Consider the following 144,179-nt stretch of genomic DNA (forward strand, 5'->3'; position numbering starts at 1 on the left):
TCCTGACCTTGTGATCCACCTGCCTCGGCTTCCCAAAGTGCTGGGATTACAGGCGTGCCCAGCTTACTGCTGGGATTACTGCACCCAGCTAATTTTTGTATTTTTAGTAGAGACGGCGTTTCGCCACGTTGGCCAGGCTGATCTTGAACTCCTGACCTCAGGTGATCCATCTGCCTCAGTCTCCCAAAATGCTGGGATTACAGGCGTTAGCTACCGCGTCCAGCTGATACATTTTTTTAAAAAGATCATGAAACAATCAGAATTTTTCCCAAGCAAAGATTGGTTTGCATGGTTTCAGCTTACATGGTCTTTTTTAGGGTCCTGCACTACTTTGCAAAGCAATGACTGTCTGAAATTTAAAAACTGTATCCTACATTACTTGCCAATTTTCACTCAAGGTAATTTAAGTCTTCTCAAGAGTAAAATTATAATGCAGAACCATTTTATTAAGCTTTTGAAAATCTTAATATGTTTTCAATGACAAAATTTCCTTTGTGTGAGTAGAAAATAAGTTGACTAGAAGTAAACTATCCTAGGATGCAGAATGGAGATCTACAGAATAGTGTTATTTGTTGTGATCTTGAGTTAAGAGAAACAATGTGTACATAATAGAATATAACTATAACTAATAAGCAATGATTGACACAAAGGTAATTTAGGAAATGTAAAGATCTGTTAATTTATACAGCACTTTACAATTAAGGACTCATTGCAGACCTTAACAACTCATAGCATTGTAAAACTGTTTTTGTAAACAATGCTGCCACCTACCTGTACATTGCAAGCACACTTTATTAACTTTTCCATTATGATCTACATAGCATAGATAGCATTTCTATTGGAGGATAATTTTTTATCAGAAAAGGATACTTAAATGAATCTCCTTAACAGAGGGACCAACATTTGGCAGTAAGGAGTAAAAGAAAAAAAATTACATTATAAAAAAAACCAAAATCATAAAAATAAGTCTGTTTTATCTTAGCAAATATTGTTATAATTGCAACTATGCTATACTTTTTAGAAGAAATTCATTTTTCATGTATAATTTTTCTGACAAAATTATATGATAATCATTTGCTAATATTTTCACTTTTAACTTTTACAGAATAAATAATAAATGTTTTTGCAAAAGTTTTTAGAACTTAAGCAATTTTATTAAGGTCAAGTTTCCTCATCATTTTTCTATGAAATATTTCAAACATGCAGAGAAACTGAAAGAGTAATGTTAATAAACATACAATGAACTAGATTCAATAATTGTTAACATTTTGCCATATTTATTTAACTATCTCAGTCTCTTTATGATTAACAATTTCAAAGTACTTACAAATATCACAAGACATTTTACCCCTAAATACTTTGATATGCATATCCTAAGAGTAATGACAAATTACATAAATATAATCACATTATAATACCTAAGAAAACTTTACAATTCTCTAATATCATCTGAAAATTAATTTTTTCATTTTCACTTATTGCTTAATGCTCTTTACAGTTACTTTGTTTTGAACTAGACTCTAATCAAAGTTTACACATTGCATTTGGTTTTCATACAGTGCCTTTGAGTCTCTCTCATTTTCTCTTTCTTTCATTCTCTCTCTCACAGATTTACTGAGGTATAATTTATTGCAAAAGTCACTATTTTGGCCAGGTGTAGTGGCTCATTCCTGTAATCCCAGCAATTGGGAGGCAGAAGCCAGAGGATCATTTGAGCCCAAGAGTTCAAGACCAGCTTGAGCAACATAGGAAGATCCCATCTCTACAAAAAAAAAAAAATTAGCAGGGTGTGGTGGTGCATGCCTGTGGTCCCAGGTATTCAGAAGCCTGAGGCAGGAGAATCATTTTAGCCCAGGAGGTCAAGGCTGCAGTGGGCCTTGATTGTGCCACTGCACTCCAGCCTGGGCGACTGAGCAAGATCTTTCTCGGAAAAAAAAAAAAAAAAAAAAAAAAAAAGTCACCTTTTTTCAGGGGCACAGTTCTAACTAGGAATTTTGACAAATACATATAGCCATGTAACTACCATCATAATCAAGACATAGAATATATTCAGCACTACAAAAAGTTCCCTTATATTCCTTTATAGTCTTTTTCCCCCACCCTCCTCAACCCCTGGTAACCATCGATTTGACTTCTTTTCATACAGTCATTGATGTCCAGCTTCTTTCACTTAGTACAATGCTTTCAAGATTCATCCATATTGTATATCAGTGGTTTGCTTTTATTGCTGAAGAGTATTGCACTGCATTGAGGTACATTTGTACCTCAATGGACAAATGCACATGTTAAGCTGTGGGATGGGAATGAATACAGACTAATTTTTAAGTGGTTAGTTCAGTTGTGAATATTTTTGTGCTAACACTTAATGGAAGACACTTTGATAGTAAATACTCATACCATAATTGTTTGATGGAAATCAAAGATCTAAAACAAAATATTCTTGAAATAATTTTAATATTTACAAATTTTAAATTATCTACCTAAAACCATAAGTAATGAAAAGTTTTTTACTTCTCTTTCAAGACAAATTTCTGGATACTTTATGTTCCCGTATACACATCTAATTATGTATATGTTAATACTTCCGTATACTGATATGTAAGTACACACACACACACACACACACACACACCCCTTAATTAGGTAAGTAGTTGTGAAAGAAAACTTCAAGATTGCATTAGCAGCTCATAAGAAGTAATCTTGATGTATTTTGGGGGGAGATTTATAAAGACAAACCTGGGTTTTTAAATAAATATTACTCCCCCCCATTAATTAGCAATCCTATTTTAGGATGCAAAAACCATGGTGGGGCTACTAAGCACTACAACAATATGGAAGTAAAACGTTTGTCTGGAAACTGTGGAGTCTCCATAACTGTTTTTATAAGAGTGCTGCTCCATTTTCTTTAGAACAGTTCATCCTCAGCACCCTGTGTGGCCTGCATTCTATAGCAGCACAAACCATTGCATTTCAAATTTCTCAAAACCCTCTGTGGGACTTAGTTTCCAGTGGAAGCAGGAGGATATAATTTTACATATGGGACTTTACATCTATAATTGTGCTTGCTAAAATTTCTTACCCAGAGGCAAAGAGTGTAGTGATTAAGAGCTCAGTTGTGGAGTCAGAATTCTTGAGATAATATCCCATCCTACCATTTAGTGGTGATGTGATCTTGGGCAAGACACTTATCTCTCTGTGTTTCAGTGCCTTTGTTTATAAAACAGGAATATTAATTGTTCTCTTCAATGCATGCGAAGCATTTACAGAACTGGGCATAGAGTATGCACTCAATAAATGTTAGTGTTTATTACTATCTCTTACAAATGTGACAGTACCAAATTATATATAATGTGGACTGATTGGCAAAACTGTCAAACATAGTAAAAAAGTCTCCATAATGATTCCAATAGCTTTATTATTGAATTCTTACTCTGTTCCAAACATTGTGCTTAGATCTTAACAGGAATTATTCAATTCCAACATCTCAACCACTTAATATTATTCTAATTTTGCAGACAAGAGAATTAAGGAACAGATAACTTAGTTGCCCATAATGGCAGAATTAATGGAATGGAGTGCAATTCAGGCCTAATTTCTGTCAGAGTTCATAGTTCCTCTTTCTTTCCTATCAAAAAAATAAATAAAATAAAAAATTGGCTTTCATAGGTGGCAGCATTTGTTAAAGCACTACATGTTTTAAAAATCTATTAGCTCAACTCCTGATTAATGTATTTATTCAATGAGTAAACTACTTTCTGATTAGAATTTTATTGTAATTTTAAATTAAATAATAAAATAAGACACAGCTTCATAGAATCATACACTGGTCAGGTGAGAAGTCTTCAGAGCGTCTAATTTAGACTTCCATTCTATCACTATGGAAACACCCAGAATGGTGCCGAAATTTTGCTCTCTATAACACAGCTAGTCATTGGCTGGCAGGTTTCAGGATTCTGTATAGAATTCTTTTCAGTGCATCATACTTAAATGATAGCTATTTACGTGGGTCATTTGTTGGCAATGCATCATAAAAACATCACCCACATACTTGAAAAAGAATACAAGCCATTATCACCATTATTACACATAATTATTCAATTATTTTCAGAGATGATGGTTAGATGGGTTGGGCGTGGCTGACGAATTTGCATTAGAAAAATCTCTTCAAAAAAAAAGATTCTGTTAAAAAAAAAAAAAATTCTTCAATTTCTACCTCTCATCCTTCCAAGTATTACTTATTATTCTTTAACAGAACTGTTGAGAAGTTTTACATTGGGAACAAGGAGCGGTTCCCACGACCGTGCCTTCCAAATAAAAGCCCACTTCCGCGCCTGTCCCCTACGCGGCGCTGTGGATGGGAGGTGGGAAGAGCAGAGCAGCTAGAGATAGGGCGGGCGGAGCTGCGGGCGGGAGGGCCATTGGCCTAGAGCAAGAAGGGGCGAGCTCCCTAACCGCTTGCTTCCTATTGGACGGCGCAGCCCGTTTTGCGCATGTGCGGCCGCGTTCAAACCCATGCAGGCGCTGAGCTTTCTTGTTTGTTGAGGGCGGAGCTAATGGCCGGGAAGTGTTGTTAGCGCGCGCCTTCCGGATCGCGGCGCTCGCGGCCGTCGCCTTCGACTTTGGGGTGTTGCTTGGCCGCCGCCTGGCAGTCTGGCGGTTCATTTCTTGCTCGGTCTCCTGGAGTTGTGGTCCGTGTGGGCTTCCACCTCAGACCCCTGCGCTGGCTCAGCTGGGCCGGAACATGGCTGCGTCGGGTCTGGTAAGTGCGGGCCCTCACGCTCCAGGCAAGCGGTTGAGCGGCTGGCTGGGGACACGGGCGCCCCAGGAGGGGAGAAGGAAATGCTAGGCTGGGGCTGTGGTCCATGAGGGATTTCAGTGGGAAAGCCGCAGGAATTTTTGAAATCAAGTGTGATCGTGTGTCGATAACCGGAGTTAATTTACTGTACTTTTATTATTTCTTAAGTTTTCGTGTATTCATTTCGTCTGTGCCTGCGTCTTACTCTTGAGAGGTGCTCGTGATTTCTGTTGGGGTTTGTTTTCCAGACGGAGTCTCGCTCTATCCCCCAGGCTGGAGTGCAGTGGCGCGATCTTGCTTCTGCTTTTTAGTCTATCTCCAGTTCCTAGGCCTCCAAATACTTTTCTCCCCATGGTAGAAGTATTGAAACGCCTTAAAAATGTGCCTTTGCGTCACACTTGCTAGTTGGGAGAAACAGATTATGTAACAAGTATGTCTCGAAATAGTTTGACGTTTTCAGTTTTTCTGTCAAAATGGTGGCCTTATATGCAGTTCTTGAGGCTGATATATGGAGCATCAGTTATCGACGGTGTTCTGAAAGACAGCTATTAGTTAAAAGGTACAAGCTTTTACCTTTTAAAATGTCATTAGTGAATGACTAATGGGGGCGGCAACTCATATTTTGTTTACATATTTCTGGACTTCTTTGGTGTTCACTATTCTATATTTAATACTTTGGTTATGGTTGCTATATCAAACCCGTATCATTTCTTTTCTAATTTATCTCCTCTTCAAAGAAAATCTTCAGCTTCGATGATCTCCCATTATGTGACGTTATACATATAAACATAAAGAGTTGTACGAAAGAATAATATAATCTGTACTTTTTACTATGAGCACATACATTGTTTACATTATATATGATCAGAAAAAAGCAATAAAGCCATTCTCACTGTGGGGAGAGAAGCGGAATAAAGCTTACTAGATGCCGGCCGTTCAATTTTTAAATGCCTGTCATAACCTTAGAATTGTTTTGAGCCCTTAGAAGATGTTTGGTGTATAGCATGCCCATGCTGGATGAAGTTACTTTGAAAATAAATTTTATTCTGCTATATCTTAAAGAAACCAAATTGATGATTTACTTTTCTTTCAGGATCATCTCAAAAATGGCTACAGAAGAAGATTTTGTCGACCTTCCAGGTGATTTATATACTTAAGCTTTTAAGATTATTTTTATTCTCATCGTTAATAGATTTTTAAATGAAGAAAGGAAAAACTATCACCTCTGACTAAAATAATGATTTCTATGCCCACTGATTAAGAGTAGTCATCTTATACTGATGGAATGTTAATGCAAGCAGTGCAATGACTTTGTGGCAGTGAAAAAAGAAATTCACCTGATAAAATAGTGGAACCAAGAAGAGGGAGTCTCAGTTCTGACTAAGTGACTGCCATGGAAAAAGCATTTTGTAGAATGAATCAAATGGTAAAATTAGAAGGATGTAGCTTATTCAGTGGGGCAAAAAGAAAAATAATACATGCTGTCATGCATTTATTTGTTGGATGCTTATTTGGGTTGTTTTGGTCCTTCTTTTAGTTGTAAAACCTGTAAAAAGTAAATTTTCTAGTTAAAAATTTACTTGTGAATAACATCTTGTTTATTGAGCTGTGATTTTAGTAGCTCCGATGGGGCACAGAAGTATGTTATTTTGCTTCCAAGAAGCTTTCATTTCTGTTGGGAAGATGTATATGTACATTTGTGAAATACTTTAATGGACAAAAATTAGTACTTATAATACTGAGGTAATGACTTGTGTATCATAGAGAGTATGCCTATATTTAATTAGGCATTAACTTGCACTATAGACAGCCATGTGAGAAATTAGGGATTTCTGTGTTGTTGGTATTAAGAAAAGCTTTAAAGTTGTAGTGTAACTTTGGTGGACCTTGAATAGGTTAGGTATTTAAAGACTAAGATAAATTACATTCCAGACATAGAAAGTAACTTAACAAAGGAACCAAAGTAGGAATACATACATTTGTCGGTAGCAGAGACCTGATTTAAGAAGGTTGAATATGTTGGGTAGAAGTGGAAAACAAGACCGTATGAGTTGGATTGAGCCATAAAATGGATATGTTAGGCTTTAGGTATCTATTATAGGTTTGAATAAGCTGTCCTACATCATCTGTGGAATAAGGGCTATCTTATGTAAACACACACACACATTTAAAAAAGCAAAGATGTTTGATGTTTACAGAGTAGCTTAAGGAAGGGGTTGTAGTAATCTAGACATGATGGAGGTGCTTTTATGCTAAGGTAATAATGACAAGGGGGAAGAAAAGATGAATTTGATAAACTTTGAAAAAGCTGTTGCCTAGACTAATGTGACCTGTGTTCTAATAGTGACGATGCATTATCACCTTGGAAAATCTGATCTTTCTGGATCTCCTCCTTGAAATAGGTAATGGTAGTGTATTTATAGCTGTAGGTGGTATTTTGGGGTGGTGTCAAGGCCAGAATTTGTAACAGTCATCTATATATATTCTGGTAGAAAACCGGCCACTAATACTAATTAGGTTTACAAACTGAGGTAGGCCATTTGACCAGTTTGGATTTCACTTAGCCTATCTGCAAAATGAGAGCATAGGATTCAGCTAGTGGTTTTTAACTAGATTTGCACATCAGAATTATCTGCGTCACCCTAGGAAATCTGATTAAATTGGTCTGTGGGAAGTGACCAATTATGTGTATCTCTGCAAAGCTCCAAAAGTAACTTATGCTGCATATATAGTACTTTTTGAGCTCTTAAGAATAATAGGAATGTTGTAGATCAGGGATCAGTAAATTCTGGCTGATAATAGGCCAGCCAAATGTTTTGTCACAGGTTTTGTTTCAATTTTTTTATTGGCACACAGCCATGCCTCTTTGTTTACATACTTTCTGTGGTTGCTTTCCGGCTAGAATGGGAGAGTCGACTGGTTGTGACAGAAACTATGGTTTACAAGCCTAAAATATTTACTATCTGGCCCTTTAAGCAAAAGTTTGTCCACCCTGTTAGAGATGCATGTCAGTTTTTTTACTGATTGAAATCCAGATGTTCTTCAACAGGTAAATGGTTAAACACTGTGGTACACATATAGCATGGAACACTACTTGACTCTAAACAGCAATGAAATATTGATACATTCAACTTGGATTGATTTCCGTAGAATTGTGTTGAGTGAAAAAAGCCAAGGCTAAAGGATACATACTCTATGATTCTAGTTATATATGATTTTTTCCAAATGACAGAATTTTAGAAATGGAGGACAGATTAGTGGTTGCCAGAGGTTAGGAATGAGAGGAGGCAGGAAGGAGATGAGAGAAAGGTGGTTATGATTACAAAAGGACAATAGAGGATCTTTGTGATGATGGAACTATTCAGTATCTTGACTCTGGTTGTTTTATCTGAACTTACAGATGTGATACATTGTGTAGAAATAAATACAAACATGAGTATATTCAGAAATGAGTACATGTAGAACTGGAGAAATCAGAATAGCATTGGTAGATTTTATCAGTATCAGTATCCTGATTGTGATAATATGCTATAGTTTTGCAAAATATTAGCACTGAGGAGAACTAGGTAAAGTGAACAAGGGATCTCTATTATGTTGTATAGCTGTGTGTGAATCTACAAGCTCAATATAATTTTTAATTAAAATTTATACTTATTCATAAACTGTTAAGATTAGTCAGTGATACTGAATCAAAAATGCATTTGAGAATTTATAGGGAGGAATATGTTATTTGGAGATGTGACTGTAAAGTCTGTTAAAGAAGCATTTCAGGACTGATTGGATTCATTCAAAAAATTTGTGTTTTTGAGATACAGCAGTAATCTAAAACAGCTTTAGACATGGCTGTTCAACTAAGAAATATTAATTATTAATGTAGATTATATACTAATTCTTATTAGGAAGGAAAGAGTTCACGTCAGGGAATGTATAGACCCTCAAGTACTTGTTTTGTCTTCAGATAGTGAAGATATTTTACATATTAAGTAAATTAATATTTTATAATGAGATGTGGAATTTTCAACTAGATGGTAATATAAAGAAATATCTTCTGAAAATGATAGGCTGTATTTTTCCTTTCTTTATTAGGGCACGTGACATTAACACACAGCAAGGCCAGAATGTTCTGGAAATCTTACAAGACTGTTTTGAAGAACAAAGTAAGGCTTCATTTCAAGATGGAATTTGAGGGTTAGATGGATGAAAATATGAATTTGTCATGGTAATTAATATCAAATGCAGCAAATATGTTCTAGGGTTTAAATATATGTAAAATATTTTCCCTGGTATTTTGAGTTCATATGCAATCCTTTGTGTACCTTCTGGTATACTTAGGGTAATACTTACAAAAATAATAATTTGGCAATAATTTGTCATCCCCTTTAGTTCACATTAGATTACTGTAATCTAGAAGTCCATACATAATTATACATAAGAAAAAGTATTTTATTATTTATTTATTTATTGAGATATAGTCTTGCTGTGTCACCCAAGCTGTAGTACAGTGGCGCTATCTCAACTTACTGCAACCTTTGTCTCCCAGGTTCAAGTGATTCTTGTTCCTCAGCCTTCCAAGTAGCTGGGATTACAGGTGTGTGCCACAAAGCCTGGCTAATTTTTGTATTTGTTAGCAGAGATCAGGTTTCACCATGTTGGCCAGGCTGGTCTTGAACTCCTGCCCTTCAGTAATCTGCCCTCTTCAGCCTCCCAAAGTGTTGGGATTACAGGCATGATCCACTGCTTCCAGCCAGAAAAAATAGATAGTGAAAACAGATGTGTAGAATTGTTGGGATCGCTGGAGAATTTGAGATAATCTTTGATGATTTACATATCTGTTTAAGGAAGTCATAAATTACTGCAAAAACTTTTCCTGTTGCTGATTAGCATCAGCAGGTATTGGAATAAGAGAATAAGCCACCCAAAGAATAGGGGCAGGTGATAGAAAAGAATGCTTTCTGTACAAGCTCTGAAAGAAGAACTGGCATATATTGATACTTCAGGTGTTTTGTTTGCTTTTCTCATTTCCTGATGCTTCTCAGGAACATTTGAATCTTGAACTGAGGTCTCTACTTGATTGAAGCTAATTGTGGTCAGTGAGTCAACAGATGGTTCTTCACATGTCATATACAGCTACTTTTAATTCTAACTAATAGATATTACACTATATCTTGTTTTTGAAAATTTCATACTTTTGTTTTAGGTCTTGCCAATGATTTTGGTACAAATTCTACAAAATCAGTGCTTTATTCCACACACAAAATAAAAGACACTTGTATTCAGTCACGAAGCAAAGAGGTAAGTGATGAAGAAGAGCTGGTATAGGTTTAATATTTTAATCAATAAAGGTATACACAATATACTTATGTATATTTTAGTTGTTTGTAAGTCTTATTCTTGAAAGGGAATTCTATATTCCCATTGACTTTCTGTAAAATTTGGAGGTATTTTGTGAAAAGTTTTATTTGATATTTTCTGTGTTGGAATTGGGGTTATGGGAATTAGAATTATCAAATTATAACAAACATTTTTCACTTCCCTAAAATAATACTCAAATTAGGTTTTTAGGAAAATGGGCAGCAATCGAAGTTGCTAATCAGGTTGACAGGGTTGGTTATATTCTAATAAATGAAGGTACTTCATTGCTATACGGGGAAATCAATCTTGTATTGATTATATATTTTAATTGCTGTTAGTTTGATCAGAAATAAAGTATTGGTTGACTTAACTATACTAAATAGCAGACTTTCAAATAAAGCATTTGAAGCTAATCTAAGGCAAATTATTCAAAAGCACAGTACTAATTAGAAAAATCATATAGTGCTAGAAATAACATTTACTAGAAAACTGTAAAAGGCAATCAACGTATTAAACATATGTAGCCTTTTGGTTCCAAGGAATGAAGACAAAACCATTTCTTTCAGAATTGAGAGGCCTTCTGAAACATGATAAATTACAGTGGTTTTTGAAAGTTAAAGCAACTTGAGGTTTTCTGGGATAAACTTGACTTGGTCATAAAGTATTAACTTTTTTTGATTAGGTTTGCCTAATAACTGAAGATGTTTGCATCTATGTTTATGAGTAATATTGTCTTTTTTTTTTTTTTTTTAAATGTTCTTACAGGGCTTTGGTATCAAGGTTATGCTAGAGGTTCCTCTTCTAGGTAGAATGCAGTAAGTCACAGAAGGCTAACACTCCTGCTAAGGCAGCTATTTTAAAAAAATGGAAACAAATTTTAGAGATATGAGAAGCCATGGAAACAATAAAGGCTAGCAAAATATAGTCTATAGCTAATTTTCTCTCCTTCTGAGGCAAAATTCTTCTCTACTGTGTCCCGTTACTTATGGAGGTTTTCCACTCTGGCTGGTAGGTACAGGCATTATTCTAGGTCCTTTGTAACTGGGAGGATATTCCCCCTCAAGGCTTCGGGTGGTTCTTTCTCTGGTTTTCCTACAACACTTTATCTGATCAATATTTGATTGAATGCCTGGGAGAGATCTGCACATTCTGCAGTTTTCTCTATGTAACTGTCTCCTGTCCAGTACTTTACCCTGCAAATTCTAACCACTTTCGTCTTCCTGAATCCTCAGCTTTGGCTCCTCAACTGAGGATTTCTCCTGTGTGTCACATCCTGGAAATGAGTGATGAGAGGGTTCACCTCGTTTGTTTACCATCTCAAGAATCATTCTTTTTGGTTTTTCAGTTTCATATTTCTTGAGAATCTTGTGTATTTTTTCTTTTTTTAAAATCGATTCAGGCAGGAGGGTAAATCTGGTCCCTTTTAAGACATTTTGAAAATTTATACATTGAAGTCATGTAAGACAAAGAGAGAGCAAGACTCTGTGCTCTAAAGCCAAGGTCCACTGCAATGACTTCTAAATGACTTAGAATGTGTCTGTATATGTCTTATGTCTCTCTTTGTCTTGTGTTTTTACAGTCTTGTTAATGTCTGTGGGATCTACAGTTATAACCCCTTTTTTATTCCTGACATTGGTTATTTATGCCTTATCCTTTTTTTTTTTTTTAAATTAGATGTAGGGATCTTGGTATGTTGCCCAAGCTGGATTAGAACTCCTGGGCTTAAGTGATCCTCCCTAACCTAAGGAGTAGCTGGGACTACTGCTCATGAGGCACATGCCACTGTGCCTGCTATGCCTTGTCTTTTTCATTGATTAGTTTTGTCAGGGTTTATCAATTTTGGTGTTTCAGAAAACCAAGTTTGGCTTTGTTGGTCCTCTCATTTGATTGTTTTTAGTTTCATTATTTTTTTCTTAATTTTATTTTTCATATATTCTTTATTTTTATTTTTATATTATTAATTTTTTTCTAATCCTTGAGATGGATGCTTCCAAACAACAGAGACTTTGTAGGTGTTCAGGTTTTTTTTCAGGTAGGTCCTTTCCATGCAGCAAGCTTGGCCTAGGCCTTCCACATAAGAAATGGAATTTGTTTACTTGATTTGAAAATAAAATCAGACTTAAGACTTAACTATCTTACAGGCTTTTCTGTTTGAGAACTTGAGATTCCTAGGTCTAGTTATTACTTCATATTTGTTTGTCTTTAAGTAAAATAAGATATGACTCCTTAGGTTTTAACTGAAACACAACCGAGCTTCATAAAAGAAATTAGTTTTTCTCTTCTGTTTTCTGGGATAGCTTGATTAAGCAAAAATGATCTGTTTCTTAAAATTTAGATCGTTTGTAAAACATATGGTTGGGGCTGTTTTGGTGGGGTGTTTGTGATTACCACTTTATTTAATGATCTATTACATTTTTTGTATTTCTTTTGCCAGTTTTGACATTTTATAATTTTCTTGAAACATTTCCTCTGTTCTCAGTTTGTGTATAGTTAACTTTATGATCTTTCTCATAGTTAGTACTCTCTTTTTATTGGTGATTTTCACCTTTTTAAATAATCTGTGTTGTTAGAGGTATTTTTCTGTCATTAGCATTTTCAAAGAATCAGCAGTCTGTTCTGGTTCACTATTTTATTCTGTTCCCTATCTTTCTACATAATTTTCTTCTTAATTTGTTGGAAGAATGATTTTAAAACTCAAAGGCATTATGTACATGGTAGTTAAAATAGTTCCATAAATTCCACAAAAAAAAATAGACCCTACTTTTCCTCCTCCAAGTCCAACTTTTTAGTCTTAGCTATTTCTTCCAGTTATTTTGACTCCATATTTCTAAATAATGTTTATATTGCTGTTTCTGGATTTTTTTTTCAGTCTTTGCTATTATTTATTGGCTTTCTACTATGGAAATTTAGACTATTTGTCATATAGTTTCTACTTCCCACCACAACACATAAACTTCCATCTTTAGTACATCATAATTTTTAGTAGGATTAGTATTTAGTGTTTACGGTATTATTACGACTGTTCCAGTAGTCACAGCTATGTAGAGTACTAATGGTTAAATTTTCTTTATGTACAGCTCTTAGTTTTCTCTTTAATTTTGGTTTTTCCATTTTTGACTTTCTGTGCACCAATGACTGATTCGTCACCAGTTTTCTATGACAAAAGTCTAAGTATAAATGTCTTAGTATATGTAGACACATTAATTTATCATTTTCAACTTTTCTATCTCTGCTCTTTTTTTTTTTCTGCGATCTACCCTTAGATCTGTCACATAGGTTTTCTCATGTACTCTCCCTGTATCACAGGGAGTCACTTTGCTTTTCTCCTGAATTGCAACTCTTATTTCTTGGATCTTAAATCTTCCTTTTTTCTTGGCCTCTCATTTTTTGGTGGGACTTATCCTTTAGTAGCTTTCTGATAATTTAAGACCTTAATTGTTTAAAAATACCATGGTTTTACCTTCATGATGGGTAATTTGGGTGAGTACAGAATTCTAGATTAGAAATTATTTTCTTTAATTAAAAAATAGTATATTTTTTTCATGTCAAGCCTCCCTTTTAGTCAGGTATATTTTCCCTTAGACTTTTAAAAATGTTGCTTTCTTTTATTTTAGCTTCTCTGTTGAGAATACTGTTTTGATTCCATGATCGTTTGTGACTATTTTTTTCCTCTTTGCAGGCTTTTAGGATCATGTCATCTGTCTTTAGTGATCTAAATTTTTATTATATTCTTTGACTTTAGGTTCTTCTAACCATTTTCATACATATTTCTTCAGTTTCTGTTTTCTGCAAGTTTTTTTTTACTGACTTTGCTCTTTACCTGGCCTTTTTTCATATGTCTGGTGATCCTTAGCTGTCTCTTCTTATTTGAAAGTGGGAAACTAAAATGCATTGGAAGCTCTATATGCCTGCTAAAATTTGTAAACTGGTGGATGTCACCGTGGTGTAGTTTGATCCATTTCATTGTTGGTGTCCAGGTGTTAATATCTGTAGTTTTCTTTTCTCTTGGCCTGGTAAGTATTTCTGACAAAGAAATCTCTCCCACTTGGCTGTTGGAGTCTAACTGCGATTGTTTTCAGTTTCAGTCAGATGTGGCAGAGGGGAAAGTGCAGTTTGAATGCTCCTACTTAATATCTCTGGTTTTCATGTATTGCCCTTAACTTCAGCTGTATCTTATGCCACTAATGTCACAGTCTCTCTGATTTAGAAACTTGAGAGTAAATATCTAATCTCCTGATAGATTTGGGAGGGGCTTCTCAGTTTTACTACCTTCTTTTTTTGAGATGGAGTCTCGCTGTGTCTCCTGGACTGGAATGCAGTGGCACGATTTCAGCTTATTGCAACCTCTGCCTCTGGGTTCAAGCAATTCTCCTGTCTCAGCCTCTCGAGTAGCTGGGACTACAGGTGTCTGCCACCATGCCTGGCTAATTTTTGTATTTTTAGTAGAGACAGGGTTTCACTATATTGGTCAGGCTGGTCTTGAACTCCTGACCTCAGGTGATCCACCCACCTCGTTCTCCCAAAGTATGGGGATTACAGGTGTGAGCCACTGCGTCCAGCCAGTTTTACTACTTTCTATACACACTTTTTTTTTTTCTGTGACAAAAGACACATTCAACTATACACACTTTTAACACCCTCTATTTACGTGCCCCTTCTGTTTTTTGAGACAGGGTCTCGCTCTGTTGCTGGAGTGCAGTTGCGTGCACATAGCCCACTGCAACCTCAAACCTCTGGGCTCAAGTGATCCTTTTGCCTCAGCCTCCTGAGTAGGTAGGACCACAAGCATGCACCACCACTCTTGGCTAATTTTTTATTTTTACATAGAGATGTGGTCTTGCTTAGTTTCCCACACTGATCTTGAATTCTTGACCTCAAGTGATCCTCCTGCCTTGGCCTCCCAAAGTGCTGGGATTACAGGTGTGAGCCACTGCATCTGACCTGCCCCCCTTTTTTTTAGCAGTGTCTTTCAGTTTTACTAATCTTTATAGGTTTATCCATAAACAGTAATCTGTCTGCTTCTGGGTTTTCTCCATTGCTAGCATGTTTCCATTCTCTCTGGGTTGCTTAATTACCAGTAATTTGCTTTTCAACCTAAAAATGTTTGCTGACATGTCCCATCTACTCCTTTGTCTTTCTCTTCATCCTTCTGAGTTTGTTTTTAAAAATCTTTAATGAGATATTAAGAGGGAGCAGAGATGAAATGAAAGCCTGCCTCTGTCTTTTTATGGAATTGAATTCCATACTGTGGTCACTCAACAACAGTATAGTGGGTCTGTGTATTAGTCCGTTTTCACACTTCCGATGAAGAGATTACTAAGACTGGGAAGAAAAGGAGATTTAATTTGACTTACAGTTACACATGGCTCGGAGGCCTCACAATCATGGCAGAGGGCTAAAGGTACTTCTTACATGGTGGTGGCAAGAGAAAAATAAGGAAGAAGCAAAAGTGGAAACCCCTGATAAATCCATGAGATCTCGTGAGACTTATTCACTATCATGAGAATAGCATGCGAAAGACTGGCCCTGATGATTCACTTATCTCCCACTGTGCCCCTTCCACAACACAGGGAAATTCTGGGAGATACAATTCAAGTTGAGATTTGGGTGGGGACACAGCCAAACCATATCAACCTGTCTTTTATTCATTTCTGTACTGTGCTGATACTGTGTCCACACTTCTGCTACCACCTGTGACAGAAGTCCCACTACCATCCACATTTGGGTGCTTCACTAAAAGGGCTCGGCAGACTTGACATATAGTTGAACTCATGACTGACACTTCTTATAGTCATTCAGCCAGGATACACAGCTGGGTCAGTAAGGGAAAAATACACATTAGCAGAGTCTGGAGGAATCCATGTATAGGCTTCCTGTGCTCCCCAACGGGCCATATAGAGTGTACTCATTCCTTCCAGCAGTGAAATACAGTAACGTGTATATATTCTTTCTCCTCAGAGAAGCCTTTTGAAACTCAGCCTGTTTTCACTGAGGGTTGGTCCCATAAGCACCCTATGCCTACCAAAAGTTTACACACTCCCAGAAGGAAAGAAAGCAGATGTTCACCACAAATCACAGTGTTTATGCAAACAGTCTAGGCAGGCTAGCATAGCAGGTGCAACCTTGTCTGTTGGTAATGGAGGGAATATTCTAAAAGTCAAGTTTCCAGATGCCAACCAAGGGGTAGCCCTGTAAGCTAGCCCTTTAAATATATCAGGTCTGCTACGTTAACTCTTTCCTGCAGAATGAATCTCTAAATACTGTAGTGTTTTATGTGGCTATTTTGAACTTTACATAGATAGGATTGTTATGTACTTCTGCAGCTTGCTTTTTTTTCTGGTTAAAATAATAATTTATATTATTGTAGTTTATTTGGTCCACTGTTACATATGTAATATGATATATCTATACTATATTTATTCAATAAGCTTATTCAGTCTTCTATCCACGTAGTTGTTTGCTGTTTAGAGCAATATTGTTTCTGTGATAGGTTGTATGAAATTTCATCTTTGCTGAATAATGCCAAATTGTTTTCCAAAGTAGCTATTACTTTAGAAATAAAATAAAAAGTAGTATAAAACTCTTAACAGCTGGTTTGTTGTTTTAGAATACTTGTTTTTCCCCCCATTTAAAAAACAAATATATTTCATCAGAATTGATAAGTTAATAAAATAGTTCTAATGTTGTATTTCTTCTGTGCTCAGTGCCAGAAATCACATCCAAAGTCAGTTCCAGTTTCTTCAAGGAAGAAAGAAGCCTCTCTGCAGTTTGTTGTAGAACCAAGTGAAGCCTCCAACAGATCAGGTTGGTGGCATTGCATGGGCATTATTTGCTTGGATATACTTAAAAAGTGAGAAATGCTAATGGTGCATGTGTTGCTTTGAGTATGAAGGTCAGGGTCAGCCTAGGCAGAATTGTGAATTGTGAAATGGATGAATTCGTTTTTGATTTCCTTACAGCTCCATGGTCAGGGCTCTTTTTCTCTCTTCTCCATTTCCTTTAGTCAGTGATATGTGCTACTACTTTTTAAAGTTTTATTTATTTTCATTTTTCAGATTAAAAGAGTGTTATGTTACTCCATTGAGTTAATAAAGGTTTAAAATAAGAATTTAGTCGTTACTCCTATCATTCTGCTGAGGTAGCCTTTGAATCATTCTATACGTTAATTGGTGCCCATAAAAAAAAAAAAAAAAAAAAAAAACATGTGTTTGTATGTGTCTGTGTGTACCTGCTTTCAGAAAAGGCTATTATAATTTCCTTTTACACTAATAGTGTAAGAGTACCTTTTACCTGATAGTCTATTTACTATTCTACGTTTTTGCCCATTCATTGATATTAAGCAATCTCATTTTGACTTTAGTGTCCGTTTCCATGATTGCCAGAGTTTGAGCACCTTGTGTTTATTGGCTGTTGGATTTTAATTATTAAATGTGTGACTTTTATAGCTTTAAGTTTGTTGTAGTTAAAAGTTCTGTCTTATCCCAACTTAGATTTTTCATCTGAAAACTTTTTTTTTTTTTTTTTTTAAAAAAAGAAAATTAAGTCTTTAACCATCTGGAATGTGTTTCGGTATATAACATGACAATCTTCTAAGCTTTTTTTCTTCTGGGTGGTCAGTTGTGTCAGATCTGTTTATTAAATTAAAAAAAAATCCGTTCTCTTCTAAATGTACTACTTTTATTCTATATTAAATCTCACATAACATTCAACGTACTTTTGAATTTTGATGTATTTGTTTTTTCCTCTGTCAACACAATACTCTTGTTACTAATAGTAGCTTTATAGTATGTCCTGATATAAAGATAAATACCTTCCCTATTCCACTGCCATTCTGCAGCCTTTTTTCTTTCTATGAGCTTTTAGTTTTATCCAATTCCTAATAAACTTTTGGAATTCTAACTAGAATTGCGTTTAATTTATGTAGTAATTTTGTGAGAATTCACATTTTTTATGTTATTTAGGTTTTTTACAAAATAAATTATGTTTCTTTCTTATAAAAATGTTAATTTGGGGCCAGGAGTGGTTGCTTATGCCTGTAATCCCAGCACTTTGGGAGACTGAGGCAGGCGGATCAGTTGAGGGCAAAAGTTTGAGACCAGCGTGGCCAACGTGGTAAAACTCCATCTCTGCTAAAATTACCAAAATTTGCCGGGTGTGGTGGCAAGTGCTTGTTATCCCAGCTACTCAGGAGAGTATTTTGAGGATTTTTGTATTTAAGTAAGGAGAGATTGGTTTATATATTTTTCAATGCTGTGTTTGTATGGTTTTGGTATCAAGGTAATATTTGCCTTATTAAATGAGTTGGAAATTATTCCCTTTTCTAATTTCTGGAAGGGACTGTGTAAAATTGGTGTTAATTCTTTAACTATTTGGTGTAACAGTCTCCGGTGAAGTCCTCTGGTCCAGGAGATTTTTTTTTTCAAGAACTTTAAATAACAAAATTAATTCTTGAGTAGTTATAAGACTATTTAGATTATCATTTTCGTTATGACCAAATTTTAGTAGTTTGTGTTTCTGAGATATCGATCCATTTTTTCTAATCATCTGTCAAGTTTGTAAGCATGAAGTTGTTCATAGCATTACCCTATTTTTTTTTTTTGTGAGTTTTTTTTAATATGTATTTTTTTACTTTAAGTTCTGGGATACATGTGCTAAACATGCAGGTTTTTTACATAGGTATACATGTGCCATGGTGGTTTGCTGTACCTGTCAACCCGTCATCTAGGTTTTAAGCCTAGGTACTTGTCCTAATGCTTTCCCTTTCCTTTTCCCCCTCCCCCGACAGGCCCCGGTGTGTGATGTTCCCCTCCCTGTGTCCGTATGTTCTCATTGTTCTACTCCTGCTTATGAGTGAGAACATGCGGTGTTTGGTTGTCTGTTTCTGTGTTAGTCTGCTGAGGATGATGGTTTCCAGCTTCATCCATATCCTTGCAAAGGACATGAACATTTTTTTTATGGCTGCTTAGTATTCCATGGTGTATATGTGTCACATTTCCTTTATCCAGTCTATCATTGATGGGCATTTGGGTTGGTTCCAAGTCTTTGCTATTGTAAATAGTGCTGCAGTAAACATACATGTGCATGTCTCTTTATAGTAGAATGATTTATAATCCTTTGGGTATATACCCAGTGATGGGATTGCTGGGTCGAATGGTATTTCTGGTTCTAGATCCTTGAGGAATTGCCACACTGTCTTCCACAGTAGTTGAACTAATTTACACTCCCACCAACAGTGTAAAAGTGTTCCTATTTCTCCACATCCTTGCCAGCATCTGTTGTTTCTTGTCTTTTTAATGATCACTATTCTAACTGGTGTGAGATGGTATCACATTGTGGTTTTGATTTGCATTTCTCTAATGACCAGTGATGATGAGCTTTTTTTTATTATGTTTGTTGACCATGTAAACATTTTCTTCTGAGAAGTGTCTGTTCATATCCTTTGCCCACTTTTTGACAGGATTGTTTGTTTTTGTTTTTCTCATAAATTTGTTTAAGTTTATTGTAGAATCTGGATATTAGACCTTTGTCAGATGGAGAGGTTGCAAAAATATTCTTCCATTCTGTAGGATGCCTGTTCACTCTTGCTGAGCAGAAGCTCTTTAGTGTGATTAGATCCCGTTTGTCAATTTTGGCTTTTGTTGCAATTGCTTTTGGTGTTTTAGTAACGAAGTCTTTGCCCCTGCCTATGTCCTGAATGGTATTGCCTACGTTTTCTTCTGGAGTTTTTATGATGTTAGGCCTTACATGCAAGTCTTTAATCCATCTTGAGTTAATTTTTGTATAAGGTGTAAGAAAGGGGTCCAGTTTCAGTTTTCTGCATATGGCTAGCCAGTTTTCCCAGCACCATTTGTTAAACAGGGAATTCTTTCCCCATTGCTTGTTTTTGTCAGATTTGTCAAAGATCAAGTGGTTGTAGATATGTGATGTTGTTGTTGTTGTTGTTGTTGTTGTTATTATTATTATTATTATTATTATTATTTGAGACAGAGTCTCGCTCTGTCGCCTGGGCTGGAGTGCAGTGTCGCGATATCGGCTCACTGCAAGCTCCGCCTCCCGGGTTCACGCCGTTCTCCTGCCTCGGCCTCCCCAGTTGCTGGGACTACAGGCGCCCGCCAACGCGTTCAGCTAATTTTTTGTATTTTTTAGTAGAGACAGGGTTTCACCGTGGTCTGGATCTCCTGACCTCTTGAACTGCCTGTCTTGTCCTCCCAAAGTGCTGGGATTATAGGCGTGAGCCACCGCGTCCGGCCGTGTGGTATTATTTCTGAGGCCTCTCTTCTGTTCCATTGGTCTGTATATCTGTTTTGGTACCAGTACCAAGCTATTTTGGTTACTGTAGCCTTGTAGTATAGTTTGAAGCCAGGTAGCGTGATGCCTTCCACTTTGTTCTTTTTTTTTTTTTTTTTTTGACAGGGAGTCTGGCTCTGTTGCCCGGGCTGGAGTGCAGTGGCTGGATCTCAGCTCACTGCAAGCTCCGCCTCCCGGGTTCCCGCCATTCTCCTGCCTCAGCCTACCGAGTAGCTGGGACTACAGGCGCCCGCCACGTCGCCCGGCTAGCTTTTTGTATTTTTTAGTAGAGACGGGGTTTCACCGTGTTAGCCCGGATGGTCTCCATCTCCTGACCTCGTGATCCGCCCGTCTCGGCCTCCCAAAGTGCTGGGATTACAGGCATGGACCACTGCGCCCAGCCCCTCTTTCTTAGTTTTATGAGTTTTATTTTCAATGATAGTTAAGTGTTCAGAGTAATAGCAGTGGTGTTTTGTTCTATTTCATTTTCTAATGCTGTTAGGATTCTAGCTCAGTTCCTGTTGGTGCTGTCTGGGGTGGGTGGAAGATGCTTTTTGATGTCTTTGTTCACCTGTGTGGGGTTCTGGTTAGAAGCTGCTGGACCTGGTTTTCTTATATCATTGGGTGGAGGACAGGGGATGCTGGCCTCTCTTACCCTGTTCTTGCCTCAGATTAGACTGTCTGCTGGTGCCCTGGCTGTAAAGTAGGGACTAGGATGGCCTGGGTGTCAATTCTATCAGTGGATCAAAATGTTGCCTTGGGCTGTGAAGATCAGGGGTTTCACTACTCTACAGCTTCATGTGGGTCATACCGCCTGCCATCTATGATTGTGGAAGCAGGACTGGCTTGGTATGAGCTCCTTTGCTGCTACAGTCCCATAGCACAGCCCAGGGCTTTGTTGCTCTGCCAATGCAGGTAGTAAGGAGTGCTCCATGGCCCACAATGCTGAATGGGATTTGAGTTTCCTCATTAGGTCTTCGTTGGGTTTACCTTGTTCAGAGAATGCAATTCCACCCAGCCTCCACCCTGTCTTTCACCTATTGGTGGTTCCAGGTTATAGGCTTCTCCAGTAACCAGTCTGGGGGTATATGGGAGATAGACAGAAAACCCAAGGCTTATCTGTTCCTGGTCTTGAGTTTCCTGGCTAGTCTACCTTTTTTTCTTCCAGCTTTCAGAGTCCTGTTGTTGATTGATGGAAAATTTCCAGGGAATTTAGTTGTATTTACAGGGAGAAGCAGGAAAATGCCATCTCATTCTGAAGGGTGAGGGTTAAGAGAGTATGTATATATTCTCTTATATTTTCTCATTATACATAAATGTTCATATACATATATACTGTATGCATATATACACACATGCTTATGTCATGTCTCTATATATCTGTTATATCTATATTCCATGTGTGTATGTGTAAATATGTGATCGTCTAGCTGCGCTAGGTCACCAACTTTTAGCCCAAAGATAGAAGAATCTTAAGTACTTTTTTTTTTTTTTGAGACGGAGTCTCGCTCTGTCGCCTGGGCTGGAGTGCAGTGGCCGAATCTCAGCTTACTGCAAGCTCGGCCTCCCGGGTTTAAGCCATTCTCCTGCCTCAGCCTCCCGAGTAGCTGGGACTACAGACGCCCGCCACCTCGCCCGGCTAGTTTTTCGTATTTTTTAGTAGAGACGGGGTTTCACCGTGTTAGCCAGGATGGTCTTGATCTCCTGACCTCATGATCCACCCATCTCGGCCTCCCAAAGTGCTGGGATTACAGGCTTGAGCCACCGCACCTGGACCTTAAGTACTTTTTAAAATCATAGACCTTTGATTCTAATCTTAATGACTTTGAGTTTTCTGAAACCTATTTCTGATTAAATTATTGCAGGATTTTAAAAAGCCTGCTTGATTCTCTTATTATTCTTTTAATTGACAAGTATCTTTATGTAATTTTCTTCTAGTTCAGGCCCATGAAGTTCGTCAGAAAATTCTGGCAACTGATGTTAGTTCCAGAAATACATCTGACTCGAAAAAAATATCAAGTAGAAACGTAAATGATTATCACAGTGATGCTGATGAAGAATTTTACTTATCTGTTGGCTCACCTTCTGTTCTTTTGGATGCAAAAACATCTGTATCGCAAAATGTTATTCCATCTAGTGCCCAAAAGAGAGAGACTTACACTTTTGAAAATTCAGTAAATATACTGCCTTCAAGTACAGAGGTTTCACTTAAAACCAAAAAAAGGTAACATTTTATTTAAATAATGTTAATTGCACTTTAAAAATTTTACTTTTTGTATTAAAAAATGGTAATTCAATCTTGTTATTTTACAGTAAGGAAGGAGGAATATTAACATGTTATGAGAAAGTATACTTTTAGCATATATTCAGTTGATAATAATTAAGGAAGGCCTTAAAGTGTACTTCAGAGAAGTTTAGAGATTAACTTTTCTATAGTCTGGAAAAATGTGTTTTCTCTCTGATAGTATTTGATAGCTTCCTAAGAGAAACAATTTGTATTTTCTCAATATTTTTTGTAATTGCAAGTGTAAATATGTATCAGGTCACTTCTAGGGTAGCAGTGCATAAGTATTATTGAGGATGCTATGCTTTGTGGACTGCTGGTTTCTCTTCTTGGCCTTACCTTTGGCCTTTAGGAAGCAAAGTAGATTATTCAAGGTCTTTTGCATTTGGAGATCTCTGTAATGAGTGTAATTTCTATGTAGAGTATTGTGTGATTACTGGAGCCAAGGAGTTAAGTATATTCTAAGACTTTGATATTCAAAGTTTGGTCTGTCTCAGTGCTCTAAGATTGCCCTGAGAACCATTGCCTAGCTATACATTTCATTAATGTATACTTTAACCATTATTTTCTCTCTCATGTTTTTCTGTTGGTAAATACAAAAGTTAATCTTCCTGAGCGGTTTATCTTGTGTATTTGGAATGCACAAATCAGCATTTATGTGTTAAATAAATGCCTAGTACAGAATTTTAAATTGGTCTGTATTGTCTCTGTAAAGTAGTTCAGGAAGACTCATAACTCAAGAAACGTTATGGGAGCATTCAACTTACCCTCCTTTTAACCTTTTAGGTTAAACTTTGAAGATAAAGTTATGTTAAAGAAAATAGAAATAGATAATAAAGTATCAGATGAAGAGTGTAAAACATCAGAAGGACAAGAAAGAAAACCATCAGGATCATCTCAGAGTATAACACGAGATTCAGAATATGAAATTCAACGAAAAGCTAAAAAAAGTTTTTCAACATTGTTTTTAGAAACAGTAAAACGAAAAAGTAAATCCAGGTGAGTTATTAGGAAACTTCCCTTTGAGGCATTTTTTTTTTATATTCTATGAACCATATATGAGGATTCCTAATGCTATTTAACTTAGAAATAAGTAATTTAATTAACAAATACTTTAGTTGAAATTTTTGTCTGACTTGTAAGGAGAGGTGGTTTTTTACCAGTCAGTGAGTCACTACCAAAGCCATTTTTTAATAGATACTAAATTAGACTTGAAAGAAAACAGGTTCATTCAGTTTTCATTGCCTTCTAGTTTGTCTGTGTGATATCAAAGAATGAAGTGAATGCAGTATTTATGTATGTATGTATGTATGTATGTATTTGTTTTGAGACAAGGTCTTTCTCTGTCATCCAGGCTGGAGTGCAGTGACACAATCTCGGCTCATTGCAACTTCCGCCTCCTGGATTCAAGTGATTCTCCTGCTCAGCCTCCCGAGTAGCTGGGATCACAGGCACCTGCCACCACACCTGTCTAATTTTTCTATTTTTAGTAGAGATGGAATATCCCCATGTTGATAAGGCTGGTCTCGAACTCCTGACCTCAGGTGATCCACCCGCCTCGGCCTCCCAAAGTGCTGGGATTACAGACGTCAGCCACCACACCTGACCAGCAATGCTATATTTAGACATTGTTAAATTAGGCTGCCCTTATGTCACTATCATAGGTATCAGAGTGCTAGTGAACATACTAGGAAGTTTTTATTGCTGTATGTGGTGGCTCACGCCTGTAATCCTAGCACTTTGATAGACCGAGGCAGGCAGATCACTTGAGATCAGGGGTTCAGGACTAGCCTGACCAACATGGTGAAACCCCATCTCTACTAAAAATAAAAAAATTAGCTGGGCTTGGTTGCACATGCCTGTAATCCCAGCTGTTCGGGAGGCTGAGGTAAGAGAGTCACTTGAACCTGGGAGGTGGAGGTTGCAGTGAGTCGAGACTGCGCCACTGCACTCTAGCCTGGGTGACAGAGTGAGACTCTGTCTCAAAAATAAAAAGGAAGTTTTTATAAAAACATGTTAAATGAATGAATGAAATTCCCCTTTTGTTCAGTCTCTGCTTCCGCTTCCTGTAGTTGATTAATTATTTTTATGTATATATTTTAAACCTCATATGGATATTGTCACCACCATCCAAAACAAATGCGTTATACTTGTGGGCTAATTATAGTATGTCTGAGAAATTATTTTTAATGTTCTTTTTGATGTTCTAGTGAGTAAAGTTAATTTTATGTTTAATTGTTGTAGTCAAATATAACTATTCATTATTCCCAGTGCTTTCTACCCTCATTGCTTCCACTTATGCTCTTCCTTTTGATTGTCTTTCTTGCATTTCCTTGTGACCAAATCTTATAAATCCTTCAACATCCAGCCTAAATGCTACAAAACCTTTCCTGGTTTTTCTAGCTAATTAGAAGCCATTTTTCCCTATTCTAAACTTTCAGAGTGTCAAGGTTGTTTCCTAAGGATATCATCTCTGTTAAACATACATTCATTATAGTATTTGTATTGACTTTGTTCTTTATTAGTTTTTATAGAGTAATTATATAAATTTGTGAAATGCTACCGTTAGAATATTTCTTAGAGTATTTACTATTTTACATTATAAGATTTGTCAGGAGTTTGCGATTAGAGGAATAAAGGCGTTTTCATTTCTGATTCCTTTTGTATGTTCTAATTAAAAGAGAAAAACATAATCTAATTTTTGCATTCTGTCTTTGTTTCTGTTATGGCTAAACACAGCTAACTGAGCCTTATCCAAGTGAAAAAGTGGAAACGAGTGCGTATGCCAGCTTTGGAGTTTGGATGTTTACCTTGTTTTTTATTTTGTGTATCTCACTGCAATATGTGGTGTGCTCAAAGCTATTAAAACAATCAGGGAAATGTAAAATTAGTCTATCAGATTACCATCCTTGGAATAATTCCTTCCTTCTCTGGGAAACTTTTCCGACTAATTGGAGGAGGTACTCTGTCATTTCAATGCACTAGTCTTAATTTATTCAACACGTCATTAAATGCATGAATCTCTTTGTATGTACTTAACATGTACATGCTTTTATGAAAATTTAAGAGTTAATGTTGATGTTCGATTATGAGCCATAAGATAGTAGCTGAAATTGTCTGTCTTACTCTTTATCCTTTTCCAACACTGGGCGTGGGAAACAACAGTAATATTCATCATATAGGCTTTCTGCCTTTTAGTAAAATATGTAGTTTGGGCTAGGACTATGGAGAAAGGTCTAGAGTTGGGAAACATTGACTACATTGTTTATGACATCTATAGCATTGTATGCTTTGTGATAAGACTTGCCTTTTATTTTTTCCTGTTTCTGTGGCACTAGATTTCTTTTGTGCTTATGCTACCTCTCTAGATGTGCTTCATTTATTTCTATACCATGATTATAATATGGAAATATATATGAAATATCCAAACGAAATGCATTTTTACACATATGCTGTCATATAACAAGTTACTACACACTTAGCTGCTTAAAACAACATTTATTATTTTATAGTTCTGTGGGTCTACAATTTATAGTCCTATAGTAATACTAGTAATTTTTACATTCATTCAACCATCTGTGTATTTGGTGTTGCCGTGTATGAAGAACCGTGGAATGTAAAAAAAGATAGGAAGAAATTTTCCCCAATCTCCCTTTTTTTTTTTGTCTGAGATGGAGTTTTGCTCAGTCACCCAGGCTGGAGTGCAGTGGCACTGATCTTGGCTCACTGCAACATCTGCGTCCTGGGTTCAAGCGATTCTTCCACCTCAGCCTCCCAAGTAGCTGGGATTACAGGCACCCGCCATCATGCCTGGCTAATTTTTGTATTTTTAGTAGAGACGGGGTTTCACCATGTTGGCCAGGCTGGTCTTGAACTCCTGACCTCAGGTAATCCACCCGCCTTGGCCTCCCAAAGTGCTGGTATTACAGACGTGAGCCACCATGCCTGGCCTCCCCAATCTCTCATAATTTAGTAGTAGTCCAAGTTAAATATTAGACTTGGAGTGTTGTCAGAAATAATCTTGTTGACTCATTTGAATGTGAAGGAATTCAGACCCCAAAAGGTATATATACAAATATGTAATTTAATATAAGATTATATATAATAGTGGCATTCATTTTGGATTGTGAGTCAATGTATCTGGGTTATAATTATATCTCTTTGGACTTCAGTTTTAGTATATATAATGGGTAGGTGGGTGGGATCAAATTAGTTGATGTCTAGATTTCTAGTTCTAAATTTTTGTGATGTCATTACTATTATAAATGAGGGTGAACAGGCGTAGAAATGTAAAAGGAGGGAAAGATTTGTAAGATTAAGTGTAAATTGAGGAGATGCATAAACTGTTTAAAAGATATTTAGATTTTATTTCCTAGATGATTTTCTTTACTAAACAAATATAAAAGCTTTATTTTTTTGAACTGTTAAAAGTATCACCCTGTTTCAGTCCCGTTGTTAGGCATGCGACAACTGCTCCACTTCATTCGTGTCCTCCCGATGATAAGAAGGTGATAGAGGATGAATTTATAATTGATGAATCAGATCAAAGTTTTGCCAGTAGATCTTGGATTACAATACCAAGAAAGGCAAGGCCTCTGAAACAACGCCCAATATCTCCAGCTGAGAGCACTGCACTGCTTCAAACTAGAAAGTCAAGAGAAAGGCGTCATAATATATTACCTAAGACTTTGGCAAATGGCAAACATTCTCATGAACCTCACCCAGTAGAAACATCTCAGTCCTCTGATAAAACAGTACTGGATACAAGTTACTGCTTTGACAGGTGAAACGGAAAATGATTGTAGATCTACAAAATATGAAATGTGTTCCAAGGATGCAGAAAAATCATCTAGAAGCAAAAGGACTATAAAACAAAAACAGAGAAGAAAATTTAAGGCTAAACCAGCTGAAGAACAGCTTGATGTGGGACAGTCTAAAGATGAAAACATACGTATGTCACATACTACCCAAGACAAATTTCAAAGAAACACAGACAGAAATATGGAAGAGCGTGAAGAGATAGGAAATGATTGTGTTTCCAAAAAACAGATGTCACCTGTGGGTAAGTGTTTATATTAAATATAACTGTGATCATTATTCTAACCATTTTATTGTTGTTGTTTTTTTGAGACAGAGTCTCGCTCTATCGCTCAGGCTGGAGTTTATCTTATGAGATGGCAGTATACATAGAGGGCAAAGTGAAAAGGAAAGGCTAGTAAACAAGTTAGTATCAGAACATGACTAAGACAAATGATAAATTCTTTAGAAAATAAAAATGTTAAAAAAAATCCTAGGGTACCATGGGACTATTTTTTATAGAGATAAAAATCCATTATCTTCCATCATTCACTCATTTATCTAACAGTTATTGAAAGCCATACACTGCATTAGGCACTGTAATCACAAAAATTACTAACCCGTTATTTCTACTGTTAACAAGATCATTCTGGTGGGTTCTGTAGAACAATAGAAAATATACATACATGCATAGGATTAAAAGGGAGGGTACAAAATTTTGATTTATCCATAATTTCTTAGGAAAAGACATATGAAGGAAGTACACTTGAAGGATGCTCTCTATAATTGTCAATATTAAACATTTACTGAGTATCTGCTATGTTCTACACACTAATTTTTACATATATTCTGTATCTAGATTGGTTAGTGAATATAATGTCATTAATTACCATGCCAGTTGTATTAATTTTCTATTGCTGTCATATGACAAGTTACTATACACTTATTGGCTTAAAACAACAAACATTGATTATCTTATAGTTCTGTGGATCAGATGTCCCACTGGGATAAAATCAAGGTATTGGTGGGGTTTTCTTTCTTTCTAATGATTCTGGGAGAAAATCTGTTTCTTTGCCTTTTCTAGCCTCTGGAAACTACCTGTATTCCTTGACTCATGGTCCTCCTCCACCATCTGTAAAACTAGCAATACCAGCCTTCTCATGTTGTGAATTTATCTTGCCTCTTCTTCCATCATTTCATCTCTCTGACCACAGCTTTTAAAGGAAACATAACTAGATTGTGTCAGCCTGGATGATGCAAAATAATGCCTCTATTTCAGAGTTTATAATTTAATCACACTTTAAATCTCCTCTTCTTAGGCTGAAAAAAATCATTTCAAAACAGGAAAGCAGTAATTGCCTACTTTTACTTGGGACGTTGTAGAAAGGAACTGTATTTTTTTTTTTTCAGTTTCAGAAGATACTTATTTTTTGGGGTGACGAGTATATAAGAGTTATCAAGCAGTGCGGAAAATTTGCATTTTAATAGGAAGTACTTACTTCAGCAGCATTTATAATTGGCAGAAAGAGAACATGTGACTTTTAAAAATAGAGATGAAAAGAAGGCCACAGGATAAATTTAAGAAGTTCCTATAATTCAGGGTGTTTTTTTTTTTTATAATCTTGTGGTTTTCTGAAAACTCTTTAGTAGATTGTGAATTGGTTTTATGGTTTTCTTTATTTTAGGAAGCAAGAAAAGTAGCGCTAGAAAAGATAAGGGAGAAGCTAAAAAGAAGCACTTCTCCAGTGAGTCCAAGAACAAACTTGTGCCTGAAGAAGTGATTTCAACTTTCACGAGAAGTCGAAGAATTTCCAGGCGTCCATCTGATTGGTGGGTGGTAAAATCAGAGGAGAGTAAGTATTTTTATTTAAATTATGTTTGTTCATAGATAAAATCATTCTGTAAGGGACATTATGTTTGATTTTATATTTCTATAGAGAGAATATCATGAGGACCAAGTTAAAGTAGGTCATCAAAAGGAGTATTAAGTCAGTTGTAAAGATACTCCTTAAAACTTTAATATATACAGTATTTTAGGTAGAGGGATAATAGCTGTGGGAAAACAAAACCCCAAACCAAAAATCCCTGCTCTCATGGAGCTTATGTTCTAGTTGGGAAAGGCAATATAAATAATCTAGCTATTTTAATGTCTTGGCTGTGAGGGATACAAAGATTGATCATACGAGGTTCTGCCACCAAGGAGTTTATAATCTAAAAGATTATAGTTTATTACACATAAAAAGGTAAATTACTTGTGTTGGTGGTTCCCAAGACTACCCTCAGATTTGGTAATTTGCTAGGATAATTGGGCATATAGTTGTACTCATGGCTGTGATTCATTATAGTGAAAGGATGCCGTGCAAATTCAGTAGAAAAAAAGTGCGTGGGCCAAGTCTGGAGGAAATCAGCAGAAGCTTGAAGAGTCCTTTCCCAGTGGATTCCCACAGGAGTTGTTTAATTCCTCTAGCAATGAGTTGTGACAAATAGGCAAAATGTCTATCAGGGAAGCTCACTAGAGACTTAGTGCCCAAGATCTTTACTGGGGGTGGTCACATAGGTACTCTCTACCTAGCAAGTACTACAATTCCAGACTCCCTGAAGGAAGGCAATATTTGCCTAAACCATATTTTTTGTATAAGGTTTAAGCCCACAACACCACATTTGCCAATTAGGAAATGACAGGAACACTCCTGAAATTTAAGTTTACAGGGCTAACTTTGAAAGCAGGCCCTTTTAAAGGTAGTATACTCAGAGCTACTTTGCTAACTTTTTTCTTTACAATATGAAACATTTATTGTTTTGGAAGAATTGTCACTTTTTTAAAGGAAGTGATCCTGAAAAGATTGGTGGATCATAAGGTGGCATTCTCATACACAAATACTATTGACTGTTGGGCATTTAGATTAATAAGTGAAAGATTAGTACAACTATGGCATTGTATCTGTGAGGCCTTATTGCTATGAATTATTATTTTTTTATTTTTTTTAATTATACTTTAAGTTCTAAGGTACATGTGCACAACGTGCAGGTTTGTTACATATGTATACATGTGCCATGTTGGTGTGCTGCACCCATTAACTCAGTCATTTACATTAGGTATATCTCCTAATGCTATCCCTCCCCACCCCCCGTTATGAATTATTAAATGATTGAGTTTCTTGATTGATAGCAGCAAGTATTTATTTTGTTGCAGCCTTTGGATTTTGGAGTCAGATCTGAGTTCAGAGTATCACTCTTCCACTTTGAGTAGATTACTTTGTTTAGTTTCTCATTCTGTAACATGATTACCTCATTGAGTTTTTATAAGGTTTAAATGCTATTAGCATAGTAGGTTTGGCATATGTTAGTACTGAAGTGTTAAGTAATACTGTTACTGCTTTGAGGAACTCACTTTTCTGCCCCAGGATGCCTGAAATGCTAAAGAAATTACTAGTGCATCACAACTGTGGCAGATGAGCACATAAATAGATGAGTAAATAAGTTCTTACAGAACTTGGATAAATGTGCTAGATCTCTGAAACTCAAAACACACTTATTTAACAGTCGTGAAATAGATGTTGGATTTTTGATCAAGCTGGGAGTTGAAAAAGTGGAGGAATCCTTATATATCATATAGTCTAAACTGTCATCTGATGGGAGAAGAAATTGAAGTCTGAAGTTAAGAAGAACAACTTGACTTGCCCCCAGCCTGCCTGTAGTATATGTGACACTGTTGCCCTTTCATATGTATGAAGAAATGTATGTATATGGAGTACTTGCCATGGGACAGGAATGAGGTAAAGTAGGACCAGGACTAGGGTAAGACAATGAGACACTAGGGTGAAGAATTTAAGGCACTCAGTCACAGGATTGTATTAGTTCGGGCTCTGTACTTGCACAGACCTGAAAATGAGCACCTTCTTGAATTTTACAGCTGAGGCTACTCTTGTTTCACCATAGTCCTGCCCCTGTCATTAGGCATTGGGAATATACATAGATAAAATACCAGTCAATTACTTGGGGTCAAGGAATTGTCAGTCTGCTGGAGGAGCCGGGTAGAGGTAAGTAAACAGTCGTATGTTGATAGCAAGCTACCTCAGACTTGGAAATTAGGGAAAGCTTCCTGAAGGAAGAATTAGGAGTTAGCTAAGTGATTGAGTGGAGTAAGGAGGAAGTTATGGAATGTTTTAAGTAGAAGTAGCTTGTGCAGAGATCTGGAGCAGAGAGCTTGATCTTTTCTTTTTTAAATTTAGTGTGCTTTAGAATTGTCTGGGGGCTTAAGACACAGGTTACTGGACCCTACTCTGAAAAGTCTTTGATTCCCTGGGTCTGAGGTGAGTCATGATAATTTGCATTTCAAATTCCCAGATAATGCTGATCTTGCTGGTCTAGAGACTGCCTTTTGACAACCAGTGCTTTAGAGAAACTATAGATAGTTCAGGACTGATGGCTTTTTTTGGTTTGTTTGTTTGGAGGGGGGTTTTGGGAGTTGCGGTTTATGAAATAAACAAATCTAGATGTAGATATGAATTGATGTTGAAAGTATTTGGACTTTATCCTGAATCTGTACATAATAACTAAAATAATTAAGCAGGGTTGTAATAATCCAGTTTTTGTTTTCCAAAGGTGATTCTTGCAGCAGTGTAAAGAATGGATTGAAAAATAACAAGACTAGAATGGGGGAGATTAGTAAAGAGACTGATATAATCCAGATACGGAATGATGAGGGCTTCTGCTAATGACAGGAGGGAGAGTTTGAAAGATTTGAAAGGCATTAATAAAGTAGAATTGATAGGATTTAGGGCATGATTGTGGAAGGAGTACTAGTCTTGCATGATTCAAATTTCTGATTTAGATATCTGGATAGAATAGGTAGTTGTATTTTTCATTAAGATAGGAAATAAAGCAAGAGAGGCAGTTTTAGAGGAAAGCAGTAGGTGGATATTATAGGTGTCAGCATATAGATAGTAATTAAAGCTCTGGGTAGATAAGTCCTTCAAAGAAGGTATATGGAGTGAAAAGCTGAAGCTGTCACCTTGGGGAATATCCAATATTAAGGATGACCAAAAGGGCGGTGGGCAGAGCCAGAGAGTGTTTCTTGAAGCCTGTGACAGATTTGAAGGACCTGTTTCATGTGTCTATAAACTGAAGAGCTACATTATTTGAAGAATTTAATTTGGAAATTAGCCTATGAGATGTGTGTGTGTGTGTGTGTGTGTATATGTTTATATGCAAATATAAATACTGTTGGTATTTCAGTGAGCCAAATCATCTGGACAAACATACTAACTTTAGGTTATCGTTGAATCCTTCAGGTCCTGTTTATAGCAATTCTTCAATAAGAAATGAATTACCAGTGCATCGCAACAGTAGACAAAAATCTGCTAAGAAAACAAATCAGTCATCTAAGAATATTGGAGAAAAAACTATTCCACTTAAAAGGCAGAAGACAGCAACTAAAGGCAGCCAAAGAGTACAGAAGTTTTTAAATGCTAAAGGTTCTGGAGGTACCGTTGGTCATGATGAAATTTCCAGTTGTTTGCTGAGTGAGCCACTGGAAAGTGATGAGGAAGACTTGGCTAAGAAGAAAAATCTTGATTGTTCTAGGTAATATCTGTTATGTGTACAATATAGTTAGTTTTGTTGTTCAGCATTTAATAATTTGTGCTATTTAATCATTTATAGACAGGCAGTAACTAGCATGAAGAGCTCTGCACTCTGACATACCCGGTATTAAATCCAGTCTCTACCATTAGCTGGGTGACACACAGGCAAAGCAGTACTCTGCACTTGTTTCCTGATATTAAAATAGGGAATAGTACATAGCACCTGAGATTATGACTGTTAAATTTAGTAAGATATTGTCGTCCAAGAGTTAAACTTTTTTTTTTTTTTTTTAAGAGACAGAGTCTTCCTCTGTTGCCCAGGCTGGAGTACAGTGGCATGATTACAGCCCACTGTAACCTCAAACTCCTGGGTCAGGTAATCCTCTAGCCTTAGCTTCCTGAGTAGCTAGGACTACAGGTGTGGACCACCACACCTGGCTAATTTTTTAATTTGTTATAGAAATGAGGTCTTGCTTTGTTGCCTAGGTTTGTCTTGAACTCCTGGTGTGAAGTGATTCTCCTGCCTTGGGCTCCCAAAGTAGAGATTCACAAAACAAACAAACAGAAAACACATAACATAAAATTTACTATCTTTATCTTTTTTAGGTGTGTAGTTGAAATTGTTTCCTTTTAAGTGAGATTAATGTGATTTCAATAGTTAGGAATATAGCTTAATACTTTTCTTCTTAGGATGATAATAGTTAACATTTTTTTGAGTTCATACTATGTGCCAAATATTTGCTAGATGCTTTTAATGAATTCTTATTAGTTCCAAAAACCTACTGAGGTAATACATACTTTGTGTTAGAAGCAGTAAGGTGCTGAGGATGTACTGAAATAAATGGCAGTGGGTCCTAAAATATATTAGTGTATGTCATTATAGTGCATAAAGAAATCCCATACACCTTCTGTTTCACTTTTTCGGGCCATTCTCTGATTTTCTCTCTCTTTTTTTTATTATGTTGCTGGAATTTGCTAGTATTTTGTTGAGGGATTCCAATCTGTAGCTTGCTTTCCTTCTGTTGTCTTTGTTTAGTTTTAGTATCAGGGTAATACTGGCTTTATACAATGAATTGGGAAGTATGATCTCTCTATTTTTTGAAACAGTTCGTAAATAATTTGTCTTAATTCTTTTTTGGATGTTTGGTAAAATTCAGCAGTGAAGCCACCTGTGCCTGAGCTTTTCTATATGGGTAGTTTGTTTTTGATTACTGATTTCATGGTATTTTGAGACTATTTCCTCTTGAATCAATTTTGATAATTTGTGTGTTTCTAGGAGTTTGTCCATTTCATCTAGGTTATCTAATTTGTTGGCACACAGTTGTTCATAGTATTCTCTTGTAATCACTTTTATTTCTTTTGACTCGAATGGTAGGACCCAGGAGGATACTGGAACCTGAGGAAATATACAGTCACTAGGAATAGTGTATCTTGTTTGCATATACAAATAAACTAACTACCAAAGAGATGAGCTGAGTCCCTCTGAGGACTCTATTGCCCCTCAGTAGGCTGACTAGGGATATCAAAGAAGACAGTTTTAGTTGTTTATGGATTCTCCAGTAAAACATCATGGATTAACTGTAATACATATCATAAGCCGCTTATACATAGGATCTCCTCATGTGCCTTTCACCACCTTTCTGGGCAGGTGTCTTCTCCATTCCTCTCATCAGAATTTTTCAAATTAGGACTCTTGGTAGGTCCTAGAAACCAGTTTCCTTCCTTAGCTAGTTGCAAGTGTCAGAACCTGAACAGGGTGATCTGATATTCCTTATAGCCAATATTATATTGTCTTTGTACCCACCCGTATATTGTTTCTGGAAGAAAATTTTATTTTGAAGAAGTATAAACACTCATACATTTATCATTTTTATAGATCTGCAAGAAGCTCAAACAATGAAGATAATGTTATGACTGCACAGCATGTTCCCCTAAAGCCTCAGACGAGTGGATATACATATAACACACCAACAGAATCAAGCTTGGATTCTGGAGAGCGTAAGACTTTAGTTTTAGAGGAAAGGTATGCATGTATTGTAAGGATAATAGTTACATATATTAGTTACCCATTGCTGTATAATAGATTACCCAAAAACTTTATTTTAATTTTGTTAAAGGCTTAAAAACACTTATTGTTTCATAGTTTCTATGGGTCAGCAATCTGGGAGGCTTAGCTAGCTAGTTCTAGCTCGGATATTCTCAGGAGGTAGCAGTCAAGATATCTTTCTGGTTTTAGCGCTTTAAAGTCTTGTCTGGAACTGGAGAATCCACCTATAAAATGTCTCACATCGCTGTTGGCTGGAGGCCCCAGTTCCGTTCTGGCTGTTTCCAGTAGACCTTAGTTTCTTACCTTGTGGCCCTCTCAGCTGCTGAGTATGGCAACTGGCTTCCCACAAAGCACATGCCCCAAGAGAAGATGTGACTATGATGGATATCGCAGTGTCATTTTTTAATGACTTGTACACTGTCACTTCTACTTTATTCTATTCATTAGAAACAACTTATTAAGGCCACACTATTGGCTGGAGGCCCCAGTTCCGTTCTGGCTGTTTCCGGTAGACCTTAGTTTCTTACCGTGTGGCCCTCTCAGCTGCTGAGTATGGCAACTGGCTTCCCACAAAGCACATGCTCCAAGAGAAGATGTGACTATGATGGATATCATAGTGTCTTTTAATGACTTGTACACTGTCACTTCTACTTTATTCTATTCATTAGAAACAACTTATTAAGGCCACACTATATTCAGGGAGAGGTGGAATTAGGCTCCACCTCTTGAAAGGTGGTGTATTAAAGAATTTGGACATATAATGTTAAAATGACCACATTTAGTGATCAAATTGAATTACTCTTAATTATATCTGATGTCATATAACCTTTTAAAAAATTAATAAAAGGTAAATTTTAGCAAATTCTCAGACTTTTAAGGGATGGCTAAGATTTCTTTACTGTTTGTGAGGTTATGACTAGGCTTATCCTGGGTTCATAATAGGTAGAAAGAGATCTAGGACTGGGAGAGGCTGAATCATCTGTGACAATTTCTGGACCATATTTTAAATTCCATTGGTTTTTGGCTGTAGTTATTTTTTGTTTGTTTCTTTTTTTAATTAAGATATGATGATTTCTTTCTTTTTTTTTTTATAATTTGATTTTCACCACAGGATGTTGTCATTTGAATTTACTAAGTCCATAACTCTGATCTATAAGTCATAAATTCAGTACTTATGATGCTCAGCCATCAGTTATGGGATGAAATTGTAGTCTTTGTTTAATGCTGCAAGTACAGTCAGCCTTCCATAACTGTGGGTTCTGCATCCACTGATTCAACCCTCATGGATTGAAAATACTCAGAAAATAAAATATAAAACAATAAAAAGTGACAATATGACATTAAAAATACTGCAAATAAAAATACAGTATAACAACTATTTACATAGCATTTACATTGTATTAGGTATTATAAGTAACCTAGATATGATTTGAAATATACAGTAGGATATGTGACAGTAATATGCAGATACTGCACCATTGTGTATAAGGGACTTGAGCATCCTTAGATTTTGGTTTCCACAGTGGATCCTGGAACCAATCCCCCACAAATACTTAGGGATGACTATATATTCTTGATGACTTATAACATCACTATTGGTTTTATAAGACTTATGGCAGTTTTAGGAGAAAAATGACCATTAAGGCAAATACATTAGATATATGCATTATAAAAGCATTAATTTTATGGTTTACTTTTTTTCTTAAGTGGACCTTCCAGGCTCAATAATAATTATTTGATGTCTGGAAAGAATAATAATGATGTGCATGAGGAGGAAGTTCATGGAAGTTCAGGTAAGCTATTGTTTTTTTTTTTTTTTTTTTTTTTTTTTTTCTGTCTTGATTTTTATGGCATTATGAATATGGAGTAAGGAGTGCTATGTTTTGTTTCCATTGTCACTGATGGCGAATGTATATTGAGTACCTACCTCTTAAGACCCTTAGTTAGAGATTACTAAGACGCTGTACCTAAGTGAGAGAGAAAGAAAATGAGTGACAGTTTTTGAAGTAGAACATAATGAAATATTGGCACTTAAGGTGTCTACTCCAGTATTTAAAATTGTTAAGCTGATAAGCGTATACATGAAGCAGATTAGTCATCTGTTGATGATTACTGTAGCTGGGTGATGGGTATATTGGGTCCATTATACTATTTTCTCTATTTTTAATACTTGAAAGTTTCCTTTTTTTGTTTTTGTTTTTGTTTTGTTTTGTTTGAGAGAGAGTATTGCTGTGTCGCCCAGGCTGGAGTGCAGTGGTGCAATCTCAGCTCACTGCATCCTCTACCTCCTGGGTTCAAGCAATTCTCCTGCCTTAGCCTCCGGAGTAGCTTGGATTACAGGCACGTGCCGCTATGCCTGGCTAATTTTTTTGTATTTTTGGTAGAGATGGGGTTTCACCGTCTTGGCCAGGCTGGTCTTGAACTCCTGACCTTGTGATTTACCTGCCTCAGCCTCCCAAAGTGCTGAGATTACAGGTGTGAACCACCATGCCCAGCCTTCAGTACTTGAAAAATTTCATACTGAAGTTTAAAAATGCCTCTTAATAGAGAATTTTATAATTTTTTTCATGCTCCTAAAAATGCGTGCTTGATTGTAATCTGTTATACTTTTTTTCTAATAATCACTATTCTTTTAACTTTTTAATTTTTCCCCCGTCATTAGATTTATCATATTTTCTCTTTTAACTTGAATGCTGTCTGTGTTTTTCTGCTTTTTCTTTGGTAAAGAAGCAGCATTGAATTTCCCTCAGTATAGTTTTGGCTTAATTTTATAGGTTTTGCTATGTAGTGTTATTGTAGTGTACTCTGAATTGTAGTGATTTTTCTTTGACCCAGGAATTATTTAAGAATATGTTAGTTAAGAGCTTGGTCTCCAGGGTCATGGACCTGGGATTGGTTGTAGCTCTACTACTTACTTGCTACGTTATCTTTTTCTTTTTTTTTCCCCATTCACCACTGATCAGGAAGCATCATTATATTATCTTGAGTAAGAAATTTCAGTGTTCTTAAACTTCAGTTTCCTTATCTGTAAAATGATATCAGCTCCAATCCCATAAGCTGATACAAAGATGAATACGTGTTCTTTGCTTAGTTTAATATCAAGTGTATGTTAAATAGCCAATTTTTGCTGTTATTCTAAGAAGTTGTGTTTTATTTTGTTCTTTTATTATTTTGTAGTTTCATTTTATTGTTCTGGAAAACTTGGCCCATATTATTTATTGTTTGAATTCATTAAGTGTTTTTCTGTGTGTTCTAGTGGATGCTTAGTTTTTATAATTTTTCCATTGGTGCTTGAAAAAAAAGAATAATTTGTATACAGATGTGGATTTAAAGATATATGTCCAGTTATTTCATTGATAGCATAAGTGGATATATTTTTTTGAATATACTTTGAATATTTATGGAATTCTTAAATATGAAAAATTATGGAATATTTACTGTATATTATTTTAAGGGTAGGGATGTGTCAGTGAACAAAACTGACAAAATTTTCTGCCCTCCTGCAGCTTAATTTTTGCAAGAGCAGGGTGGCAGACAATATAAAAAGGTAACAGTTTATGAGTTGTTGGGTGTTGAGAGTAGAGAAATAGAGCAGGGCTTTTAGGGTGGGAAATTAAGTTTACATTTTTAGGTAGGTGGGCAGAAAAGTCCTCACTAAGGAAGTGATCATTTGAGCAAAGATGTAAAGAGATGAGACAGCAAACCATGCGGCTCTCTGGGTAAATAGTGTACCAGGTAGAGGGAAGATGAAGAGCAAAGGTTCCAATGTGGTAAAGAGTCCGTCTTGATTGAGGAACACCAAGAAGGCCAGGGGTTTAGAGCAGAGGAAGAGAGCGAATGGATAGTAGGAAAAATGATGTCACAGAGGCAACAGAGTGAAAGATCACATAGTATGTTAAATGCAAAATTTTACTAAGAGAGATGGGAAGCCATTAGAGGGTTTTGAGCAGAAGAGAGACATGACTTGACTTGTATTAACAGAATCACTGCAGGTACTCTGTTAGGAGTTGACCATTGGGGTTGAAGGGACAGGAAGGTTAGAAGCAAGGAGACTAGCTAGAGAGATGTTGAAATAATCCTAGTGAGAGGTGTTGGCTTAGACCAGTGTGGTAGCAGTAGAAGGTGGAGGAGGATTTTTAGGTGTTTTTGAAGGTAAAGTCAACAGGATTTTCTGATGGACGAGATGTGGTGTATAAGAGAAAGAGAGATGTTAGAGAGAACTTGAAGGTTTTTGGCCTGAGCACCTGGAAGAATGGCAATACTGCTACATGATCTGGGGACTATTGGGGAAGAAGCAGATTTGGGGGAAAAGAACATGTGTTAGATTTGGACATACTAAGCTTGATATTATTCTGAACCTTGGTATTCTTTTGATTTGAGATCTATTAAGGACTGCTAGAATTGAAGTAAAGTGTTCCCACTACAACTGACTTTCTCCTTGTATTTTCTGTAGTCTTTGTTATGTACATTTCAGTGCTGTTACTGATCACATAAGCCTTCATATGGAGTGTACCTGCTTTGGTCAAATTTATCTGCTTCGTTGTGTTAAATGCTTTTTACTTTGTAGTTTGTTTTGTCTAATATTACTATTGTGACTTCCGCTTTCTTTTGGTTGGTTGTTGTTTCTTTGTTTCTTATCTTTTTATTTAACTTATTAGAGAATTTTAAAAGTGGCTAAGAAAGAGCACATGATTGAATTGTTGTTTTTGACTTGCTGTGTCAGTACTTTTTCCTTTAATAAAATGTTTAATATATATATACACTTATTGTCAACAGATATACTTGTTACTTCTTTGTAAAACTTGGTAGACATTCTCACATATTCTAGCAGGGACTCAGGATTTTTTTTCTTTTTAAACATGATGAACCACCAGCTAAATAGAGAACATAATCTTCAGTCATGATCTTTTTTTCTTTAAAGTATCACCCTATTGCTATTTGCTTCATGAGAGTTAATGCTTATGAATAGAAATTCGAAGGCAGCCTTATTTCTTCTTTCCTTTGTAGATAATCTGTTTTCTTCCATCCCATACTTACTAGGATCCTTTAATCTTTGAAATGTAGGAGTTGTCCCTTGCGTTAGTCACTTAAAAAATAATTTATTTGAAAGGATTTCAGTCTTATACAGAGATCCCATATCCCCTTCATCGAGATTTCACAGTTGTCCTCATTTTACAACATTTTTCCATCTCTCTCCCTGCCTCGTCTAATAAATACACGTTTATTATCATTCATCTTTTTTTCTGAACTATTTGAGAGGAAATTGTAGACATGATGTATTATTTCCCTTAAATACCCCATAATGTATTTCAGCAAGACAAGGATATAACTACCCTCGGACCATCCAAATAAGGAAATCAGCGTTAACACAACACAGATTCATTCACAGACTCCATTCAGATTTCACTAGCAGTTCCTTTTCCCTTGCAGCTCTGGATCCAGTCCTGGATCTCAGTGTTTCTTCTTCCTCCTGGTTCAAGATCCAGTCCTGGATCGTCGACTGCATTTAGCTGTCATGTCCCTTAGTTTCCTTCAACATGGAACAGTTTCTTAGTTTTTTTCCTAACTTAACTCATGATCAAATGTGTGCCATTCGTATTGACAGTAATACTATAGAAATTATGCTATAGGGTTAGGAGTCAGGGGTTGTAATTTGTGCATCACACAGGAGGCACACAACGTTCACCCATCTGCATGATGCTTTTGTTTTTTGTTTGTTTGTTTGAGACGGAGTCTTGCTCTGTTACCCAGGCTGGAGTGAAGTTGTGTGATCTCAGTTCACTGGAACCTCCACCTCCCAGGTTCAAGCACTTCTCATGCCTCAGCCTCCTGAGTAGCTGGGATTACAGCCACGTGCCACCATGCCTGGCTAATTTTTGTATTTTTAGTAGAGACAGGCTTTCACCTTGTTGGCCAGGCTGGTCTCGAACTCCAGACCTCAAGTGATCTGCCCAACTCAGTCTCCCAAAGTGCTGGGTTTACAGATGTGAGCCACCATGCCCTGCCGACATGATGTCAATCCTAATCACCTGTTCATGTTATTGTCTTCCAGGTTTCTTTACTGTAAAGACACTGCTTTTCTCTTATAATTGATAAATATTATTGTGGAGTGATATTCCAATACTATTTTAATAGCATGTTTCTTGTCGAACCTCCATTCACCAACCTTAACATACATTCAGGACTCCCACTTGAATTATCAGCCATTAATGATGGTACCACATTATTTTCTATTTTCTGTTTCTTTAATTCCTTTCCCATTAATTAGTTGCCAGTTTTTCTCCCCCATGCCAATTATTTTATTCATGATTCATTTTATTTATATCAGTATGGACTACTGGGTTTATATTTTATCCCATGGGGTTGTAAAATCTTGATCATTTATTATGGTACTCAAATTGTGATAGATTTGGTCATTGGATTTTCTTTCAGCTGGTCTCTGTGTGCTTTTGTCATAATTCTCTGAATACCGTTTTTGTTTTTTGGCATAAGATGTTCCAGTCTTTTTCCTGCCCCAGCTCTGGGATCAGTTACTGCTCCAGGAAACCTAGTTCTTTTTAGTGGAGGATGACATTTAGAAACTAAGATTTGGATACTTGATGTGATCCTTGTTTGGGATACCATTGCTTCTGGTCTTTCTCAGTGTACAGAGATAGGAAATATACATACACACATACACATAGGTATACACCATATATAATACAGGCATCTATATCTATTTCTGTATTTATATTTTTACAGGCATACCTTGTTTTATTGTGCATATCATTGCATTTTGGAGATGCTACATTTTTCACAAATTGAAGGTTATGGCAACCCTTTGTTGAGTAAGCCTTATTGGCACCATTTTTTTTTTTTTTCAATAGCATCTGCTCACCTTGTGTCTCTGTGTCACATTTTGGTAATTTTCACAGTATGTCAGACTTTTTCATTACTCTGTCTTTTATGATGATTTGTGATCAGGTGATCTTTGACATTACTATTGTAATTGTTTTGGGACACCGCAAACCACACCTACATAAGAAAGTGAAAATTCATGTGTTCTTACTGCTCTGCTGACCAGCCAGTTCCCCATCTTTCTCCCTGTCTTCAGGCTTCCCTATTTCCTGAGACACAATATTGAAATTAGGCCAATAATAACCCTACAAAGGCTTCTAAGTAAAAGAAAGAGTCACATGTTTTTCATTTTAAATCAAAAGCTAGAAATGATTAAGCATAGTGAGGAAGGCATGTCAGAAACCGAGCTAGTCCAGAAGCTAGGCCTCTGGCACCAAACAGCCAATTTGTGAATGCAAAGGAAAAGTTCTTGAAGGAAAAGAAAAGTACTACTACAATGAACACATGAATGATAAGAAAGAGAAACTGCCTTACTTGCTGATATAGAGAAAGTTTCAGTGGTCGGGACAGAGGATTAAACAAGCCACAGCATTCCTTTAAGCCAAAGCTTCATTCAGAGCAAGGCCCTAACTCTTTAATTCTGTGGAGGCTGAGAGAGTTAAGGAAGCAGCAGAAGAAAAGTTTGAAGCTAGCAGAGGCTGGTTCATGAGGTTTAAGGAAAGAAGCTGTTTCCATAACATAAAAGAGCAAGGTGAAGCAACAAGGTCTGATGTAGAAGTTGCAGCAAGTTATCGAGAAAATCTAGCTGAGATAATTGAAGGTGTCTTTACTAAACAACAGATTTTCCCTGTAGACAAAACAGCTTTCTGTTGAAAGAAGATGTCATCTAGGACGCTCATAGCTAATGAGAAGTCAATGCGTGACTTCAGATCTTCCAAGGTCAGACTGTGACTCTTGTTTTTTTTTTTTTTTTTTTTTTTGAGACGGAGTCTCGCTCTGTCACCCAAGCTGGAGTGCACTGGCCAGATCTCAGCTCACTGCAAGCTCCGCCTCCTGGGTTCACGCCATTCTCCTGCCTCAGCCTCCCGAGTAGCTGGGACTACAGGCACCCGCCACCTCGCCCGGCTAGTTTTTTTGTATTTTTTAGTAGAGACGGGGTTTCACCATGTTAGCCAGGATGGTCTCGATCTCCTGACCTTGTGATCCGCCCGCCTCGGCCTCCCAAAGTGCTGGGATTACAGGCTTGAGCCACCGCGTCCGGCCGAGACTGTGACTCTTGTTAAGGGCTAATACATCTGGTGACTTTAAGTTGAAACTAGTGCTCATTTACTGTTCCAGAAATCCTAGAATCCTTAGGAATTATGCTAAATCTACTTTGCTCTATTAGTAGAACAAAAAAGCCTGAGTGACAGCATATCCATGGCACTGCACCAGGCCACCCAGCAGCTCTAATGGACAAGGGTGAGGAGATTAATGTTGCTTTCATGCCTGCTAAGAGAGCATTCGTTCTGCAGCCCATGCATGGATCAAGGAATAATTTGAACTTTTAAGTCTTATTTAAGAAATAAATTTTGTAAGGCAGTAGCTGTCATGAGTAGTGATTCCTCTGTTGGGTCTGGACAAAATAAACCTTCTGGTAAGGATTCACCATTCTAGATGCCATTAAAAATATTTATGTTTTGTGGGAGGAGGTCAAAATATCAATATTAACAGGAGCTCGGAAGAAGTTGATTCTAACCCTTATGGGTGAAGTTGAAGGATTCAAGACTTCAGTGGAGGAAGTAACTAGATAAGGTAGAAATAGCAAGGGAACTAGAATTAGAAGTGGAGTCTGGAGATGAAACTGAATTGCTGCAATTTCATGACAAAATTTGAACAGATGAGTTGCTTCTTATGGAAGAACAAAGGAACTGATTTCTTGAGGTGGAATCTACTCCTGGTGAATATGCTGTGAACCCTTGAAATGACAAAAAAGGATTTAGGATATTCCATGAACTTAGTTGATAAAGCAGCAGCAGAGTTTGAGAGGATTGATTGCAGTTTTGAAAGAAGTTCTGCTGTGGGTAAAATGCTATAAAACAGCGTTTTATATTCTCCAGAGAAACTTCATTATTGACTTATTTTAAGAAACTGCCACAAGCACCCCAGCCTGATCAGTCAGCAGTCATCAACAATGAGGCACAATACCCTACCAGCAAAAAGATTAAAACTCACCGAAAGCTCAGATGATAAGCATTTTTATTTTTATTTTTTATTTTTATTTTTTGAGAATGAGGCAGAGTCTTGCTCTAATTCCCAGGCTGGGGTGCAGGGGCACGATCTCAGCTCACTGAAACCTTTTTCCTCCTGGGTTCAAGCGATTCTTGTGCCATAGCCACAAAGAGTAGCTGGGATTACAAGGTGTGCACCACCACACCCAGCTAATTTTTTTATTTTTAGTAGAGACGGGGTTTTGCCATGTTGGCCAGGCTTGTCTCAAACTCCTGGCCTCAAGTGATCCACCCTCCTGGGCCTCCCAGAGTCTTGGGATTATAGGCATGAGCTACTATGCCTGGCTGATCTTTAACATTTTTAGCAATAAAATATTTTTAAATTAAGGTGTGTGTACACTGATTTTTTTGGATATAATGCTCTTACACATTTAATAGACTATAGTATAGTATAGACATAACTTTTGGCTGGGCATGGTGGCTCACACCTGTAATCCCAAGACTTTGGGAGGTGAGGCAGGCAGATCACTTGAGCCCAGGAGTTGGCGACCAGCCTGGCCAACATGCCAAAAACCTGTTTCTACAAAAAATACAAAAATTAGCTGAGCATGGTGGTGTGCATCTGTGGTTCCGGCTACTTGGCGGGCTGAGGTGAGAGAATCATTTGCTCCCAGAAGGTTGAGGCCGCAGTGAGTCTCCATCCCACCACTGCACCGCAGCCTGGGTGACAGAGTGAGACTTTGTCTCAAAAAACCAAAACAAAACAGCAAAAGAAATAACTCTTATATTCACCAGGAAACTAAAAAACTGTTTGACTTGCTTTATTGCAGCATCTGTTTTATTGCAGTAGTCTGGAACTGAACTGGCAATATCTCTGAGGTATGCCTGTATTTGTATTTATTAATTAATTTATTTATTTATTTTAAGATGGAGTCTCCCTCTGTCGCCCAGAGTGGAGTGCAGTGGTGCGATCTCGGCTCACTGCAACCTCCGCCTCCCGGGTTCAAGCTGTTCTGCTGCCTCAGCTTCCTGAGTAGCTGAGGTTACAGGCGTGTGCCACCACGCCCGGCTAATTTTTGTATTTTTAGTAGAGATGGGGTTTCACCATGTTGGTAAGGCTGGTCTTGAACTGACCTTCTGATCCACCCGCCTCGGCCTCTCAAAGTGCTGGGATTACAGGCGTGAGCCACTACGCCCGGCCCCCTGTATTTATTGGAAGTTCACATTTCTACCTGCTCTTCCAGTCCAACATAGACTTCCCCTTTTCCATTTTTATAAACCTCTTCTCAAATAGTGACAAACCTGACTCCCATTATCCTCAGTATATTTACTTGTTTCTTTGGTTCCTTATATGACTCTGACGCTGCCTCCGAGGCCCAGTATCACAGGAGAATTTCCAACAGAGAGGAGACCTCTACTTGTTCTAGTGGAGACTGCATGGGAAATTGGATTTTTGGGGGTGGGGAGTACACAGATTTATTGAGCCAGACTTCACATACCATATAATTAATCCTCTTATAGTATACAAATCAATGATATGTAGTCATTGACACAATCGATGTTAGAACGTTTTCATAACCGCCAAAAAGAAACTCCTTTACCCTTTAGTAGCCGATTTTCATTTCCTTTCCCTGGGCCTACCCAATTACTAATCTACTTTTGATGTCTAGAGATTTGCCTATTTATGACAGGGAAATTAGATGTTATGATCACTGAAGTTTCTTCCAAACCAGCAATTTTATACAATATCTAATTCAATCATTCCTAACAATTTTTTTTTTTTTTTTTTTGCTTTCATGGACTCATTTGAGAATATGATAAAAGCTCAGACCCACTTTTCAGGGAAAAAAGGTATATATTTCATACAAAATTGTGTTTGCAGTTTTAGGTGGTTCATGGACATTGTGTCCCAGTTGTATATTGCTGTACAACTAACCGCCCCAAAACTTAAAGGCTTAATACAATGATTGATTTATCTTTCATGGTTCTGTGAATTGACTTGGCTTAGTTGGGTAATTGTCACTTGAGTACACTCATCAATTTATAGTTAAATGCAAGCTGCTGGGACTGGAGTCATCTGAAAGTTCAACTGGGTTGGACATTCAAGGTAACTTCCTCACTTATGTATTTGAACCCAGCTAGAAGAGCTGGGACATTGAGGTTGGCTAAGCATCTCTTTTCCTCCATGTGGCTTTTCCATGTGGCCACATTGGGTTTCCTTACAGCATGGTAGTCTTGTGTTAATCTTCATATTGTTGCTGTCTTCCCCTAGAGTGAGATCCCAAGACTTCTAGATGGAACCTGTAGATTGTATTAGGACTTAGCCTTTTAAGCCCCAGAACATCATTTCTGTTGCATACTATTAGTTAAGCAAGTCACTAACTCCAGCAGAGATTGAAAGAGAAGGGAACAATATTCTGCTTCTTGATACAGAACATTTGTGCATAGTAAGGGAAAGAAAGGATCACACCATCTTTAGGTGCTAGTTACCAAAGTTGAGAACCCCTAAGGTCATTGGCACACTGCTAAATTCAGTACACTTACACTATTTTAGAACTTTAAGGAGAAAGTTACAGGTAGTTCATAAATAACATATTATCCATTATCAGGCCCTACATTTTATCTACCAGTGGCTTATTTCCATGAGCAGTAGAAAATCTGTGTTTTTTGTTTGTTTGTTTGTTTGTTTTGTTTTGTTTTTTTGAGACGGAGTCTCACTCTGTCTCCCAGGCTGGAGTGCAGTGGCCATGTTTGTTTTTTAAGCTGTTATACTCTTTAGAATAAAAACCAGGACTGTCCTAGGGAGTGAATACAGTCATGAGTTTTTAGTTTCTGTTTCTGGTTGATCCAGTAAAACCCGTTCCTCATCCCTCTTTTCCACTTGTTCCCAGAGACAGAAACTAAAAGGCATGGTTTCAGCTGCTAAAGGCCTAAAACAAAACAAAACAGAACAACAACAGAATAAGGTGAATTGGACAAGCTTGCGATGGTATTCATTCTAGCAAAGTCTAGAGAAATAGTTCTTTTCCTTAGTTTTTATAGTTGAGCAATGAAAAGCAGGAGTAATAAAATATATTATCAAGTCAAACTTTATTTAAAATCCTCATACTGAAATTGACCGGGAAACACATTTTAATTTAACATGGAATTAGCAGTCATTTCTTGTGATACTATCTTTTGCATTTTGTAGATGACTCAAAACGATCTAAAGTGATACCAAAGAACAGAATCCATCATAAACTAGGTAAGAATATTTTTCTTTTTTAATATTTTCATTGAGAAAAATACTTTCATTAAGTTTCTGTTTCTAAATATAACTTATTTTTCTTAAGCAGGAAAAATACGATTACTTGGATTAATTGGCAGATAAATTAAAATTATGCACTTAGTTTTTATGAATTTCGTAGTAAGTCACCACAGCCCCTGAGTTAGTCTATTGTCCATTTATAAATCCTATTGCCCTCTCACTTGTTGCCCCATAGTAGGGGGCATGATCCTCCCTTATCTATGAAGCTAGGGTGGATAATTTTATCAAAGAAACTGTAACTACCAGATAGATGGCTTCCTTGACAGCATCTCCTTCCACTTTAATCCACTTGACTCCCGAACAAAGCAGTAGCTAGGGTAGTAAGTAGACAAAGCAGAGAACTGTGGATCCCATGGAGAGGCCCACGTAAAGATTAACAATCCATGGTTCCCAAAGAGAGATTTGCCAGTCGAGATACATGATAGTTCCCACCTTTCTGTGATGTTGGCTTTCCATGTTTCTCCCTTTATTTGAGGCTGTGAGTGCTCTTGCATTCATACTGAGAGATTACCATAAGAAGTGAAGCTTTCTCTCATTGCCTTACTCAAGAACTTCGATCTTGTCAGTATTTTGTGGGCCTATGTGATGAGAGACTGCTGTACCTCTCAATACTTAATGCTTGTCTTGAAGTGAAATGATGAATCAGGAGTAGGGAAAGGGAAATAAAAATGTTCCTGAGCAGGGCTTCAGTATTTACACAGGGGAACATTGAGCATTATGCCTAAGAGCAGTAGGCAACTTCTCATTAGCTTCAGGAGAGCTTTAGCAAACAAAAGTAGGTAAGAACATGGGAATTTGAAGATATAGCCAACAAACTCAGTTTAGTATACAGAACTTTGCATTGTTCAGATAAGAGGAGTGGACATTTAACATTGTCAGCACTATTATTAAATTTTTAACTATTTGCCAATTTGGTAGCCTGTGTTTCCATTGGCATTTCTTTAATTATTAGCATAAATATATGTTTTTTCTAGTCTTTTGTCTGGAAAAATACTCATATTTTAAAAAATAAAGCATTCATGTTCTAAAAGATAGTCTTTCCACTGCTAAGTACCATCAACTAAAAAACATGTATACACTTTTGTCTGACATATTTTTATAGTATTGCCCTCCAACACACCAAATGTTCGCAGGACCAAGAGAACACGTTTGAAACCTTTGGAGTACTGGCGAGGAGAGCGAATAGATTATCAAGGAAGGCCATCAGGTAAAACTTATTTATGTTATAATGTCTATCAATAAGAAATTTGTTTACTATGTGCCAAGCACTACACTACATGTTTATATACCTTACCTTACTTAATCATCACCCCCCAAATTTTGATAACAGGATTTAAATTCATTTTTGTCTGATTAATGTAGAGATGCTGATATTTTCTCTTTGGTAGCTGAATGTTATTCCTGTATTATCTGACAAGATTTCCAGTTGCATAATATAAAACATTAGATTAGAACATGAGAAAATTGTAACTGGTAAAGGTAAAGTATTTTTCATTATTTTTCCTATTAACCATTTTCCATTTTCTCATAGTTTTCTACAAAGTAGTGTAGGGTGGGCAAGAAAATATAGTGTTAATCTTAAGAATTATTTTCTTTCTTATTTTTGTAGAGATGAGGCCTTGCTATGTTGTCCAGGCTGGTCTCGATCTCATGGGCTCAAGCAATCCTCCCACTTTGGCATCTCAAAGTGCTGAGATTACAGGTATGAGCCACTGTGCCTGGCCATATTTGTTTCTTTGATGGATATATCTAAGTCAAAGGACTAAACTCATGTGGATTTCTATAAATAGTTCATTGCTAGCCCCCCTGCTTTTTTTTTTAAAGCCTCTGCTGATGACTGTTGATTTCAGGCGAGCAATAGGACCATCTAATCATGTTCCATCATCTAATCCTGTTTTATCAGCCTCTGATTTAAGGTGGTAGAGAGATAATGAAATTGGTTGGTATTTGTGTTATTTTAACTATTAGCTGCAGACATATATATTCTTTGGTACTTTGAAAGGAAATGTGCCGGATTAAATTTAAGGAGTTTTGTTGCAAGATTTTATCTTTCCCATGTACATTTTACTTTTTTTGTTAAATTTTAGGAGGATTCGTGATTGGTGGAATACTGTCTCCAGACACAATGTCGTCTAAAAGGAAGGCAAAAGAAAATGGAAAAGTCGACAAAAAGTCTAATAAGAAAAGGATCTGTCTTGATAACGATGAAAGAAGTATGAACTTATTTCTGAAAGTAACTTTTAGATTTTACTTTAAATAGGAGTACTTTGAGAAGAAGCTCTTTGCAAAATATGAAATTTACTTCCAAAAACTTCAGAAATAATACCATAGGTAAAATTCATTTTTTAATGTCTACTTTCTTCCAAATAGAAAGTAAGCTAATTTTATTCTTAAAAATTATTAATAGCATATTATAAATTTCTTCATGAATAAATTGCCCAGTCAAATGAAACCTACCATTCCTATGCCCAAACTATGGTTGAAATAGACATTTCTAAAGTATATTATATACCTCTGTCTCACTTAGAGATTATGCAGAACATCACTTAATTCATTGATGATGCAAGAGTTTACATGTTAAGGCTTACAGAAAATAGGAAGTTTAGGGTGTTTGCTTTTATATTAAATCATTATGGGTGTTTAAGTTTGAATTTTTCTTTATCAGAGTGATTTATAAATAGGAAGATACTTTTATGCTTTTAACATTTTTCTTTTATAACTTCTCTATAGCTATATTTTGTACTGAACTTTTTTATGATTGAGAATAATTTTAAGTAAGTAGTTTGTATTTTAATGGTATTTCTTTTGCAGAGACTAGCTTAATGGTAAATCTAGATATACCTCTTGGAGATCCTTTGCAGCCAACGAGGGTAAAGGACCCAGAAACAAGAGAGATTATTCTCATGGGTAAGATCAGGGATGATATTGAAAATACTTAATTAAACAACTTGTAAGAAAACATTGCTTACTTGATGGTTGGCCTGTCTACTTTCCCTTTCTCTCCCCAATTCTATCAGTGCTAAACTCCAGAAGAGAGTCGAATTCCAATGAGCAGCCTATGTGAAGACAACTGTGGGGGAATATTGATGTCAGACAGCTCCAGGGTACACGTAACACCCTGGACTTGTTCTCTGGGGCACAAGTGCTACAATCAGGAATGTTGTCCCCCTCCAACAGGGTCTAGGCCTTTTTGACCAGGAGGACATATGGGAACAGAGGCTGTTTATGGGGAATTATAGGTAGATAGTTGGCAGACTCAAGGATACTCTTAACATGAGGCTAGGCAGGGATCGTGGATAGGGCACAGACAAACTTTTGGGCCTACAGGTGGCAGTAATGTTACCTGGAATATGAGTCCTTTGTGAGAATGACTAGCAAGGGCATCAATCAGTTGTACAAATGCCAGGTTTAACCTTAAAGCTGGTGCTGCAAAGTCCTGGAAGCCTCCTGCTGTCTTGAATAGGTATTAAATATTTAGTCTCTAGCAGGTCATTTAAGATGCCCAAGGGATGAGCTATAGTGGGATAGGAGTTTATGTATTACTCAACTGTTTAACAACCAGACAATATATATATATATATACAAGAAATATTTAAATATTTTAACAACTGTTATGACTGTACCATTGAGTACTAAGGGCTGTTTTCCTACATCAGAGGAGAAGTAGGTCAAATCAGAAAGGCAGTAATGGAAGCCGGGCATGGTGGCGGGTGCTTGTAGTCCCAGCTACTTGGGAGGCTGAGACAGGAGAATTGCTAGAATCTGGGAGGCGGAGATTGCAGTGAGCCGAGATCATGCCACTGCACTTCAGCCTGGGCGTGCAGAGCCAGACCCTGTCTCAAAAAAATAATAAAATTATTTCAAAAAAAAAGAAAGGTGGTAATAATGGTACTCCTACTTAAAATTTTGACTATGAAAATAGATTTCATTTAATATCTTAACATCTTAGCAAAGGTATCTCTATGCAGATTATTTATTTGGCAACAGAGCTTAGAAGTATGGAGTTTTGTTTAGTGTCTTAACTGAAAGCATTGCTATACTCTATCAGGTTATTGTGAGTGTTGTCAAAAGTTCATTTCTTATTTGTTTCTTGAATCTACTCTCTCTCTATATATATTTGTTTCTATATCATGTAGTCTGTAGGATCACTAACATTCCCAAATATCCTGGGAAACAGAATCAGACGTTGATGACAGAATAGTTTATTTATTATAGATCTGGAAAGGTTTGTTAAGTGGTGGAAATTTTTGTAAGTGAGGTAGTAATTTGTGAGCAACCATTAGAGCTCTGCTTTCTCACAAACTTTACCTAATAAAAATTATTAGTCAAACGGGAAAAAATATCTATTGGCATGGTGATGACACATTGTGGTTTACGTTAAACTTTAAAAATAAGGAATTCTTTTTTGTATCTCAGCTAATTTTATTTTCTGTCTCAGTTCCTATAATGCTGCCATTCTTATTATTCAGCTGGTACTAACAATGCTTACTTTTTGCCAGAAAATATTTTAAATAATGTACACACATTAACTCATTGATATTCACAGCAGCTCATTAACACCGAATAGATGAACTTATTATTATTTCATTTTACCAAAAAGGAAATTGAGGCACAGTGAGAGAGAGCTTAAGTTAACTTGCCTTACGTCATGCAGCTTATAAGACAGAGACAGGATTTGACCTCTGGCATTCTAGCTCTAGAGTTAATGATCTGAAACAGCTCTATCTCTCTAAGGCAGACTTATATTCAGAAATAACTCTTTATTACATATATGTTTATATTAATCAATATCATTGCTGTTGTTTTATGTTTGTATTACTGTTTTACTCCTAGATCTTGTAAGGCCACAAGATACATATCAATTTTTTGTTAAGCATGGTGAGTTGAAGGTATATAAGACATTGGACACACCCTTTTTTTCTACTGGGAAATTGATATTAGGACCACAAGAAGAAAAGGGAAAGCAGCATGTTGGCCAAGATATATTGGTGAGTACTTTTTTTATATATTTATGTTTCACTATTGGTAGAACTCTGATTTATTGGATTTGATGAGACATTAAAATGCTGTTTCCTCAGAAATGAAATTCTGTTACTATACCACACAGAGAAAGATTTTTATTCGTTAAATCTGTTTAGAGTCAACCAACCAACAGTTATGTCACAGTATCTGTTCCCTGCATAGCACTGTATTCTTTTGAGATTCAGAAATGTAAGGAATGTTCTTTACTTAAAAACATCTTAAATATAGGTTTGCAAACAAATCATTAGAATTTTAGTTCTGGGGGGATTATAGAGATTAAATCTAATTCCACATTTCTATGATAATACAGTAGAGAAATAGGTTTAAAGACTTCTTAAAAAATCACTTGTATCCCAGTTACCCTGATTTGATCGTTACACATTACATACAGATATTAAAATGTGACATGTACCACAAAATTATGTAAAATTATTATATATCAATAAAACAGTAACCTGAGAAAAAAGTAAATAAAAATGAGTGAGATTATAAGAAAACTACGTAACTATTTAGCAGTAGACTCAGGACTAAGAGCTAGTTGCTTCAATAAGTACTAAATAATATACTATTATATGTAACAATATTACTAGCTGAAGTTGTAATGAGATTCAAGGTCAGTCAGGCTCTATCTTCTTCTTTCTCTTTATCTCCTTTCTTCCACTCCCATCCCCATTTAGAGACATACACCTCTGCAACATTGGTCTGTTTTATATGTGTGTATGTGTGTGTGTGTGTGTGTGTGTGTGTATGTATAACAGGAATATTTTTTATATGTATAAAATATTTGTATTCTGAGTTTGAAAATTGTTGAATATAAAATTTGAAAAGCACCAAATTTTAAGAATATATAACATTATACCAGCAGTTAAAAAAATATAAGGAACATTTTTCAGTATCTGACATTTCAGGAGTCTGAAATTGTGCTACTAAAGTATCACATACAGAATGATTCTCTTTACTGGCAAACTTAAATTCAGAAAGGAGGGAAAAATTGTGAACACCCTTGAGTTTATATTAACAAAGAAGGGCAAATTTAGGAAAGGCAAGGAAAAGATACATATGAAAGTCAAAGATTGTTACTACATCAGTATAGCTAGAATCATGATTTAAAATAATTTAACAATATTCATTAATTCAAACTGAAAATGTTATAGGCCTCCAGTTATTATTATGAGTGAAAGTAACACATTTAAAAACCATAGATGGTCCCTGTATAATAATAAAATAACTAATAATGAAGATAAACATGAAATATCATCACTGAACTAATAGCAGTTACCTATTAAACTGTAATGCCTTTATTATACAAAAGGAAATTTGAGTAGTAGATGTTTAAAAGTGTGTAATCTGGCTAATATTCAAAGGAATACACATTTAAATCCAAATGACACTTTATAGTTACTGAGTTAATGGAAATTATTAGAAAAATGTTCATACCCTGTGACCTGTGAATCTCATTTCTAGAAATTTTTCCTAGGGAAGTAATTTGAAAGTTCAGAGTGAGGGATGCTGAACATATGTAGTTATTTATGGAATCATTGATGGTAATGGCAGAATTAGAAACCACTACAGTGTGCTGCAGGAAGAAAATGGTTGCATTTTAATTTTGACTTAGTAATGATAAAGCATTCTGTGATAATAATAAACAGTTATACAGAACTTATACGTGTTCCAGGCACTGCACTAAGCACATGAAAATTAGTTTGAACATTTTATTTTGAAGAATAGCTGTATATGAAGACCCTTGGGATAAATGTTTAAGCAAATATACAAGCTAAAAGTTCTTTGTATGTAGTATCTATTTTTCTAACTAGAATTTAAAAATGTAAATAAAATCTTGAAGAGAATACATGTTTTACTGTGTGATTATGTAGTTATTTTAGTTGATTTTATTTCTTCTATATATTACCTTTAACTTTTTACAATGAAAATTAAAGCTGAAGTTTTTTTTAATAAAACTAATATTTTTACATTTTAAAACATGAAGCACACTGACAAATATATGCTTTTGAAAAAAAATAATGAAGAGGACAAGATGGAGAACCAGCATAGGCCATTAACTCTCTTTCAAACACTACTGGAGAGTATTTAAAAGAGTAGTAGGTTTATTAAAATCAAACTACAGAAGAATTTACAAATTAATTATGAGAGCTGGTTGTAGAACTTCCCAGGCGACAAGAAGGAAATTAAAAAGTAGAAAATATTAAAGTTCAATAATGTAGAGAAGAGAGAAAAACATGCCTAAATTCAAATAATAAGAATATCAGGCGAGAGAAAAAACCCAATGAAAAATGAGAATATTTTTAAAATTAGACAATGAATGTTCCAGAGCTAAAAAAACAAAAAGGTGACAGCAATCTACTTCAAAGAACCAGTTCCTTGGAGGAATGCCTGATTCTAGGCCTGAAACTGAGCTTGGAGTTGATAGCAAACTACTAATCAGAAACCATTAAGATTGGGTCATGTTTCAGCTTCCAACTTGAAGTGCTACCACTGGCTGACTAAGGATATGAAACTTGAGTGTTAACAAGAATAGCTTCAGTAGATTGATATAATTATATCTAAATCCATGAATCTGTAAGACTACTAGTACTACAACAGCAACAAAAATTTGTTACTGTTGGAGGATTCTAGGAAGCCAACTCACTTTAACAACTGATTCTGCCTTTTCTGTATACACTCTGCTATTAAGTAATCAAATAATAGATGAGATGTTTGTTCTTACTAGAATAATATTCCAGCTAATGAGTGAAGAAGGACTGTTTGAGTTAAAATATTACCATTTTGCAATCCCTGATAAGCTATTGGGATCTAGGCATCAAGGCCCAGCTAAGTGGCTGACAGATATCTAAAAAGAATACAACCAGGCATTATGTGCCTCCTGATAGAAAAATACAACACTATCCAAGAAGTAATCTTGCCAACCCCATGCCTTAAAAAAGAAAAAAACCCAAAAGCAAATACAAAACCTGAATCTGGTCAAGTCTCTAGATTTAACTTCCAGGTTACAAGAAATAAAGGGTAGTGAAACCTTTCAAATGATACCTGGGGATATAGTCAGCAAAATCCACCTGCATGAAGATTTTTATGACAAACTGCTTAATGTTTTCAATAAATTAAATGTAAGAAATTAAAAAAAAGAACAAGGTAGAACCTAGGGAATCAGGGTTTCTCAACCATGGCACTAGTAACATTTTTGATTAGATACTTCTTTGTTGTAGTGGGGGCTCTCCTGTTTGTTGTAGGATATTTAGAAGCTTACCCAGCCTCTACTTATTAGATTCCAGTAGCACCGCTCTAGTTGTGACAGAATCAAATACATCTTCAGAAATTGTCCGTTGTCCCTGAGAGGCAAAATCACCTTGATTGAGAACCACTAATATTGATTGAGAAATTTAAGAAACAGATCAACCAATCACTGTATGTGGTGCTAACCTGGATCCTGATTCAAAGAAACCCTTGAAGATATATTTTAACTGATGTTTGGAAATTTGACTATTAACTGGGTATTTGGTATTAAATATTCATTTTTTAGGTGTGATAACAGTATTGTGGTTATGTTTTTTAGAAGCACTTGATCTTTCAGTACATACTGAAATATTTGCAGATGAATTATGATACTTGGCATTTATTTCAAAATAAGATGGAGTGAGGATAGTAGACTCTGGCTTGGGCAGGTGGTTGGTATTAAGTATTCATGAGAGTTCATCATTCTGTTTTTGTATGTTTCAAGAGCTTTCTTAATTAAATGTGTACAGAAATGAGGAGAGGTGTGCTTAGAGAACCAAATTGAATAGATGAGAAAAAAAAAAACAGTAGAAATATATACTTGACTTTTAGTATTACTTTTTTGTCTTTTTGATTGAGGCAAATTATTTTTGGATGTAATAAGAACTTTTTTTTTTTTGTCTTATTAAGTTATAAAAATACCTTTGGAACATTTCAGGGGGCTTTTTTCCCTATTTAGGGAGGCAGTATATCACAGTGGTTAGGGAATGAATTCCGTAATCTAAATGCCTGAGTTCAAACCCCAGCTCTGCCATTTACATTGTGACCTTGGAAAATTACTTAACCTCTCTGTGCCTCAGTTTCTTCATGAAAAGCTACCAAAGTAGTAACTGTCTCATTAGTGGGCATATACATTAAATGAATAAGAATAAAGTACTCATAATACTACTTGGTACAGAGTAAGTGCTATATAAGTGCTAGCTATTATTGTTATTCTGGTATATTATGATCATTGTACAAAGTAGTAATAAAAAAGGAGGCGAATAATTATCTGAGGCAAAACATTCTTGATGGATGTCTTAGTCAGATTGGGCTGCTGTAATCAGAATATCATAGACTTTGGTCTGTATCTCTTTTTTTTTTTTTTTTTTAATTATACTTTAAGTTCTAGGGTACATGTGCATAACATGCAGGTTTCTTACATATGTATACTTGTGCCATGTTGGTGTGCTGCACCCATCAACTCGTCAGCACCCATCAATTCATCATTTATATCAGGTATAACTCCCAATGCAATCCCTCCCCCTGCCCCCCTCCCCATGATAGGCCCTGGTGTGTGATGTTCCCCTTCCTGAGTCCAAGTGATCTCATTGTTCAGTTCCCACCTATGAGTGAGAACATGCGGTGTTTGGTTTTCTGTTCTTGTGATAGTTTGCTAAGAATGATGGTTTCCAGCTGCATCCATGTCCCTACAAAGGACGCAAACTCATCCTTTTTTATGGCTGCATAATATTCCATGGTGTATATGTGCCACATTTTCTTTTTTTTTTTTTTTTTTTTTTTTTTTTTTTTTTTTATTATACTTTAAGTTCTAGGGTACATGTGCATAACGTGCAGGTTTGTTACATATGTATACTTATGCCATGTTGGTGTGCTGCACCCATCAACTCGTCAGCACCCATCAATTCATCATTTATATCATGTATAACTCCCCAATGCAATCCCTCCCTCCTCCCCCCTCCCCCCTCCCCATGATAGACCCCAGTGTGTGATGTTCCCCTTCCCGAGTCCAAGTGATCTCATTGTTCAGTTCCCACCTATGAGTGAGAACATGCGGTGTTTGGTTTTCTCTTCTTGTGATAGTTTGCTAAGAATGATGGTTTCCAGCTGCATCCATGTCCCTACAAAGGACGCAAACTCATCCTTTTTTATGGCTGCATAGTATTCCATGGTGTATATGTGCCACATTTTCTTAATCCAGTCTGTCACAGATGGACATTTGGGTTGATTCCAAGTCTTTGCTATTGTGAATAGTGCCGCAATAAACATACGTGTACATGTGTCTTTGTAGTAGACTAATTTATAATCCTTTGGGTATATACCCAGTAGTGGGATGGCTGGGTCATATGGTACATCTAGTTCTAGATCCTTGAGGAATTGCCATACTGTTTTCCATAATGGTTGAACTAGTTTACAATCCCACCAACAGTGTAAAAGTGTTCCTATTTCTCCACATCCTCTCCAACACCTGTTGTTTCCTGACTTCTTAATGATTGCCATTCTAACTGGTGTGAGATGGTATCTCATTGTGGTTTTGATTTGCATTTCTCTGATGGCCAGTGATGATGAGCATTTTTTCATGTGTCTGTTGGCTGTATGAATATCTTCTTTTGAGAAATGTCTGTTCATATCCTTTCCCCACTTTTTGATGGGGTTGTTTGTTTTTTCTGGTATATTTGTTTGAGTTCTTTGTAGATTCTGGAAATTAGCCCTTTGTCAGATGAGTAGGTTGCAAAAATTTTCTCCCATTCTGTAGGTTGCCTGTTCACTCTGATGGTAGTTTCTTTTGCTGTGCAGAAGCTCTTTAGTTTAATGAGATCCCATTTGTCAATTTTGGCTTTTGCTGCCGTTGCTTTTGGTGTTTTAGACATGAAGTCCTTGCCCATGCCTATGTCCTGAATGGTACTACCTAGGTTTTCTTCTAGGGTTTTTATGGTATTAGGTCTAACATTTAAGTCTCTAATCCATCTTGAATTAATCTTCATATAAGGAGTAAGGAAAGGATCCAGTTTCAGCTTTCTACTTATGGCTAGCCAATTTTCCCAACACCATTTATTAAATAGGGAATCCTTTCCCCATTTCTTGTTTCTGTCAGGTTTGTCAAAGATCAGATGGCTGTAGATGTGTGGTATTATTTCTGAGGACTCTGTTCTGTTCCATTGGTCTATATCTCTGTTATGGTACCAGTACCATGCTGTTTTGGTTACTGTGGCCTTGTAGTATAGTTTGAAGTCAGGTAGCGTGATGCCTCCAGCTTTGTTCTTTTGACTTAGAATTGCCTTGGCAATGCGGGCTCTTTTTTGGTTCCATATGAACTTTAAAGCAGTTTTTTCCAATTCTGTGAAGAAACTCATTGGTAGCTTGATGGGGATGGCATTGAATCTATAAATAACCTTGGGCAGTATGGCCATTTTCACGATCTTGATTCTTCCTATCCATGAGCATGGTATGTTCTTCCATTTGTTAGTGTCCTCTTTTATTTCACTGAGCAGTGGTTTGTAGTTCTCCTTGAAGAGGTCCTTTACATCCCTTGTAAGTTGGATTCCTAGGTATTTTATTCTCTTTGAAGCAATTGTGAATGGAAGTTCATTCCTGATTTGGCTCTCTGTTTGTCTGTTACTGGTGTATAAGAATGCTTGTGATTTTTGCACATTGATTTTGTATGCTGAGACTTTGCTGAAGTTTCTTATCAGCTTAAGGAGATTTTGGGCTGAGACAATGGGGTTTTCTGAATATACAATCATGTCATCTGCAAACAGGGACAATTTGACTTCTTCTTTTGCTAACTGGATACCCTTTCTTTCTTTCTCTTGCCTGATTGCCCTAGCCAGAACTTCCAACACTGTGTTGAATAGGAGTGGTGAGAGAGGGCATCCCTGTCTTGTGCCAGTTTTCAAAGGGAATTTTTCCAGTTTTTGCCCATTCAGTATGATATTGGCTGTGGGTTTGTCATAAATAGCTCTTATTATTTTGAGGTACGTTCCATGAATACCGAATTTATTGAGCGTTTTTAGCATGAAGGGCTGTTGAATTTTGTTGAAGGCCTTTTCTGCATCTATTAAGATAATCATGTGGTTCTTGTCTTTGGTTCTGTTTATATGCTGGATTACGTTTATTGATTTGTGAATGTTGAACCAGCCTTGCATCCCAGGGTTGAAGCCCACTTGATCATGGTGGATAAGCTTTTTGATGTGCTGCTGAATGCGGTTTGCCAGTATTTTATTGAGGATTTTTGCATCGATGTTCATCAGGGATATTGGTCTAAAATTCTCTTTTTTTGTTGTGTCTCTGCCAGGCTTTGGTATCAGGATGATGTTGGCCTCATAAAATGAGTTAGGGAGGATTCCCTCTTTTTCAATTGATTGGAGTAGTTTCAGAAGGAATGGTACCAGCTCCTCTTTGTACCTCTGGTAGAATTCAGCTGTGAATCCATCTGGTCCTGGACTTTTTTTGGTGGGTAGGCTATTAATTGTTGCCTCAATTTCAGAGCCTGCTATTGGTCTATTCAGGAATTCAACTTCTTCCTGGTTTAGTCTTGGAAGAGTATAAGTGTCCAGGAAATTATCCATTTCTTCTAGATTTTCTAGTTGATTTGCGTAGAGGTGTTTATAGTATTCTCTGATGGTAGTTTGTATTTCTGTGGGGTCCGTGGTGATATCCCCTTTATCATTTTTTATTGCGTCTATTTGATTCTTCTCTCTTTTCTTTTGTATTAGTCTTGCTAGCGGTCTGTCAATTTTGTTGATTTTTTCAAAAAACCAACTCCTGGATTGATTTTTTTGGAGGGTTTTTTGTGTCTCTATCTCCATCAGTTCTGCTCTGATCTTAGTTATTTCTTGCCTTCTGCTAGCTTTTGAATATGTTTGCTCTTGCTTCTCTAGTTCTTTTAATTGTGATGTTAGACTGTCAATTTTAGATCTTTCCAGCTTTCTCTTGTGGGCATTTAGTGCTATAAATTTCCCTCTACACACTGCTTTAAATGTGTCCCAGAGATTCTGGTATGTTGTATCTTTGTTCTCATTGGTTTCAAAGAACATCTTTATTTCTGCCTTCATTTTGTTATGTACCCAGTAGTCATTCAGGAGCAGGTTGTTCAGTTTCCATGTAGTTGAGCGGTTTTGATTGAGTTTCTTAGTCCTGAGTTCTAGTTTGATTGCACTGTGGTCTGAGAGACAGTTTGTTATCATTTCTGTTCTTTTACATTTGCTGAGGAGTGCTTTACTTCCAATAATTGTGGTCAATTTTTGAATAAGTGCGATGTGGTGCTGAGAAGAATGTATATTCTGTTGATTTGGGGTGGAGAGTTCTATAGATGTCTATTAGGTCTGCTTGGTGCAGAGATGAGTTCAATTACTGGATATCCTTGTTAACTTTCTGTCTCGTTGATCTGTCTAATGTTGACAGTGGAGTGTTGAAGTCTCCCATTATTATTGTATGGGAGTCTAAGTCTCTTTGTAAGTCTCTAAGGACTTGCTTTATGAATCTGGGTGCTCCTGTATTGGGTGCATATATATTTAGGATAGTTAGCTCTTCCTTTTGAATTGATCCCTTTCCCATTATGTAATGGCCTTCTTTGTCTCTTTTGATCTTTGAGGGTTTAAAGTCTGTTTTATCAGAGACTAGGATTGCAACCCCTGCTTTTTTTTGTTCTCCGTTTGCTTGGTAGATCTTCCTCCATCCCTTTATTTTGAGCCTATGTATGTCTCTGCGTGTGAGATGGGTCTCCTGAATACAGGAGAAGACTGATGGGTCTTGACTCTTTATCCAGTTTGCCAGTCTGTGTCTTTTAATTGGAGCATTTAGTCCATTTACATTTAAGGTTAATATTGTTATGTGTGAACTTGATCCTGCCATTATGATCTTAACTGGTTTTTTTGCTCGTTATTTGATGCAGTTTCTTCCTAGCCTCGATGGTCTTTACATTTTGGCATGTTTTTGCAATGGCTGGTACCGGTTGTTCCTTTCCATGTTTAGGGCTTCCTTCAGGGTCTCTTGTAAGGCAGGCCTGGAGGTAACAAAATCTCTAAGCATTTGCTTATCTGTAAAGGATTTTATTTCTCCTTCACTGATGAAACTTAGTTTGGCTGGATATGAAATTCTGGGTTTAAAATTCTTTTCTTTAAGAATGTTGAATATTGGCCCCCACTGTCTTCTGGCTTGTAGAGTTTCTGCCGAGAGGTCTGCTGTTAGTCTGATGGGCTTCCCTTTGTGGGTAACCCGACCTTTCTCTCTGTCTGCCCTTAAGATTTTTTCCTTCATTTCAACTTTGGTGAATCTGGCAAGTATGTGTCTTGGAGTTGCTCTTCTCGAGGAGTATCTTTGTGGCGTTCTCTGTATTTCCTGAATTTGAATGTTGGCCTGCCCTACTAGGTTAGGGAAGTTCTCCTGGATGATATCCTGAAGAGTGTTTTCCAACTTGGTTCCATTTTCCCCCTCACTTTCAGGCACCCCAATCAGACGTAGATTTGGTCTTTTTACATAATCCCATACTTCTTGCAGGCTTTGTTCATTTATTTTTCTTCTTTTTTCTTTTGGTTTCTCTTCTCGCTTCATTTCATTCATTTGCTCCTCAATCGCTGATACTCTTTCTTCCAGTTGATCGAGTCGGTTACTGAAGCTTGTGCATTTGTCACGTATTTCTCGTGTCATGGTTTTCATCTCTGTCATTTCGTTTATGATCTTCTCTGCATTAATTAGTCTAGCTGTCAATTCTTCCACTCTTTTCTCAAATTTTTAGTTTCTTTGCGCTGGGTACGTAATTCCTCCTTTAGCTCTGAGAAGTTTGATGGACTGAAGCCTTCTTCTCTCATCTCGTCAAAGTCATTCTCTGACCAGCTTTGATCCGTTGCTGGCGATGAGCTGCGCTCCTTTGCAGGGGGAGATGCGCTCTTATTTTTTGAATTTCCAGCTTTTCTGCCCTGCTTCTTCCCCATCTTTGTGGTTTTATCTGCCTCTGGTCTTTGATGATGGTGACGTACTGATGGGGTTTTGGTATAGGTGTTCTTCCTGTTTGATAGTTTTCCTTCTAATAGTCAGGACCCTCAGCTGTAGGTCTGTTGGAGATTGCTTGAGGTCCACTCCAGACCCTGTTTGCCTGGGTATCAGCAGCAGAGGTTGCAGATGATAGAATATTGCTGAACAGCGAGTGTACCTGTCTGATTCTTACTTTGGGAGCTTCCTCTCAGGGGTGTACTCCACCCTGTGAGGTGTGGGGTGTCAGACTGCCCCTAGTGGGGGATGTCTCCCAGTTAGGCTACTCAGGGGTCAGGGACCCTTGAGCAGGCAGTCTGTCCGTTCTCAGATCTCAACCTCCGTGTTGGGAGATCCACTGCTCTCTTCAAAGCTGTCAGACAGAGTCGTTCGGGTCTGCACAGGCCTCTGCTGCTTTCCCTGTTGTTTTTTTAGCTGCACCCTGTCCCCAGAGGTGGAGTCTACAGAGACAGGCATGTTTCCTTGAGCTGCTGTGAGCTCCACCCAGTTCGAGCTTCCCAGCGGCTTTGTTTACCTACTTAAGCCTCAGCAATGGCGGGCTCCCCTCCCCCAGTCTCACTGCTGCCTTGCGGTTAGATTGCAGACTGCTGTGCTAGCAATGAGGGAGGCTCCGTGGCTGTGGGACCCTCCCGGCCAGGTGTGGGCATAATCTCCTGGTGTGCCCGTTTGCTTAAAGCGCAGTATTGGGGTGGGAATTATCCGATTTTCCAGGTGTTGTGTGTCTCAGTTCCCCTGGCTAGGAAAAGGGATTCCCTTCCCCCTTGCGCTTCCCAGGTGAGGCAATGCCTCGCCCTGCTTCCGCTCTCGCTGGTCGGGCTGCAGCAGCTGACCAGCACCGATTGTCCGGCACTCCCCAGTGAGATGACCCCAGTACCTCAGTCGAAAATGCAGAAATCAGCGGTCTTCTGTGTCGCTCGCGCCGGGAGTTGGAGACTGGAGCTGTTCCTATTCGGCCATCTTGCTCCGCCCCTGATCTGTATCTCTTTTAAGGACACTAGTCCCATTCCTGAAGGCTCTGCACTCAGGATGTAATTATGTCCCAAATTCACTACCTCCTGATCCCATCACATTGGGGTTTAAGTTTCCAGAATATGAATTTTCAGGGGGCACATTAATTTCTAACAATGGCTGAATCTCAAAGTTTGAAGGCCTTACACTGTTTATTTTAGTTGCTCAAAAAACCAGGTCACTGCCAGGATGCTACCTATGTATAAAGTATGAAATTTGACACGTTTGAATATGGAAGTCAGCATGATTGAGAGATTTATCCTCTTTTACTTTCTTAATCTTGATGCTTGTTTAACATATGATTTTGAGGGGAATAGGGATTTAACTTTTTGTTTTCTTTGATTTTTCAATCAGATTGAGTAGTTTGTTGTCCTAAACATGTGACCTTTAAAGAGGCATACATATAGCCTAGGTATTTTTTAGTGTAGGTGATCATCTTTTTGAGACAGAGTCTTGCTCTGTCACCCAGGCTGGAGTGCAGTGGCGCAATCTCGGCTCACTGCAAGCTCTGCCTCCCGGGTTCACGCCATTCTCCTGCCTCAGTCTCCCGAGTAGCTGGGACTACAGGCGCCCGCAACCACACTCAGCTAATTTTTTGTATTTTTTGTAAAGATGAGGTTTCACCGTGTTAGCCAGAGTGGTCTCGATCTCCTGACCTCGTGATCCACCCGCCTCAGCCTCCCAAAGTGCTAGGATTACAGGCGTGAGCCACTGCGCTCAGCCTGTAGGTGATAATCTTTACAGTGGCTCTAGAATTTTCATAAGCCAGTAAATAATAAGGAAAAACGAAAGAAATCTGTTCCTGTATTACAAGGGTCCCCAACCTTTTTGACACCAAGGACTGGTTCAGAAAGACGATTTTTCTTCCACAGAAATTGGTCTTGGCAGTGGGAGTTGGCATTAGATTTTCGTAAGAAGCACACAACCTAGATTTCTCACATGCACAGTTCACAATAAGGCTCATGTTCCTGAGAGAATCTAATGCTGCTGCTGATCTAACAGGAGTCGGAGCTCAGGCGGTAACACTCACTGGCCTGCTGCTTACCTCCTGCTGTGTGAGCCCATTCCTAACAGGCCACTGCCAGTAGCGGTCCCTGTCCTGGGTTTTGGGGACACCTGCTGTATTAGTTTTCAGTTGCTGCTCTAACAAATTACCGCTATAGGTCACTGAGAAATGGGTCATCAAGCTATTTTGTTTTATGAACATCGTAAGGTGATATAGCCTACTATGAGCCTAGGCTATATAGGATACCTTGTTGCTTCCGTACTTCATACCTGTACAGCGTGTTTCTGTGCTGAATACTGTAGACAGTTGTATTTGTGTATTTAAATGTATAAAAAGTTCAATAAAAATACGGCATAAAAGATAAATAGTACACTTATAGGGCACTTACCGTAAATGGAGCTTGCAGGACTGGAAGTGGCCCTGGATGAGTCAGTGAGTGAGTGCTGAGTAAATGTGAAGGCCTAGGACATTACTGTACACTCCCGTAGACTATAAATACTGTAGACTTAGGCCACACTAAATTCGTAAACAAAAGTTTTCTTTCTTCAGTAATAAACCTCATCTAACTAACATTTTCACTTTATATCCTTTTTTTATTGTTAACTTTTAGACTCTTTTGTAATATTTAAAACTTAACCATACTGTTCAGCTGTACAAAAATATTTTATTTCCTTTTTCTATAAGTTTTTTTCTATTTTTTTTTTAACTTTTAAAACTTTTTTGTTAAAAACTAAGACGCAAACAACAAATCACCCTTGTGATACACGAGATTAGGATCATTAATCAGTGTCTTCCACTACCACATCTTGTCCCACTGTAAGGTCTTTGGGAACAATAACACACATGGAGCTGTCATCTCCTGTAATAACATTGCTTTCTTCTGGAATACCTCCTGAGGGACCTGCCTGAGACTGCTTCACAGTTAACTTTTTTTTATATAAGTAGTTAGAGTACACTCTAAGTTAGTGGATAAAAGTATAGTAAATACATAAACCAGTGGCATAGTTGTTTATTATCATTACCAAGTGTTTTGTACTGCACAAAATTGTGTTATACTTTATTTTTTATTTCAGTAGGGTTTGGGGAACAAGTAGTGTTTAGTTACATAGATAATTTCTTTTTTTTTTTTTTCTTTCATTGAGATAGTCTCCCTCTGTCACCCAGGCTGGAGTGGCACAGTATCGGCTCACTGCAGCCTCTGCCTCTCGGGTTCAAGCAATTCTCGTGCCTCAGCCTCTCTAGCTGGGATTACAGGATGTATTAGTCCTTTCTCACACTGCTATAAAGAACTGCCCAAGACTGGGTAATTTTTAAAGGAAAGAGGTTTAATTGACTCACAGTTCTGTGGGGCTGGGGGTGCCTCAGGAAACTTACAATTATGGCAGAAAGGGAAGCAAACATGTCCTTCTTCACATGGTGGCAACAAGGAGAATTGGCACGCAAGGGGGAAAAGCATCAGATCCCGTGAGAACTCACTCTTACGAGAACAGCATGAGGGTAACTGCCGCCATGATTCAACTACCTCCCACTGGGTCCTTCCCATGACATGTGGGGATTATGGCAACTATAGCTCAAGGTGAGTTTTGGGTGGGGAGACAAAGCCAAACCATATTACAGGGGATAATTTATTTAGTGGTGATTTCTGAGATTTTGGTGCACCTATCACCTGAACAGTGTACCCTGTACCCACCGTGTAGTCTTCTATCCCTCTCCTCCCACCTTTCCCCCTGAGTCCTCAAAGTCCATTGTATCATTCTTATGCTTTTGAATCCTCATAGCTTAGCTCCCACTTACAAGTGAGAACATACGATGTTTGGTTTTCCATTTCTGGGTTACTTTATTAGAATGATGGTCTCCAACTCCATGCAGATTACTGCAAATGCCATCCCTTATTTCATTCCTTTTTATGGTTGAGTAGTATTCCATGGTACATGTATACCACATTATCTGCTCGTTGATTAATGGGCATTTGGGTTGGTTCCATATTTTTGCAGTCGCAAATTATGCTGCTATAAACATACAGGTGCAAGTGTCTTTTTCATATAATGAGTCACTTTTCTTCTGAGTAGGTACCCAGTAGTGGGATTACTGGATCAAATGGTAGATCAACTTTTAGCTCTACTAACGTTTTCCATAGCGGTTGTACTAGTTTACATTCCTACCTGCAGTGTAAAATTGTTCCCTTTTCACTGCATCCAGGCCAACATCTGCTATTTTTTGATTACGGCCATTCTTGCAGGAATGAGGTGGTATCTCATTGTGGTTTCGATTTGCATTTTCCTGATCATTAGTTATTGTTGAGCATTTTTTTGTATGCTTCTTGGCCATTTCTATATCTTCTTTTGAGAATTGTCTATTCATGTCCTTAGCCCACCTTTTGATGGGAGTGTTTTTTTCTTGCTGATTTGTTTGAGTTCCATGTAGATTCTGGATATTATTCCATTGTTGGATGGACAGTTTGTGAATATTTTCTTTCACTCTGTGGGTTGTCTGTTTACTCTGCTGTTGCCAGTTTACCGATTATTTCTTTGGCTTTGCAGAAGCTTTTTAGTTTAATTAGGTCCCATCTATTTTGTTTTTGTTGTGTTTGCTTTTAGATTCTTGATCATGAAGTCTTTCCCTAAGCCAATGTCTAGAAGGGGTTTTCTGATGTTATCTTCAAGAATTTTTATGGCTTCAGGTCTTAGATTCAAGTCTTTGATCCATCTTGAGTTGATTTGGTATAAGGTGGCAGATGAGGATCCAGTTTCATTTTTCTACCTGTGCCTTACTGATTATCCCAGCACCATTTGTTGAATAGGGTGTCCCTTCCCTACTTAATGTTTTTGTTTGCTTTGTTGAAGATCAGTTGGCTATAAGTATTTGACTTTACTTCTGGGCTCTCTATTCACTTCCGTGGTCTATGTGCCTATTATCATTTCAGTACTGTGCTGTTTTGGTAACTATATAGTACAGTTTGAAGTCAGGTAATGTGATGCCTGCAGATTTGTTCTTTTTGCTTAGTCTTCCCTTTGGCTATGCAGGCTCTTTTTTGGTTCCATATGAATTTTAGGATTGCTTTTTCTAGTTTTGTGAAGAATGATGATGGTATTTTGATCGGAATTGCATTGAATTTGAAAATCTGAAGATTGCTTTTGGCAGTATGTCATTTTCACAATATTGGTTCTACCCATCCATAAGCATGGGATGTGTTTTCATTTGTTTATGTCATCTATGATTTCTCACCTCTTTGGTTAGGTATATTCCAAATTATTATTATTATTATCACTATTATTTGCAGCTATTATAAAAGGAGTTGAGTTCTTGATTTGTTTCTCAGCTTGATTGCTGCTGGTGATTTGTGAGCTATTGATTTGTGTACATTGATTTTGTATCCTGAAAGTTTACTGAATTCACTTGCCAGATCTAGGAGCTTTTTGGATGAGTCTAGGGTTTTCTAGGTATATGATCATATCATTGGCAAACAGCAACAGTTTGACTACCTCTTTTCTAATTTGGATACCCTTTATTTCCTTCTTTTGTCCAATTGCTCTGGCCAGGACTTCCAGTACTATATTGAATACAAGTGGTGAAAGTGGGCAACCTTGTCTTGTTTCTGTTCTCAGGAGAAATACTTTCAACTTTTCCTTGTTCAGTATGATGCTGGCTGTAGGTTTATCACAAACGGCTTTTATTACTTTGAGTTATATTCCTTCTATGCCAATTTTGCTGAGGGTTTTAGTCATAAAGCAGTGCCTGATATTGGCAAATGCCTTTTCTGCATCTATTGAGCTGATCATGTGATTTTTGGTTTTAATTCTGTTATGTTTAATTCTGTTATGTGGTGTATCACATCTATTGACTTACATATTACAGACATCTCTCTGTCTTTTGGAATCATTTCATTGGATTGGCACCAATTCTTCTTTGAATGTCTGATAGAATTCAGCTGTGAATCTATCTGGTCCTGGAATTTTTTGTTGTTGACAATTCTTTTATTACCCTTTCACTCTTACTACTTATTGGTCTATTTAGAGTTTCTATTTCTTCCTGGTTTAATCTAAGAGGGTTGTATATTTCCAGGAATTTAGCTCTCTTTCTGATAGATAAATTGAATGTCTGATAGAATTCAGCTGCGAACCCATCTGGTCCTGGAATTTTTTTTTTCTTTTTTTGAGACAGGGTTTGCTCTTGTTGCCCAGGCTGGAGTGCAGTGGTGCAATTTCAGCTCACTGTAACCTCCACCTCCCAGATTCAAGTGATTATCCTGCCTCAGCCTCCCAAGTAGCTGGGATTACAGGCATGCACCACCACACCCGGCTAATTTTATGTTTTTAGTAGAGATGGGGTTTTGCCATGTTGGCCAGGCAGGTTTTGAACCCCTGACCTCAGGCAATCCACGTGCCTCAGCCTCCCAAAGTGTTGGGATTACAGGCGTCAGCCACTGTACCCGGCCTGGACGGTTTGTGGTTGTCGACAATTCTTTTATTACCATTTCAATATCATTGCTTGTTATTGGTATTTTCAGAGTTTCTTTTTCTTCCTGGTTTAATCTAGGAGGGTTGTATATTTCCAGGAATTTATCTGTCTCATCTAGTTCTGGTTTGTATACATAAAGGTGTTCATACGAGCCTTGAATGATCTTTTGTCTTTCTGTGGTATCGGTTGTGGTATCTCCTATTTTGTTTCTAATTGAGTTTATTTGGATCTTCTGTCTTCTTTGTTAACCTCGCTAATGGTCTATCAATTTTGATTATATTTTCATTTAGTTCTACCAAATGGCCTGATCTTTGTTATTTCTTTTCATCTGCTGGGTTTAGGTTTTGTTTGTTGTTCTTTCTCTAGTTCTTGTTAGTTCTAGTTCCTTGAGGTGTGACTTTAGATTGTGTATTTGTGTTCTTTCAGACTTTTTGAAGTAGGCATTTAATGCTATGAACTTTCCTGTTAGCACTGTTTTTGCTGTATCTTAGAGGTTTTGATAGGTTGTGTCACTATCGTTGTTCAGTTCAAATAATTTTTCAATTTTCATCTTTATTTCATTGTTGATCCAACAATCATTCAGGAGCAGATTATTGAATTTCCATCTATTTGCTTGGTTGTGAGGGTTCATTTTGGAAATTGACTTCCAATTTTATTCGACTGTGGTCTGAGAGAGTACTTGATATAATTTTTGTTTTCTTAAATTTATTGAGACTTTATTTGTGGTCTCGCTCATACAGTCTATCTTGGAGAATGTTCCATGAGCTGATGAATAGAATGTATATTCTGCAGTTGTTGGGTAGAATGTTCTGTAAATATCTGTTAAGTCCATTTGTTCCAGTGTATACTTTAAGTCCGTTGTTTCTATGTTGACTTTCTGTCTTGATGACCTGTTCACTGCTGTCAGTGGGGGTATTGAAGACCCTCACTGTAAGTGTGTTGCCATCTATCTCATTTCTTAGGCCTAGTAGAAATTGTCTTATAAATTTGGGAACTCTGGTGTTAGGTGCATATATATTTAGGATTGTGATATTTTCCTGTTGGACTAGTCCATTTCTTATATAATGGCCTTTTTTGTCTTTTTAACTGTTGTTGCTTTAAAGTCTGTTTTGTCTGATATAAGAATAGCTACTCTTGCTCTCTTTTGGTGTCCATTTGCATGGAATATCTTTTACTACTTCTTTACCTTAAACTTATGTGAATCCTTATGTGTTAAGTGAGTCTTTTGAGGACAGCAGGTACTTGGTTGGTGCATGCTTATCCATTCTGCCATTCTGTGTCTTTTAAGTGGAGCATTTAAGCCATTTATATGCAATGTTAGTATTGAGATGTTAGTATTCATTGTACTAGTTGTGGCCTGAATATTTTGGGTGGGTGTGTGTGTGTGTGTGTGTGTGTGTGTGTGTGTGTGTGTTTTATAGACCCTGGGAGATTTATCCTTTAAGGAGATTCTATTTTGGTATATTTTGAGTTTTTGTTTCAAGATTTAGAACTCCTTTTAGCAGTTGTAGTGCTGGCTTGTTAGTGGGGATTTCTGTCACCATTTGTTTGTCTGAAAAAGACTTGATCTTTCCTTCATTTATGAAGCTTAGTTTTGCTGGATACTAAAATTCTTGGCTGATAATTGTTTTATTTAAGGAAGATAAAAATAGGACCTCAGTCCCATCTAGCTTGTAGGGTTTCTGCTGAGAAATCTGCTGTTAATCTGATAGGTTTTTTTTTAAAATAGGTTACCTGATGCTTTTGCCTCACAGCTCTTGAGATTCTTTGCTTTGTCTTGACTTTAGATAACCTAATGACTGTGTGGCCAGGTGATGATCTTTCTGCAATGAATTTTCCAGGTGCTCTTTGAACTTCTTGTATTTGAATGTCTAGATTGCTAGCAAGGCCAGGGAAGTTATCCTTAATTATTTCCTCAATTTTTCCAAACTTTTACATTTCTCTTCTTCCTCAGAAACACCAGTTATTCTTATGTTTGGTTGTTTAACGTAATCCCAAACTTCTTCAAGGCTTTGTTCATTTTTTTTAACTTTATTTTTAATTTGTCTTTGATTGGGTTAATTCAAAAGCCTTGTTTTTGAGCTCAGAAGTTCTTCTACTTGTTTGATTCTGTTGTTAAAACTTTCTAATGTATTTTGCATTTCTCTAAGTGTGCCTTTCATTTCCAGAAGTTGTGATTGTTTTTTATTTATGCTATCTATTTCTCTGGAGATTTTGTCATCCAAGTCTTGTATTTTTTTAAAAAAAAATTCTTTAAGTTGGTTTTCACCTTTCTCTGGTGCCTCCTTGAGTAATGTAATAATCAACCTTCTGAATTATTTTTCTGGCAATCAGAGATTTATTTGTTTGGATCCATTGCTCAGGAGCTAGTATGGTCTTTTGGGGGTGTTAAAGAACCTTGCTTTGTCATAGTACCAGAATTGTTTTTCTGATTTCTTCTCATTTGGGTAGACTATGTCAGAGGAAACATCTGGAGGTCAAGCGCTACAATTCAGAATCATTTGTCTCATGGAGTGATCCCTTGATGTGGTGTTCTCCTTCCCCTAGGGATTATATTTCCTGAGAGGCAGTTTGAAGTAATTGCTATTGCTTTTCTGTGTCTAGCCACCCAACAGAGCTATGGGGCTCCAGGCTGGTACTGGGAAGTGCCTGCAAAGAGTCTTGTGATATGATCTGTCTTCAGGTCTCTCAACCATGGATCTCAGCACCTCCTCTGGTGGAGGTAGCAGGGGAGTGAAGCAGACTCTGTGAGGGTCTTTGGTTGTAGTTTTGTTTAGTGTGCTGGTTTTCTTTAATATTGGTTGTGCTAGCAGGTGGCTGGCCACCAGCCAGGAGGTGGTACTTTGAAGAGAGCATCTGCTGATACAAGGTTGCCTGGATAAGTATTCAGTTTTCTCAGGTGATGGGTGGGGCCTTAGAGCTCCTGTCTTAGGCTACAGGGCAGTTAGAGAAAGACCATCAGGTGGAGGTAGGATTCATTAGGTGTGTTTGAGTTCAGACTCTCCTTGGGCTGAGCTTCTTGTGACCACTTTAGAGGATGAGAGTATGGTTCCCAGGCCACTGGAGTTATGTTCCCAAGGGGATTATGGCTGTCTCCACTGCATCATACTGGTCACCAAGGAAGTGGGGGAAGCCGGCAGACTGGCCTCACCCAGCTCCTATGCAGCCAGGCTAGGCCAGTTTCACTCCCACTGTGCCCCACCAAACCAAGTTTGTATCCAGGCAACCAGTGAGCAGGACTGACATTTTGCGCCAGGCTACAAGCCTCCCTGCTGAGAAAGGAAGCTGGACCTTCAGGCCCTGCCCCTTGCTGCCTACCCTGGCTTGTATTTGAACTTCCTATTCGCCCTTCCCCCAATTCTGCCCAGGAAAATTCACGCTTGGTCAAAATTATTTAAAGTTCAGCTGGAAGTTTCCTTCTTTTGTGGTCCTTCCCCAATTCCACTGGCAGCCCTCCCCAAGCTACCCTGTGAGAGAAAGTCAGAAATGGTTTCCTTGGGCTTCCTTGGAAACCAGGAGTACTTACAGGGCTCTTCCCACCTCTGCTTCTACTATTATATTTCCCTTGGCTCTCTCAATTCCTTTCAGCTCTAGGTAAGGTTAAATCCTTCTCTCATGACCTGGATTTTCAGATTCCCCAGTAAGGATGTGTTTGGAGGCAGACTTTTCCCCCTTTCACACTTTGGGCACTCATGGTTTTTCAGCTGTCTCATGGAGTTTGCAGCGGCAAGCCATTTCTTTCAAAGAGTCTGTGAATTCTTTCAGTTTTCTTGGTATGTTCCTGCGATAGTTCTTAGAGCAAAAAAGTTCATGATGTGAGTTTCCGCACGCTCTTCTGTCCATCTGAGTGGGAGCTGCAAGTTAGTCATACCTTCTGTCCTCCACTTTTTCCTGTGTGTGCTATACTTTAATGTGACTGGCAGTGCAGTCATCAGCATCACCACAAACATATGAGTAATGCTTTTCACTAGGACATCATGATGGCTGTGAAGTCACTAGGCAATACAATTTTTTAGTGCCGTTGTAACCTTATAGGACCACTATCATGTGTGCAGTTTGTTGTTGACTGAAACATTGTTAGGCAGTGCATGACTGTTACACAAATGTAATGGCTTAAAACAATACTCTTCTATTATCTATCGCACCGTTATGTAGAGAGAACCATGAGCTTGACCAGGTATTCTGTTTAGAGTATTACAAGACTGGAATCAAGATGTTGATAGGTTTGTATTTCTTTCTGGAGGCTGTAAGGACGAATCTGCTTCCAGTCTGCTTCCAATCTTATTCAGATTGTTGGCAGAATTCAGTTTCAAGTGGTTGTAGGACTGAGGTTCCCATTTCCTCACTGGCTGTTCGCCAGGGTGTCATTCTTAGTTTCTAGAAATAACTCATGTTTCTTGGCATGTGGCCCCACATCTTTAGTACCAGCAACAGTGCAAGTCCTTTTCATGCTTCAAATTTCTGTGACTGTTCCTTCTGCTTCATTTCTCCTCTGCCTCCAGCAGGAGAAAGTACTCTATTTTTAAGGGCTTAATGTGATTAGATTGGGCCAACCTACATTATCAAAGATAATCTCCCCATCTCAAGGTCTCTTTTGCCATGAAATGTAATGTATTTACAAGTTCTGGAGATTAAAGCAGGCACATTTGTGGGGAATTGTTATTCTTCCCACTACATTTTAAGGTTCCTTTGGAGTATTGTCATGATTCAATTTTGAATGAGATTTTTATTTTTATTTTTACAGGTTTTTTATGTTAACTTTGGTGACCTTTTGTGTACTTTACACGAAACACCTTATATAATAAGTACTGGGGATTCGTTCTATGTTCCTTCAGGTAAGTATAATTAAAGACAATTTATTTCACTTAGACAACATGTATATGGTTGTTTTGGGGCACCATGGAAATGGAAGCCACAGTGGTCAAAATGAAGTGTGATATGACTGATGGATGTCGAAACAGTTTGGTACATATTTTCCTTTCATTTGATCATCAGGTAAGTGTATTAGCATTTTGTGGTGGTTTGTTTTGTTTTTGAGACAGAGTCTCCCTCTGTCACCCAGGCTGGAGTGCAGTGGCATGATCTCAGCTCAGTGCAGTCTCCACCTCCCGGGTTCATGCAATTCTTGTGCTTCAGACTCCCGAGTAGCTGGGACAACAGGCACAAACCACCACGTCTGGCTACTTTTTGTATTTTTAGTAGAGACGGGAGTTTGCTACGTTGGCCAGGCTGGTCTAAAACTCCTGACCTCAAGTGATCTGTCCACCTTGGCCTCCCAAAGTGCTATGATTACAGATGTGAGCCACCGTGCCCAACCAATTAATGTTTTGATACATGAGAACAAGAGTTGTTTACTACTGACTATAAAAATATTGGCCAGGCATGGTGGCTCACGCCTGTAATCCCAGCACTTTGGGAGGCCAAGGTGGGTGGATCACAAGGTCAGGAGATCGAGACGATCCTGGCTAACATGGTGAAACCCATCTCTACTAAAAACACAAAAAAATTACCCGGGTGTGGTGCGGGCAGCTGTAGTCCCAGCTACTCTGGAGGCTGAGGCAGGAGAATGGCATGAAACCAGGAGGTGGAGCTTGCAGTGAGTGGAGGTTGCACCACTGCACTCCAGCCTGGGGAACAGAGTGAAACTCGGTCTCAAAAAAATATGTATGTATATATTTATATATATATACATAAATATGTATATATACATAGTCAGCAGATATGTTGTATTCCAGAGTAGAATGAAAATTACCCTATGTTATCTCTAAGAAATTATGTTTTTAGAACATTATTTTAAACTGTTTAAAGAATGGTATGCTTCATCAGCTATTGAACAGCAGAAGTTATTGTAAATAGGCATTTTAATCCACTTGTCATTCATTCACTTATTCAACAAGTATGATTAAGAGACTGCTGTGAGCCAGGTGCAGTGGCTCATACCTGTAATCCCAACATTTTGAGAGGCTGAGGAGGGCTTGAGGTGAGGAGTTCGGGACCAGCCTGGGCAACATAGGGAGACCCTGTCTCTACAAAAAATGCAAAAGTTAACCAGGCATGGTGATGCACACCTACAGTCCTAGCTCTTGGGAGCCTGGGAGAGGAGGATTGCATGAGCCCAGGAGTTCAAGGTTGCAGTGAGCTATGATTGTACTACTGCACTCCAGCCTGGGTGACAGAGCAAGACTCTGTCTCAAAAACAAAAAGAAAACAAAGTGTCTATTATGTCCATGTATTGCTGCAAGATTTGGGATATATAAATGAACAAAACAGGCAAAAATCCGTGCTCTTATAGAGCTTACATTCTGTTAGGAGACAATAATAATAGCCATACTTGCATAGTCCTTAGTATGTCAGCACTGTTGTGAATACTTTCTCAATTTCTAATATATAGAAAGTCACAGTGATAGTACTCAATTCTAATAAGCCTGTCACATGTGATAATTGCGGTCCATCTGTATTTCACTTTTGCTGTTATTTGTTACCTCATTTATTTAAGAGTAGCATTTGCCTTTTTAAAATTTTGAGATTTTATTCTACTTAACATTGTACCTTTATACTTATATATATATGAGTATGTCTGGTTTAGAGGAATCCACAGCAGTTCTGTAGACCTAATAAAGATTGGTTTCAGAAAGATATTTTCTTTTCTTACACTCTTGACTGACTCATCCCTGCATTTATTACCATAACGATGTGAAATTTGTATTTCTGTTCTCTCAAGCCTCATCTGCATCACGTATCATGGTTAGCTCTTGATGTTGTAGTTCATGGAATTAAGTAAGTTACTTAGGTTAGGTGAATTGTTTTTATTTTGTGCCTTACTACAACTGTCAGGTGATGACTGTATACTTAATCAAAAGGAATGCTTCCTATGGAAATAATTTTTATTTTCTTATCACTTTACTTTTAGGTAACTATTATAACATCAAAAATCTCCTGAATGAGGAAAGTGTTCTTCTTTTTACTCAGATAAAAAGATGAAAGATCAACCAAGCTTAAATATGTGTGTATATATATGTATATGTGAAAACCAGTTTGTATAGTTGGGACATTTGTCTTTGTAATTACTTGTGATGTTTTAAAATAAAAATTTTATTCATTTTTGTGTAGACTTGTATTTGATAAACATTTCTAACTCCCATGTTTTTTCTGATTTTTCAGTGACTATACATAATAATAGCTTGTAGCGATGCCCATGTTTATGATACTATTTTTATAATTTGACAAGAATACGAAAATGAAATATAGAACATTTCTGTGTCAAAAGAGACCGATTAATATGTCTATTCATTAAAAAACATCTTTTCCAAATATGAATTTTAAATCATTAATTATTAAATAATCCAATGGGAGAAAACTGTGGTAAATGGCATATTTGTGTTAATTTCCTAAAACTGCTGTAACAAAATACCACAAAATGAGTGACTTAAAGCAACAGAAATTTATTATCTCAGTTCTAGAGGCTAGAAGCCTGAAATCAAGGTGTTGTCAGGGCTGTGATGTGTTTGAAAACCTGTAAGGGAGAATCCTTCCTTATTCCTAACTTCTGGTGGTTTACTGGCAATTTCTGGCTTTCCTTAACTTGCACTGGTAGCATTTCAATCTACTTGCATTATCACATGGTATTCTCACCTTCTGTGTCTGTGTTTGCATGACATCTCTTTAGTATATTACATGTAAATGTTTTTTCATCATGCTTTTTGGTTCATATTTTCTGTTGGAGGCAGTGTCTTTTGCCATTGCTTTCTGTATGTGGCCTCAACTTTCCCTCAATAAATAAATCTAAGCTAAAAATTCTATTCAATATTTTTGGTATGGTTAGCATATAATTATTAACTCTGGTTAATTAGAAAATTAGAAAAATCATTAAAAAAAAGTTTTTTGTTTTTGGTATGGTTTTTGGTATGGTTAGCATATAATTATCATTAACTCTGAAGAAATTGATGTTTCAGAGTAAATTATTTTTAGGTCAACTCCCTTTTCAGGTATTACATATTAAATACATTCAAAGCAACTCTGGTGTAGGACTTACGAAGAATGAAGTGTGATGGCTCTTTTTTTGTACTTTATAATTTTCTATTGTGATTTTTATTGAATCATTTTTATTTTTTTACCTTTATTTCTTTGAATATATTTGTTATGAAGTCTTATTGAAGGCTTGACTAACCAAGTATCTGGGCTCATACAGATTTAGTTTTCACTGAATGCTTTTTTTCCTTTAGTATATTTCACTTCCCTATGTTTTTACATATCTAATACTTTTTGGTTGACAGTTGGACATTTTAGGTAGCATATTGTAGCAACTCAATTTTGTCTTGTATCTAAGGGATTTGTGTTTTAAATTTAGCATTTTGACTGGACTCAAACTGTGGAATCTATCTTATATATGATGTGAAGTCTGTGCTCTGTTTTTAAATTCTTTATTTCAGTATTTATTCTTGCTTGCTAGGGGTAGTTCCTGTGTCTGCATAGCTTAGCAGTCAGCCAATCATTTGGACAAAGGTTAAGATCAAACACTTAAGTCTGTAAGCCTTCCACCCAGTGTTGGTTGTTCTGTGTGGGATGGAGGCTGCATTCAGTGTAGCAGGCAGTTCCCAAATCCCCCTTGGTTTTTACATTTGCCATGCTCTCTTGAGTCTCCTCTGTGCATGCATCATTTCAGTTCGCCAAAGATGTTTGGAGAGCTCATGTTACTCTTCTCCGCCCTTCTGTTTCCAGGACCTTGTTAAATTTCTGGCTGCTCTGTTGCTCTTCAAGAACTAGGACTGTAATCTTTGGTTAATAACTACAGATATTCCTTGTCCATTCCTAAGTGATTTTTTACTTTTGACTTACAGAGTTGTAGGTTTATACCTCTGCTGAAATCAAGACTCCTCTTACAGCAAAGTTGCTAGTTTTCAGTTTACTACAGCCAGACAAAACTGTAGTTTTTAACCGATCAACTTAGGGGTGGGTGAGACCTCACTCAAGAAGGCCACAGATTCCAACAGTTCTTTTCCAAAGCTTTAGCAATTTTTTTTTTCTTTCTTTTCTTGTTTTTTTTTCCTTCTTTATTTCTTTATTTTTTTTTCTGGAGGCAGAGTTTCACTCTTGTTGCCCAGGCTGGAGTGCAATGGCATGATCTCGGCTCACTGCAGCCTCCGCCTCCTGGGTTCAAGCAATCCTCCTGCATCAGTCTCCTGAGTAACTGGGATTACAGGTGCTCACCACCACACCCGGCTAATTTTTGTATTTTTAGTAGAGACGAATTTTCACCATGTTAGCCAGGCTGGTCTCAAATTCCTGACCTCAGGGTGATCCACCCACCTCGGCCTCCCAAAGTGTTGGGATTACAGATGTGAGCCACTGTGCCCAGCTTAAGTGTAGCCTTTCTGTGTCTAAACTGAAAGCCTATATGGTTCAGCAAAGGCTCTCCAGTCTGCTTGGTCAGAGCAACATCTGAATTTTGCCACCTCTGAACTCTGTTCAGCTCATAGACTTCTGTCATGTCTCAGAATTTTGCTCTGCACATTTGCAGCCTACTGTTCAGCCAACTTCTAGGGCTGTAATGGTTGATACAGAGGTCACAAGTTGTAGCTATTTAAATTTAAAATATTGTTTCTTACTTGCATTTGCCACATTTCAAGTGCTTAGTAGCACATGGTAGTGGCTGCTACCACATTAGATGTCACAGATATAATTATTATGCAATTAACCCACAGATATAAGTTGCAGAAAGTTCTGTTGTTCTTGGGCACCTCATGCAGATTTCTGGAGCTCTTTTTCAGCTCTTTTTCAGTTTCCACTTCTGTACCCTGCATCACAATTCAGTCTTCTCAGCAGTCCTAAATTGTGATCTTTCTCTGACCATTAAGACCACTGTTCTTTTTGAACTCAACTCTCTCTGTCCAGTTTTGCAGAGTGCCCCCAGGCATAAAATTGGGTGACTATGGAGTTAATCTCATGTCTTGAAAGAATCACAGTCCTGGCAGGGTGTGGTGGCTCACACCTGTAATCCTAGCACTTTGGGAGACTGAGGCAGGTGGATCACCTGAGGTCAGGAGTTCAAGACCAGCCTGGCCAACACGATGAAACCCTATCTCTACTAAAATACAAACGTTAGCCAGGCATGATGGCAGGTGCCTGTATCCCAGCTACTCGGAAGCTTAGATGGAAGAATTGCTTGAACCTGGGAGATGGTGGTTGCAGTGAGCCAAGATCACGCATCTGCACTCCAGGCTGGGCAGCTGAGCAAGACGCTGATTCAAAAAAAGAAAAATAAAAGAATTCACTTCTATCCAATGTCTGCATAGAGTTACCTTTTATCTTTTTCTATTTTAAAGTTTGTTGGAGGAAGACAAATTCGACCCCCATTAGTCCATCATGTGCATCACCCACGAGAGAGGTTTGTTTTTTAATGATTTTTCTAATTTTTATTGTTTGGTAGGATTCCACAGTTTCTTGTCCATTTACTTACCACATGGATGCATGTGTCTTTAATTGCTTCCAGTGGTTGCTTACATCTGTGTAACTACAATTCTGAAAAATTGGCAAGGATACAATGCATGTGTATAGTTCTGTTTCATCATGTGTGAATTTATGTAACTACTGCAATCAACATAGAACTGTTTCATCACTAATTTGTTCTTCATTTCTGTAATATTGTCACTTATATATTGTAACAATGGAATAATATAGTGTATGACCTTTGGTTTTTCTCACTCAGCATGAAGCCCTTAAGATCATCCAAGCAGTTGTACCTATCAATAGCTCATTTCTTTTTATTGCTAAGTGGTATTCTCTAGTATGGATAACTGTACCACAAATAAAGATGAACACTTCCTACAGGTTTTTGTGTAAATTTAAGTTTTTGTTTCTTTTTAGTAATGCCCATATAGGAAGCATACGTTTGATTTTTTAGGAAACTGCTTAACTGTTTTCCAGATTGGCTATACCATTTCAGATTCCCATAATCAATTTATGAGACACTGTGGTCTCATAAACCCCTTATCTATGGTTTCACTTTCCTTGAATGCAATTAACCCACAGTTAACAGTGGTCCAAAAATGTTAAATGGAAAATTCCAGAAATAATCTGTAAGTTTCAAATTGTGTGCTGTTCCAAATAGCATAATGAAATACCATGACCTCCTACCTGGGACCTGAATCCTCCTTTTGTCCAACATATGTGTACTATAGACTACCTGCCTGTTAGTCATTATTATTTTCTGCTGTTGACTTTTAACCATTGATACCACCATGGTTCTGTGATCCAGAATCACCTGAAGCAGTTGATCCTCCTGACAGTAGTAGCCTAACGCTACGTCCCAATGCCTGTATCATTCACCTCACTTCATCCCATCAGCATAGGCCTTTTATCACATCATCACAAAAAGACGGGTAAGTGCAGTACAAGAAAGTATTTTGAGAGAGAGAGACCATATTCACAAAACTTTTACTACAACACATTATAATTTTTGTTTCATTGTTAACTCATACTTTGTCTAATTTATAAATTAAAACATGCATACAAAAAATCTAAAGGTATCTATCTATAGATATATATAGGGTTCAGTACTGTCTGTAGTTTCAGGCATCCACTGGGGTCTTGGGAACCTAAACCCCAAGGCGGACTGCTGTACCTAGTTTCTTTGCCCCCTCACCAAACATTTGGTATTGTTAATTTTTTTAGCTGTTCTAATAAGTGAGTAAGGATATTGTCTGTTGAACTTAATTTGCATTTCTTTTAATGACTGGTGATGTTAAGCATCTTTTCTTCATGTGTTTATTTGCTATCCATATATCCGCCTCAGTGAAATGCCTTTTCATGTATTTTGATCATTTTTTATGTGGATTTTTAAATGTTGAATTTTGGAAGTTTAAAAATATATTTTTGATATGAGTCATTTGTTGGACATATGGTTTGCAAATATTTTCTCCTATTCTGTGGCTTGTCTCATCTTTATAACAAGGCCTTTTGAAGAGCAAAGCTTTTAATTTTGATGAAGTCTAACTGATTTTTATTCTTTTATGAGTCATAGTGCATCTTGCAAACTCATCAATCTCTAGATCCAAAATATTTTTTTCCTATTTCCTTCTATAAGTTTATAGTTTTGCATTTTATATTTCAGTTTTGTAATCCATTTTGAATTAAATGTTTTTTCATAAGGTGAGAGGGTTAGGTCAAAATTCGTTTTTTGGCTGTGGATGTCTGATTGTACCCGCAGCAGTTGTTGAAAGGGCTATCTTTCTTCCATTAAATTGCTTTTGCACCTTTGTCAAAAATCAGTTGAGCATATTTGTGTGGAGCTATTCTGAGTTCTGTATCTATTTTTTTTTAATATGATAGAAGTTTATTACTCCACTGAAACAAAGGCCGAAATAGGATGGTTCTGCTATCCTTGATATGTGGCTTAAATTTTTTTAAAAATTTTGTTTCAGTGGCTTTTGGGTACAAATGGTTTTTGGTTACATGGATGAATTACATAGTGGTGAAGTCTGAGATTTTAGTGTACCTGTCACTCAAGTTTTGTACATTGTACCCAATATGTAGTTTTTTAATCTCTCCCTTTTCATCCTCCCCCTTCTGAGTCTCCAAAGTCCATTATACCACTCTGTATGCCTTTGCACATTCATAGCTTAGCTCCCTCTCACTTAGCTCATGACTGGGAACATAGGGTATTTGGTTTTCCATTCCTGAGTTACCTCACTTGGAATAATGGCCTCCAGCTGTATTCACGTTGCTGCAAAATACATTATTTTTTTAATTCAGTTTTATTTTAGATCCAGGGGGTACATGTGCAGGTTTGTTACTTGAGTATATTGCATCCAGGTAGTGAGCACAGTTAAGTAGCGAGCACATCCAAGTAGTGAGCACAGGTAGTGAGCACCCAAGAGTCAGTTTTTCAACCCTTGCTCCCCTCCCCGCTTCCCCATATCTATCCCAAGGAAAAAAAGTAGATAGATATTCTGCCCTCTGACTTCTCAGTTTCACTGCCAGGCCATCAGGAATACGATCCACCTAGTCACACTCCTGACCCAGTGTTCCGGCTATTCAGATCAGACAGGTACCTCTTTTCATCTGCAGGAACGTTCGTGTTCCAAGTAGAGAGGGAGTATGACTCTACCCCACATGCAAGCCTGAAGCTGGAGGGCACTCTTCCTGTGGGGATGCAGGATAAACCTGACGTGTTCCAGAAAGGCTGTCTATAGGTGTACCCACGTGAAGCTCCCATGGGAGAAGCCCTAGCTCTGTCTGCAGTGCTAGATTAAGGGGGAAAATAAGTCTCTTTTTTTTTTTTTTTTTTTTTAAAGATGGAGACTTGCTCTGTTGCCCAGGCTAGAGTACAGTGGCATGATCTTGGCTCACTGCATCCTCTGCCTCCTGGGTTAAAACAATTCTCCTCCCTCAGCCTCTCGAGTAGCTGAGATTACAGGTGCCCGCCACCATGCCCGGCTAATTTTTATATTTTTAGTAGAGACAGGGTTTCACCATGTTAGCCAGGCTGGTCTCGAACTCCTGACCTCATGATCTGCCCGACTCAGCCTTCCAAAGTGCTGGGATTACAGGCGTGAGCCAGCATGCCCGGCTAGCTAGCGTGCTCTTTCTTTAAGACCCTTCATGAGCATGAGGGCTGCCTGACAAAGTAGAGTTACACTTTCCACGCTAAGCCCAGCACTGCACCTGTTCCTCTGCTGAAAGAAACTTTCCACAAAGGTTCTGGAACTCAAGGCCTGCCGTCTGGGTTCTTTTGTCATACGGGATGCTCCCTTGATATGGTATACTCCCCTTTCCTGCAGTAGTGGGAGTCCCTGAGAGCCAGACTACTGTTAATGCTCTGCTGGGGTTAGCCACCCAGTGGGGCTGCCACACTCTAGGCTGGTGCAGGGGAATGTCTGCAAGGAATCCAGTGATGTGAGCTGTCCTCAGATTTTCCAGTAGTGGCTACCAGGGCCAGCTGTGGTGGAGGTGGCAGGGGAGTGACATAGACTCTGAGACTCCTTGGTTTTAAATAGCCTTAGTGTGTTTGCTTTCTCAGATGCCAGTTGCAGTAGTTATGAACTGGTCACATGGACAAGACTCAGTACCTCCTAGTTAGCCATGGTGGTACTGGCAATGGTGATAGCTGAAGTCACACACAGGTTTTTTCCTTCCTTGGCACTGTGTTATTCTACCTACAGATGCTGTAATGGACTGTTAGTTGGCCTCCAGCTAGGCGGTGGTGCTTGCCAAAGAGTGCCAGCCGCAGTGGTACTAGTGAGATTTGTGCTTGCTTTATGTTACCCAGGGAAGGTACCCTGGTGTCTCAGGCAATGGGCAGTGCCATAGTGCTCCCAAAAGTTTCTATTGTTTGTATTAAGCTACCAGGGCAGTTAGTGGGGCAAAGCCAAGTGGAGGCTGGATCAGGTAAGTCTGTGCTCTGACTTTCTGTGTGTAGGGCAAGCAGTGGTCCCAGTAGCAGTCAGCGGACACTTCTCTGGCCGCCGCGATGATGTTACAGGTAGGAGTACAGCTGCCTCTGTTGCACATAAGAGTTCACATAGGGAGTGGGGAGTAGCAGGGGACAGTAAACCCATCCAGCTCCCATGCACTTGGCAAGGTGGGTATCACACCCGCAGTGTTTCATTAGCAGCAGCTGGCTAGATTCCAGGCAATCTGTGCTCAGATTCTCTGTTGATCCACGTGTCTACCTCTCTGCCAATACAACACTGCCTTGATTATGTATGACTTGAAATTGGGTATAGTGGTCCTCCCATTTTGTTTTTTCTCAGAATTATTTTAGGTATTCTGATTCCTTTGCCTTTTCATGTAAATTTGAATAATTTTTATCATTATGCACAAAGAATCCTTCTGTGATTTTGATGAGTTTTGTTAAACATATATCATTTTGGGGAAAAATTAACATTTTTGCTCTCTTGAAGTCTTCTAATCCATTAACTTGATAGGATATGTTTCTCCATCTATTTAGATCTTTGATTTCTTTCATTAGTATTGTGTATTTTCTGTATAAAAGTCATGTACATGTTTTGTTAGATTTAGATATATTTTTTGAGGAATCGTAATGGTAATTTTTCTATAGTATGTGTTCTGTGATTTATTTCTTTAGCATTTTTGCCTTTCCTAGTCTTTTAGGATTTTACATTAAAAAGTATCTTATCTTTCTGATATCAGAATGTATTCTTCTGATTTTTACATGTAACTTTCATGATATTCACTAGATTAAATTAAAATAGCTTCAGGAAGTTCTGAGATTGTAAATTGAAGCTTCAGAGGAGGAATAAAAGTAGTAGTCTGGAAACAGCTTTATTAAAGGAAATCAGAAACTTTATAACAAGGTCAGGGTAGGCAACATTTTCCTGTAAAGGGCTAGAAGGTAAATAAATATCTTAGGCTTTGTGGAACACACAGAGTGTCTTGCATATTTTAGAAGTAGGCTTTATTTATTAGAGCGGTTTTATGTTCACAGCAAAATGGAGCAGAGAGTACTGAGAGCTCCTGTACACTGCTTGCCCCTGCACATGCATCTTTCCTACTGTCAACACTCTGAATCACAGTGGCACATCTGTTACAGTTGATGAACCTACATTGACACATCATTATTACCCACAGTTTATAGTTTACATTAGGGTTTTCAGTTGGTGTTGGGTATTCTGTGGGTTTTGATAAATATATAATGACATGTATCCATTATTACAGTGTCGTAGAGAAAAGTTTCACTGCCTTAAAATTCTCTATGTTCCTCTTATTTATACTTCCCATCTCCCTCACCTCTGATCTTTTTAATCTCCAAGGTTTTGCCTTTTTTAGAGTGTCATAGCATTGGATTATACAGCCTCTTTTGTTTGACTTCTTTGATATTGTATTTTTAATACAATTTTTAGCTTACACAGGCTATTTGCTAGAGTTATATAAATACAATTTTTTGAGATGGGGTCTTGCTATATTGCCCAGGCTAGAGTGCAGTGGCTATTCACAGGTATGATGATAGTGCACAATAGCCTTGAACTTCTGGTGTCCTGAGTAGCTAGAACTACATATGTATGCCACCTCATCAGGCTCTCAACTGAGTTTTAAATATCAATTTTTGCATCCTGAAAACTTGCTAGAGTCACTACAAGTTCTAGGAAGCTTTTGTTTTTCAAAGATTTGTTTTTAAAGATTTTCTACTGAGACCACCATGTCATCTGCAAATAGAGCCAATTTTCTTTCTGTCCTATCTGAATGGTTTTCACTATTAGAACTTCCAGTTTAATGTTGAATAACAGTAGTGAAAATAGACATCCTTACCCTTTTTCCTAATTATAGGGGGAAAACATCTAGTCTTCACCATTAAGTTTGATGTTAGCCATAAGTTTTTTTTTTTTTTTTTTTTTTTTTTTAAGATGTTCTTTGTCAAGTTGAGGACTAATTTTTTTTTTTTTTTTTTTTTTTTTTTGAGACGGAGTCTCGCTCTGTCACCCAGGCTGGAGTGCTGTGGCCGGATCTCAGCTCACTGCAAGCTCCGCCTCCCGGGTTCACGCCATTCTCCTGTCTCAGCCTCCCGAGTAGCTGGGACTACAGGCGCCGCCACGTCGCCCGGCTAGTTTTTTGTAGTTTTTAGTAGAGACGGGGTTTCACCGTGTTAGCCAGGATGGTCTCGATCTCCTGACCTCGTGATCCGCCCGTCTCGGCCTCCCAAAGTGCTGGGATTACAGGATTGAGCCACCGCGCCCGGCCGAGGACTAATTTTTTAAGTAACAAGTGAGTGTTGAATCTTGTTAAATGCTTTTTTGCATCTGTGGATATGATCATGTGGTTTTTCTTTCTTATGTGTATAGATATGTTTGTAATATTTTCTTTTTTTCTCTTTTCTTTTCGTTTTCTACAGAGTCTAGAGTGATAATTCTCTGTTTTGTTCTTGGTATTGGTAATTGGTGCCTTCTCTCATCTTTGCCAGTTTTGCTAGAGATTTGTCAATATTACTGATCTTTTTAAAGACCCAGCTTATTATTGTTCAGTGATTTTTCTCCTGTCTTTTGTTTTCAATTTCATTGATTTCTGCTCTATTTTTTCCATTTTCTGCTACTTTTGAGTTTATTTTGATCTTTTTCTAAGTTAAGACTAACTTCTAAGCTTAGACTATCAACTTGAGACTCTTACTCTTTTTTAATGTATGCATTTCGTACTATAAATTTCCCTCTCAGCACTGCTTTATATGTGTCTCATTTTTTTTTTTTTTTTTTTTTTTTTTTTTTTTTTTTTTTTTTTTTTGAGACGGAGTCTCACTCTGTCGCCCAGGCTGGAGTGCAGTGGCGCGATCTCGGCTCACTGAAAGCTCCGCCTCCCGGGTTCACGCCATTCTCCTTCCTCAGCCTCTGAGTAGCTGGGGCTACAGGCGCCCGCCACCACACCTGGCTAAGTTTTTTGTTTTTGTTTTTGTTTTTGTTTTTAAGTAGAGACAGGGTTTCACCGTAGTCTCGATCTTCTGACCTAGTGATCCGCCCGCCTCGGCCTCCCAGAGTGCTGGGATTACAAGCGTGAGCCACTGCGCCCGGCCTCAAATTTTTATAGGTTGTATTTTCATTTTCATTCAGCTCAATGTGTATATCTTTTAATTCCCTTGAGATTTCTTCAACCAAGGATTCTATAGTAGTGCATTGTTTAGTTTCTAAGATTAAAAAAAAAAAAAAAAAAAAAAATTCTGTTATGTTTTATTACTGTTTTCTAGTTTGAGCCTACTGTATTCAGAGAATACAGTGTATGCTGGTAATGATTTTAAATGTGCTGAGGTTTGTTTTATGACCCAAGATATTGCCTATTTTTGTATATATTTTGTTGGCACTTGAAGAAAATGTGTATTCTGCTTTTATTGTGTGGAATTTGCTAAAAATGTCAAGTAGATCCTGTTTGTTAATGGTGGTGTTGAGTTCATGTATATACTTGCTGATTTTTTTCCTAGTTCTATCAGTTGAGATTGAGGAGCCTGAAGTCTCCAACAATTGTGGATTTGTCTGTTTCTCCTTTCAGTTCTATCATTGCTTGCTTCACATATTTTAAAGTTCATTTGTTTGGTACATACACACTTGGGATTGCTCTGTGTTCTTGGCTCCTTTTTTATTATGTTCTTTATCAAGGTGAGGAAGTTTCCCACTATTACTAGTGTATCAAGAGTTTCTTGCAGAAGGAGCAGGATTGAGATAATTTTTTTTTAAGTTTCTATCATGTACTGTTTACATTATATAATGTCCATCTTTGTTTCTGGTAATTTTCTTTGAAGTCTGCTTTATCTCATACCAATATAACAACCCTTTCTTTCTTTTAATTAATGTATGAATGATATCTTTTCCTATTCTTTGTCTTTCAATTTACCCACATTGATATATTTGAACGTAATTTCTTATAGACAGTATATTGTTGGATCATGGTGGTTTTTTAAAATAAATTGTTTTTAATTATAATAGAGAGAGGGTCTTGCTTTGTTACCCAGGCTTGTTTCAAACTCCTGGCCTCAAGTGATCTGCTTACCTCAACCTTCCAAAGTCCAGGAATTATAAGCATGAGACACTGTGCCTAGTTGGTTGTTTTTGTTTTATTTTAATACACCTCACCAAATCTTTGTCATTTAATTGGGACATTTAGACTGCTTACTTCTAATGCATTTATTCATATGGAAGGGCTATTGTCTGCTATTTCACTTTTTCAGTTTCTTCCCTGTTTTTTGTTTCTGTCTTTTTTTCTCCCTTCTAGTGGCTTGCTTATCATTTTGTAGAATTAATTTATCTGTAGCATTTTTAGTTTATCTGCTTATATAGTATTTTAATACGTAGAATAAAATATTATACATACATACACGAGTTACTACTTTACATATTTGCGTATAGAAATCTTAGCATCATCTACATCCCTTTGCCTGCCTTTATATGTAACTGATTTTTAAATATTTCTTCTGTATCAATTGAGAACCATACCAGTATTAGAATTTTTGCTTTAAAACATAGTTTATAAAAGGCAAGTGGAAAAAGAAAATCTATTGTATTTACCCATATACTTACTCTCTTTGTAGTTCTTTGTTCTTCCTGATATTTCAAGATTTATTTTTTCTTTTTTATTGCAGAATTTTATTAGCCATTCTTTTGTTGATAGGTCTGCTGGTGACAAATTGTTTTGTTTTTTGTTCATCTGAGAATATCTTTATTTCACTTCATTTTTGAAAGATATTGCACTAGACATAGAATTCTAAGTTAACAGTTCTTTTCTATTAGTTATTTAAAAATGCTGGGACACTTCATTCTGGCCTCAGTCTTTCCTGATGAGAAATGCACTGCCATTTGAAATTTTCCCCTGGACTTGAGACATTTCTCTCTTGTGCCTCTCAAGATTTATCTTTGGTTTTCAGAAGTTTTTTTGTAATTGTCTTGAATGTGAACTTTTTGGGTTTATCTTGTTTGGTGTTTGTTCAGCTTCTTGAGTTTGTAGGTTTGTGTATCTTGCTAAGTTTAGGAATATTTTAGCCATTCTTTCATCAAATACTTTTCAAGGCCACCCTCTTTCTTTTCTCCCTCTAGGCTCTGATGACACAAATGTTAGATTTTTTTGTTGTTGTTAAATTCCCACATATTACTGAGGCGCTGTATTTTTTTTTATCTTTTTTCCTTCTGTTATTCATACTGAGTAATTTTTTTTTTTTTTTTTTGAGATGGAGTCTTGCTCTGTCGCCAGGCTGGAGCGCAGTGGCAGGATCTCGGCTCACCTCAGCCTCTGCCTCCACAAGATCTCGGCTCACTTCAACCTCTACCTCCCAGGTTCAGCCGATTCTCTGCCTCAGCCTCCCGAGTAGCTGGGAATAGCTGGGACTACAGGCACGCACCACCACGCCCAGCCCATTTTTGTATTTTTAGTAGAGACGGGGTTTCACCTTGTTGGCAGGATGGTCTCGATCTCTTGACGTTGTGATCCGCCTGCCCCGGCCTCCCAAAGTGCTGGGATTATAGGCGTGAGCCACTGCGCCCAGCATATTGAATAATTTCTGTTGTTCTGTATTCAGGTTCGCTCTTTTCTTCCTCTGTTTCTTCCATTCTACTTTTGAGTTCATTAATTGATTGGGACATTGTATTTTTCAGTTACTGAAACTTTCTAATTTTTGTTTCAACTCATTTTGTAATTGTTCCTCATAACATTTTTATGATGGTTACTTTAAAATATTTGTTACATTCTATAGTCTGTATCATCCTGACATTGGCATCTTTTAGTGGGACATTGTATTTTTCACTTGCTGAAATTTTCTGTTTTTTGTTTCAATTCAGTTTGCAATTATTCCTTGAAACATTTTTATGATGATTACTTTAAAATATTTGTTAGATTCTATAATCTGTATCATCCTGACGTTGGTGTCTTTTTGTTGGGACATTGAATTTTGCAGTTGCTGAAACTTGCTATTTTTTGTTTCAATTCAATTTGTAATTGTTCCTTGGAACATTTTTATGATGATTACTTTAAAATATTTGTTAGATTCTATAATCTGTATCATCCAGACATTGGTGTCTGTTGATTATCTTTTCTCATTCAATTTTAGACTTTTCTATTTCTTGGTATGAGGAGTGATTTTCATGTGAATCCTGAACATTTTGGATATTTTGTTATTACATTTGGATTTTATTTCCATCTATTTAGCAGTCCTCTGACACCTGTTCTTACATACCTGACACTGTGCAGTCAGGGAAAGAGGTTGCTTCCTTCCTGCTACAAGATGGGAGTGGATACCCAGGCTCCCTACTGAGCCTCCATTTACACTTTAGGTGTAAGAGGGCTGCCTTATTATATTGCTAGATGGGTTTGATAATCCAGGCTCCCAATTAGGCCTCCACTACTAACCACCCGGAGGCACAGGGGTGCCTTGTTAGTATTCTCCATGTGGCTTCCACCATCGTTGTGGGGTGATGAAAGTCCTTTCTGTCCATTTAGCCTTCACTAAAGTCACCACAGCATAAAGGGAGAGAGGTGTCTCACTACTTCCTGGTAATGGGTGGAAGTTAAGTTTCTCCACCTGACCTCCACCCTCACCCCTCACACCCCTGACAAGGAAGAGGAGGGCACTCTTTCTGCTAGGCTGGAAATCATGAATCATGAATCCCAGTTCAACCTTCCCCAACATCACCCTGGAGGGTAAGAGGTGTGTCTTGTTACACCTGGTTAAGGTGGAAGTCTAGACTCCACATTATCTGATGGGAATGGGGATAGAGCTGTGTTTTTTCTCTATGCTGTTTGACTGGAGTTGAGCAGTTCTGCCACTTTCCTGATCCTATGGCTAGAAAGAGCAGGTTGTTTTGGAACTTTTTAAAAAAGGTGGGCCTGTTGCTATGTCTAGGACCTAGAAATCTGAAACCTGCTTCTATAGTGCCAAGTTTAGGATAAATGAGGCAAAACAGAAAATATGTGGAACTCACTGTCCTGTCATTCCTCAGATCCCAAGGTTCCTGGTTCTTCTGTCTTCTTTCCACTTTTCAGAGTTTTCATGTTTTACATATACTGTGCTGAATTCTCAGCTGTACTTAGTGGAGGGAATAGGGAAAAGTATGTCTACTTCATTTTTTCTGGAAGCCATAGAACAGCCTTTTTTAAAAAATAGATTTTGTATTTTATAAGTTTTAGATTTTCATAACAATTGAGCAAGTAGCACAGAAAGTTCTCATATATCTCTCCTCCCACCCCACATAGTTTCCTTTATTATTAACATCTTACATTAGTGTGATGTATTTGATAATGAACTATTACTGATATATTAACTAAAGTCCGCAGTTTATATTAAGGTTGAACTGAATGTATAGATGAATTTGAGAAGAATGTACATCTCAACTATCTTAAATCTTCTAATCCATCAATGTGGAATAGCTCTCCACTTATTTTTATCTCCTTTAATTTCTTAAATTAGAGTTTTGTTGTTTTATGCATACATACTCTCTAATTTTTGTTAAATTCATACCTAAGTTTTTTTTTTTTTGGTGCAAATATAAATGGTATTGTGTTTTTAGTTTCAAATTTCAGTTATTCATGCTGTTATTGATATAGGAAATCGGTTGACTTTTGTATATTAAGCTTGTATCTTTCAACCTTGTTAGGGCCTTCCAGAGAAATAGAACCAACAAGGGGTGTGTAGCATGTGTGTATGTGTGTATGTGTGTATATATATAGAGAGAGAGAGGGAGAGAGAGAGAGAGAGATTTATTATAAGGAATTGATTTGTGCAATGGTGGAGGTGGGCAAGTCCCATTATCTGCAGGGTGAATTGTCAAACTAGAGACCTAGGAGATCTGATGGTGGTGTTCCAGTCCAAAGGGTGGCAGGGGTGAGTCCCAAGAAGAGTCAGAGGTTTAGTTTGAGTCTGAAGTCAAGAAAAAAGCTGATGTTCCAGTTCAGAGGCCATCAGTATGAAAGAATTCTCTCTTACTTGGAGGTTAGTCATTTTGTTTTATTCAAGTCTCCAACTGATTGAATGAGGCCCTCCCACATTGGGGAGGGCAATCTGCTTTACTCGGCTTACTGATTTAAATGTTAATCTCATCCAAAATCAGCCTCACAGAATAATTTTTGGCCAAATGTCTTGGCACTCTGTGGCTCAGTCAAGTTGACGCATAAAATTAAGCTCTCACTTACTGTAATTGTTTCTTAGTTCCAGAAGTTTTTTATAATTCTTTCTTATTTTGGGAGATTTTCTTCATAGAGAAGTCGTGTCATCTATGAACAAAGATAGTTTTGTTTCTTCTTTTCCAATTTGTATAGCTCTTATTTCCTTTTCTTGTATTGCATTAGCTGGAACTTCCAGTAGGATGTTGAATTGGAGTGGGGAAAGGGTACATCATTGCCTTCTTCCCGATCTTAGGGGGACATATCTTTTTAAAAGCAATTTTTCTTTTATTTACTGTGTTTTTTCTGAACACCAGTGGAAATGTCTTTTTAAAAGTATGATGTTGTTTTAGGGTTTTTTTTTTTTAGTTCAAATTAAAGTTTCTCTAGGAAATCTAAATAGAGTTTATGTCTTGTAGCTCTAAATTGTAACCCCCCGTTATTATACTGAAGCACTCTTATGGTGGTGGTAAGGTGTGGAAAAGGAAAACATAATCTTACTATTAACTCTCAGTTTAATAGTGGGCCTTAGTTGCTGGCATGAGATCTTTTTGTTTTGTTCTCTTTGTTTGTTCATTTGTTTAGATGTGGGATTTTGCTCTGCCACCCAGGCTGAAATGCAATGGTGCTGTTATTGGAAAGAGGTCCCAATTCAGATCCCAAGAGGAGGTTCTTGGACCTCACCACAAGAAGGAATTTGGGATGGGTCCATAGAGTAAAGCGAAAGCAAGTTTATTAGGAAAGTAAAGGAATAAAGAATGGATGGTTATTCCATAGACAGAGCAGTAGCATGGGCCACTCAGCTGAGTACATGTATAGTTAATTTTTAATTATATGCTAAACAAGGGATAGATTATTCATGAGTTTTCTGGGAAGGGGGTGGGCAATTCCCGGAGCTGAGGATTCCTTTCCCTTTTAGACCATATAAGGTAACTTCCTCATATTGCCATGGCATTTGTAAACTGTCATGGTGCTGGTGGGAGCATCTCTTAACATGCTAATGCATTATAATAATTAGCATATAATGAGCAGTGAGGACAACCGGAGGTCACTTTAGTTGCTATCTTGGATTTGGTCGTTTTTGGCCAGCTTCTTTACAGCATCCTGTTTTATCAGCAAGGCCTTTATGATCTATGAAGAGGTCTTTTGCCAACCTCCTATCTCATCCTGGGAATGCAGTCCAGTAGGTCTCATCCTTATTTTACCCAGCCCCTATTCAAGGTGGAGTTACTCTAGTTCCAGTGCCTCTCACAGGGCCACCATAGTTCACTATATAACCTCTAACTCCTGGGCTCAAGTGATCCTTCCACCTCAGCCTACTGAATAACTAGGATTACAGTTGCATGCCACCATGCCTGGCTAATTTCCTTTTCCATTTTTCTTTATTTTTTTTGAGACAGGGTCTCACTATGTTGCCCAGGCTGTTCTTGAACTCCTGGCCTCAAGAGATCACTGCCTCAGCCACTCAAGAGTGTTGAGATTACAGATGTGAGCTATCATGTCCGGACTAAGCTGAGTTTTTCTCAGTCTGTCTTTTTTTTTTCTCTTCTTACACGAGACAGAAACTTGAAGTCTACTTTTTATATAATATTTTTTCTTGCAAAACACATTCATGAACATTTAATTAGATTAAGATGTATTTTTAGGTTAACAATTTTTAAATAATGAATTATAGCCTAATTTGCTAATAAATCATATTTATTTGCTAGTTTGTTTAATAATTCTGAAGTTTAATCTTTCCTATGTAATTTTCTAATTTAATCCTAATTTCTAAAAACTTTTGTGTCCAAGATGTTTCTTCTGGGAAGTAAGTAGCAAGTAGTCCATAAAGTTGTTGGCCTTTTTTCAAAGAAGCACTGATTTTGACATGTACTCTTGGATGCTTTTCTGGTGTTTTTCTGGCATTTCAGTCACTTTTTTGGTGTTTTTGCTTTATGCTTTTTGCTTTCTCCCATATCTATGTATTAAAGTGGGTGTAGGTGTGAATGTATAGTTTTGTGTTCCTTTTCTAGTGTAGGCATTTTATTGCACTATGTAATTCTAGTATACAAAATTTTATTAAAACCTTATTATTAGTAGCAAATTGTTCCAGTTATCTATTACTGCGTAAAATCAATAGCCATTTGCCTGATATGGTGGCTCACATCTGTAATCCCAGCAGTTTGGGAGGCCAAGGTGGGAGGATTGCTTGAGCCCAGGAGTTCAAGACCAGCCCGGGCAACATAGTGAGATCCCTCAACGTAGTGAGATCTTTAAAAATAAAATAAAATAAATTTAAAAAACCAGCAGCCATTTTTATTATGTTAACAGTCTCTGTGAGTCCATGAACATTGAGGCCTCAGTTGTGAAGATTTGAATGCTGGGAACTGTTATCATCTGAAGCTTTATTCACTAATGTGTCTGGTGGTTGATCCTTACTCTCTTCTGGGATCTCAGCTGAACTGACGTCTAGAACAACTGATCATGGACTTTCCACATGGCCTGTCCTTCCTTGCACCATGGAAGCCTTTTTGCACTCAGACTGCTGAAATTGTGGACCAGGGTAGTAAAAGTGAGTTAGGGAGATAACCAGATGGAAGGTATCTCACTTTTTAATAATAAAATCATATAGCTTCATTTTTGCTATCACAATTTTGCCTGAATTCATGGGAAGAGTATGTGACTACCTGAGGGGTTCTTCCTGCCTGTTGCACAAAGAAAGACCATGGCATTGCAGTAAAGAAAGAATTTAATAGACCAAGGCAGGCCACTCCACGTGGGAAATGGAGTTAGTACTGAAATTGTTTTCATCCAAAACTCATAGGTAAGGGGTTTTTCAAAGGCCATTTGGGGGAAGGGCTGGGGGTGGCTAGGATTACTGCTGATTGGTTGGGGTGGAGATAAAATCATAAGGAGTCAAAGGTGCCCTCGAATTTAATTGCTTCTCAGTGGGGCCACAGGAATGGGATTGCTGGGTCCAGGTGGAGCTGTGGGTGTCGGATATGCAAAAAATTCTGAAAAGATATCTCCAAAGGCCAATCTATAATACTGATGTTATTTGCAGGAACAGCTGGCAATCACTTGTGTTTATACCTTAGCAGAATTCTGATTCCTCTCCTTTCCCAACCTGATTAGCTTTACAAAGGCTGTTGAGTTTTGAGGAAGGACTCTCATTATTTAAGCTATCTTCCAAAGTTAGCTTGGCCTAAGCCCAGGAATAATTAAGGCCACTTGAAAGCTAAAGGCAAGAAGAGGGTGGGCTAGATCAGATCTCTTTCACTGTCATAATTTTCTCACTAACAAATTTGCAAAGGTGGTTTCAAGAGCAGACACCCCTATTCTCAACTGGAGCTATGTCAAAGACACATTGTAAGAAAAATTGGTAGGGTAGGTTTTTAACCATCTTTGGAAAATAGACTCTACCCCATTTACCTTTTCTTTTTTTTATTTTGAGAGACAGGGTCTCACTGTGTCACCCAGGATGGAGTGCACTGGCTTAATCTCGGCTCACTGCAACCTCCACCTCCCAAGTTCAAGTGATTCTCCCTTCAGCCTCCCAAGTAGCTGGGACAACAGAATCAGGCACATGCCACCATAACTGGCTAATTTTTGTATTTTTTGGTAGACATGGAGTTTCACCACGTTTGCGAGGCTCGTCTCAAACTCCTGACCCCAAGTGATCTGTCCACCTCGTTCTCTCAAAGTGCTGGGATTACAAGTGTGAACGATTGCACCTAGCCATGCCCCATTTACTTTTAATGAACATTTACTGTGTGCTAGTGATATGAGTTGGCTTTGTGTCCCTATCTAAATCTCATCTTGAATTGTAATTGAGATTATTAAAATTCTATTATAATGGGAGTCCCTCCCATCACAGGCCTGGGTGCCCAGGTATTGAGGAAGGGACCTGGTGGGAGGTGGCTGGATCATGGGGGCAGTTTCCCTCATGCTGTTTTCATGATAGTGAGTGAGTTCTCACAAGACATGATGGTTTTACAAGGGGCTCTTCTCCCTTCACTCTGGCTGTCTCTCTTGCCACCTTGTGAAGAAGGTTCTTCTCCTTTGCCTTCCGCCATGATTTTGTTTCCTGAGGCTGCCCCAGTCATGCATAACTGTGAGTCAATTAAACCTCTTTCCTTTATCAGTTACCCAGAACTGAGTTAATTAAACCTCTTTCCTTTATCAGTTACCCAGTCTTGGGTATTTCTCTATACGGTGTGAAAACAAACTAATACAGGAAATTGGTACCAAAAAGAGTGGGGCACTGCTATAATAATAACCTAAAAATGTGAAAGTGACTTTGGAACTGGGTAACATGCAGAGTTGGAATAGTTTGGAGGGCTCTGAAGAAGATAGGAAGATGTGGGAAAATTTGGAACTTCCTAGAGACTTATTGAATGGTTTTGACCCAAATACTGATAGTGACATGGATGACGAAGTCCAAGCTAAGGTGGTCTCAGATGGAGATGAGGAATTTATTGGGAACTGAAATAAGGTTACTCATGCTATGTTTTAACAAAGAGACTGGCAGCATTTTACCCCTGCCCTAGAGATCTTTGGAAGTTGGAACTTGAGAGAGAATTTAGGGTATCTGGCAGAATAAATTTGCAAGCAGCAAAGTGTTTAAGAGGTGACAGTGTAAAAGTTTTGAAAATTTGCAGCCTGATCATGTGGTAGAAAAGGCAAACTCATTTTTTGGGGAAAAATTCCAGCTGGCTCCAGAAATTTGGATAAGCGAAGAGGAGCTGAATGTTAGTCACCAAGACAACAGGGCAGATTTATCCAGGGCATGTCAGAGATCTTTGTGGCAGCCCCTCCTGTGGCAGGCCCAGAGGCCTGGGAGGTAAAAATGGTTTCCTGAGCAGGGCCCAGGACATGCTACTTTGTGCAGCCTCAGCACTTGATGCCCTGCATCCAGCTGCTCCAGCTCTAGCCGGGGCTAAATGGGCCAAGATGCAGCTCAGGCCATTGTTTCAGAGGATGGAAGCCTCAGGCCTTGACAGCTTCCCCAGGGTATTGGGCCTCCAGGTGTACAGAATTCAAGAATTATGGTTTGGGAACCTCTACCTGGATTTCAGAGGATGTATGGAAATACTTGGATGTCCAGACAGAAGTCTGCTGCAGGAGTGGAACCCTCATGGAGAACCTCTGCTAGTGCAGTGTGGAAGAGAAATGTGGAGTTGGAGCCCCCACAAAGAGTCCCTACTGGGACACTGCCCTGTGCAGCTCTGAGAAGAGGCCCACTCTCCACTAGATCCCAGAATAGTAGATCCACCCACAGCTTGCACTGTGTGCCTGGAAAAGCTTCAGGCACTCAACACCAGCCCAAGGGGGAGCTGTCCAAGGCCATGGGAGTCCACCCTTTGCATCAGCATGCCCTGGATATGAGACATGGAGCAAAGCGAAATTATTTTGAAACTTTAAGATTTATTTCCTGCTCTGCTGGATTTAGGACTTGCATGGGGGCTGTAGCCCCTTTGTTTTGGCCAATTTCTGTGATTTGGAATGGGAACATTTAACCAGTGCCTGTACTCTATTTTATCTTCGAAGTAAGTAACTTGCATTTGATTTTACAGGCTCATAGATGGAAGGGACTTGCCTTGTCTCATATAAGACTTTGGATTTGGACTTTTGGGTTGGTGCTGGAATGAGTTAAGACTTTGAGGGGCTGTTGGGAAGGCATGATTGGTTTTGAAATGTGAAAGGGACATGAGATTTAGGAGGGGCCAGGAGTGGAATGATATGGTTTGGTTCTGTGTCCCCACCCAAATCTCATCTTGAATTGTAACCCCCAGGTATTGAGGGAGGGACATGGTGGAAGGTAATTGGATCATGGGGGCAGTTTTCCCCATGCTGTTCTCATAATAGTGAGTGAGTTCTCACGAGATCTGATGATTTAATAAGGGGCTCTTCTCCCTTCACTCTGTCTGTCTCTCCTGCTGCCTTGTGAAGAAGTTACTTTCTTCCCCTTTGCCTTTCCCTATGATTGTAAGTTTCCTGAGGCCTCCTCAGCCATGCAGAACTGTGAGTCAATTACACTTCTTTCCTTTATAAATTACCCAGTCTTGGGTATTTCTTCATAACAGTGTGAAAATAGACTAATTCAGCCAGGAATCCTAAGTATCTTATAAGATTTTACTCATTTAATTGTATCTTTACTCTATTATGTGGTTTTTGTTCCTTTTCAGCACTTTAGGAAAAAGAGAGAGAAAGCAACGTGTCAAGAATTCACAACTATGAAGTGATAGAAGTAAGATTTCAAACAGACACCACTCTCAACCACCACTGCCTTTCATTGCTTCACTGAAATCAAACACTTGCTGCAAGTGCTGTGTGGATTTCAATTTATGTAGCTGAGCACTGCAATCTGCACTACACTTTGGTATTACTTAAGGAATTTTTAGGGTAATTAGATTATGTAATTTTTGTCTTATGCATGGGTTTTTGTATCTAACCCCACAGAAGGATGCAATGCCACCCAATTCTTTTTTTTTTTTCCTTTTTTTCCTTTTTTTTTTTTTTTATGTTTCTTTCTCTTTTTTGAGACAGTCTTGCTCTAATGCCCAGGATGGGGTGCAATTGTTCAATCTCAGCTCACTGTAACCTCTGCTCCCCAGGCTTAAACAATTCTCTTGCCTCAGCCTCTGGAGTAACTGGGATTACAGGAGTGCATCACCACACCCAGCTCATTTTTGTATTTTTTAGTAGAAACGGGGTTTCACCATGTTGGCCAGGCTGCTCTCGAACTCCTGACCTCAAGTGATCTGCTTGCCTTGGACTCCCAAATTGCTGGGATTATAGGTGTGAGCCACCGTGCCCAGCCACCACGTGATTCTTTCACTTCATTTTCACTTTCATTTTTTTTCTTTTTTCTATTTTAGTTGAATCAGTCTGTGAAAGGCAGTACTATTGGTGCCATGCTTGAGAAGATTTGATACTGATTTTATATATAATATATTGTAAACAATTTCTTGTGTTAATAGGTATCATGGGTGTGTGTGAATGAACCATCTCCTCTGTGAATATTCAACTTTGTTGCACCTTGATCAATTTATATCCTACTATAGATAGTACAATTTGAAGTGGAAGCTCATGAGTAAGTGTTATAAAGTATGCTCTGTAAACACAGAAATTTATCAATTATTGCTTAGAAGGCATCTATTGTTCATTCATTCTGCCACTATAAAAGGAGAGTAGCTTGCCTATGGCTGGAGGGATCATCAATTTTCCTGAGAGACAATTTGTCAAGCAGCACAGATTATGTCAACTGAGATTATTTAGGTCTCTTTTTCCCCTTTAATTCAGAAAGGAAACAAGATAAAGGTGTTACAATGTAAACTAGAAAGAGAATAGAGGAAAGTCGCATACTCAGGAGTCCACAGAGTTGACAACTTATATCTCTGCAAATGCCTTTCTGGCCAGGATGGAGTGTAGAACATTGGCACACAGTTCAGGCAGACAAGTGGGATGTTTGGATAAAGGAAAAAAGGGAATTTGCTATATAACAATACATATCTTTAGGGTTTTTAAAACATGCAAAGTAATCACATGTGAAACCCAAATATCTTTCCTTGATATTTGCTGTGTATGTCAGGCATTATTTTTCCATATATGCATATACCATATATGTATATATGATATTTATATTTTTATAACACAGTAAATAGAGTTGTTAGGTTTCTTTGCTGTTGTTAAACAAATTCTCATAAAGCAGAAGTGGAACTGATCAGAAGGTTAGTGGGTAGATAATAGTATTTGGATAGAGTTGGTGAGCTAAGCTCAATAAAGGATAATGCCTGTTTCTATACATGGAGCTAGAGAGTAAAATCTCTGCCACTAATGATGCTTCTACTGCCCCCTCCCACCCCTGCCACTGCCTCTATTGTCATTGTTGCTGTTTCATTGATCTTACCTTCAGGTCTCACATCTTTGTATCCAGTGCCCAAAACTGTGAAGACCACACCCAGTGGCAGAGGGACTATAGTCATTTTGGCTTTGGGAATCATGGGAATAGGCAGCTAAAGCTCAAATATATGTGTATGACAATCATGCTTTTAGCTGCCAAATAGCCATGTACATCTATCTTCCCAAATGTAAACTCCTAAAATTATTCTGATCAATGTAAATATTCATAATAATATAAACACACTCTTCCTGTCTAAAAGAGGGCGATCTAATTAGGCGATCTCAGTTCTTTCAGTGCTATTACAACCCTATCTCAATATTCTGCAATGCAAGGATTAAGTGGTAATGTTCATTACCAACAGGGCACCAAATTTGCTAGTTGTGCTGCAAAAGAGTGCAAAGAGAAAGGATGTAGTTAAGATAAAATTAGTGCATGATATATTAATGAAGACATTCTACTATCCTTGCTTCTGCAACTGGAGGTAAGGATATAACTTGGGTTTTGACTTTCTTCTTCACTAGCCATTCCATGTTCCATTTGTCTTCAAGCAGTCTCTCAGAAGGTCAGAGTTCTTTGTTTAGTGTAAGGAGTCAAACTTTCATGTCAGAAGAATGTAAACCCTTTGTGTTACAGCCTCATCGAATTTCAGATAGTCTTCCGTTAACTTTTTAATTTTAAAGTTGTATATATTTAAGATGTACAACATGATGTTTTGAAATAGATATATAGTAGTGCCCCCTTGTCCTCAGTTTCACTTTACACAGTTTCAGTTACCCATAGTCTAAAAACATCAAATGGAAAATTCCAGAAATAATACTTAAGTTTTAAATTGCATTCTGTTCTGAGTAGCATAAAATTTTGTGCTGTCACTCTCTGTCTTGCCCAGGAACTGAATTGTCCCTTTGTCCAGCACATTTTTGTTGTAAATGCTATCCACCTGTGTGGCATTTAATAGTTGTCTTGATTATCAGATTGAAAAAACATGTTATATATAGGACTTGGCACTATCTAATGCACCAGGCTTCCACTGGTGATCTTGGAACATATCCCTCAGGGATAAGGGGGTACCAGTGCACATCCTTAAAAGATTACTACAGTCAAGCCGCTTAACATATCCATCATCATACATAGTTACTTTTTTTGTGTGCATGGTAAAAGTACCTAGAATCTACCTTCTTAGCAGATTTCCAGTTATACAACATAATTTTATTAACTTTTTTGAAATATGTTTTATTTTAGAGCAGTATTAGATTTGCAGAAATTTTGTGAAGATGGTATAGAAGTTTCCATATACCTCACACTGAATTTTCCTTATAATTTTGGTATATTTGTTTCTGTTTATAAACTAATATTGATGCATTATTGTTAATGCACTTTCAAATTCTACTCAGATTTCCTTAGTTTTTCTTTAATGTCTTTTTTGTTCTGAGATCTATCCAAGATACCACGTTATAATTAGTTATTCTACTTCCTTGGGTTCCCCATGGCAGTGATATTTTCTCATATATATATATATATATATATATATATATATATAGTTTTTGATGTACTTGATAGTTTTGAGGAATACTGGTGAGGAATTTTGTAGAATGATTTTTCATTGGAATTTGCTGGTATTTTTCTCATTATTATCCCGGGGTTATGAGATTTTTAGGAAGAAGATCACAGAAGTAAAGTGCCATTTTTCATCTCATCATTTTAAGGGTACAAACTATCAACATGATTTGTGATTATTGATGTTGACCTTGATCACCTGATTGAGGTAGTGTTTGCCATGTTTCTCTGAGGTAAAGTTACCTTTTCCCTCCTCCTTTCTCTACTGTAGTCCTTGAAAGGAAGTCACCTGTGCAGGCCTATATGTAATGAGGTGGGAGTTATGCTTTATCTCCTTGAGAGTGGAACATTTATTTATTTTATTTTATTTTACTTTAAGTTCTGGGATACCTGTGCAGAACATGCAGGTTTGTTACATAGGTATACATGTGCTATGGTGGTTTGCTGCACCTATCAACCCATCATCTAGGTTTTAAGCCCCGCATGCATTAGGGATTTGTCCTAATGCTCTCCCTCCCCTTGCCCCCCACCCCCCAACAAGCCCCAGTGTCTGATGTGAGAGTGGGACATTTATATAAATTATTTGGAATTCTTCTGTAAGGGAGATTTGTCCTTCCTCCCATATTTGCTTACTTATTCAATTATTTATTTATTCAGTATGAACTCATGGATATTTGTTTTATACTTTGAGTTATAACTCAGTAGTACTTTATTTTCTTGCTCAAATTGTTCTAGCTTTGGCTATTGGGAGCTCCTCAGGTGGTTCCTGTGTTCCTTTGACATATTCCTATTATTGTGACATGTTTACCTGCTTGCTTATTTTTTAGCACTTCCTTACTTTCTGGCACTTCAAGATGCCCTAGGTTCATTGTCTATATTATTTTGTCCCAGTCCTAGAATTAGCCGTTTCTCCAAGAAGCTCTGGTTCCTCTTGTTAGAGAATGGTATTACAAGACAAAATTTGTGTGCTATATATACTCTAGGCATTTTGCTTCTAGGCTCTCTCAACTTATAGAGCAAAGTAATGTATCTAGGCATACTAATATGAATACATACGCATATTGTAACATTTCTATATGTAATCAACTCTAAACTGAGCTAAAACATTAATTACTACTGATGTCTCTAACCCATTCTCATATGGACCATTCTAGCCTCCTCACCTTGCTTACCTGTAAATTCCCACTCCAACTGTGAGAAACCTGGCTCCCACTATCCATCACTGATTTATTTATTTGTTGTATTCCAGTGTGCTTGTGCAGTCATGTGCTGCATTTTGGTCAATGATGGACCACATATACAACAGTGGTCCTGTAAGTTTATGATGGAGCTGAAAAATTCCTACTGCCTACTGATGTTGTAGCCATTATAATGTAGCATGATACATTACTCCTGTTTGTGATGATGCTGGTGTAAACAAACGTACTGCTCTGCCTGTTGTATAATATTATAGCACATACAGTTATGCACAGCAAATACTTGAAAGGTGACTATGTTACTAGTTTGTGTATTTATTATACTGTACTTTTTATCACTGTATGACAGTATACTCCTTCTACTTATTAAAAAAAAAAGTTAATTGTAAAACAGCCTAAGGCAGATGCAGAGCCTTCAGGAATTGTTCAAGATGAAGGCGTTTTTATTAGTCCATTCTTGCACTGCAATAAAAAAATACCCAAGGCTGGGTAATTTATAAAGAAAAAGGGTTTAATTTCACAGTTCCACAGGCTGTACAGAAAGCCTGATGGCTTCTTGGGAGGCTTCCAGAAACTTTCAATCATGGTAGAAGGTGAAGGGGAAGCAGACATGTCTTACATGGCCAGGGTAAGACGAAGAGAAGGGAGTGAAAGGTGCTACATACTTTTAAACAACCAGATCTTGTGGGAACTCACTATTGCAACTTCATCTCCAAGGGGCATGGTGTTAAACCATGAGAAACCACCACTATGATCCAATCACTTCCCATCAGGCCCCACCTCCAACATTGGGGATTACAATTTGACATGAGATTTGGGTAGGAACACAGATCCAAATCGTGCCATGTGTCCTTGCCCAAATCTCATGTAGAATTGTAATCCTCGGTGTTTGAGGTGGGGCCTGGTGGGAGCTAATTGGATGATGGGGGCAGATTTTGCCCTTACTGTTCTTGTGATAATGAGTGAGTTCTCATGACATATGGTTGTTTAAAAGCCTTTAGTACCTCCCCCCTCCACCTCCTTTCCTCCTGCTCCAGCCATGTAAGGCATGCCTGCTTCCTCTTCATCTTCTGCCATGATTGGGAGTTTCCTGAGGCCTCCCCAGAAGCCATCAGGCTTCCTATCCAGCCTGCAGAACTGTGAGCCAGTAAAAACTCTTTTGCTTATAAATTACCCAAGTATTGGGTATTACTTTATAGCAGTGCAAGAACAAACTAATATAGAAAATTGCCACCTAGTTGTGGGTCATTACTATAAAGATACCTGAAAACGTGGAAGAACTTTGGAACTGAGTAACGGGCAGCAATTGAAAGAGTGTAAAGCTCAGAAGAAGACAGGAAGATGAGGGAAAGTTTGGAACTTCCTAGGGACTTGTTAAATTGTTGTGACCAAAATGCTGATAGTGATATGGACAATAAAGTTCAGGCTGAAGAGTCTCAGATAGAGATGAAACACTTACTGGGAACTGGAGCAAAGATCACTTTAGTTATGCATTAGTAAAGAGGTTAGAGGCATTATGGCCCTGCTCTAGTAATTTGTGAAACTCTGAACTTGAGAGCAGTGATTTAGGGTGTTTGGTGGAAGAAATTTCTAAGCAGCAAAGCATTCAAGCTGTAGCCTGGCTGCTTCTAACACCCTGTGCTTATATTTGTGAGTAAAGAAATTATGTAAAGCTGGCACTTTAATTGAAAAGGGAAGCAAAGTGTAAAAGTTTGGAAAATTTGCAGCCTGGCCATGTGGTAGAAAAGAAAAACGCATTTTCTGGGGAGGAATTCAAGCCAGCTGCCAAAATTTGTATAATAAAAATGAAGGCAAGTAGTAATAGCCAACACAGTAAGAAAAAGGCCCTGAAGGCATTTCAGAGAACTTCCTGGCAGCCCCTCTGTATCAGTTCATTCTCACACTGCTATAAAGAACTACTTGAGACTGGATAATTCATGAAGAAAAGAGGTTTATATTGACTCACAGTTCTACAGGCTGAATAAGAACTATGGCTGGCAGGCCTCAGGAAATGTACAATCATGGTGGAAGGGCAAAGGGAAAGCAAGCATGTTTTCACATGGTGGCAGAAGAAAGAGAAAGTGAAGGGGGAAGTGCCATCCACTTTTAAAGCATCAGTTCCTGTGAGAGCTTACTATCATTAGAACAGCAAACAGGGAATCTGCCCGATGATTCAACCACCTCCCACCAGGTCTCTTCCCCAACATTGGGAATTACAGCATTGCCAATGTTTGGCCAGGCCCAGTGGCTCATGCCTGTTATCTCAGCACTGTGGGAGGCTGAAGTGGGAGGATCACTTGAAGCCAGGAATTTGAGACTGGCCTGAGCAACCTAGCAAGGTCCCCATCTCTATTAAAAGGAAAAAAAGAAGAAGAAGGCATTTTTATTATAGGAGATAACAGGTTCATAAGTGTTATAACCCTTGAAAACCTTTCAGTGGCACAAATATGGAGGTGGAAGATAGTGATATTTATGATGCTGACCCTGTGTAGGCTTAGACTAATGTGTGTGTTTGTGTCTTCATTTTTAACAAAAGCTTTAAAAGGTAAAAAATAAATAAATAAATAAATAAAGGAGATAAAAGCTTATAGAATCAGGATATAATGAAAGAAATTTTTTATAGTGTTACTATGAGTTTGTGTTTTAAGTGTTATACAAAAGTGTCAAAAAATTTTTTAAATTAAAAAGTGTATAAAGTAAAAATGTTGCAATAAACTAAGATTAATTTTATTATTGAAGAAAGAAAAAATGTTTTTATAAATTCTGTGTAACCTAAATGTATAGTGTTTATAAACTCTATAGTAGTGTACAGAAATACCCTAGGCCTTTACATTTACTCACTGCCCACTCACTGACTCATGTAGAGCAACTTCCAGTCTTCTGAGCTCCATTCATATTAAGTGTTCTATAGAGGTATACCACTTTTAATCTTTTTTTTTTTTTTTCAGAGTTTCACTCTTGTCTCCCAGGCTGGAGTGCAATGGTGTGACCTTGGCTCACTGCAACCTCTTTCTCCCAGTTTCAAGCGATTCTCCTGCCTCAGCCTCCTGAGTAACTGGGATTACAGGTGCCCGCCACGACACCTGGCTAATTTTTTATATTTTTAATGGAGATGGGATTTCACCATGTTGGCCAGGCTGGTCTCAAACTCCTGACCTCAGGTGATCCAACCACCTTGGCCTCCCAAAGTGCTGGGATTACAGGCTTGAACCACCACACCTGGCCCATTTTAAATTTTTTATGCTGTATTTTTACTGTGCCTTTTCTGTTTGGATATGTTTAGATGCACCAACACCATTGTATTATAGTTGCCTACAGTATTCAGTACAATATCATGCTGTACAGATTTGTAGCCTAGGAGCAATAGGCTATATATACCACATAGCCTTGGTGGGTAGGAAGCTGTACGTCATAGGTTTGTGTAAGTATACACTATGATGTTCACATAATGATGAAATCATCTATTGAAGCATTTCTCAGAATGTATTCCCTTTGTTAAGTGATGCATAGCTCTACAGCTGTTTCAGAGTTGTTAACCTGTACCTCAATGGGAAACAACTTTATCAGTTTATGTTCAGTTTGTTTTGTCTTTAGAATTGCAGACTCCACTCATTTCCAGAGCTACTTAGGTCAGCACCCTTCTTTTCTTCCCCCTTCAGTGAGGCTGTTTTATACTTTTGTAATACAGTTAGATTGTTTTGTCGTATTCTGCATTCCATACTGGGATATTCCTGACTTCCTAAATAACTTCATGAAAGTTTGTATACATTAGCCTTCACTGTTTATACTGTAAATTTCTACAGATTTTTATAAATAGTGTCATGTACCAATCATTACAGTGTCATATGGAATAGTTTCAGTACTTTAAAAATCTTCTTTGTTTTTCCGATTTAACTACCTTCTCCTCTGCCTGAATCCCTGGCAAAGACTGACCTTTTCTTGATTCATGTTTTACAGAATTTTTTTTTGATTTGTGTTTTACAGAATGTCATATAATAGGAATCATATAATAGGAATCATATAATATATAACCTGTTCAGACTGGCTTATTTCACTTAGAAAAAACGCAATTAAGTTTCCTTCATTGACTTTTTGTGGCTTCATAGATCATTTCTTATTTGTTTCAAAGACTTTATTTTTTAGAGCAATTTTTGATTCACAGCAGAATTAAGAGGAAGGTACAGAGATTTCCCATATGCTTCCTGCCTCTACTCTCTTGTTATTAATATCCCCCAAGAAAGTGGTATATTTGTTACAATTGATGAACCTAGATTGACACATCATTATCACCCAGACTTCATAGTTTACATCAGAGTTCACTCTTGATATTGTACATTCTCTGTGTTTGAACAAACGTATAATGACGTATTCACCATCACAGGATTATACAGAGTAGTTTTACTACACTAAAAATCCTCTATGCTCTGCGTATTCATCCCACCTTCCTCCCTAATCCCTGGCAATCACTGATCTTTCTACTGTCTCCATAGTTTTGCTTTCTCCGGAATGTCATATAGTTTGAGTCGTACAGTATGTGACCTTTTCAGATTGATTTCCATCCCTTAGTAATGTGCATTCATATTTCCTTCATGTTTTCAAAGCCTGATGGCTACCTTTTTATTGTTGAATAATATTCCATTGTCTAGATGTACCACAGTCTATCCACTCACCTGCTGAAGGACACCTTGGTCGCTTCCAAGTTTTGACAATTATGAATAAGGCCGACAAACATCCATTTGAAGGATTTTGTGTACAACATAAGTTTTCAATTCCTTTGATAAATACAAAGGAGTATGATTGCTGCACGGTATGATGAGAGTATATGTAGCTATGTAAGAAACTACCAAACTCTCTTTCAAAGTAGTTGTACCGTTTTGCATCCCCACCAGCAATAAATGAGGCTGTATCTAGGTAATTGTTTTTTTTTTTGTATGAACATGGCCAATTATTCAAGCACCATTTGTTGAAAGACTTTACCAATACTGCATTACATTGAATACTGTAGCTTTACAATAAGTCTTGAAGTCAGCTTGTGGTAGTCCTCCAACTTTGTTCTTCTCCAATATTGTATCAGCAATTCTGAGTCTTTTGCCCCTGCAAATAAACTGTAAAATTTGTTTGTTATTATCCACAAAATGATTTGCTGAGATTTTGACTGGGATTGCCTTGAATCTGGGAAGTTGGGAAGAACTGACAACTTGACAATGTTAAGTCTTTCCATTCATGAACATGAAATTTTCTTCATTTATTTAATTCCATTTTGGTTTCTTTAATCAATAGTTTTGTAGTTTTCCTCATGTAGATCCTGTACATATTTTGTGAGATTTGTACCTAAGAAATTCAATTCTTGGATGCTAATGTAAATGATATTCTGTTTTAAACTTCAAATTCCACTTCTTTATTACTGGTATATAGAAAAGGGTTTGGCTTTCGTGTATTAACCTTGTATTCCACACCCCTGCTGTGATTGCTTATTAGTTCCAGGAGCATTTTTGTTGATTCTTTCAGATTTTCTACATAGATGATCATTCATCTAAGAACAAAGGGTTTTATTTTTTCTTCCCAATCTGTATACCTTTTATGTCTTTTTATTGTTTTATTGCATTAGCTAGGACTTCCAGTAGGATGTTGAATAGCAATAGTGGGAGGGGACAACATGGCCTTCTTCAAAATTGTAGTGGGAAGTGTCCAGTTTCCATTAAATATGAAGTTAGCCTTTTGTTTTGTTTTTGTTTTTGTAGATCAAATTGAAGAAATTCTTGTAATAACTCTAAGTAGAGTTTGTGTCTTGCAGCTCTCTAAGTTGTACCCTCTTGTTATGATACTGAAGCCTGTTTGTGTATTGAAAAGGAAAATATTTTATAATTTTATGATTCTCTCCATTTATTACTGGGCATTTTATTTGCTTCTTTTGGGGGGGTCATATTGCATTTCCTAGGACTTCCATTGTGATGTTGAAAAGTGATAGAGGGGATATTCTTACCTTGTTCCTATTAGTGGGAAAGCTTCAAATATCTAATTATTAAGTATGATGTTAGCTATAGGTTTCTTGTATATGTCATTTTAAAAAATAATTTCAACTTTTATTTTAGATTCAGAGGGGTACATTTGCAGGTTTGTTACATAGTTATATTGCATGATGTGAAGTTTTGGGTATGATTAATCCTATTGCTCAGGTACTGAACATAGTAGCCAATAGTTATTTTTTCAATCTTTGCTCCCATCCCTCTCTCTCTCCCCCAGTGTCTATTGTTGCAATCATTATGTCCATAAGTACCCAAAGTTTAGCTTCCACTTATAAGTGAGAACATGTGGTATTTGATTTTCTGTTCTTCAGAACAGAAAATTTATCTTTTAATTTGCTAAGGATAATGATCTTCAGCTGTATTCATATTGCTGCAAAGGACATAATTTTGTTCCTTTTAATGGCTGTGTAGTATTCCATGGTGTATATGTATTACATTTTCTTTATCCAGTCCACTGTTGATGAGCACCTAGGTTGATTCCATGTCTTTGCTATTGTGAATAGTGCTGTGATAAACATATGAGTTCTTGTGTCTTTTTGCTGGAACTATTTATTTATTTATTTTTGATATATACACAGTAATGGGATTCCTGAGTCAAATTTTAAGTTCTTTGAGAAATCTTCAAAATGCTTTCTACAGTGACTAAACTAATTTACATTCCCACCAACAGTGTGTAAGCATTCTCTTTTCTTCACAGCCTCACCAGCATCTGTTGCTTTTTGACTTTTTAATAGTAGCCATCCTGACTGGTATGAGATGGTATCTCATTATGGTTTTGATTTGCATTTCTCTGATGATTAATGCTGTGGAGCATTTTTTCATATGTCTTTTGGCCACTTATACGTCTCTTTTCGAGAAGTGTCTGTTCATGTATTCTGCCCATTTTTAACTGGAGTTGTTTGTTTTTTGCTTGTTCAATTATTTAAGTTCCTTATAGAGTCTGAATATCAGACCTTTGTCTGACACCTCGTCTGTGAGTATTTCCTCCCATTCTGCAGGTTGTCTATTTACTCTGCTGATAGTTTCTTTTGCTGTGCAGAAGCTTTTTAGTTTAATTGCATCCCACTTGTAAATTTTTGTTTTGTTGCAATTGTTTTTGAGGACTTAGTCACAAGTTTTTTCCCTAGGCTAATGTCCAATATGGTGTTTCCTAGGTTTTCTTCTAGGATTCTTATAGTTTGAGGTCTTACATTTAAATCTTTCATCCATCTTGAATTAATTTTTGTATATGATAAAAGGTAGGGGGTCCAGTTTCGTTCTTCTGCATGTGGTTAGCCAGCTATCCTGCACCATTTACTGAATAGAGAGTCCCTTTCCCATTGCTTATTTTTGTCACCTTTGTTAAATATCAAATGGCTGTAAGTGTACAGCTTTGTTTCTGAGCTCTCTATTCTGTTTCATTGTTCTATGTGTCTGTTCTTGTATAATACAATACTATTTTGGTTACTGTAGCCTTATAGTATAATTTGAAGTTGGGTAATGTGATGCCTCAGGCTTTGTGCTTTTTGCTTAGAGTTGCTTTGGCTAATTTTTTCTAGTTCTGTGAAAAATTACAGTGATAGTTTGACAGAAATAACAGTGAATCTGTAGATTGCTTTGGGCAGTATAGCTATTTTAATGATATTGATTCTTCCCAACCATGAGTAAGGGATGTTTTTCCATATGTTTCTGTCATCTGTGAATTGTTTCAGCAGTGTCTTGTAGTTTACCTTGTAGAGATCTTTCACCTCTTTGGTTAAATGTATTCCTAGGTATTTTACTTTACTTTTTATTTTATTTTATTTTATTTTATTTTGCAGCTGTTGTGAATGGGATTGTGTTCTTGATTTGGCTCTCAGCTTGAACATTATTGGTTTATAGAAATGCTACTAATTTTTGTAAACGGATTGGATATCCTGAAACTTTACTGACATTGTTTATCAGTTTCAGGATGCTTTTGGAAGATTCTTTAAGAATCATATTGTAAGCAAAAGAGATAGTTTGAATTTCTCTTTTGCTATTTGGAGGCTTTTATTTCTTTCTCTTGAATGCTTGGCTAGGACTTCCAGTTTTTTGTAGATATCCTTTATCAATTTGAAGAAGTTCCCCTCTATTCCCAGTTTACTGAGAATTTTTTTTTTTAATCATGAATGGGTGTTGGATTTTGTCAAATGCTTTTTCTGCATCTATTGATATAATCATGTGATTTTTCTTTTTAGCTTGTTGATATGAAAGGTCACATTAGTTGATTTTCCAGTGTTGAATCAGCTTTCCTTACCTGGAATAAATCTCATTTGGTCATGATGTATAATTTTTAAACACATTGTTGGATCAGATTTGCTGATATTTTGTTGAGGATTTTTGAATCTATTTTCTCTTCAGATTGTGTGAATTTTGACAGATAGTATCTTTCAAGGAATTGGTTCATTTTATATAGGTTATCAAATTTGGGGGAGTAAAGTTTTTTATTGCATTGTCTATAATGCTTTTAATGTCCATGGGCTCTTTAATGATGTCCAGCTTTCATTTCTGATATTAACGATTTGTATCTTCTAATATTTTTCTTAGCCTGGCTAGAAGTTTATCAGTTTTATTCATCTTTCCAAAGAACTATTATAGCTCTTGGTTTTGTTAATTTTCTCTATTGATTTTCTCCTTTCAACTTCATTGATCTCTGCTCTATTTATTATTATTTTTTCTGGTTACTTTGAACTTAATTTGCTCTTCTTTTTCTAGTTTTCTAAGGTGGATGTTTAGGAAATTAATTTTTTATTTTTAGTTTTTTTAATTTATGCATTCAGTGTTTTAAATTTATCTTAAGCACTGCTTTCACTGCATCTTGCAAAATTTTGACGTTAAGTTTTAATTTTCCTTTAGTTCAAAGTACTTTTAAATTTTTCTCAAGATTTCTTCATGATCTGTGTATTGTTTAGAAGTGTGATTTTTAATCTCCAAGTATTTTGAGATTTTTCCAGCTCTTTTTCTGTTATTGGTTTCCACTTTAATTATATTGTGCTTGGAAAACAGACAATGCATAATTTCTATTTTTTTTAAATTTGTTACTGGGGGTGCACAAGATGGCCGAATAGGAACAGCTCCAGCCTTCAGCTCCCAGCATGAGCAACACAGAAGACAAGTGATTTCTGCATTTTCAACTGAGGTACTGGGTTCATCTCACTGGGGCATGTTGGACAGTCGGTGCTGGTCAGAGGGTGCAGCCCGACCAGCGAGAGCTGAAGTGCCGAGGCATCACCTCACCTGGGAAGTGCAAGGGGGAAGGGAATTCCTTTTCCTAGCCAAGGGAAACTGAGACACACAACACCTGGAAAATCGGGTAACTCCCACCCTAATACTGTGCTTTAACAAGGGTCTTAGCAAACAGCACACCAGGAGATTATATCCCACACTTGGTCCAGAGGGTCCCACACCCATGGAGCCTCCCTCATTGCTAGCACAGCAGTCTGAGATCTAACTGCAAGGCAGCAGCGAGACTGGGGGAGGGGCGCCCACCATTGCTGAGGCTTAAGTAGGTAAACAAAGCCACCAGGAAGCTCAAATTGGATGAAGCCCACAGCAGCTCAAGGAGGCCTGCCTGCCTCTGTAGACTCCACCTCTTGGGAGAGGGCATAGCTAAAAAAAAAAGCAGCAGAAACCTCTGCAGATGTAAATGTCCCTATCTGAGAGCTTTGAAGAGAGCAGTGGTTCTCCCAGCATGGAGGTTGAGTTCTGAGAATGGACAGACTGCCTGCTCAAGTGGTTCCCTCACCCCTGAGTAGCCTAACTGGGAGACATCCCCCACTAGGTGCAGACCGACACCTCACACCTCACACAGTAGAGTACACCTCTGAGATGAAGCTTCCAGAGCAAGAATCAGACAGCAACACTCGCTGTTCAGCAATATTCTATCTTCTGCAGCCTCTGCTGCTGATATCCAGGCAAACAGAGTCTGGAGTGGACCTCAAGCAAATTCCAACAGACCTGCAGCTGAGGGTCCTGACTGTTAGAAGGAAAGCTAACAAACAGAAAGAACACCCACACCAAAACTCCATCAGTACATCGCCATCATCAAAGACCAAAGGCAGATAAAACCACAAAGATGGGGGAAAAGCAGTGCAGAAAAGCTGGAAATCCAAAAAATTGAGCGCATCTCCCCCTCCAAAGGAACACAGCTCATTGCCAGCAATGGAATAAAGCTGGACAGAGAATGCCTTGACGAGTTGAGAGAAGAAGGCTTCAGTTGATCAAACTTCTCAGAGCTAAAGGAGGAACTATGTACCCAGCGCAAAGAAACTAAAAACCTTGAAAAAAGAATGGATGAATGGATAACTAGAATAATCAATGCAGAGAAGTCCTTAAAAGAACTGATAGAGATGAAAACTATGACACGAGAACTACGTGACAAATGCACAAGCTTCAGTAATTGACTTGATCAACTGGAAGAAAGAGTATCAGTGATTGAAGATCAAATGAATGAAATGAAGTGAGAAGAGAAATGTAAAGAAAAAAGAGTTAAAAAAAATGAACAAAGCCTCCAAGAAATATGGGATTATGTGAAACGACCAAATCTATGTCTGATTGGTGTGCTTGAGAGTAATGGGGAAAACGGAACCAAGTTGGAAAATACTCTGCAGGATATCATCCAGAACTTCCCCAACCTAGTAAGGCAGGCCAACATTCAAATTCAGGAAATACAGAGAATGCCACAAAGATACTCCTCGAGAAGAGCAACTCCAAGACATATAATTGTCAGATTCACCAAAGTTGAAATGAAGGAAAAAATATTAAGGGCAGCCAAAGAGAAAGGTCGGGTTACCCACAAAGGAAAGCCCCTCAGACTAACAGCAGATCTCTCAACAGAAACTCTACAAGCCAGAATAGAATGGGGACCAATATTCAACATTCTTAAAGAAAAGAATTTTCAACCCAGAATTTCATATCCAGCCAAAGGTTGGGGAAGTTCTCCTGGATGATATCCTGCAGAGTGTTTTCCAACTTGGTTCCATTTTCCCTGTTACTTTCAGGCACACCAATCAGACATAGATTTGGTCTTTTCACATAATCCCATATTTCTTGGAGGATTTGTTCATTTATTTTTACTCTTTTTTCTCTACACTTCTCTTCTCACTTCATTTCATTCATTTGATCTTCAATCACTGATACTCTTTCTTCCAGTTTCATAAGTGAAGGAGAAACAAAATCCTTTACAGAGGAACAAATGCTTAGAGATTTTGTCACCACCAGGCCTGCCCTTCAAGAGCTCCTGAAGGAAGCACTAAACATGGAAAGGAAAACCTGTACCAGCCATTGGAAAAACATGCCAAAATGTAAAGATCCTCCATGCTAGGAAGAAACCACATCAACTAATGAGCAAAATAACCAGCTAATATCACAATGACAGGATCAAGTTCACACATAACAATATTAACCTCAAATGTAAATAGACTAAATGGTGCAATTAAAAGACACAGACTGGCAAATTGGATAAAGAGTTAAGACCCATCAGTTTGCTGTATTCCGGAGACCCATCTCACATGCAGAGACACACATAGGCTCAAAATAAAGGGATGGAGGAAGATCTATCAAGCAAATGGAGAACAAAAAAAAAGCAGGGGTTGCAATCCTAGTCTCTGATAAAACAGACTTTAAACCATCAAAGATCAAAAGAGACAAAGAAGGCCATTACATAATGGTAAAAGGATCAATTCAACAAGAAGAGCTAACTATCCTAAATATATATGAACCCAATACAGGAGCACCCAGATTCATAAAGCAAGTCCTTAGAGACTTACAAAGAGACTTAGACTCCCATACAATAATAATGGGAGACTTTAACACCTCACTGTCAACATTAGACAGATCAACGAGACAGAAAGTTAACAAGGATATCCAGGAATTGAACTCATCTCTGCACCAAGCAGACCTAATAGACATCTACAGAACTCTCCACTCCAAATCAACAGAATATACATTCTTCTCAGCACCACATTGTACTTATTCCAAAATTGACCACATAATTGGAAGTAAAGCACTCCTCAACAAATGTAAAAGAACAGAAATTATAACAAACTGTCTCTCAGACCACAGTACAAACAAACTAGAACTCAGGGCTAAGAAACTCAATCAAAACCACTCAACTACATGGAAACTGAACAACCTCCTCCTGAATGACTACTGGGTACATAACAAAATGAAGGCAGAAATAAAGATGCTCTTTGAAACCAATGAGAACAAAGATACAACATACCAGAATCTCTGGGACACATTTAAAGCAGTGTGTAGAGGGCAATTTATAGCACTAAATGCCCACAGAGAAAGCAGGAAAGATCTAAAATTGACACTCTAACATCACAATTAAAAGAACTGGAGAAGCAAGAGCAAACACATTCAAAAGCTAGCAGAAAGCAAGAAATAATTCAGATCAGAGCAGAAATGAAGGAGACAGAGTCACAAAAAACCCTCCAAAAAATCAATGAATCCAGGAGTTGGTTTGTTGAAAAGATCAACAAAATTGATAGACCACGAGCAAAACTAATAAAGAAGAAAAGAGAGAAGAATCAAATAGACACAATAAAAAATGATAAAGGCGATATCACCACCAACCCCACAGAAATACAAACTACCATCAGAGACTACTACAAACACCAATACGCAAATCAACTAGAAAATCTAGAAGAAATGGATAATTTCCTGGAAACTTACACTCTCCCAAGACTAAACCAGGAAGAAGTTGAATCCCTGAATAGACCAATAGCAAGCTCTGAAATTGAGGCAATAATTAATATCCTACCAACCAAAAAAGTCCAGGACCAGACAGATTCACAGCCGAATTCTACCAGAGGTACAAGGAGGAGCTGGTACCATTCCTTCTGAAACTATTCCAATCAATAGAAAAAGAGGAAATCCTCCCTAACTCATTTTATGAGGCCAACATCATCCTGATACCAAAGTATGGCAGAGACACAACAAAAAAAGAGAATTTTAGACCAATATCCCTAATAAACATCGATGGAAAAATCCTCAATAAAGTACTAGCAAACCGAATCCAGAAGCACATCAAAAAGCTTATCCACCATGGTCAAGTGGGCTTCATCCCTGGGATGCAAGGCTGATTCAACATATGCAAATCAATAAACATAATCCAGCATATAAACAGAACCAAAGACAAAAACCACATGATTATCTCAATAGATGCAGAAAAGGCCTTTGACAAAATTCAACAGCCCTTCACGCTAACAACTCTCAATAAATTCGGTATTGATAGACTGTATCTCAAAATAATAAGAGCTATTTATGACAGACCCACAGCCATTATCATACTGAATGGGCAAAAACTGGAAGCATTCCATTTGAAAACTGGCACAAGACAGGGATGCCCTCTCTCACCACTCCTATTCAACATAGTGTTGGAAGTTCTGGCTAGGGCAATCAGGTAAGAGAAAGAAATCAAGGGTATTCAATTAGGAAAAGAAGAAGTCAAATTGTCCCTGTCCACAGAAGACATGATTGTATATTTAGAAAACCCAATCATCTCAGCCCAAAATCTCCTTAAGCTGATAAGCAACTTCAGCAAAGTCTCAGGATGCAAAATCATTGTGGAAAAATCACAAGCATTCTTATACACCAGTAACAGACAAGTGGAGAGCCAAATAATGAATGAACTCCCATTCACAATAGCTTCAAAGAGAATAAAATACCTAGGAATCCAACTTATAATGGATGTAAAGGACCTCTTCTGGGAGAACTACAAACCACTGCTCAGTGAAATAAAAGAAGACACAAACAAATGAAAGAACATACCATGCTCATGGATAGGAAGAATCAATATCATGAAAATGGCCATACTACCCAAGGTAATTTATAGATTCAATGAGTTTTTTCACAGAATTGGAAAAAACTGCTTTAAAGTTCATATGGAACCAAAAAAGACCCCGCATTGCCAAGATAATCCTAAGCAAAAACAACAAAGCTGGAGGCATCACACTACCTGACTTCAAACTATACTACAAGGCTACAGTAACCAAAACAGCATGGTACTGGTACCAAAACAGAGATATAGACCAATGGAACAGAACAGAGCCCTCAGAAATAATACCACACATCTACAGCCATCTGATCTTGGACAAACCTGACAAAAACACGAAATGGGGAAAGGATTTACTATTTAATAAATGGTGCTGGGAAAATTGGCTAGCCATAAGTAGAAAGCTGAAACTGAATCCTTTCCTTAGTCCTTATATGAAAATTAATTCAAGATCGATTAGATACTTAAATGTTAGACCTAAATCCATAAAAACCCTAGAAGAAAATCTAGGTAATACCATTCAGGACATAGGCATGGGCAAGGGCTTCATGTCTAAAACACCAAAAGCAACAACAACAAAAGCCAAAATTGACAAATGGGATCTAATTAAACAAAGAGCTTCTGCACAGCAAAAGAAACTACCATCAGAGTGAACAGGCAACCTACAGAATGGGAGAAAATTTTTGCAATCTACTCCTCTGATAAAGGGCTAATATCCAGAACCTACAAAGAACTCAAACAAATTTACAAGAAAAAAACAACCCCATCAAAAAGTGGGCAAAGGATATGAACAGACACTTCTCAAAAGAAGACATTCATACAGCCAACAGACACATGAAAAATTCCTCATCATCACTCGTCATCTGGGAAATACAAATCAAAACCATAATGTGATACCATCTCACACCAGTTAGAATGGCGATGATTAAAAAATCAGGAAACAACAGGTGCTGGAGAGGATGTGGAGAAATGGGAACACTTTTACACTGTTGGTGGGACTGTAAAGTAGTTCAACCATTGTGGAAAACAGTGTGGTGATTCCTCAGGGATCTAGAACTAGAAATACCATTTGACCCAGCAATCCCATTACGGGGTATATACCCAAAGGATTATAAATCATGCTGCTATTAAAACACATGCACACGTATGTTTATTGCAGCACTATTCACAATAGCAAAGACTTGGAATCAACCCAAATATCCATCAGTGACAGACTGGATTAAGAAAATGTGGCACATATACACCACGGAATATTATGCAACCATAAAAAAGGATGAGTTCGTGTCCTTTGTAGGGACATGGATGAAGCTGGAAACCATCATTCTCAGCAAACTATCACAAGAACAGAAAACCAAACACCGCATGTTCTCACTCATAGATGGGAATTGAACAATGAAATCACTTGGACACAGGAAGGGGAACATCACACAGCAGGGCATATTGTGGGGAGTGGGGAAGGGGGAGGGATAGCATTAGGAGATATACCTAATGTAAATGACGAGTTAATGGGTGCAGCACACCAACATGGCACATGTATACATATGTAACAAACCTGCAACTTGTGCACATGTACTCTAGAACTTAAAGTATTAAAAAAAAAAAAAAAAAAAAAAAAAAAAAAACCTTCACATAGAAAAGGTACAATACAATACAGTATGAAAGATTTTAAAAAATTTTTGTTAAGGTGTATTTTATCACCCAGAATATGATTTATCTGTGTGAATGTTCCATGTGACGTTGAGAAGTATATGTATTAGGCTGCTGTTGGATGAAGTAGGCTATACATGTCTGATGTGTCCAGCTGTTTGATGGGGTTGTTGAGTAAAACTGTATCCTCACTGATTTCTGCTTGCTGAATCTGTACATTTCTTATAGAGGAATGTTGAAATCTCTAACTATTAGTGGGTTTATCTTTTTTTCACTAAACTTCTATCAGGTTTTGGCTCATGTATTCTGATACCCTGTTGTTGGGCACATACACATTAAGGATTGTTATATCTTCTTGGAGAATTGACCCCTTTATCATTATGCAATGATTATCTTTATCCCTAATAAATTTCCTTGGTCTAAAGTCTGTCCTGTCTGGAATCAGTAAACTTTTAATCTGTATATGTTTTTGTATTTCAAGTGAGTTTCTAATAGACAACACATGGTTGATTCTTGTTTCTTGATTCGCTTTGACTTTTACTCTTTTGTTTTGTTTTGTTTTGTTTTTTTTTTTTTGAGACAGACTCTCACTCTGTCACCTAGGCTGGAATGCAGTGGCACAGTCTTGGCTCACTGCAACCTCTGCCTCCTGGGTTCAAGCACTTCTCCTGCTTCAGCCTCCTGAGTAGCTGGGATTACAGGCACATACCACCATGCTCAGCTAATTTTTGTATTTTTAGTAGAGACAGGGTTTCACCATGTTGGCCAGGTTGGTCTACACTCCTGACCTCATGTTTTGCCTGCCTCAGCCTCCCAAAGTGCTGGGATTACAGGCAATCTCTGACTTTTAATTGGTGCATTTAGACCATTGGCATTCAAAGTGATTATTGATATAGTTGGATTAGTATCTACCATATTTGTTACTATTTTTCATTTGTTGTCCCTTTTCTTTGTTTCTATTTTTTTCAATTTTCAATTTTTATTTTTATTATAAGTTTTGACCTTCAAAGTGGTCTTTATTATTTTTATTTGTACACATTTATGTTGTTATGTGAAATTTTGTTACGTTTTTATAATGTGTAGTGATCAAATCAGGGTTTTAAGGTGTTCAACACCTGAGTACAATACATTTTTGTGTAACTGTAGTTACCCTACTCTGCTATCAAACATTGAATTTATTTATTCTAACAGTACGTTTTTATCCTTTAACACACTTCTCTTCATCCTTCCCACTTATCTATATTTCCAATTTCTACCTTTATGTGATTAAATTTTTTAGCTCCCACATATTAGTGAGAACATGCAATATTTGTCTTTTTGTGCCTGGCTTATTTCACTTAAGATAATGGCCTCCATTTCCATCCATGTTGCTGCAAATGACATGACTTCACTATTTTTATGGTTGAATTGTATTTTGTTGTGTATGTGTATGTATATACACATACACATATATATACACATAGTAATATACATATATGTGTATATATGTGTGTGTATATATACACCTACCAATTTCCTTTATCCATTCATTAGTTGATAGACACACAGGTTGATATCTTTGCTATTAGGAATAGTGCTGCAATAAATGTGTAAGTACAGGTAACCCTTTAATATATTGATTTCTTTTCATTTGAGAAGATACCCAATAGTGGGATTGCTGGACCAAATGGACTCTATTTTAGTTTTTTTGTGAAATCTCCATAGTATTTTCCATAGTGGATATACTAGTTTACATTCCCACTAACAATGTATAAGAGTTCTCTTTTCTCTTTTCTCTGCATCCTTGCATGATCAATTTTGGTCTTAATTCTCCTTTATTTTTGAAAGATAATTTCACAGGTTACAGAATTCTAGGTTAGTAATTTCTTTTTTTTTTTTCTTTTCTTTTTTTTTTTTTTTTGCTAAACACTTTAAATATTTCACCCTACTGTCTTCTAGCTTGCATAATTTCTGAAAATGCAGATGTAATTCTTATCTTTTCTTCTGTATAAGTAAGGTGGTCTTTGTGGCTTTTTTCTTTACTCTTCTATCTGCTTTCAGGATGTTACTGTTTTGTTGTTGTTGTTGTTGTTGTTGTTGTTTTTGCCTACAGCACTTGGTATTGCCTAATGGTCTCCCATTCAAGTACTAACCAAATCCAATCTTGCTTAGCTTTCTTCCTTTTTTTTTTTTTTTTTTTAATTTAATTTCTAGGGTACATGTGCAGAAAGTGCAGGTTTGATACATGTGCCATGTTGGTTTACTGCGCCCATCAACTCATTATTTACATTAGATATTTCTCCTAATGCTATCCCTCCTCCTGCCTCCCACCCCACAACAGGCCCCAGTGTGTGATGTTCCCTGCCCTGTGTCCAAGTGTTCTCATTGTTCATTTCCCACCTATGAGTGAGAACATGCAGTGTTTGGTTTTCTGTCCTTGTGATAGTTTGCTGAGAATGATGGTTTCCAGCTTCATCTATGTCCCTGCAAAGGACATGAACTCATCCTTTTTTTATGGCTGCATAGTATTCCATGCTGTATATATGCCACATTTTCTTAATCCAGTCTATCATTGATTGACATTTGGGTTGGTTCCAAGTCTTTGCTACTGTGAATAGTGCTGCAATAAACATACATGTGCATGTGTCTTTGTAGCATCATGATTTATAATCCTCTGGGTATATACTCAGTGATGGGATTTCTGGGTCAAATGGTATTTCTAGTTCTAGATCCCTGAGGAATCACCACACTGTCTTCCACAATGGTTGAACTAATTTACACTCCCACCAACCGTGTAACAGCTTTCCTATTTCTCCATATCCTCTCCAGCATCTGTTGTTTCCTGCCTTTTTAATGATTGCCATTCTAACTGGTGTGAGATGGTACCTCATTGTGGTTTTGATTGCATTTCTCTGATGGCCAGTGATGAAGAGCATTTATTCATGTGTCTGATGGCTGCATAAATGTCTTCTTTTGAGAAGTGTCTCTTCATATCCTTTGCCCACTTTTTGATAGGGTTGTTTGTTTTGTTCTTGTAAATTTGTTTGAGTTCCTTGTAGATTCTGGATATTAGCCCTTTGTCAGATGGGTAGACTGCAAAATTTTTCTCCCATTTTGTAGGTTGCCAGTTCACTCTGATGGTTGTTTCTTTTGCTGTGCAGAAGCTCTTTAGTTTAATTAGATCCCATTTGTCTATTTTGGCTTTTGTTGCCATTGTTTTTGGCGTTAAAAGTCATGAAGTCTTTGCCCATGCCTATATCCTGAATGAAGAGTTTTTATGGTTTTAGGTCTAGCATTTAAGTCTTTAATCCATCTCGAATTAATTTTTGTATAAGGTGTGAGGAAGGGATCCAGTTTCAGCTTTCTATATATGGCTAGCCAGTCTTCCCAGCACCATTTATTAAATGGGGAATCCTTTTCCTAGTTCTTATTTTTGTCAGTTTGTCAAAGATCAGATGGTTGTAGATGTGTGGTGTTATTTCTGAGGCCTCTGTTCTGGTTCTGTTCCATTGGTCTATATATCTGTTTTGGTACCAGTACCAAGCTGTTTTGGTTACTGTAGCCTTGTAGTATAGTTTGAAGTCAGGTAGCATGATGCCTCCAGCTTTATTCTTTTTGCTTAGGATTGTCTTGGCAATGTGGGGTCTTTTTTGGTTCCACATGAACTTTAAAGTAGTTTTTTCAAGTTCTGTGAAGAAGTCATTGGTAGCTTGATGGGGATGGCATTGAATCTATAAATTACCTTGGGCAGTATGGCCATTTTCACGATACTGGTTCTTCCTATCCATGAGCATGGAATGTTCTTCCATTTGTTTGTGTCCTCTTTTATTTAATTGAGCAGTGGTTTCTAGTTCTCCTTGAAGAGGTCCTTCATATTCCTTGTAAGCTGGATTCCTAGGTATTTTATTCTCTTTGTAGCAATTGTGAATGGGAGTTTACTAATGATTTGGCTGTTTGTTTTTGGTGTATAGGAATGGTTGTGATTTTTGCACATTGATTTTGTATCCTGAGACTTTGCTGAAGTTAGTTATCAGCTTAAGGAGATTTTGGACTGAGACAATGGGGTTTTCTAAATATACAATCATGTCATCTGCAAACAGGGACAATTTGACTTCCTCTTTTCCTAATTGAATACACTTTCTTTCTTTCTCTTGTCTGATTAGCTTTCAAGATCAGATGAGATCAAGCACATTCAGAGTGGTATGGCCATAGACCAGGATTTTTTCTCTTTATCTTCCATCTTGTGTAGTTTGAAATTATGTGCCTAGGTGTAGGGTTTTTGTCCTTTTTTGTTTTTTGTTTTTTTGTTTTTCATTTATCCTGCTTGGATTTTTTTCTGAGTTTCGAGGATCCGTGGATGGTGTCTGATACTAATTTGAGGAAATTCTCGGTCATTTTTTTTTTTTAGATATTTCTTTTGTTCCTTTCTTCTTTTTCTAGATATCCCATTACATGTAGTTATACATTTTGTAGTTGTCCTATACTTCTTGGATATAATATATATATATACACACATATATATATGTGTGTATATATATGTGTGTATGTGTGTGTATATATATATCATCTCTGTTCTCTTTGCTTTTCAATTCTGGCAGTTTCTATTAAGATATATTTCAGGTCAGAGACTCTTTATTCAGCATATCCAGTCTGCCAATAAGTCCATCCAAGGCATTCTTTATTTCTTTTACAGTATTTTTTTTTAACTGTGACATTTATTTTTGGTTATTTCTTAGAATTTCTATCTCTCTGCTTATATTGCTCATCTGTTCTTTCATGCTGCTCACTGTATTCATTAGAGCCCTTAGTAACTTAATCATAGTTGTTTTAAATTCCTAGTCTAATAATTTCAACATCTCTGCTATATCTGAGCCTGGCTTTGATGCTTTCTCTGTCTCTTTAAAAACTGTGGTTTTTGCCTTTTAATGTGTCTTGTAATGTTTTCTTGGTAGCTGGACATAAGGTATAGAATCAAAGGAACTGCAGTAAATAATAGGTTTTTGGTAACATGTGGTTAAGTGTGGGGAGGAGGAATCACTCTGTAAACATTTGAGTAGGTCTCAGTCTTCTAGTGAGCCTTTGCCTCTGAACTTTGAACTTCACACATATTTCTCAGTTTCCACCTCCTTCCCCTTAGGTGGGAAAGGATGGCTAACATGGGCTGGCACTGGGTATTTCTCTTCTTTCAAATGGAACACCAGAGCTAGCTGGAGTTGAGTATTTCCCATCCCCCATTAGTTAGACTTTGATAAAGCCTCAGCATGTTAGGGTTTGGTTAACTAGTTTCTCCTATGGGAAAACCTTGTTAAGAAAAACAGAATGCTCTGGCATATTTCAAAATGGTTTATTTTTCCCTCCCCCTGCCAGAAGCACAGGCTATTTGTTTTTTCTCTGATATTCACTGTGAGAACCTGTTTGAGTTCCTGGAGGCAAAACTCAAAAAATGTGGGACCGTCAGTGATTGGCTAACTGGCCCCCCACTGGAATTTTTATCTCTCAGACTTTTCCATGCTGAGATTTCAGCAATTCATCAGTTATAGTTAATGTTTCCCTGTTCCACCACTGGTTCCCCTGGTGAGTTTGTATTTGTGAGTTTCTGCTACAGCAAGCTATGGCTGTTGGTCTCTCCAACTTGAGGTGCAGTGATTTGCCCTGTGACCCCAACTGTCTGTTATATCTCAAAGGAGTCATTGATTTCTGTTTGTTCAGTTTTTTACTTCTTAGGATGAAATGGTGACTCACAGTTCCTTACATGCTGGACTGGAAACTAGAGGTCAATCATTCCTTTGTTACTGATAAATAAAATTCCATTGTATAAATACATCTTTGTTTGCTTATCTGTTCACCCATTGAAGGACATTTGCTTGCTTCTGGATTTTGGCAATTATGAATAAAACCATTATAAACATTTGTGTGCTGGTATTTGTGTGACTGTATGTTTTCAACTCAAGTGGCCAAAAATTAGGAGCACAGTTCCTGGATTGTATGGCAGGACTATCCTTACTTTTAAAGAAACTGCTAAACACTGTTTTGTAAAATCATACCCTAGGCAAATTTGCAATGAAAAAACAACTTGCCTCTACTTTTCCCCTCTATGTTCTCAACCCATTGTTTTATTGTTGCTTTCACTATTGGCATCCCTCTTTCACTTACAAAAACCCTTGTGATTAAATTAGGCCCACTTGAGTAATACAGGATAATCTCTTCATGTCAACATCCCTGCCTTAATTGTATCTGTAGAGTTCCTTTTGCTGGGTTCTGGGATTAGTATGTGGACATGTTTCAGGGTAATGTTATTCTATCTACCACAAAAAACTACTCAAACTATTTTAGGAAGAAAGGAAGAACTTAATAAGAGAATATATGGGTTTCTTATTGGAATCAAGGCCAAGATTGTTACTGAATCTCATGAGGTGCTGAAACCATGTCTGAAAATCTATCAGGAACTAAGACAACACCTCTCTTTAGGAGGTGTCATGGTCTTTGATTTCCAGTTCTATTTAAAAATCTGCTTCATCATCTTTTTCTTTGTAGACTGATATTTTTGGCTTCTTCATATGCTTCAGAGGTGACCCTGTAGAGTTCCAGCTCAAAGTTTGACGAATTCTTTCTTTGTTCCAATTTTATACTTTCTGATGAAAAAATCTGACTGGCTTGGTTTGGATTCATTTCTACTCTCAACATAGCTGAAGATGTGTGTATGGGTAGGCTGGAATGTAGGTTGTACCAAGCTAGCATAATACCAAATAGTTTTTATTTTACTAAAATTATATTCTTTCTCTCTCTCTCTCTCTATATATATATACACACACACACACATATATATATAGTATATTTATAATACATGAAAATATATATTTATATATATTTTTACCCAAAGGATTATAAATCATGCTGCTATAAAGACACATGCACACGTATGTTTATTGCAGCACTATTAACAATAGCAAAGACTTGGAATCAACCCAAATGTCCATCAGTGACAGACTGGATTAAGAAAATGTGGCACATATACACCACGGAATATTATGCAACCATAAAAAAGGATGAGTTCGTGTCCTTTGTAGGGACATGAATGCAGCTGGAAACCATCATTCTCAGCAAACTATTGCAAGAACAGAAAACCAAACACCACATGTTCTCACTCATAGGTGGGAACTGAACAATGAGAACACTTAGACACAGAAAGGGGAACATCACACAGCAGGGCCTATTGTGGGGAGCGGGGAGGTGGGAGGGATAACATTAGGAGATATACCTAATGTAAATGATGAGTTAATGGGTGCAACACACCAACATGGCACAAGTATGTAACAAAACTGCACGTTGTGCACATATACCCTAGAACTTAAAGTATAATAATAATAATAATAATAAAGAATATATATTTTTAATTTTGTAAGCAAAATATCCAAAATGTATTATAGTGCACTGGTTAAGACCATGGATTCTGAAGCCATATTACTAAAGTTCTAATCCTAGTTCCACCACTGAGCTGTAAGATCTGGGGAAACTAAAATTTTTGTGCCTTAGTTATATCATTTATTAAATGACGATGATAATAGTACCTTCTTAGAGGATTATTATGGGGTCTAAATAAGAGCAGCACCTGGCATATAGTAAAGGCTATATGAGTATTAACTCTTTTAGAGCCATTTAGAACATCTAGAAAATGTAAGAACATATTTATTTCCATGTTAGTCAAGTCTTTAAATAGTATGTATCAATTATCTATTGCCACAATAATGCTGTGTAACAACTGCTGAACTTCAGTGGCATTTAATATTAAACATTTACTTAACTTATGAGTCTCTCAGGCTTGTTTAATTTGTGCTTGGCTTGAATGATCTTGACTGGGTTTGCTTATTTGACTGTGGTCAGCTGCTGGTTGGTGAGGTAACTCTGCTAATCTTGGTTGCAGTCACTCACATCTGGAGATCACCTGATATTACCTCATCTAAGATGGCTTTTGCTGGATGACTGAGACAACTTGGTTGTTCTGTATATCTTTCCTTTTCTAGCAGGCTAGTGAGCTAGACAAGGTTTGTTTGTTTGGCAATGGCAGAAACAAAAAAGCAACAAGCAAAAATATTCAAGGTCTCTAGAACCTTAGACTTACTGTATTGGCCAAAACAAATCACCACCTTCCCACCCCAAATTTTAGCAGGGGTGAGAAGGTGGGATAGACTTCACCTCTTTGGAAAGAGGAACTGCAAAGTCACATGGCAAAGGACATGGGTACTATGTGGTCTAAATAATTGGACTCTTATAAGCAATTTATTACATGACATTTAATTTTCTTGTTGTATGTATTAATATTTTTTTCATAAAATATTTTATGGATAATGATGGGATATTAGAAAATAACTGATTTTCCATGTTTATATAATCTATAGTCACTTATTGAACTTGCTGATTTGATAAACTTTCAGCTTTTAAAGATTTATATAGTAAATGTAAATTCAGTATATAAGTTATTTGCAAAATATACATATATGTATATATGTGTGTGCATCACTGAAATGAGTATTTTTCTTGTGTAACTAATAATTTGTATTTTATATTTTAATTCTGCGGCCAGAATTTTAAAAACAAAGTTTTATCACTGATTTTTAAAGTAATACATCTAATTTTACCTTCTTAAGTAAGGTACTGTTTAAGATACATATTCTTAAATATTCCTTGCAGTGTTAAGTAAATATTCTTCTGTGTGTGTGTGTGTGTATTTTTTTAAAAGAGTTATAGTTAACTCTTCAATAATGCCGGGGTAAGGATCACTGATCAACCAAACAATTAAAAATTTCCATATGATATGGTTTGGCTTTGTGTCCCCACCCAAGACTCATGTTAAATTGTCATTCCCAATGTTGGGAAGGGAAGATATCTGTCTTTCAGCATTTGAGCATTTTCTTCCTCTGACAACCTCCTAATCTTACTAGGAAGATTATTAGTATTAGTCTGTATTCACACTGCTAATAAAGACATAATGGAGACTGGGTAATTTATAAAGAAAAAGAGGTTTAATGGATTCCCAGTTCCACGTGGCTGGGGAGGCCTCACAATCATGGCAGAAGGCAAAAGGCCCATTTTACATGGTAGCAGAAAATAGAAAAATGAGGTTGGGTGCAGTGGCTCACGCCTGTAATTCCAGCACTTTGGGAAGCCAAGGCAGGTGGATCACTTGAGGTCAGGAGTTCAAGACCAGCCTGTCCAACATGGTGAAACCCCATCTCTACCAAAAAAAATACAAAAAGTAGTCAGGCGTGGTGGCAGGTGCCTGTAATCCAAGCTACTTGGGAGGCTGAGGCAGAAGAGTTGCTTAAACCCAGGAGTCAGGGGTTGCAGTGAGCCAAGATCACGCCACTGCACTCCAGCCTGGGAGACAGAGCAAGACTCTATCTCAAAAAGAAAAAAAAAAAAAAGAAAGAAAGAAAAGGAAAAAATAAAGAAAAGAGAAAAATGAGAGCCAGGTAAAAGGGGGAAACCCCTTATAAAACAATCAGATCTTGTGGGACTTATTCACTACCATGAGAACAGTATGGGAGAAACTGCACCCATGATTCAATTATCTCCCACTGGGCCCCTCCCACAAGACATGGGGATTCAAAAATATTTATTGGACATCTATTACCTGATGATTAAATGAGATAACTCAATGTTTTTATAAAAAATAAAGTGCTATAACAATGCGAGGTGATGGTCATCAATTGTAACAAATGTACCACATTAATGCAAGATGCTAATAGTGGGAACTGTGTGTATATCAAAGAGGTTGCATACTAGAACTCTGTACTTTCCTTCAATTTTTTTTATATATCTGAAACTACTCTTAAAAAGTCTCTTAAAAGAAAGCAAGGTAACTTTGTTGTTGATACTGAATGTAAGGTACAGTATCACAATGTTATTTAACTTTAATAATTATGACTGCTAGCTAAAAGAAGATGGAAAACGTTTAAACCACTAACCCAGAGGTTTTTGGTTCAGGTAATAGACTAAATATCATAATTTGAAAGAAATTGATTGGGTCCTGAGGCAGGTTTCTGGTTTGGGTGGATCTGGAGAAAGAAGTAGAATAGATCTTGGGGTCCTTCAAAATAATACAGAGGAAAATTAAAAGGATAGGGTGGTGCACTCATGGGTACAAAAGGCTAAAGCACTTTGACTTCAGAGTAAACCCCTCTTTATTTTGCAAATGGTAGCCTTGACTGTCTGTTGGTCTGTTCCCAGGCCACCTATCTAACAGGGAAGTCTGCCTGTTGACAAGTATCATGCCTTTCTATGAAGCCTAATCTCCTCTTCAAAAGGATTGTTGGGGAAACAGGACAACCAGACTGCAGATGCAATTCACACAGAGGAAAAAGAATAGAATGGAAGAGACAGATCAAGATGAACAGACAGAACAACCAACACCTGGATGAAAAAGAAACAATTTAGGTAAGAGAAGAGAATAAAAAAAAATTAAAATTCTAGTTAGTGTCTTCATGAGTATTAAAGAAGTTGGATCCATAAAACAAAGATGACTACTATAAAAAAAGAAGCAATTAGAAGATACAAAAGAGTTCTTGGAAATGTAAATATTCAGTATACATGCTAAATATTAGAAAGAACACAGTTGAAAAAAAGATTGGCAATCTGAAAGATAAAGTCATAGAGATAAATAATAAAATACATAGATGAGAAACATGATAGAAAAGTTAAGGGACATGGTAGATTTAGTAGGTACAGCATTCATAGAAATCACATAAGGACACACTTGAGGGAGTAGAAAGGAGAAAATGATGAAAGACAATTTTTTTAACTGAAGATAGAAAGATTTCTTTAGATTGAAAGGGTACCCTAAGAGCCAAGAAGAAAAATAAAATCTAGCATCATTTTGATAACAATTTGTACTCCTAATGATAAAAAGGAAATCCTAGAAGCTTTCAGAGACAAATAAAACAAGATCGTTACAAAAGAATAAGCATCAGCATTGGGAGCGCATCAGCAATACTGGTAGTATAACAGTTATTTCCAAGCTTGGGATAAAAATGGTTTCGAATCTTGAATCTGTAACCAAACAATCAAGTCATGGTCAGATAAGTTGTCAAAAGATTCAGAAAGTTTTCAACCAATGGGCACCACATAAAGAAAACTGAGAATTTGCAAGGTAAATACAGAAGATACTGGAAACAGTAAGGACCAGGATGACCCAGGTGACACAATTCTTTAGCTGTTACTGTACTTGATTTCACAAGAAAAATACTATGTGTTCATTATAATTACATTGTAAGGGCTGTTTTTTTATAGTTTTAAAAATGAACCTAAGGCCTAGAGAATGTAATTTTAGGCACTGATCATAATGTAAACTATTATAAACTTAACAATATAAGAAATCATAACAATAAAATTTCAACTTACAATTCTTGTGGTTTGTCATTAAATTCACTGGTTCTGTGTGACTTTCTCCTATGGCCTATGTTGGATAGATAAGAGCCAAGTGTTATCCATTCAGATTGCTTCAATCATCATCTCTTCCAGATAAATGTTGAATCAGTATTTTCAGCTCAAACATCGCTCTTAGACTCCAGCTCATATTTTAGACAGCCAGCTGAATGTCTTGCTCTGGGTGTCCTACCAGAATAGCAAAATTCAACATGTCTCAGTCTGAATACATCATGTACTCCTGCTTAAATGCTCAACAGGCTTTTCCTTATGATGCCCCTATCTCTAATTAACCCTACCGCAACTTAATCCTTAGTCTTTGTATTAGTCAGGGTTCTTTAGAGGGACAAAACTAATGGGATAGATGTATATATGAAGGGGAATTTATTAAGGAATATTGATTCATATGTTCACAAGGTAAAGTCCCACAATAGGCTGTCTGTAAACTGAGGAGCAAGGAAACCAGTCCGAGTCCCCAAACCTCAAAACTAGGGAAGCCAACAGTGCAGCCTTCAGTCGGTGACCGAAGGCCCGAGAGCCCCTGGCAAACCACTGGTATAAGTCCAATGGTCCAAAAGCTGAAGAACTTGGAGTCTGATGTAGGAAGCATCCGTCGCGGGAGAAAGATGAAGACCAGAAGACTCAGCAAGTCAGCTCCTTCCACCTTCTTCTGCCTGCTTTATTCTAGCTGTGCTGGCTGCTGATTAGATGGTGCCCACTCAGATTGAGGGTGCGTCTGCCTCTCCCAGTTCACTGACTTAAATGTTAATCTTCTTTGGCAACACCCTCACGGGCACACCCAGGAACAATACTTGGCATTCTTCAATCCAATCAAGTTGACACTCAATACTAACCATCACAGTCTTCCTCAATACTTCTTTATCTCATCCTCTTATATGTGAGTTATAAAATTCTACATTCCAACCTTCATCATATTTTTAACATGGTAAGATAAAAAGTCCTTTATATCCACTTTTATCTAAACTTTCATTGTCTCTTGCCTTGACTGGTGCATCAACTTCCTAAACCCATATCTACTTTGTCTTCAATACCTATCACTATTAGATTAATCATCCTAAAGTATAGATATAATTTGGTTATTCTTTGCTCAAAAATTTGCAGGGCCATTTAATAGTTTCCTGATATCTGTTGTAGTAGTTCTCAAATTTTAATGTGATAATAAGCAGCATCTGGGAAGCTAGCTATAATGCACATTTTGGAGGCCTGCTGGCAGATCTTCTGATGTATTCATTCGTGAATGGGGCTCAGGAAACTATTTTGAACAGATATGCCATGTGAGTTGAAATACACTTGTCCTTTGGGCTAATATCCACATTTTTTAACCTTACTATAATCATTAATAACTTGTTTCTAGAATACTTTTTAAAGTCATTATGCACCACCCCCCTAAACATATACATGCTTTAATGATATGAAACCATTCCATGTTCTCTAAATACCAAATTTTCCAGACTTCACTGATTTTCTTAGTCTTTTATTTCCAATTAAAGTATACTGCCTGCTAATTGCTGTCTATCCTTCTCATGTATGGTTTGATACTTAGCTGGCAGAGGAGATACCATGATCACGAAGGTGGTTTTCCCAGGGCAAGGCTTATCCATTGCACTCAGGATGTGCTGACCCCTGCAATTTCCCCAAATGTGGGAAACTCAACTGCATAACTTGTGATAGTGACAGACTGCATTCTCACTTTCCCCTAAAGAAAAAAAAAAAAAGAAGTGTCGTTTGAATGCCACCCTCTAATGAAGCATTTCCCATCCCCTGATCCAATGTGAGCTCTCCTTTCTCTGAAACTCCATAGTATTGTAATAGGGTGACCCTGCATGATATTAGACCTAGGAATTTTTCTGAATTTTAGTGAACAAAGACAGAAAAAAACAAAGCAGAAGCTAGTGTTCTAGATTCTAATAGTCAGAGTCCTAGATTTATCTGTAAGGCAAAGTTCCCTTTGTTCTGGGAAACAAGTTGGACTCAGTGAAGCACCAGCTATCTGTGCAGTTTGTACTTACATGCCAATCTAGACAGTGTGTTCACATAGAGAAGTCAACAGACAATGATGTGCTGCTTCTTGATTTTTTAAAAAAGAAATCTGAATATGATTAGATTGAGTGTGGTATACAAAAATGAATGGTGACTGTATGAATTTGCTAAGCTTGCCAGAAAGAAGCACCACAGACTTAAAAAATTTGATCTTGTAAGCACATAATGGATTAGCACCCATCCTGACATATTCATCTGAACTTAAGTACTTTTTATTTTTAATTTAGTTTAATTTAATTTAATTTAATTTAATTTTATTTTTTTGAGATGGAGTTTCACTCTTGTCACCCAGGCTAGAGTGCAATGGCTCAGTGTCAGCTCATTGCAACCTCTGCCTCCAGGTTTAAGCGATTCTCCTGTCTCAGCCTCCCAAGTAGCAGTAATTACAGGTACCCGCCACCATGCCCGGCTAGTTTTTGTATTTTTAGTAGAGACAGGGTTTCACCATGCTGGCCAGGCTGGTCTCCAACTCCTGACCTCAGGTGATCCACCGCCTCAGCCTCCCAAAGTGCTGGGATTACAGGCATGAGCCGCCACACCCGGCCAAAATTAAGTACTTTCTAAAAGGATATATTTCCAAACACACTCATATTCTGAAGTATCAGGGCTTAGGACTTCAACATATAAATTTTTCAGGGGCAAGATTCAGCTTCTAGCAGTGAGTATAAGATACTACCATTTTATACTGGCTATTATTGAAAGGAAATGTATTCACAATAGGATTTGAAATAAGAAATGAGTTTGAAACAGTTTTTAATGACCTGGATTATGCCACTAATTATTATATTATATTTTTTTCAGTTGGCTCCTTCAAGTGGTGTATTTCAGCAATACGTTCACTATCCTTTTTAGCCTATCTATATTATCTCAGAATAAAAATGTTACAATTTTAAACATTAAACTGCTCAGAATATCTTTTAAAGAATCAACTATGAAGAGTCATTCCTTTTCCACTACTTGATTTACTCCCACTCTTTAGGTATGTTATTAGACATTTTTAAAACCACATCCAAATACTTGAACAGAGCTTAGTTAATATTTCCAGTGTTGAATACAACCTCACTGTATTTTATCTATGAGGACAAACTTTGAAGTCCAGAGATGTATGATTTGTTAAGGTCACAGAGTTAGAAAGTGACAGACTTGGGTTTTTGAACTCAAATTTGTCTGAAGCCAAGGCCCATTCCCTTCATTAGTTTACTAGGTTGCATAATGATTCCAATAATTTACATCCCCTTGGAATGTCAGAATGTGACTTTATTTGGAAATAAGGACTTTGTAGATGTAAAGTAAGGATCAAGATGAGTTATGCTGTACTACGGTCAGCCCTAAATCCACTTCTAAGAGACAGAAGGACACCCAGGGATACACAGAAGGCCATATGAAGATGGAAGCAGAGCTTGGAGTGATGCTGCCACAAGTCAAGGGATGCTGGGAGCCACCAGAAACTGGAAGAGGCAAGGAAAGTTTCTTCCCTAGAGCCGTTAGTGGGAGTGTGGCTCTGCTGGCAACTTGATTTCAGACTTCTAGCCTCCAGAACTCTGAGGTAATAAGTTTCTCTTGTTTAAGACCCTAGGTTTGAAGTAATTTGTCAAGCAGCCCTAGAAACAATTAATATGTCTGAAGGTGCTACCAGATAATTTGCATGTCTCTTTAGAGTGATTACCCTGACAACATAAAATACTTTTGCCACATTGAGAATCCTTTAAAAAAAACAAACCCAGCAACTGTTTTAAAACCAAGATAGAGAAGAGATACTACCTGAGTGTGCAGTGTCTGCTTTCTTTATTTTATATCAATTTTTCAGAATCAGTAAGAAAATGAAAGATCATCTTGCTCTAACCGATGTGACAAATGAGAGTTTTTCCTTGTTAATAATTTAGAACATTATTTAAAGATTAACACAGAGACATAATAATGTGGAGGGAAAATCCAAATAAATTGTTGAGCAAAATTTAAATCTTCAAAGAAATTTTGACCTAATTATAGGTGAGACCGAGCTGTCCCTCTCCAACTTTTTTTTCCTTTCTTTTCTTTTTTATATGGAATCTCTCTGTGTTGCCTAGGCTGGAGTTCAGTGGCACGATCTCGGCTCACTGCAACCTCTGCCTCCTGGGTTCAAGAGATTCTCCCTGGCTCAGCCTCCTGAGTAGCTGGGATTACAGGTGCCCATCACCCTGCACGGCTAATTTTTGTATTTTTAGTGGAGATGGGGTTTCACCATTTGGCCCCGCTGGCCTGGAACCCCTGACCTCAGGTGATCTACCTGCCTCAGCCTCCCAAAGTGCTGGGATTACAGGCGTGAACTACCATGCCCGGCCCCCTCACCAACTTTCTAAAGGATAAAGTTTATTTACTTTTTGCTTTTAAAAATATGGTTTGGTACAATAAACTAAGAAACAATAAGAACATGAACAATAGTGGCATGAAATAGTTCAGTTGTTTATATAAAGAACTGGAATGAACTACTCTCATCATCTCACATATTGTTTAGCCATTTGTATAGATAAGTGAGTCATTTTCTGATCTAAAATAGCTGGATTTTTCCAAGTCTACCACTTCCATTATTTTCACTTTACCTTACAATTGAAGTGAGTTTCAAACTATTTTTTGTTTGCTTAATTGTACTTTTCACTAAATTGTTCTGCCAGGAGTTGAGTGCTCTTAGACAATGGGATATTCCAATAATTTACCTTTGAAGTTTAAATGATAATTTTATGCAATCGTCTCTCAGGATTTCCTGCACAACATACATGAATATATAGGTGATTGTGGCTAATTGTTATCTGCACAATAATTGCATGTACTAACTTTTTAAAGAGTACCTGAGTACATACTGGGATTTTAAGATAACTGCTGGTACTGTAACATTCTATGCAATCATTGGTTGTGGATGGGCAAGATTCATTTTTGCACTGTCATGGCTTGGCATCCCAGAGGCAACACAATGTCACATATAATTCTCAAGGTTTTCATATTATTTGTAGTTTCCCTTACCTTATTTTCTAAGGTTTTTAGCCTATGCTTTGAAATTCAAGATTTTAACCACGTATACAGGCTCCGGATTGAAAATATAATTTTAAAATAATTATTTCATACAAATTAAATAAATAATGATATAAAAAATTATGAGAAGAATTTTCAGTACTGTGGGGTAATGTGGAGATTACTGAAGTAGAAAGTGAACTCAATAATAATGGTAACAATAGCTAATATTTAATAGTTACCCACCATGTTTACCATGCTAAATTATTACTTTATATAAATATCATCTTTGCTCCAACCCATGTGATATGGTTTGGATTTGTGCCCCAGTCCAAATCTCTTGTCAAATTGTAATCCCTGATTTTCAAGGAGGGGCATGGTGGGAGGTTATTGGATCATGGGAGCAGACATCCCTCTTGCTGTTCTCAAGATAGTGAGTGAATTCTCACGAGATCTGCTTGTTTAAAAGTGTGTATCACCTCCCGGTTCTTGCTCTTCCTCCTACTCCAGCTATGTAGGACGTGCCTGCTTCCCCTTCTCTTTCTGCCATGATTGTAAGTTTCCTGAGGCCTCCCCAGTCATGCTTCTTGTACAGCCTGTGGAACTGTGAGCCAATTAAATTTCTTTTCTTTATAAATTACCCAATCTCAGGTGTTTCTTTATAGCAATGTGAGAATGAACTAATACACCATGAACTAGCTATTGTACTTCCTATCCTAGTTCTGCAGATAAAGAAACTGAGATACAAATGAATCAAGAACATTCCCAAAGATCCCTACTTGAACCTCAAATTGTTTGACCCGCAGCCATTGTCTTTTGTTCTTAGTCAACACACGTATAGTACTGTCTCTCTAGTTGTGTGTGTATGTGTATGTGCTTTATCATTTGTTTTATTGTGGTAAAATATAAATATTTGAGAGATATGTATAATAAAATCACCATTTTTAACCACTTTTAAGCATGTAAGTCAGTGGCATTGATTATATTCATAATGTTATGCCACCATCACCATTATCTATTTTCAAAATTTTTCATCACCCCCAGCAGAAATTTTATACCTATTAAGCAATAACTCTCCATTCTCACTTCCCCCAGCCCCTGGTAACCTCTAATCTACCTTATGAATTTGTCTATTCCGGATATTTCATGTAAGTGGAATCTTAAAATATTTGCCTTTCTGTATCTGGCTTATTTCACTTAGTATATTTTCAGGGTTTCTTCGTAGTGTGACGTGTATCAAAACTTAACTTCTTTTCATAGATGAGTAACATTCCACCGTATGTATATACCACATTTTGTTTGTCCCTTCCTCTATTGATGGATGCTCAGGTTGTTTGTAACTTGTGGCTATTATTAATAATACTGTTGTGAACATTAATGAACAAGTATCCGTTTAAGTCTCTGCTTTCATTTCTTTTTGGTATGTATGTAAGAGTGGACTTGCTGGGTCATATGGTAAGTTTATGTTTAACATTTTGAGGAACCACCAAACTGTTTTCCACAGTGAATGCACCATTTTGCATTCCTACCAGCAAAAGCATAAGGGTTTCAATTTTTCCATATCATCAGTAATACTTACTATTTTCTTTTTAAAAAAAATTATAGCCATCCTAGTAGTATACAGTGGTATCTCATTGTTGTTTTTCTATCTGTGTTTTTGCATTAAAACAATTAATTAATTTCATTAGGCAATTAATTAAAGTAATTTTTGGTAACCAATGAATTTTTTATGATCAATGGTAAGATAGTTTGTAAGATAACTTAGTTCATCAAAATATTAGCTTCCGGATCTCTCCTGACTCTCTGAGAAAATATAATTTTGAATCACACATTAAATCTTTCCACCATGTTAGAACATGTGTTCTCCCTGCAGTGGTACAGTCCAATCACTCTGACTCTGCTACACCTCTAATTCTTGTTATGGGAATCTCCAATAACAAGAAGGTGCAAATATGTCCAATCACTATTAGTTCCAGGCACCCGCAAACCCAGTTCTAATAGAGTAGACAAAAATGTATTTATTGGCTCCCATTATTGTGAAGGATATTGCAGCAGTTCACAAGAAAGAAAATCTAAAGAAAACAAAGACTTGAGGCTAGAAATTGAGATTCTTCCATGGCAGAGAATATTTGACTCTTTCTTTCACTCTTCCTGTGTGACTTACATTCTCTCCTGCTGCAAGTGAAGAAGATGGCCACAAGCAGTCCTAGTTACACATTCTTCTAGCCATGCTGCAAAGCAAAAGACTGTTTTCCTTAGTATCTCTGTCAGAAAAGTCCTGGGGATTATTCTGATTCACCACAATCCCTGTGACTGTTAATACTGTGAGAGATGAGTTTGGGTAATAGTGTGTGAGAAGTACACAGGGAGAAAACGACACTAGGATTAAAGTAATAGACATTTCAGATATAGAACATACTAAAGAAAATAGAACCAACCTTAAAATTCTGATTCTGGGCCTTGTGTGTCAGCAATAGCCAGCAGAGGAGCAAACTTTTGATTTCCTTAAGTTTTGACCAATTGAATATATTCTGTCATTAGTAGACTATTTCCAGAGACAAACTGGATTATATATGTCTTGGTATTCTAAATAAAGAAGTGCCACAAAGAACTCAAGATAGCACAGGTTTGAATTATTTAACAGCTATTCCAGTTCCCTTGGGTTTGCTGTAAAAAAGACAGACATATATCCAACTGTGTTAGTCAGGATTCTTCAGAAAAACAGAACCAATTGAAGGTTATATATATAATCCAATATCTTGAAAGTGTTTAACAAATTGACTCACAAGATTGTGGGAACTGCTAAGTCTGAAATCTGCAGGGCAGGCCAAAAGGCTGGTGACCCAGGAAAGAGTTGATGTTGGTCTTGAGGCTGAATACAGTCTGGAAGCAGAATTTTTTCCTTTTTAGGGAACTTTAGTCTTTTCTCTTAAGGTCTTCAACTGATGGGATAAGCCCACTCATATTATGGAGTGTAATCTACCGATTTGCATATTAAACACCTTCGCGGCAATGTCTAGATTGATGTTTGACCAAACAACTGGGTACCACAGCCTAATCATGTTGATACATAAAATTAACCATCATACCATCCCTCATAAAATTTATAGTCATCAACATTTAAGTATCAATGTGGCTCTCTAGTGATGGAGTCGGAGCTTAATATTCATGTATCTTGTCCTACCATTTCATAAAATTAGTAAACATACCAACTGTGACATATAGGGGCTGTTGTCAGAACATTTGCTTTCAGCCATAATGGAGTAAAAGAGACTAGATTTATCCTCCTGCCTAAAACAACCCCCAAAGCAGAGAAAATACATGAAATAGTGGATTACAAAACAATGGACATCATGAAATACAACACAGTTATCCTGTGAATGTGAGACAAAAGGAAGGAGGAACCCAAGGAGAGCTAGTAGACTTCCCAAGTTGAGAGTCAGGGGAGACCAAGGCAACTACAGTTCACAGGACCGAGAGCCCTGGAGAGTTTCCCAAAGTGTTAGGCAGAGTACGTTTGGCTCATGCTTGTGAGGAGACCACCCAAGGCTGGGGAAATAACTGAGAGGACCTGGAGAAACCATGCATAGTGACTGTTCTCACCAGTCAGACTGGAAAACCTCATGAGACATGGGGCATTAATAAAATTACTCAGAAGTATCTTGCCTCAGTAGTGGGGGACAAATAGCCTTGGACTAAATACTGCTCTGGCCACCTCCTAAAATAGCTTGTAGTTTATTTAATAATTATATTAGTTGTTTACCATCCCTATAATAATATAATGTTCCTAAAGAACAGGCTTTTCAATTCCTTTCTTCATTTTTATGTGTTTAGTGCCTTGAATAGTACCTGCCACTCAATAGGATGTCTGATCTGAAAGTGACCTTGGCTTGGGAAAAGTCCATCAGGTGTGACACAAGGCTCAAGGAAAGTGTGAGAAAAGGTGAAACCTCAAATAAAAATTTAAGAGAAACTAAAGGCTTAGTAACTCCTCATCTGAGGGGCAGAAATGTAACTTCCTAATCATTTCTTGGCATAGATCCACTGAACAGGGCGAGGAGGAGGGTACACATCATTTCTGGAAAAAAAAAAAAAAAAACCCAGAAAACAAAACACACATTTCCCTCGTTGCTGGCATCCCCAGGATGTGGGTTCTCTGAATTGACTCACCTAAACTCCACTCTGCCTTCATCTCCATTGAGTGATTGATTGAAAAGGCAAAAATTACATTTCCATGACCCCCTTTCATGTAAGTTTTAAATGCATGTTAGGTTTTGCCAAATAAATGCACTTGCGTGAGATTTGGAAGGTAGATTTAAAGGGGGGGCCATTCATCAGTGGTTTTTGGCTCATGATTTTGGCAAGCAATGTTATGGAAACACAAAGTTTCCCCACAATGTTGTTCTAGTATTCCTTCTCCGGCTTTCTGGGTGTTGAGATGTAACGCTGGCAATTGTCATTTCTTGATATGACATCCTAGTCCTTGCATTGAATCTTCAGGTGACTAATCTCCATCTTCCTGGATATCCGGAGACAGTTGTAGCGGTGGCTCCAGCCTAGCTACAAGGGCAGGCTCTGAGGTGATAGCTGCCCCCAAAAATCATTTCTGCGTCACAAGAGCATCATTTGAGAAGACCTGCCACATCATCCCTACCAATAGGGCTGTAAGCACCTAATTTCCTGTATCATATTTTTTCTAGCTTAAAATATAGTGCTTTTTCCTTCTCAGAATCCTGACTAGAAAAACAGAAAGGAAAGGTGAAAAAAAGAAAAAATGGAATAGAATAAAGATGTCCATGCCACAACAGGAATTTTGCCTTCTGAAAAAGCCCCGGTGAGAACAATGCAACTCTGCTGATCTCTCTCTTTTCCTCCACGGGCTTTCCTCTTCTGGGCCCTGTTTATTGGCCACCCTGAATTTTAATTGCACAGTTGAAGATGCTTCTGGAGACTTATTCTTGGGACCACAGTTGCTGACTTCTGTGGCACAAGCTCTTCTTCCCCACTTGAAAATTAGAATTGCTAGAACCAGTGTGATTATCCCAGCGTGCTCTATCATCACCAAGTCATCAGCCATACCAGGTCTCGGACCCAAGCTACTGAGTGCTGTTGAAGAAACTCACACACGCTTGCAGATTGGTATTTATAAAAATGAACAGAAACTAACTTGGCTATTCTCAACAATGTATAGAAAACTTCTGTTAAATAATTCACCATATATCACTACTCACATATCTCATAAACACCCAAAACTGCCTGTGCCAAACTCAGCTAATTAACTTCTCACCTAAATATCCCCATCCTCCACCTGTGTATCTCTTTTTTTTTTTTTTTTTTTTTTGAGACAGAGTCTCGCTCTGTCACCCAGGCTGGAGTGCAGTGGCGCCATCTCAGCTCACCGCAAGCTCTGCTTCCCGGGTTCATGCATTTCTCCTGCTTTAGCGTCCCGAGTAGCTGGGACTACAGGTGCCTGCCACCATGCCTGACTAATTTGTTTTTTTGTGTTTTTGTTTTTGTAGTAGTAGAGACGGGTTTTCACCATGTTAGCCAGGATGGTCTCGATCTCCTGACCTCGTGATCCACCTGCCTCAGCCTCCCAAAGTGCTGGGATTACAGGCATGAGCCACCACGCCTGGCCACTCCTGTGTATCTTAACATGACATACCGTCTATCAGAAATGTAGGCATTATTCTTGATTTTCTTCTTTCTCACTCTCTGCACTTAAAAATTTACCGGTTCTGATGTTTTTATGTTTCTATTTTAAAAATCTACCTACTCCTTTTCACCCTTTGCCACTGTATTTTCAGGCCCCCCATTTTCTCTCATTTGGATTATTTCAACAGTCTTCTAATTGCTCTTCTGACCTCCTATCTTGCCCTTCTAATCTATTTTGCACACTGTAGCCAAAGTGATCTTTCATGTCTCTCCTATTGCTCTGAAGAGTATGTCTCATGTCCTTAATGTAACAATGAACAGCACCCATTCTTTGTGCTTTCATAGACACCAGTGCTTTTCTTCATCAGAGCACCCACAGAACTATAATATGATTGCCCATGAGAGGAAATTAAATTTGGAGATTTTAAACAATATTTTTACCAAATAGCTAGTGAAACATTTCCAGGAGTGTTGTGAGCGTGTCTCCAGAAGAGATTAGCATTTGAATCAGTGGACTGAGTAAAGAAGACCTGCCCTCATCAATGTGAGTGGATATCATACCATTCCTATTTACCTTGGCAGTTTTATTTCTAGATCTGTATCCTTGCAGTTTGCCTTGCAGCCAAAACAAAAGACTTCCAGTTAACTACTGGGTCAAATGCTGTCTGATCTTTGGATCTTTTGCATGCGTCCTTTCTCTATGGCATGCTCTTCTTTACCCTTCCTGCCTTGCCTCTGCTCTGAAGTGATTTTTGACACCTATTATCTGTGCTTTCATAGACACCAGTGCTTTTCTTCTTCAGAGCACCCACAGAACTATAATATGACTGCCTGTGAAAGGAAATAAAATTTGAAACAATATTTTTTCTTCCCCGAAATTGTTATTTTTTGCCCTGCAGCTCTCCATTTATTGAAGCTCATATACCATTGCTTCAAGGTGAGAACTGGTATAACTAAGAGCAAAGAAGACATTGCTAAGTTGAACATTTTAACTGGTTTTAAAAAAATTGTTCAAAGAACATTGCAGAAACAATAGTCTGGTAAGCAAGGCTTTCACTTGCAGGGATGGTACAAGAGAAAAAGGATATGCATGACTTAGATAGCCCAGACTTGACGTACAGACTCTTTCCTATAAGCCAGTACTTCTCAAAGTATACTCTGTGAACCTCTGGGTACTGGCATCAAATGCCACAGTAGTCATTGTATTCTTCATTACCAAGGAGTTACAGATTTTTTTTGTTTGTTTTTTAATAGCTTAAGAATGTCGTTGCTGAGGCAGTAAAAAATTAATTTTATTAAATTTTGATCCTTGAGTTAATATATTTTTCAATATTCCATGTGATGAATTGGGAAATATAGAGAGAGTACTTCTGCTGTGTACAAAAGTTCCATAGTTGAACAACTGTATGGCAATAAATTAGAGAACTTAGATGAAATGAAAAAAAGTCTAGAAAGACACAAAATACATGAACTGGTTCAAGAAGCACCAAAAAATCTGAATAGATTTATAACATGTGAAGAGATGAAATTTGTAATATCAACATTCCCATGAAGAAAAGCCCAGGACCAGGTGACTTCACTGGTAAATGCTATCAAATATTTACATAGTTAATAACAATTATTCACAAACTCCTCCAATAAATAAAAGACGTGAAGCCACTTCCCAGTGCATTCTATGAGGCTAATATTATCCTGATACCAAACCTAGGCAAAGACATTACAAGAAAAGAAAACTACGGATCAATGTCTTTTATGAATATAGAAACAGAGTTCCTCAACAAAACACTAGCAAATCAAATCCAGCAGTATATTAAAAGGATTATACTCCATAACCAAGTACGATTTATTCCAAGAATACAAGCTGTTTTAACATTGAAAATCAATTAATGTAACATACCTCATCAATAGAATAAAGAACAAAAACCACGTCATCACCCCAATATAAGCAGAAAAATCATTTGACAACATTCTATACTTCTTCACAGTAAACACAGTGAATAAACAAGAAATAGAAAGAAATTTATGCAAACTACTAAAGGGCATCTATAAAACACCCACAACTAACATTATATTAATGGTATAAGACTGAATGCTTTTCCTCTATTATGTGAAACAAGACAAAGCTGTTCTGGCCACTTCTACTCAACATTGTACTGTTAGCTTTGGTAAGGGCAATGAGGAAAGTAAACAAAATAAAAGGTATCCATATTGGAAAGGAAAAATTAAAACTATCTTTATTTGCAGATGATGTAATTCTGTATATAGAAAATAGTAAGTAATCCACTAAAAAACTATTAAAACAAGTAAATGAGTCCAGCCCATTCCTGGACACATGAGCAATATACAAATATAATTATATTTCTATGCACTTGCAATAAATGATCTGAAAATTAAATTAGGAAAGAAATCACATTAACAATGGCATCAAAAAGAATGCAATACTGTGGAATAAATTTGGTGAAAGAAGTGCAAGAGTTGTACACTGAACACTAAAAAACACTTTGCTTTAATTAAAGAAGGCCTGGATAAATAAAAAAGATATCCTATACTTGTGGGTTGAAAGACTTAAATAAAAAGATATCTCATACTTGTGGATTGAAAGACTTAGTATTGTTAAGGTAGTTATATTAGCTAGAGTTCTCCAGGGAGACAGAATCAGTGGGAAGAGTAGATGCATTGATAGAAGACAGATAGATAGATAGATAGATAGATAGATAGATAGATAGATAGATAGATAGATGAAAGGGGATTTATTAGAATTGGCCCATGCAATTATGGAGGCTGAGAAGTTCCATGACAGGTGTATTAGTCCATTCTTCATACTGCTATAAAGAACTGCCCAAGACTGGGTAATTTATAAAGGAAAGAGGTTTAATTGATTCACAGTTCCACATGGCTGGGAAGGCCTTAGGAAATTTATGATCATGGTGGAAGGCAAAGGGAAAGCAAGCACCTTCTTCACAAGGCAGCAGGAAGGAGAATGATCACAGAATGATCACTGCCAAAAACTTATAAAACCATCAGATCTCATGTGAACTCACTCACCATCACAAAAACAGCATGAAGAAAACTGCCCCATGACCCAGTTACCACCACTTGGTCTCTCCCTTGACACGTGGGGATTACGGGGATTATAATTCAAGATGAGATTTGGGTGGGGACAGAAAGCCTAACCATATCAACTGGCCATCTGCAAGCTCAAAACCCTGGGATGCCTGCAACATGGCTCAGTCCAAGTCTAAAATGATCGAAACCAGAAAGCCAATGGTGTAATTCTCAGTCTGAAACCAAAGACCTGAAAACTTGGAAAGTTGCTGGTGCTAATTCTTGGAGTCCCAGTGTTGCAGAGTCTGGAATTCTGCTTTCCAAAGGCAGAGGAAGAGAGTGTAGCCTAGGTCCTGGAGGGTGACAGAAGAAATCCTTTCCCCTCTTTTTTTGTTGTTTTAGTTGGGCCCCAGGCTGTTAGATAGCACCCACCGACATTGAGGGCAGATCTTCCCCACTCAGGCCACTGACTCACATGTCAACCTCCCCTAGAAACAACCTTATAGACACACCAAGAAGTCATGCTTTACTAACTATCCAGGTATATTTTAATTCAGTCAAATTGACACCTAAAATTAGACATCACTGTAGCAGTACTCCCAAAATTAATCTACAGATTCAAGACAATTCTTATTAGAATAATAGCTGGGTTTTTTTTTTTCTTCAGAAACTGACAAATTAAAACCACAGTGAGGTATGGTGGCTCAAACCTGTAATTCCAGCACTTTAGGAGGCCGAGATGGGGGAATTTCTTGAGGCCAGGAGTCCGAGACTGGCCTCGTCAACATGGCAAAACCCTGACTCTACTAAAAATACAAAAGTAGCCAGGCATGGTGGCACATGCCTGTATTCCCAGTTTCTTGGGAGGCTGAGGCATGAGAATTGCTTGAACCCAAGAGGTGGAGGTTACAGGGAGCTGAGATTGCACCATTGTACTTGAACCTGGTGACAGAGCAAGACTCTATCTCAAAAATAAAATACAATAAAATTCACATGGAAATTCAAGGGACCTATTATAGAATGACCAAAACAATTGTGCAAAAAGAACAAAGTGAGACTCTCATTTTTCTCTTATTTCAAAACTCACCACAAAGCTACAGTAATCAAAACTGTATGGTGCTGGCATAAGGCTAGACATATAGGCCAAATGGAACAGAATTGAGAATCCAGAAATAAATCTATACATCTATGGTCAACTGGTTTTTAAAAAGAGTACCAAGACAACTCAATGGAGAAAGAATAGTCTCCTCAACAACCAATGCTAGGACAACTGGATATCCACATGCAAAAGAATGAATTTGGACACCTACCTCATCATGTATATAAAAATTAATACAAAATGAATCAAAGACATAAATTAAGAGCTAAAGCTA

General features: G+C 37.5%; 1 protein-coding gene, 1 long non-coding RNA gene and 1 other non-coding gene across 3 annotated transcripts; all 3 read left to right on the forward strand.

The window, feature by feature from the left end:
• The first annotated feature begins 4,490 nt into the window (after nucleotides 1-4,490).
• CENPC (centromere protein C) lies at nucleotides 4,491-76,103 on the forward strand. Its single transcript, XM_010365541.2, is given in 20 exon segments — nucleotides 4,491-4,759; nucleotides 5,889-5,935; nucleotides 8,882-8,952; nucleotides 9,993-10,087; nucleotides 16,852-16,951; nucleotides 22,373-22,658; nucleotides 23,505-23,717; nucleotides 27,166-27,490; nucleotides 27,492-27,780; nucleotides 29,201-29,368; nucleotides 32,810-33,101; nucleotides 34,977-35,123; nucleotides 36,855-36,940; nucleotides 47,385-47,438; nucleotides 48,604-48,708; nucleotides 49,589-49,714; nucleotides 50,313-50,408; nucleotides 52,335-52,489; nucleotides 73,739-73,829; nucleotides 75,905-76,103. Coding segments are annotated over 20 exon segments (2,835 nt in total). The 5' UTR covers nucleotides 4,491-4,741; the 3' UTR covers nucleotides 75,976-76,103.
• A 54,513-nt stretch (nucleotides 76,104-130,616) lies between these two features.
• Nucleotides 130,617-130,776, forward strand: LOC115896205. The gene has a single exon (XR_004056133.1). It is a non-coding gene; the product is annotated as a U1 spliceosomal RNA (small nuclear RNA).
• A 7,164-nt stretch (nucleotides 130,777-137,940) lies between these two features.
• Nucleotides 137,941-142,347, forward strand: LOC104660784. Its single transcript, XR_747758.2, has 3 exons — nucleotides 137,941-138,049; nucleotides 138,607-138,770; nucleotides 140,661-142,347. It is a non-coding gene; the product is annotated as an uncharacterized LOC104660784 (long non-coding RNA).
• The last annotated feature ends 1,832 nt before the right edge of the window (nucleotides 142,348-144,179 follow it).

Source organism: Rhinopithecus roxellana, chromosome 2, assembly GCF_007565055.1.
Source record: "Rhinopithecus roxellana isolate Shanxi Qingling chromosome 2, ASM756505v1, whole genome shotgun sequence".
Classification (NCBI taxonomy): Eukaryota; Metazoa; Chordata; class Mammalia; order Primates; family Cercopithecidae; genus Rhinopithecus; species Rhinopithecus roxellana.